At 48.5% G+C, this 121,896-nt stretch overlaps 7 protein-coding genes, 1 long non-coding RNA gene and 1 pseudogene across 21 annotated transcripts in view; 4 read left to right on the top strand and 5 right to left on the bottom strand.

The window, feature by feature from the left end:
• The window catches only part of RETREG3 (reticulophagy regulator family member 3), a 21,976-nt gene extending 6,829 nt beyond the window's left edge, over positions 1-15,147 (bottom strand). Inside the window, exons 1-4 of the mRNA XM_082371797.1 lie at positions 14,823-15,147; positions 2,839-2,945; positions 1,084-1,114; positions 26-152 (exon numbers count right to left, since the gene is read on the bottom strand). Of these exons, the coding sequence (XP_082227923.1) occupies positions 26-152; positions 1,084-1,114; positions 2,839-2,945; positions 14,823-15,061 (504 nt within the window). The 5' untranslated portion in view covers positions 15,062-15,147. The remainder of the gene's footprint in view (positions 1-25; positions 153-1,083; positions 1,115-2,838; positions 2,946-14,822) is intronic.
• Positions 15,148-15,333: 186 nt separating this feature from the next.
• Positions 15,334-20,108, top strand: TUBG1 (tubulin gamma 1). Its single transcript, XM_082371798.1, has 11 exons — positions 15,334-15,493; positions 15,812-15,924; positions 16,129-16,296; positions 17,166-17,234; positions 17,519-17,598; positions 18,021-18,147; positions 18,370-18,456; positions 18,570-18,719; positions 19,136-19,288; positions 19,372-19,533; positions 19,712-20,108. Exons 1-11 carry the CDS (start codon positions 15,445-15,447, stop codon positions 19,907-19,909), a joined length of 1,356 nt encoding a protein of 451 aa, XP_082227924.1. The 5' UTR covers positions 15,334-15,444; the 3' UTR covers positions 19,910-20,108.
• Positions 20,109-44,016: 23,908 nt separating this feature from the next.
• Positions 44,017-52,763, bottom strand: LOC309618297. The gene is made up of 3 exons (XR_014238402.1): positions 52,707-52,763; positions 49,975-50,092; positions 44,017-44,269 (listed from the first exon to the last, which is right to left on the bottom strand). It is a non-coding gene; the product is annotated as an uncharacterized lncRNA (long non-coding RNA).
• Positions 52,764-52,859: 96 nt separating this feature from the next.
• LOC309618294 (tubulin gamma-2 chain) lies at positions 52,860-57,933 on the top strand. The gene is made up of 11 exons (XM_082371799.1): positions 52,860-53,138; positions 53,432-53,544; positions 53,744-53,911; positions 54,220-54,288; positions 54,624-54,703; positions 55,110-55,236; positions 56,251-56,337; positions 56,451-56,600; positions 57,017-57,169; positions 57,253-57,414; positions 57,538-57,933. The coding sequence occupies exons 1-11, from the start codon at positions 53,090-53,092 to the stop codon at positions 57,733-57,735; spliced, it is 1,356 nt and encodes a 451-aa protein (XP_082227925.1). The 5' UTR covers positions 52,860-53,089; the 3' UTR covers positions 57,736-57,933.
• Positions 57,934-58,827: 894 nt separating this feature from the next.
• On the bottom strand, positions 58,828-67,565 carry PLEKHH3 (pleckstrin homology, MyTH4 and FERM domain containing H3). Of its 7 annotated transcripts, none has more exons than XM_082371788.1 (13): positions 66,973-67,565; positions 64,917-64,972; positions 64,499-64,578; positions 64,209-64,400; positions 63,961-64,118; positions 63,729-63,849; positions 62,636-62,942; positions 61,842-62,049; positions 61,467-61,603; positions 61,042-61,174; positions 60,413-60,846; positions 60,038-60,110; positions 58,828-59,210 (listed from the first exon to the last, which is right to left on the bottom strand). In XM_082371788.1, the coding sequence occupies exons 1-13, from the start codon at positions 67,132-67,134 to the stop codon at positions 59,037-59,039; spliced, it is 2,235 nt and encodes a 744-aa protein (XP_082227914.1). In that variant the 5' UTR covers positions 67,135-67,565; the 3' UTR covers positions 58,828-59,036. The 7 variants fall into 7 exon arrangements, 6 of the variants coding, with proteins under 6 accessions (XP_082227914.1, XP_082227915.1, XP_082227913.1 ...); XM_082371789.1 differs by having other exon boundaries at positions 60,388-60,846; positions 66,973-67,564; XM_082371787.1 differs by having other exon boundaries at positions 59,919-60,110; positions 60,388-60,846; positions 61,476-61,603; positions 66,973-67,562.
• A 159-nt stretch (positions 67,566-67,724) lies between these two features.
• CCR10 (C-C motif chemokine receptor 10) lies at positions 67,725-70,919 on the bottom strand (the record flags this gene model as incomplete). The annotated part of the gene is made up of 1 exon (XM_082371800.1): positions 67,725-70,919. One exon carries the CDS (start codon positions 70,917-70,919, stop codon positions 69,780-69,782), a length of 1,140 nt encoding a protein of 379 aa, XP_082227926.1. The 3' UTR covers positions 67,725-69,779.
• Positions 70,501-87,257, top strand: CNTNAP1 (contactin associated protein 1). 3 transcript variants are annotated; one of them, XM_082371784.1, is made up of 24 exons: positions 70,501-70,631; positions 73,532-73,633; positions 73,728-73,921; positions 74,365-74,512; positions 74,607-74,810; positions 75,422-75,606; positions 76,216-76,359; positions 76,983-77,244; positions 77,751-77,900; positions 78,159-78,330; positions 78,790-78,896; positions 79,043-79,162; positions 79,543-79,746; positions 79,945-80,101; positions 80,187-80,314; positions 80,624-80,809; positions 81,672-81,893; positions 82,150-82,389; positions 83,301-83,654; positions 83,814-83,941; positions 84,402-84,495; positions 84,686-84,931; positions 85,040-85,087; positions 85,923-87,257. In XM_082371784.1, exons 3-24 carry the CDS (start codon positions 73,787-73,789, stop codon positions 86,189-86,191), a joined length of 3,903 nt encoding a protein of 1,300 aa, XP_082227910.1. In that variant the 5' UTR covers positions 70,501-70,631; positions 73,532-73,633; positions 73,728-73,786; the 3' UTR covers positions 86,192-87,257. The 3 variants fall into 3 exon arrangements, with proteins under 3 accessions (XP_082227910.1, XP_082227909.1, XP_082227911.1); XM_082371783.1 differs by lacking the exon at positions 70,501-70,631 and adding an exon at positions 72,523-72,656; XM_082371785.1 differs by lacking the exons at positions 70,501-70,631; positions 84,686-84,931 and adding an exon at positions 72,523-72,656.
• Positions 82,417-119,544, bottom strand: EZH1 (enhancer of zeste 1 polycomb repressive complex 2 subunit). 5 transcript variants are annotated; one of them, XM_082371793.1, is made up of 21 exons: positions 119,481-119,544; positions 107,890-107,980; positions 107,169-107,289; positions 106,915-107,043; positions 105,917-106,036; positions 104,082-104,202; positions 102,135-102,311; positions 100,936-101,038; positions 100,318-100,481; positions 99,852-99,943; positions 97,401-97,581; positions 96,956-97,152; positions 95,115-95,206; positions 94,163-94,203; positions 93,559-93,684; positions 92,360-92,538; positions 91,772-91,867; positions 91,281-91,362; positions 90,738-90,818; positions 90,239-90,323; positions 87,555-89,958 (listed from the first exon to the last, which is right to left on the bottom strand). In XM_082371793.1, exons 3-21 carry the CDS (start codon positions 107,283-107,285, stop codon positions 89,898-89,900), a joined length of 2,244 nt encoding a protein of 747 aa, XP_082227919.1. In that variant the 5' UTR covers positions 107,286-107,289; positions 107,890-107,980; positions 119,481-119,544; the 3' UTR covers positions 87,555-89,897. The 5 variants fall into 5 exon arrangements, with proteins under 5 accessions (XP_082227921.1, XP_082227919.1, XP_082227920.1 ...); XM_082371794.1 differs by lacking the exon at positions 119,481-119,544 and adding an exon at positions 109,950-110,036; XM_082371795.1 differs by lacking the exons at positions 87,555-89,958; positions 107,890-107,980 and adding an exon at positions 82,417-82,605 and having other exon boundaries at positions 119,481-119,516.
• Positions 109,490-116,599, top strand: LOC309619342 (eukaryotic translation initiation factor 1 pseudogene; annotated as a pseudogene). Its single transcript has 2 exons — positions 109,490-109,494; positions 109,882-116,599. The product of its transcript is annotated as a eukaryotic translation initiation factor 1 pseudogene (transcript).
• Positions 119,545-121,896: the final 2,352 nt, after the last annotated feature.

Below are 121,896 nucleotides of genomic sequence, written 5' to 3' on the forward strand. Positions count from 1 at the left end.
AGAGTGAAAAAGGGAAGAGTCTTACCTTGCCTGGGTTTTGCTTTTTGAAAAGCAAAAGGTTCCTTATGAAAATGGTCCCACTAACCCAGACTTCAGCTACGTGGTAGCAGAGCTCGGGCACGCTGAGCAACCGAGGGTGCACAAAGCCCCAGCTATGGGAGAGAGAAGGGGGAGCTGTGAAAGAAGGGTGTTGAAGGTTCCCCCCGCATCTCACTGTGAAGGCAGCCAATCCTTCCGGGTTTAAACAGGGGCTGGGAAGTGTCTAGTCCTAGTTGCTCTGGAGGTGAAGCATGACTTTCTTCTTGGTTCACCAGGTTGAAACTGGAATTTAAGGACTAGGAGGGCAAACTTGTTCTGACAACTCCACCCTATGAGCAAGCAGCCCAATCCACGTGTGTAAACCTGCCACCAGCTCCAAGGCCCTTTGTGCTTAAAAACATCTTTCCTGGGCTCAGACCATTGCAATTCACTGTGATTGCAATCCAGGGAAAAAAGTAAAGCACAGTCTTATACCACTGCTGCAGAGGGGAGAGGCAAAGGATGTGCCCCTCAGAGAGAAAACAAAGCAAAACCAAAATAAACCACGGCAAAGAAAATTCTTTGGGTCAAATATATGAGATGAATGAATTGAGAAATGAAAGCAGGAGCTGTAAGCCACAAGGGGAATCTTTGGCTTGCTGATGCCAGGAACCAATGTGTTTTCTGACCAGGAACTTTAAACAGCCAGACGTTACAGAAAACACTAAATGACCTGGTATAAAAGCCAGGAGACAAATGAAGTAAGTTGCCTCTAAGTTTTCACACTAGAGCTGAATAATGCAGCCAATTACTTGGTTATGTCAGGTTATGGGGCACTGTAATGCTTCTTTCTCAGAAACATCTTTTGTAAATATCAGAGGACACTAGCCATCTTAACATATTCCTTCCTGAACTTGAGGATTTGTTAAAATGATTATTTGCAACAGACTAGGTTCTCAGCTTATACTTTGTATCTAGAACATGGAGTTAACAACCTATAACCAGAATATTACAACAAGAGAATCAATCAGAGCAACAAAAAGGGATTTAATTAGTGTTCCATACCTCTCATTGTCTAATGCGTCGGGTCTTGGCACTACAATATTAAAACAAACACCAGCATTAGTTCGTAAGGAAAACTTAAACATGAAAATGTTAGGCTGTTGGTCTGATAGCTCAAGTTTTAACAGGTTTGGGGAAAAGAAAACAGTAACAGACAATAAAAAGGAGACACCATGTTATACTGCCAGAGTTAGGGAGCTGCAGACAAGGGAATGATGGCTGATGCCTGCTCTTTTCTCTGGTGGGATGGGGTGGGGATCCAAATGGAGCATTAGGGCCCCTTCTAATTACTACAGTTGAGAGCCAAGGTGCACACAAAAAAAGGTCCATCCCACCCCTCAAGTGTGTCTGGGTTGTGTGTATCAATGTGTGCCAGGTTACGAAGGCATTATATGACTACTTCAACTCTAGAAATCTGCCTATTCTCTTTAAAAAGAGACCCATTAACTACAATCAATGATGTAAAGTCTTTTGACATTCACTAGCCATAAGACAGGTGGGTGAACTACCTGATTCCTTGAATTCTCTGCAAAATAGGATGGGAATGTATTTAAAAGCTGTATACTCTGGTTTGAATATTCTGCCAAACCTTCCAAATTACCATGTCTGACCTACATCAATTTTCCTCTCTCTCACTCCCCACCCAAACCAACTGCCCTGCCTGACGTTGCCTACATCTAACTGTAATGCCACTGCTACTCTCCTAGCTTTGAAATCCCAAAGCTGCTGTTATCCCTTACTCTCCTAACCTCTATTTATCAGTTTGACAGGTCTTCCTTCTTCACAGCTCTCCAAGCCATCCATCGTTTGTTTCCACTGACACCTCTCTGACTACTTCTCACACAGATACAGCCAGAGTCTAACTTCTTCGCCCTTTTCTCTTTCCATGTGGTCGGGTAAAATGCTTTCAAATTAATCTTTAATATCATCTTAGCATATAGCTCTAATAAAAGAATCATCAGGGACCACCCATTATCTATAGGATAAAGTCTAAACTTCTAAGCCTAACTTAAAGGCCCTTATAAAATCTAATCCCAACATACTTTATTTCCTAGCACTCCCTGTAATGACCTCTCCACTCCCGTGAAAATGATCAGTTCCCTGCCCTCAGGAGATGCTTTGCAGCTTCTGGTTCCTCAGACTAATCAAGCCTCTGACCCCAACAGAAACACACTTATCTCTCTACCTGTCCAAATCTTTTGTTTCATTCAAGGCTTGAGCTAGGGCCAAAATACATGACAAACATACTGATCACATGCTGCACTGTGACATCTCTGGTGCTGTTCTGTAACTTTTCTTATGTTTACGTATGTATCATCTTGGATAAAAGGAACCATATCTTAGAGGACTTTATCTAAGTCATAATACCTAACTTAGTGCTTTGCAAATAAACAATTTAAAAGAAATTCCTCAGAGGCAAATTGATACTGTCTTGGTAATGATGTAGTACCCAGTGAGGAGAATTATTTTTTAACAACTTGAGGACTATTTATTCCTCAGGCCAATTATGAGGGCAAGAATATCTCACGTGGCGGATAAAGATTTCCTAAGCTTAATAAACAATGAGAAGGACGGAACTCAGCTCTAAGGAACTACAGATGGGGCACTAGCCCTTCAAACGTCTTCTAAAGCAAATAATTCAGACTTCAAAAGATATTCCCAGCTCCACATACTCTCCCAAAACCCCCTAAAACTAAAGGTAAAAATGACAGAAAAGCCATTTCCGGTTCAGACTGTTCTAAATGCTACCAGACTTACCTTTTATTTCAGGCCAGATTTTGCTCTTCCATTGATCTATACACACAATGATCATTGAGCTGAATGCAAGTAAAAACACAAGACGAAGGGATGTCAGGGCAAAGAACCTAAAGAGAAGGAAGAACAGAAGATCATTATCCAATTAAGCTAATTTCAGAAAAGACCATATGTGCACCACTGGTCCTGTGGTAAACAGGCTTAAGTGTCAGTTATACACCTTGAGAAAAATCACTTAAACTTTCTGGACTTCAGCTATTTTACCTATGGTGCAGAGATAATAATTTGCTTCTGTAAAGGCAGAGGACTAAACCAAATAACCTCTTAAAGCCCATTTCAACTTTCAAGCCTGTGATTCTATTAATTTCAAGGAGAAATTCATTTTTTTTGTTTTTGCCACACCGCACGGCTTGTGGGATCTTAGTTCCCCGACCAGGGATTGAACCTGGGCCCTCATCAGGGAAAAACGCAGAATCCTAACCACTGGACTGCCAGGGAATTCCCAAAATTCATTCTTGTACTGACCAAGCTGTTTTGATGAAAGCAAACATCTTTCTACCAAATTAGACCCTGGTTCAGGGCAACAAACTGACAGACATGCACTAAAGAGCACCTAATTCAATTAGATATCCTTTTACAGAAGAAGAAACTAAGGCTCAAAAAAGTAAAATGAGTTGGTCAAGGTCACACAGAAAGTGAGCACTGAAGCTACATCTAAAAGCCAGTTCTCCAGAATTAACACCAACCCTTCTCAAACTCTTCCCAAAAAATTGAAAAAGAGAGAACACTTCTTGATTTATTTAATGAGGGCAACATTACTGTGATACCAAAGCCAGACAAAAACACTACAAGAAAACTAAAGTATATTGATACCTGTGAATATAGATGCAAAAATCCTCAATAAAATGTTATCAAAATGAATTCAACAGCATATTAAAAGGACTACACACCATGACCAATTCCTGGGATTTACTCCAGGAATGCAAGGGTGGTTCAACATACAAAAACTCAACAGTTGTAATGTATCACATTAAGAGAATAAAGGAAGAGCTAGTTCTTACTAGAAGGCATCAACCATAAAGAGATATTTACAAAAAATCTGGGAAATCTGAACACTGACAGTACATCTGAAGATATTAAGGAATTATTGTAATTTTGGGGCTATGATGTTATGGAAGTTATGCTTTTAAAGAGTCCCTATCTTTTAGAAATACATACTAAAATATTGATGAATGAAATGGTATCTGGGATTTGTGTCAAAACAATAGTTTGGCAAGGGAAAGGGTGTGAAAGAAGAGGAAACAAGATTGACTATGAGTTGATAATTGCTGAAGCTGGATGATGAGCACTTGAGATTATTTATGCTATTCTCTCTACCTCTATATATTTAAAATCTTTCACAATAAAAAAATTTTTTCAAAAAAAGCTAGTTTTTATGAGTCTTTCTATGATCCAACTCTAAAGCCTCTAGGGCAACGCCCTGTAGAGTCTCTGTAGTCCAGTGACGTTACCAGACTGTGAGGAAATAAGTATAGAAATTGAAAGTAAGAATTTAGAAATTTTTATAGCAATTTGACCAAGTAATTTTTAATCTAAGGGTATATTTGGGCTTGTATTTTGTATGCATTTTAAACTTATCTAGTAACTCATTTATATTGTATTTTACAAAAGTATTGCTCAGAAATAGACTGGGGAAAATGACAACACTAGTCCTTCACTGCAGATGGTTTGAGAAACACTGTTCTAAGATCTTGAGGGAAGCCAAATGCATCACAAGAGGCGGTTCAGCAGGGCAGTGAGGCATGGCTTTTAGACTGACTTGAGTTTATTTCTCTGAACAGCCACTCTGAGTTGATGACCTTGAATAAATTAGCTTGACCTCTTTAAGCCTCAGTTTCCTCATCTATATGTGATGTTAACAATAACAAATCAGGAGACTTTCCTGGTGGTCCAGTGGTAAAGAATCTGCCTTCCAATGCAGGGGACGCAGGTTCGATCCCTGGTCGGGGAACTAATATCCCCCTTGCCGCGGGAGGAACTAAGATCCCCCTTGCCGCGGGGGCAACTAAGCCTGCGTGCCACAACTGCTAACCTTGCGCGCCTCAACTAGAGAGAGAAAAACCCACATGCCACAACTAGAGAGAAACCCACACGCTGCAATGAAAGACCCCGCATGCCTCAATGAAGATCCCACGTGCCGCAACTAAGACCCAATGCAGACAAATAAATAAATAAATATTTTTTAAAAAATAACAAATCATGAAAGATTATTTGTAGGTATTAGAAACAACATACTTAATCACTTATAAAAATAGCATAGTTGGGCTTCCCTGGTGGCACAGTGGTTAAGAATCTGCCTGCCAATGCAGGGGACACAGGTTCGAGCCCTGGCCTGGGAAGATCCCACATGCTGCGGAGGAACTAAGTGTGCGCCACCACTACTGAGCCCACGTGCCACAACTACTGAAGCCTGCGCGCCTAGAAGCCACGACACCGAGAAGCCCGCGCACCACAACGAAGAGTAGCCCCCGCTCACCGCAACTAAAGAGAGCCCAGGCACAGCAACAAAGACCCAACACAGCCATAAATAAATAAATAAATAAACAAATTAATTTATTTATTTAAAAAAAAGGAACAGAGAACTAGAAAAGCAGCAAGAAAACAACTAACAAAATTTAAAAAAAAAAAAGAAAAAAATATCATAGTTGATCTTGCTAAAAGGACAAGAAAATACAAGGCACCTAATATATGCCTAATGTATGTTCTATTCAGTTTTACAATGTAGAAGTGTTGTTAGTTATCATCACAGCAACTGATCAAACAAGAGTAAGGATGACCAAGAGTTGGTTATAAATGACTTCTTCTCTCAACACATGACCTAATGACATATTCACAGAACACCATACTAAGAGTATAATCCTTACATTAAAAAAAAAAAAGCTTTATCTGTATCTGTGAATACGTATATGCAAGCAGGAATTGTCAGAGGAACTTTAATTTTGGTCTGTAGACGTTTCTGCACTGTTTTCAATAAACATGAATCTATGTCACATAATTTTTTAAACTATACAAAGAATGAGGGATGGAAGAAACCAAGAACTTAGAAATCCAGTCATCAATGACAACCCTATTCCAATATTTCCACTCCATCACTTAAAGGATATTGTAATTATATGAGATTACAGAATGAAAGCAGTTTAATAGATTTAAGCCTCTAGAGCTGCCCCAGGCCATTAATCTTCTCTCCAACGCCAGTTCATCATCCCAACAAACAAGGAAATTTAACAAGGCCAAGGAGAAGGGCTTGAGAGCATCTTGCTCCCCAGTGCTGCTGCTTCCATGTCCCAGCAGCAGGATGTGGCACGACTGTTTTCTCTGGAGTACTTGAAAGGGCTCTCTGCGGAGGCAAACCAGACTGTCTGCAACCTCTACTTCCCAAATCATGATTACTAACACAAATATAAATTGGGGTAGGGAAAGGATACTAAGCTCTCCTAAGAAAGGTCAGTTTTCCAAAGATGATGGCAATAAAAATACTGTTTCTCCAAGAGCTGGACTATCTTAGTAACCAGTTAGAGCCCCCACCTATGCTTCAACTCAGTTCAAACATTCATTAATTGCCTATTATATGCTGAGGCCTTGTGGTAAGTAGGCCAATTACAGAAAAGAGTAAAACATGGACCATACTCTCAAATGTATTTATGTCAGTACGTGTTTGTAATATAGCATGACAAGTTAACAATAACAAAGAGGACATCTAAGCTGGGATTTGAAAGATTAATGGTAAGACAGCAGGGCAAAAGGGTGCAGGGAAAGAGAGGACATTCAGATAGGAAGAAGAGCCAGCTGGAATGACGTATTTAGGGAACTACAAGTAGTATGATAGAACTGAAACTTAAAGAACAGAGGGAGGGGATGAGTATGGGGAGAGAGGCAGAAGTCAGATCATGAAGGGCCTTTCATGACAAAGGGTACTGGATTTTATCCTGCAGATAAAGGTGAATCAGCAAAGAGTTTTACAAAGGGTGTATTTTCTGGATCATGAAGGCTGAAACTGTGAGCATCTTCTTGAACCAGATTAATCCTGGTCCATAATTCAATTTTAGAGCCAGATATAAGATAACCTTTCCTTGAACAAGCCAATGCAGAAACTTAAGAGGAAGAAGAGTTTTTCTGTGTGGTGTAAAATAACAATTCTTGGAAAAATAGCTTCTTCCATATAGATAAAATCTTAATTAATGGAAAGACCACCTCAAACCACTAGAGTTACCTCTCCAAGGTAACTAGACAATTAATATCAAATATTATTAATTCCCTTAGGGGGTCTATCAAATATAAAAGAATATGGATAAGTGTGTGCTCCTTTCCTTCAGCCCTCAATACTAAATTCTTAAACAAAAAGGAAATATCAATCTCAGATTCATGTGTTTGGGATATACTGAAGTCACATTACACTTTTATTTTATGGAGGTAACTTGGAAGCCTACCTGTAAAAAAAACTCTGCAACTATGTACAAGGACAAGACAACATTGAAGATAAAGAACTTGTGAGACTGGTATAGGTAAGGAATGAGGAAAAATAAGGGAGGATTCCTCTGGATTAGTTTAGTCCTGCAATGTCTATTCATACAGGCCAAAAAATTCACATGCAGATATAACAGTGTACAAGTTTGATAAGACAACATGCAAAACATTTTTCAGCAACTATAATCAGCATGAGAACTTTCCAATTCAGCAAAAATAACTACAAATGCAGTCAACTCTGGATATTCACATGTGAATTATTTAATTTGGTTACTGCCCATAGCCCATTACTCCTACCCATTGTAGGCTCACAATAGATTTTTCCTTAATGATATTTATTTTTTTCATATTTCTAAAGGCAAGCATGTTTACAGGAGAAATTTTAGAAAATATAATTACTAATTAAGGAAGAAAATAAAAATAAAATTAGTACACTATCACCAGTATGAAACAGTCTTGCCAAAAAAAATTTTTTTTGAAACTAAATCTGATCAAGACTCTAGATTTAGCTACCAATTTACAGGAAATACACAGAGGAGCACAGGGGAACGTGTTATGCCACAGGGATGCAATCAGCAAAATTCAATCTGTAGGACACTTTACAGGACAAACTGGCTTCTTCAACAAATAAATTGCAAAGAGGAAAAAAGACTGAAAGGGAACCAACAGAGTAAAAGAGGTGTTAAAAACAGAACAATCGGTCACAATATGTGAACTTCATTTGGATGCAAACCCCAAAGAACTGTTTAAAAAACAAAGTGACATTTATGAGAAAATTTGAACACTGACTGGAACCATTAATTTTTTACATGTGATAATGGTAGTGATTTTTTAAAAAATCTTTATTTTTCAGGGTCACATACTGAAATACTTAAGAGATTAAATGACATGACGTCTAGGATTTCCCTCAAAACAAGAAAGGAGGCGGCGGAAAAGAACTCGGGTGTAGAAGACACAAAATTGGCCATGAATTGAAAAATTTTAAAGCTGGGTACAATTGTAATACATACTATTATTCTGTCTGCTTATATATATGTTTTTAATTTTCCATAGTAAAAAGTTTAAAAAATAACCTATTATCTACACACATACCCTAAAATGGCAACAGAGGTTCTTCATTTAAAAAAATATTCAAATATAAAAACTCCATGGAAGTATATAGAATATCTGGTTTAAAAACCTCCTCCTTCATTTAAAAATACATAGACATGTTTTCCTTCATCACCAGAAAAAGCATCCACAACTTGAAAATGATTACATCATACACAGATACAATTAGGTGGGTTTTTTTTTGTTTTTTGTTTTGGCTGCACTGGGTCTTCCTTGCTGCATGCAGGCTTTCTCTAGTTGCAGTGAGCAGGGGCTACTCTTTGTTGCGGTACGTGGGCTTCTCATTGCAGTGGCTTCTCTTGTGGTGGAGCACAGGCTATAGGTGCGCAGGCTTCAGTAGTTGTGGCACACAGGCTCAGTAGTTGTGGCTCACGGGCTTAGTTGCTCCGCGGCATGTTGGATCTTCCCAGACCAGGGCTCAAACCTCTGTCTCCTGCATTGGCAGGAGGATTCTTAACCACTGCGCCACCAGGGAAGCCCCTACAATTAGTTTTTTAAACCTTTCCCTAATTGAACTGAGATGTTTCCAATTTTTGATGTAATAAAGTAAAGCTGAACTACATATCACTGAGCATAAATCTTTGACCTTATTTATGATTAACCACTTTAAATGGAAGTACTAGGTCAAAAAGCATTAACTTTTTTTTTTGTAACAGTATTACTGAGATACAGTTTGCATACCATAAAATATATCCTTTTAAACTAATTCAATGTTTTTTAGTATATTCAGAGTTGTGTGACTATCACCATTACCTAATTTAGAACATTTTCATCACCCCAAAAAGAAACCCATGCCCATTAGCAATCACTCCCCATTTCTCCCAGCCCCTGAAAAGGTAATAACTTTTTAAGTATCTTAATACATGTTGCTAAATTACTTTCCAGAAAGGCTGTTGAATTTATGTTCCTATCAACCATAAACCAGTTTTTCCATATTGTGCCCAGAATTAAATACTATCATTTTTAAAAACCTAATAGGCAGAAATTAGTAACTCACTGCCACTTATATTAGAATTTTTTATTACTAATACATAAAAATTTATATATCCATTGATTTATTATTATTTGGTTTTTTTAATCTTTTTATAAACTGTCCATCCCCTTTATTATGGGCTAAAATCCAATTAATTATCAGTCTAAATAGAATACTCCTTGGAAAAACAATCTGGTGTCCAGAAAAATCATGAGAAATTTCAAAAATAAACAATTTTTTTGAGGTCAAATATACCATGGATCCTCATCATTAGTACAGGTAAATTAAAGTTTGCTATAATGATAAACAAAAGAAAGATCCCAAGTCTATTTTCAATCAAAGAAGATAATATTTCTGGGTTCCTTTGTTATTATGGAGTAAGCTTCTCTCAGTGGCACTTCAGAACAAAGCATCCCATCCTATAGGGACAGAAAGCCCATTATTGTACAGCACTTGTGGCTGTCTGGTTAATGAGCCAGTCACTGGTAAATTAGAACGAAAAAAAATTAACCCAACCAATATCATGTAGTGATAGTTGTTGCTTGCACAAAACCAGAAATGAAACCAGCTAGCTGCAAATGACCTACCTTATGTTAATGGACAGAAAGCACCCAACCTATAAAAAAATAAATAAAATAAAATTCAAAAAAAAAAAAAAAAAAGAAAGCACCCAACCTTATAATCAGAACAGATAAAAACTGAAGGCAAAAGAGAGGCAAAAAAAAAAAAAGTAAGCCAAGGCATCTCTGGGAGTCTTCCCTGCTATCAAAAGCAACAAGAACCCTCCAAAAACTATCATCAGAAACATTTGCTCAATAGATTTCATCTGAAATTTGACGTGTAGATTTTTTTTTTCACAGAACAAATGTTTCCACTTAAATAGGCCCTCCCTTCCATCTCCTATCTCTCACTATTACTTTTTACTCAAATTCTAACCTTTTTAAAAAATATATTTACTTATTTATTTATTTGGCTGCGTCCGGTCTTAGTTGCGGCACACAGGATCTTTAGTTGCTGCATGCGGGATCTTTTAGTTGCAGCATGTAGGCTCTTAGTTGCGGCATGCGGGATGTAGTTCGCTGACCAGGGATCAAACCCTGGCCCCCTGCATTGGGAGCACTGAGTCTTAACCACTGGACCACCAGGGAAGTCCCTCAAATTCTAACCTTTTAGATCAGCATTGCGGTATACCTTTAATCACTTCTCCGGTCATTTTTTTTTTACTTGGAGGGATGGGGGGGATTGGTTAACTCAGACTAGTGACTGTAAAAGCAGATCCCAACAGAGATCTTCACAAAAAACCAGCTTGTGGATTGCTCTAAATCAATATTCCTAATTTAAAGACCATCTAGAATCACAGAATGCTAAAAACTGAAAAGGAGCTCAGCAGTCATCTAGCCCTCCTTGAACCATATGTACTTCACAGGAGGCGGTGCGAGGGCTTAGAGTTCACACACGTTTCCAGGGCTCCTTTGTCCTAGCCTCATCTTATGAGTCAAACTAAAAAGTTACTGAAACTCTTCTTTTCTGATCCTGTCACGATAGACTCTTGCTGACTCATATTCTTCCCCCAAATCATTCATTTACAGGTGGTGCTGAGGCTAATGAAAATATAGGCTACTGATAAGGAAGGCCTGACATTTCTGTTATTACACTAGGGAAAATAACATATAAGTGACCAGAAGCAATAGAGGCTGGAAGATTTCTAATGTGATCACTATAATTTTTCTGGAACCTGAAAATAAGAGTGAAAGCCTTGAAATACTATAGGAGCAAGGCATCCACATCTATCCCTATCTTTTATGTTGTTTTTTTATTAATATGTAAGAGGGCACATTCACAGGTACGGAAAAACCTCAAATGAGAAGACAGAACACTGAAAGTTAAGAGCTACCTACCTGAATTCTGATGATTTGTTTGTATTCCTATCCAGTCTTTTAATACCTCAAAATGTATAAAACACCTCAGTTAATGACGTATCATTATTCAAAACAAATAATGAAAGAAAAGTAAAATGTTTCAGATTTGATTTTTCTCTGACCTGAGCTAACGGATCCACCTGTGTTTTCTAAATTGCTTTTTTAAATAAAGTGAGAACAAAGCAGTTACTCTTCGACATTCCTAAGCAAAACGTCAACACCCATATTCAATTTGATGCTACTGGAATGTGAAGTCTAACTTTTATTTTGAACCTCACACTACCTTCCAAGGAAGTTCATTTCCTAAAACAAACAATCCTGTGAACTCCAATGCTAAAACTACCCTAGCCTCTGGGGTCAGTCATTTTGTACCCTTCACAGGTATGAGTCCTCTTCAAAAATGGCATACCCAATTGCTCTTTCATTCTCAAGAGTCACACCCTCATTTTGCTACACCTCTCCCTCAGCTACTTAGAGCCTGATGGGAATGTAACAGGAGTAACTGCATTCTGGATACACAACAGGCAAGCTACCAGGAAATGCCAGAGATAAAGACCAATCACACTGATGCTTTAAGAGACTCAGAGTAGGAAAAGGGGATCTGAGTGAGATTCTAAACACAGCATACTAGTAAACTTAAGTAAATACTATTGGGAGCCAGTAAATTAAAGACAACTAACATTTAAAGATGTGTCTCTGTCAGAGCGGCTCCTTATGTGCAGACCTCAACCCCACATTCTACTTTGAAAACTCTCTCAGGCAAGGGGGATGTGGAAAGCCCTCTCCTCAAAAATAACAACATACATGCTACTGATCTATTTGCATTAATAAACCCTGATAAAGTTTTTATATATCAGTCACACTCTGATACAAACTGGTTTATGATCAACTTTTTTCCTAGGAGTACAAACCCAATGTAGGAAATGAAGTTCTGAGTAAATGGTCTGGGGTTAGAGGTTGGGACGGGGAGGTGAGAGGAAAAGAAGAAAAGGGCATTTTGGAAAATGCTCCAGAATGAGGTGCTACAGTTAAGGTTTTTGACAGACAGCCAAGGAGAGAAGTAGGTACGTGGGGATCAAGGAAGACGCACTATCAAAAATAAATGAGGGACTTCCCTTGTGGCGCAGTGGTTAAGAATCCGCTTGCCAATGCAGGGGACATGGGTTTGAGCCCTGGTCCGGGAAGATCCCACATGCTGCGGAGCAACTAAGCCCGTGTGCCACAACTACTGAGCCTGCACTCTAGAGCCCGCGAGCCACAACTACTGAGCCCGAGTGCCACAACTACTGAAGCCTGCGCGCCTAGAGCCCGTGCTCTGCAACAAGAGAAGCTACCACAATGAGAAGCCTGCACACCACAACAAAGAGTAGGCCCTGCTTGCCGCAACTAGAGAAAGCCCGCGGGCAGCAATGAAGACCCAACGCAGCCAAAAATAAATAAATAAATAAATATTTTAATAAATAAATAAATAAATGAAGAGGGGCAGGGGACACGGGTTCGAGCCCTGGTCCGGGAAGATCCCACATGCCACGGAGCAACTAAGCCCGTGCGCCACAACTACTGAGCCTGCACTCTAGAGCCCACGAGCCACAACTACTGAAGCCTGTGCGCCTACAGCCCATGCTCTGCAACAAGAGAAGCCACCGCAATGAGAAGCCCGCACACCGCAATGAAGAGTAGCCCCCGCTCGCCGCAACTAGAGAAGGCCTGCGCGCAGCAACAAAGACCCAACGCAGCCATAAATAAATAAATAAACAAATTTATTTTTTAAAATAACAAAATAAATAAATAAATGGGGCTTCCCTGGTGGCGCAGTGGTTAAGAATCTGCCTGCCAATGCAGGGGACACGGGTTCGAGCCCTGGTCCGGGAAGATCCCACATGCCGCGGAGCAACTCAGCCCGTGCGCCACAACTACTGAGCCTGTGCTCTAGAGCCCGCGAGCCACAACTACTGAGCCCACGTGCCAAGAGCCCGTGCTCCACAACAAGAGAAGCCACCGCAATGAGAAGCCCGCACACCACAACGAAGAGTAGCCCCCACTCGCCACAACTAGAAAACGCCCACGCCCAGCAACGAAGACCCAAAGCAGCCAAAAATAAATTAATTAAATAAATTTTTTTAAAAAAAGAACCCTCTTTAAAAAAGTCATGAGGGACACAAAATAATTTTAAAATAAATAAATGAATGAATGAATGAATGAAGAATGCTGTAGAAGTTTCTCAAGTTTGCTCAAGACTCTAGAAGCAACAACTGCTGTGACACCTCTAACCTGAGTCTCCTTCAAACTGTGAGAGGATTAACGTAATAAGCACCAGTGTGTCTTCCTGTCAATGAACTTGGAATTATTCGTTTTGCTCCAGCTCACTGAAAGTCTTCTTTCATACAAAGGATAATAAACGTTTTGGTTTTAAAACCAAGAATTTCAAGAGGAAATCTGTTTTTAGCAAAAACAATTTTGTTTTGGAAACACACACTTTGTTCTGTTTCAGACTTATTCAGAACAGCTTTATTTCAACTCAGCTGTAGATGCCACCCTACACTTCAGTTTCCTTGGAATTTGATCAATAATACTTCCCTAGTTATTAATAAATCCAAACTCTGCTTGGCAGATCTTATGAAGACCTAAGTCCACTTTAGGTAATGACAACTCAGAGAAGCAGCAGTTCCATTTTCACAGAGCATGACACAGACAGATTCTTAAAGCATACTTGTAGCCCCACTTTTCCAGCTCAGGAAAACACACACTATTAGACACCCTCAATTTCCCTGGCTATAAACCGTGGCTAAGGATGACTAATTCCCTGGAACAGGGAGGACTTGCCGTCATACGTGACTTTGAGACGGGTGAAATCTCACAATCACTATTTCATAACTGTTCTTTAAAAGCTTACAATTTTCTTTCAAGTTGCAGCTATGGAGGCTCTCGGACGCTGAGACTTCGCAAACTTCCCGAGTGGGCGAAAGGATATCTATCTAACATGATAATTCAGATCGTTCAAGTTTGTTTTCTTATCACACCTATGTATACCTTTTGAAGATCTCACGCCGCACACATCTACCCCAATAATAATTACTAAAATCTCTGGAGACAGTCTTCAAACCACTGTTGAGCAGACAAGAGAAGGGAGGTGATGGCTTTAACGGGACACAGCTTCCCCTGGCTAAAATGAGGCGCCCTCGCTCACTGCGAGCGGCTCAAGATGTTACTAGAAGCTCCTGCCAGATGTGCGGGACGAGGGTGCGGGAGCAGGTAAAGCACGGGAAACAACTGGAAGGCCCTGGGGAGAACTGCGGTGCCAAAGCCGCAGGCGGGAAGGAGTGGAAGGAGGTGAGGCAAAATTAGGCAGGTACAGGAAGGAGCCAGTGCAGCGAAGAAAATAAGGGGGGCGAGAGATAGAGCCTTAGAGAAACCTGACGAATTCGCGCCTCGGAGGGTTTCCGAGGATCCAGTTCTCTCACCAGAAAGCCGCGTTCAGCCCCAGGCACCACAGGGCGCTCCTGGCTGGCCGCTCCCACACCAGGGCTGCCTGCACACGGCTCAGCAGAGGCTCGTAAGGCCCCAGCACCTCCACCAGGGCCCGCTGCGCCGCCTCAACCTGCTGGTCACGCTCCCAGGAGCCTGACATACTGCGGCGGCCCCTGAAAGTCTGCCCCGAAGCTGGGCCTGGGGCCACGGCCACCCCCTCAGCCTCCGCCATCTCCCCCCGGCAGCCACAACATCCGGGGCCCCGGCCCGACAGTCACAATAACACCAACTGCGCAGCTGCAAGATTCGGCGGGAAGGCCCCTTCCCTCCACAGCGCGCCTGCGCATAGGCTCTAACTCCCGTCCACCCAGAGAGAAGAACGCTGCGTCAAAGTACGTCCCCCGGCGCCCCTATCAAGAGACGCGCACGCGCAGTCTGCAAGACTGAAACCAAGTGATTAAGGAAGTGCTGTCGGCAGAACTCAGTTCTCATTGGAGCGAAGAATGTTCGTGGGCGGAGCGAGTTGTTTGGCGCCTGCGTCGTCCGGCTAGCGGGCTAGCGAGCCGCGGCTTCTTGGCTGGCGGGAGCGGCTGCAACGCAGGTGCCTGAGGAGCGATGCCGAGGGAGATCATCACCCTACAATTGGGCCAGTGCGGCAATCAGAGTGAGCGAACCTCCGGCCCCTCCACTAGCCAGGTTCCTTAGGTTCTATGGGATCTCGCTGTGGGATCCTGGACTCCATCGGCCCTTCCCAGAATCGTAGTTCTCCGAAAGGCAGGACATGCCTGACCCAGTGTCCAGTTGCCCAACCCCGAGGGGCCGTCCCCTGCCCAGTCGCTGACATACAGCCCTTTCCTCTGACACGGGAGACTCCCGAAGCTTGACTTCCTATCCCTGGACCCAGGCGCTCAGTCCCCGCTCCTAGCTGGAACCTGCCCAGACCTAGATATCCTCTTTCTCTCCCTCCCGCCCCTCCCCCCAGTTGGGTTCGAGTTCTGGAAGCAGCTGTGCGCCGAGCATGGTATCAGCCCCGAGGGCATCGTGGAGGAGTTCGCCACCGAGGGCACTGACCGCAAGGACGTCTTTTTCTACCAGGTGCCCCCAGCGACTTGGCCAGGGCCGGTAGTGGCCCAGGGGGCCTGAAGGGCAGGGCAGTGGCTTGGTACTGGGAACCCGCTGGGCAGAGGAGCCAGGGCGGCTTGCTTGAAGAGGGTGGGCAGGCAGGAGCCAGAGTTGGGAGGACTGGAGGACTGGGTGGGCCCGAGCTTATTGGGCCCAATCCTGGACTCCCCTTGACAGGCAGACGATGAGCACTACATCCCCAGGGCGGTGCTGCTGGACCTGGAGCCGCGGGTGATCCATTCCATCCTCAATTCCCCCTATGCCAAGCTCTACAACCCAGAGAACATCTACCTGTCAGAGCATGGAGGAGGAGCTGGCAACAACTGGGCCAGCGGATTCTCCCAGGTCATTTGCTGTTCCCGGGCAGAACAACTCCATTCCCGTGTGGGGACAGGCCCTATGACTTCCTAGAGAGAGATGAACCAGATGGAGGATGTGTGACTGTAGAGAGAGAGAGACATGACTGAGGGGAGTTCTAAGCCAACTATGTAATATTGTTAAGAGACTGTACTAGCTAGTGCTGTGTGTCAGGCCATACTAAGTGCTTTACATATATTAACTTATTTAAACCTCCCAACAACCCTATAGGTAGGTACTACAGGTCCACAGGCTCTGTGGGTTTCCAGAATTAAAAAAAAAACTCTGAAACCAAAAGACGATTTATAACTACTCATTTAGCAGCAAAACCAAATCTCAATGGAGACAAGTTATTTTATAGTTTCTTTGCAACTTATTGTCACTACTCATAATTTTCATTGCAGAAATATTAATGTATTTGATTAGCACCCCTCAGACCCCCACTGGCATTTTACTTGGCATGTATTGTACATTCTATAATGCCTTCCTAGATCTGAAATACTTGAATTCCAAAACATAACTGGCCCCAAGAATTTTAGATAAGGAACTGTGGACCTGTATTAGTACCTTCATTATACAGATGAGGAGACTGAGGTATAGAGAGATGAAGTAACCTGCCCAGAGTCACCCAGCCAACTAGAACTAGAGCTAATATAGGAACCCAGGCAGTCCGGATGTAAAGGGCCTGCTTGTAACCACTAGGCTGTACTACCTCTCAGTGCAAATAAAAAGCAGGACCACTGTGCTCCAAAAAAGAATTTTTAGGTGCTATAAGGAGAATCGAGGGTGGCTATTCTGAGGTCAGAGTCCTTGTCCCTTAGTCCTGTCCCACTCTGACACCCCCCATGTCTGTACAGGGAGAGAAGATCCACGAGGACATTTTTGACATCATAGACCGGGAGGCAGATGGCAGTGACAGTCTAGAGGTGAGTGTCTCAGGAATGCTGGTGGGAGCCAACATGGGGAAGGCTCAGCAACACCCTTTAGAAGCCACCTGTTAGGTACGAGACCCTCCCATGTACCCTTTGCATTGGTCAGAAGCCACAGGGCCTTGCTGGAAACAAGGCAGAATCTCCTAAGCTGCATATGTGTCGGGGGGAGGGAAGTGGAGGAGAGGGCCTGGGAAGATAGGAGTCCAAGAAATGAGATGGGTCGAGTTTGAAATCTTGCCACTAGATACGTAGACACTGTTGGCCCCTTCCCCACGCAGGGCTTCGTGCTATGTCACTCCATCGCTGGGGGAACAGGCTCTGGCCTGGGCTCCTACCTGTTAGAACGGCTCAACGACAGGTAAGTCTGTGTTTTGAGGGGCTGGGAGGATTTGGTTTCCCAGGTGACTGGGAGGCCATCCAGATAAACCTTCCTATTTGCTGGAGCAGGAAAGGGCCCTTCTATTCTCTCCTGTATTGAGGAAAGACAAGGCACAATGACCAAGAACCCAATCACACTCCCAGTGGTTGGAAGTGGAGTCTAGCATCTCAGCCTTAGATTAAAATTCAAGGAGTATGGCCGATTTGGAGTTAGAACCCTAGGTCCTAAGATGTCTCTCTACCCTTCCCCACTTTTGGGTTACAGACTTCCAAAAGTCAAGTCTCCCTTCTCTGCTGTCCTGTGACCCCACCCCAATTTCCCCACCCTGACAGTCATTGGAAGCCCCAGGTTTACCAAGCCTCCCGTCTGTTGCCCTTGACCATCCTCTCTCAAACTGCTAGGTACCCCAAAAAGTTGGTGCAGACATACTCGGTGTTTCCCAACCAGGACGAGATGAGCGATGTGGTGGTCCAGCCCTACAACTCACTGCTCACGCTCAAGAGGCTGACCCAGAACGCAGACTGTGTGGTGAGGCCTGGATTCTCCCTTCTCCATTCCCAACCTTCCTATTTTATCATTTTCATGCATTTTTAAAAGTCCATTTGGAACCTTCCTGTGCCCCAGTCCTGTTCAAGTCCCTTTTGGATGGGTCTTTCTGGCGCCAAGGAAATTAAGCTTCAGAGCCAGAATCAGGCAGAGCTCCTGTCCTTTCTGTCCCCATAAATCGGTCACCCTCTTCTGTCCTCCCAGGTGGTGCTGGACAACACAGCCCTGAACCGGATCGCCACAGACCGCCTGCACATCCAGAACCCATCCTTCTCTCAGATCAACCAGCTGGTGAGCCCTCACTCCTAGACTCCTTGGGACTGGAACCCCGCCTTGCCGGAGTGCCATCTGGGGAAGGGAGGCCTCCCAGGACAAGGCCCTTGACACAGCACCCCTGTCCCCAGGTGTCCACCATCATGTCGGCCAGCACCACCACCCTGCGCTACCCCGGCTACATGAACAACGACCTCATCGGCCTCATCGCCTCGCTCATTCCCACACCACGGCTCCACTTCCTCATGACTGGCTACACACCCCTCACCACGGACCAGTCGGTAAGAGCAGCCCTCAGGCCCAGCAGGCCCTGCCTAGCCTTTCTCTTTTCCCTGCTGCACCCGGAGCTGCCCCGTGCAGCCCCCAGAGGCCCTGCGCTCAGGGACTGGCACAGGCTGGGCGACTTCCTGGCTGACTTGCTCTCCTCTTCCCTCTGCCTGTGGCTCCCCGCAGGGCCCGCGCTGTACGGGGTCTGCTGGTGCTCCTGCACAAGGGCGTGAGCTTGCTGAGCTCGGGAGGACTGAGATCCCCGATCCCACAGCAGAGGCTCAGGGTGGACCTGAATCTAAAGACACTCCCCAGAGAGGCCAAACTACCCCGAGTCTGATGGGGACGTGTGTTGCCTACTGCTCTCTGTCCGTGCGTGTCTCGACTGTGCCCTGAGTGCTGGCCTGCCCTGTGGCCACTCTCCCCTCAGGTGGCCAGTGTGAGGAAGACCACGGTCCTGGACGTCATGAGGAGGCTGCTGCAGCCCAAGAACGTGATGGTGTCCACGGGCCGGGATCGCCAGACCAACCACTGCTACATCGCCATCCTCAACATCATCCAGGGGGAGGTGGACCCCACCCAGGTAGGTGAGGCCCCTTCGTTCTACCCCCAGAGCCCACAGGGGTAGAGGAGAGGCTACCACCACCACTCCTGTGCCCACCCCAGGTCCACAAGAGCCTGCAGAGGATCCGGGAACGGAAGTTGGCCAACTTCATCCCCTGGGGCCCAGCCAGCATCCAGGTGGCCCTGTCCAGGAAGTCGCCCTACCTGCCTTCTGCCCACAGGGTCAGCGGGCTCATGATGGCCAACCACACCAGCATCTCCTCGGTGAGTCTCACAGTTGGCACATAATTATTGTCCTGGTTGTGCCTCATCTCTCTGCACCCCTGCTGCCCCTGCTTCTGGCTTTTTTACTGTGGAGATAGCCCAGCCTTGGTTCCCTGGCTCTCTGGGCCATTTTGTTCCTTGAAGTTCTTTGTGACCCCTGCTTTCTGCACACCCCAAGCTCTTCGAGCGGACCTGTCGCCAGTATGACAAGCTGCGGAAGCGGGAGGCCTTCCTGGAGCAGTTCCGCAAGGAGGACATCTTCAAGGAGAACTTTGACGAGCTGGACACGTCGAGGGAGATTGTGCAGCAGCTCATCGACGAGTATCATGCAGCCACGCGGCCAGACTACATCTCCTGGGGCACCCAGGAGCAGTGAGTCCTCAGGATGGGGACCCTCATCTGCCTTACTGGTTGGCCCAGGCCCCACCTGCCTGACCACCCCCTCAGAGCACAGATCAGGGACCTCGCACCTCTTTCTTATAAACACACACACGTGTACTCTCTGTTGGTCAGGAGACACATGTACTTCTCTTTTGAGACTATTTATGTTTAATAAAGCACTGGCTATAAATCAAGTCACTGGTCTCTTTGAAGCCTTGGAGAACTGGGGGAGGGGGATGCCTATTCTTTCTGCATCATTGTGACAGCGTCTTCCTCTACTTCCTACACCTTCAACTCTAAGCAAACGGCCTCCCCTAGCTTTTCCTCCTCCCGCCCAGTATTGGAGAACATGGGTGAGGTTGACCCACCTGAGACGTTCCTTTCCAGGGCAAAAAGGTCCACAAATACTGCCTTGCTCTCTGTCTGACACTCCACGTCCCAGTTCCCTCCCACCCCTCCCTGTATGGTGACCATTCCGTCAGGTTCACGTTCCCACATCAGAGTGTTCTGTTGGTCATCACAGCAGCAGGCCTGTGGCCACCACCCTCACCACCAAGCCCTGGACAAGCAATGGAGTCAGCCCAAGTGCCTTTAATCTTTCTGCAGGCAGAGCGGTGACAGAAAGCCAGTCCGGGAGAGCCCTGGTCAGGCAGCTGGAGTCTAGGACAATCAAATCAGGAGACCAAATCCAAAGCCTAGACTGTAAGCAGGGCCAAAATGGGCCCATATCTGGGGCACCATAATTGTGTTCTCAGGTGGTCTCCAGTTATTTCAAAGGCCAGAGCCTTCCACTTCTGGTGCAAGATTGCAGGGAAGTAGTCAATACACAGTGGCCTAAATCTTCAGGATCAAAAGGGCAAAGGATTGGGGCTGGCCGGGCTCAGCAAGCAGATGAAGCACCAGCCCAGGAAAGTTCCTGCAACTCTCTATGGAGGCTGAAGAGTACACAGGAGCTTTGGGTGAACTAAGACTTTTTTCCTTCTTGCTCCCTGTTAGCCTGGGGACACACTTTTCCTTCCACGAACCAATTTATCTTTTATAAAGCTCTGGACGTGAACAAAGTGAGCAACATACAGGCCAGACCTTCATGAACAAAGGGGACACAGGACTGATGCGCAGAGAATGCACAGTCACAAGCCAGGCCCTGGGCTGCCTGAGGGGTGGCAGGGAGGCCACAAGCCTGTCACCACCACCGTCAAAGCACGAGCCTGTCACTTTTGGTTGCCAGGGTCTGTAGGCGGCTGACTCGAGAGAGCCAGGCTGGTTGGTGTCAGCCAGCTTCCTCCCTTCATCCAGTAGGGAGGAAGAGGACTTCAGGGAAAACCTATGGGCACCGGGTCCCTTCTCAGCTCTACCTCTGACCCCTGCACCACTGGGTACCTTGCCTGGCTCCTGTTCCTGCCCCTGATGACCAGCCTTTCATCACTTGGGGCATCTGTACGAGTGGCTGGTGCTGAGTAGGGGATCATGAGCTGGCAGATGGGGTGAGGCTGCTATATGTGAATAGCAGCTGGTCCCCCTCCAGGCCACAAGCCATCCCAGGGCCCTCCTTTGCAAGACCTAGTTAAAGAGTGTGGAGCCCAGCAGGAGGGAACACCTAGGTAGTCCGGAGTAAAGTTGTGTGTGGATATTACTACAGTCACCAACCCAGAGGGGTGAATACCATCCCTGGGAGGGAGAACTGGACTTAACAAAGATGCCTCCTTTTTCGGACCGCTGAGCGTCTAAGCGCAGGCAAACACCTCAATGCCAGCTTCAGAGCCAGGCCCCTCCCCCAAGGCTATTTCCAGATCACGCATCACCCCACACCAGCGCAGCCCCTCCCTGTTCTTGGCCAGCAACACACCCCAAAGTATGTCAACCAGAGGGCAGCGAGGAGGCCAGGTGGAAAGGGAGGGAGGCCTCTGGGAATCAGGGCAGCAGGTGGTGCTGGTGGTGAAAAACCCCTGCAGTCTGAGAGCCTGCCAGCCACAGAAGTAACAGTGAGACAAGGGCTGCTGCAGAAGAGCTGGAGAGAGCAGAATGCCCAAGCCCAGAACAGGAACCTCTCTTGACTAAACAAATCAGAGAAAATGAGCCATTTAAAGGTAATGTTCCTAGAACACTCCAGTGTGATGTGACCCCAGGGACACTCAAACGTGCATGAGACAGAGATCTAGCAGCAGGAAGCACTTTAAAAATAGAGTGGTATAAACCAATCTGAAATTTCAGGATTGTAATCTTGGAAAGTGTGTGGAGATGAAGGCAAGAGGTAATGAGCACAAGGGTAGGGGCTCAGGGTGAGCACAGCCGCTGCACCGAGTTGGTGAATCGTCTAGCAAGCCTTATCCATGGTCTCCACCGGACACAAGTATTCTAGAAATCCCTGGAAATGGGCACTCTGCAGTGGACAGTCAGAGTGCCCAGACTGTATGTTAAAATCCAGCATACAGTCCCCCCTCCAGTAATGCCCACCCCTCTACCACTTGCTCCCTTTCCAGTCCCACTTGAGGATCTGAAGCAGGTAAGGGGCTGCCCTAGAAAAGTCACAGGAACATTTAACTTGACATTCTGATTTACTAATCCATCATGTATAAGTTTAAATTAAATTCCCTAGGGCCTGATCACTAAGTGTGAATTGGTAAAACTGAGTTCCTTGCAAAGCTGCAGGCCCCATCAATCAGGGTCTAACACCCCCATGAGATCCAGTTGGAAACACCATCTGCTTATCTGTGGCATTGCTATAGTGGTAACCTTGGCCATGGAATCCAGAGGTAGGCAGTTCTTCTAGATAACCCTCAACCCTCAAATCCAGTGGTACTGAATTATCACCTGGGTGACCAACTCATCCTGGTTTTAGTACTGAATGTCTTGAGTCCCAAGAACCCCCTCAGATTCGGTTTTAAAACTAAAATTCCCATACTCCCTCATTCCTGGGAAAACCAGGACAGTTGGTCACCCTAAATTAAAGAACACCATAGAGAATGATTGGAAAATCTCAAGGCAGTACAAGTGAGTGTTCAGGGCTGAATTAAGGCCAAGTAGACATCAGTTCATTTGTTCACTAATTAAGCAAGCATTTATTAAAAATAGAGACCAAGTTGCCCATTAAGCTTCACAATGGACCCTACCTAAGGGGGTTTCCAATTTTATTGGGAGTGGGTAATATAACATATAATGTAATTTATATTATGTATTTATAAAATATTAATAATATTTTTGCCTGTGATCATATATTGTTTTTCTCAATTAAATGTCTCAAACTATGTTGTCCAATTTTAAGTGCTATATGTAAAATATAATACAAAATAATTTTGGAATCATTATTGAGCATTTCATATACACTAAGCACTGTTCTAAGCACTTTACATATATGAGCTCATTTAATTTTGACAACAACCATATAGATAGGTACTGTTTTAGCCCAGTTTTTACAAACAAGGAAAGTGAAGCTCAGGGTCACACGGCTAGTAAGTAGTCTTTCCCCACCTGGAAAGAAAAGACTTAGGAGGAGATGTGGTAACTGCCAAATATATGATGGGCTGTCAGCTGCAAGAGGGAGGGGACTCATTCTGTGACACTCCAGGGAGCAGGATGAGGACCAGTGGAGGGAACTATGGGGGCGGGGGCAGGGTCCAGCTCTGCAGCAGGAAGAACTTCGCCATGATCAATACTGTCTACCAGGTGCAATGAGTGGCCACATGGACCGTGAGTCCCCCTCCACTGAACTCGGTCAAGCAGACTCTGCATGATGACTTGCCTGGAATGGACGGATCCCAGGAGACGGATGAGGTGACCTTTTTTTTTTTCACAGCATGCGGGATCTTTGCTCCCCAACCAGGGATCGAACCCGTGCTCCCTGCAGCGGAAGCGCAGAGTCCTAACCGCTGGACCACCAGGGAATTCCCAGATGAGGTGACCTTTAATGTGCCTTCCAGCCTTAAGGACTGTTAGGAATTTCTTGAAAACCACTTTCTTCTATAGTAAAGCTTATTCATTTTCAAAACAAATATATTAAGGGCTTACCACATACCTGAACTTTTCTGGGAATTGGGGATACCTAAATGAATAAACTAAGGTGCTGAATCTCAAAAAATTCATAGCCCAAGACATCTAAACAGAAAGTGACAGTCAAGGTGGTAAGCAAACATCAGTAGGATCACAACAGTGTGTGCTCAATAAATATTTGTTGAGGATTTCCCTGGTGGCACAGTGGTTAAGAATCCTCCTGCCAGGGCTTCCCTGGTGGCGCAGTGGTTGAGAATCTGCCTGCCAATGCAGGGGACACGGGTTCGAGCCCTGGTCTGGGAGGATCCCACATGCCGCGGAGCAACGAAGCCCGTGTGCCACGACTACTGAGCCTGCGCGTCTGGAGCCTGTGCTCCGCAACAAGAGAGGCCACGATAGTGAGAGGCCTGCACACTGTGATGAAGAGTGGCTCCTGCTTGCCGCAACTAGAGAAAGCCCTCGCACAGAAACGAAGACCCAACACAGCCAAAAATAAATAAATAAATAAATAAAAGTGAAATTCTTTAAAAAAAAAAAAAAAAAAAGAATCCTCCTACCAATGCAGGGGACATGGGTTCGAGCCCTGGTCCAGGAAGATCTCACATGCCGTGGAGCAACTAAGCCCGTGCGCCACAACTACTGAGACTGTGCTCTAGAGCCCACGAGCCACAGCTACTGAAGCCCGAGTGCCTAGAGCCCATGCTCCACAGCAAGAGAAGCCACTGCAATGAGAAGCCCACACACCACAACGAAGAGTAGCCCCCTCTTGCCACAACTAGAGAAAGCCCGCGCGCAGCAATGAAGACCCAACGCAGCCAAAAATAAACAAATAAATAATTTTTTTTAAGAAAAGCTAAAAATATATATATAATTTGTTGCATATTTGCAAGAACGAAAGGCTGTGAGAGGCCAGTGTGGGAGTCACAGAGAGGAACAATCATTTGACAGGGTCTTGAATTCTGAGGGAAAGCTTTCCAAGTGGAGATGTACGAGAGGGTAGGAGGGCTGGCATGTGCAAAGGCCCAGGCTGGGCAGGAGAGTGCGAGTTGCAGCTCACCTCTCTTCTGAAGCTCAACCACTCCCTTCCCATCAGTGGCTGCGAAGGGAAGCTCACACCAGGCAAATGAGGCCCCCAGGGGCTGAGGGGAGACCAAAGGCAGAGAAAGGAGGTTGTGGCCCAACCCAGGTATGATAGTAGGCTTCACAGAGAGAAACCAGCAGGGCCTCGTATGCCGGGGAGCAGTTAACGCACTGACATCCAGAGGGAAGAGCATGGCAGGCACAGGGAAGAGCACCTGAGAGAGGAGGGAGGCCCCAAAACAGGACAGGGTTCTGGACGCTGCAGAGGCTCAGAGGTGCATTTGGGGGAGCAACAGGAGACCAGGTCAGGGACATATTCCAAGGCCAGACAAGTCATGTAGGGCCTTTTATGCCATGTAGAGTTTGGACTTTATTCTCGGAGCAAAGGGGAACCCCTGAAGGCCACCTGGGAGGCTCCAGTCACCAGCCTGCCCTTTCTGGACTTTTCCTCCCAAATGACCCCCACGCCCCCTCCTGCTTTCTTTCTTTCTTTTTTTTTTACTCTTCCATTATGGTTTATTACAGGATATTGAATATAGTTCCCTGTCTTATACAGTAGGACCTTGTTGTTTATCTATTTTATATATAGTAGTTTGTATCTGCTAATACTGAACTCCTAATTTATTCCTCCCCCACCCCCTGTCCTCTTGGGTAACCATAAGTTTGTTTTCTATGTCTGTGAGTCTGTTTCTGTTTCATAAATAAGTTCATTTGTGTCATATTTTAGATTCCACATATAAGTGATATCATATGGTATTTGTCTTTTTCTGACTTACTTCACTTAGTATGATAATCTCTAGGTCCATCCATGTTGCTGCAAGTTGCATTATTTCATTCTTTTTTATGGCTGAGTAGTATTCCATTGTGTATATATACCATATCTTCTTTATTCATTCATCTATCGATGGACAGTTAGGTTGCTTCCATGTCTTGGCTATTGTAAATAGTGCTGCTATGAACACTGGGGTGCATGTATTTTTTCGAATTAGAGTTTTCCCCAGATATATGCCCAGGAGTGGGATTGCTGGGTCATATGGCAACTCTACTTTTAGTTTTTTAAGGAACCTCCATACTGTTTTCCATAGTGGCTGCACCAATTTACATTCCCACCAACAGTGTAGGAGGGTTCGTTTTTCTCCACATCCTCCCCAGCATTTGTTATTTGCAGACTTTTTTTTTTAAGTTTATTTATTTATTTATTTATTTATTTGGCTGCATTGGGTCTTAGTTGCTGCACGTGGGCTTTCTCTAGTTGTGGCGAGCAGGGGCTACTCCTCGTTGCAGTGCGTGGGCTTCTCATTGTGGTGGCCTCTCTTGCTGTGGAGCACGGGTTCTAGGCACGCAGGCTTCAGTAGTTGTGGCACGCAGGCTCAGTAGTTGTGGCTCGAGGCCTCTAGAGCAGAGGCTCAGTAGTTGTGGCACACTGGCTTCGCTGCTCCGCGGCATGTGGGATCTTCCCGGACCAGGGCTCGAACCCATGTCCCCTGCATTGGCAGGCGGATTCTTAACCGCTGCGCCACCAGGGAAGCCCCATTGTAGACTTTTTAATGATGGCCATTCTGACCAGTGTGAGGTGGTACTTCATTGTAGTTTTGATTTACATTTCTCTAATAATTAGAGATGTTGAGCATCTTTTCACGTGCCTATTGGCTATCTGGATGTCTTCTTTGGAGAAACGTCTATTTAGGTCTTCTGCCCACTGTTTGATTGGGTTGTTTGTTTTTTTTGTTATTGAGCTATATATGAGCTGTTTGTATATTTTGGAAATTAAGCCCTTGTCGGTCACATCATTTGCAAATATTTTCTCCCAGTCCTGTAGGTTGTCTTTTGGTTTTGTTTATGGTTTCCTTTGCTGTGCAAAGTTTGATTAGGTCCCATTTGTTTATTTTCGCTTTTATTTCTATTGCCTTGCTCATCCCCTGCTTTCTATTCCCTCCTGTGACCTAATTCGAGGCCTAACATTTTGGCCTCCTGTTCCCTAACTTTTTCTGCAACCAATATTTGGCAAATCTGATATCAAAACTCTTGTCTATGCCCTGCCACTCCTTTCTGAAGGTGGATTCTTAGATACTGTTGCCAGCACGCTGACGGCCTGCTCTTTATCAGGCCCTGCCCGGCCCTGAGCTGCCCCAGACCAGTTCTGCTCAGCAGTCGTGCCCTGCTTCCTTCCCTCCCCCAAAGCCCTCAAATCATTCCTGACAGGCTCAGCCGGGCCTCCTCCCCGGAGCTCAACCACAACATTCCCCTTTCTGTTTGCAGTCCACCAGATGCATAATTTCACAATATTTTGTTAGTGTTATAATTATATTTTCGTCATGTAATTTCCTTTTCTAAACTCTCAAACACAACCCCATGTAGTCCATAAAATGCTTTGGCATTCTTGCAATAATTAAGTTCCAACAAATAAAGTTGTTTTTGAAATGTACCCCCTTCCTTAGCAGTTAACTCTATAATTAAGACAGTTTCTTCAAGTTCATTTTTTAAAGTAATCAAGATGTGGATATGAAACATGGACATTCTCTTTTTTCATTAAAAATGAAAATATAAAGGGAAAGGCAGGGTACAAAACTCTAGCTACAGACTGATTTTTGTTTTGTTTTTTTTAGTTTGAAATGATAGATTCACAGGAAAGTGCAATGAAATATACAGGGAGGTCTTTGACACCCTTCACCCAGCCTCCCCCGATGTTAACATCTTGCATAGCTACAGTACAATAGCAAAACTAGGAAACTGACATTGGCACAATCCACAGAGCATAAGCAGACTTCACCTGTTACATATAGTTCGTTCATTTGTGTGTGCAGCCCTATGCAATTTTATCACATGTGTACTTTCATGTAACCACCACAATAAACATGATACTTCATTGTGACAACATCCCACGACTCTTTCATGCCACCCTTTTGTATCCACACTCACCCCTTCCCTCAGCCTGATTTAAATATGAAAAAATGTTAAATGGAGCACAGAAAAATTGCTGAGAGATGGGCTTCCCTGGTGGCGCAGTGGTTGAGAATCTGCCTGCTAATGCAGGGAACAAGGGTTCGAGCCCTGGTCTGGGAAGATCCCACATGCCGCGGAGCAACTAAGCCCGTGAGCCACAACTGCTGAGCCTGCGCGTCTGGAGCCTGTGCTCCGCAACAAGAGAGGCCACGCTAGTGAGAGGCCCGCGCACCGCGATGAAGAGTGGCCCCCGCTTGCCGCAACTAGAGAAAGCCCTCGCACAGAAACGAAGACTCAACACAGCAATCAATCAATCAATCAATCAATCAATCAATAAATCTTTTAAAAAAAAATTGCTGAGAGAAAATACAGCAAAACAATTGTCAATAGATGTCTGGATTGTGGGATAATGCTTGATTTATTTTTTATTTTACTTTTTATTTTTACAATTTCCAGTCTTTTCCATTTTTCTTCAGTGAGAATCCATTACTTTTATGAGGATAATATCTTGAAGAAATTTATAACATATACCATAGTATTTATAATAGCATGATCCAACAATTTTCAAATTGGAAAAAATTCTGGTAGATTTTAACTTGTATTGAAGTTTACTTTACCAATAGATCAAAATAAGCCCTTCCTTTCCAGGTGTAAAATTTTTTCCATCTCCCACAGAGCAATTTACAAAGTAAAACATCTAAGCGTTGTTCATAATTCTATCTTAGCCCGCCTTTATAAGGTTAAACTTGAACACAGTAAAAGGACATTGTTTCAGTTATTTACTGATTGCATAAAAATTCATCGCAAAACGTAGAGGCAAAAAATATTGATTTATTGTTTCTCTTGATTCTGTTAGTTGATTGCAAAGTTCTTTTTCTGGCTCACTTGGGCTACTACAGATGGTTGGAACAGCTGGAAATTTATTCCAAGTTGGCCTCATTCACAAGTCTGGCAGTTGGTGCTGGGCAGGGAGTCTCAGTTCTTCTTGTGACCTCCCAACCTCCAGTAGACTAGACACTGGTCCAGGACAGTGTTCCAAGAGGGCAAGCCCCAGTGCACAAGCGCTTACCCTCCCGTGCTTGTGTGATTCATGAGTCTCTTGGTCAAGCCCGAAGTTGATTAGGGAGGGAGCTACACAAAGGGCAGGAATACTGGGAGTCAGGTTCATTAGGCGCCACCAAATGCAACAATCTACCACAGATATGAAGGCTTGCCCCTTTATAAGAATGTAAATATGGGCAAAATAAAATATTGCTTTGGGTCCAGGGTTAAGGTTGAAGAAGGCAATTATAAGGCAATTTCTAATCGTCATATAACCATGATTCAATCAAGATAATAGAAAAGGCCAATTTCCCCATGGCTAACTTAAGAACTAGTGTCTTATTAAGTGAGTTGAATAATACAGTTACATAATCAACTAGATGTTACATTCCTATATCTATTTCCATAGTAGAAAGTAATATAGATAAGAAATTCTCTTTTCTTAATATTCACCAAACATAATTTAGGGGTTTTTTTGTTTTTTGTTTTTTTTGGCCATGCCAAGGCACGTGGGATCTTAGTTCCCAAACCAGGGATCGGTCACCCGAGCCCCTGCAGTAGAAGCGTGGAGTCTTGACCACCCGACCGCCGGGGAAGTCCCCATAATTTAGCTCTTTATTTTTAAAAAAGATTTGTTGGAATTCCCTGGCAGTCCAGTGGTTAGGACTCTGTGCTCTCACTGCCGAGGACCCGGGTTCAATCCCTGGTAGGGGATCTAAAATCCTACAAGCCTTGCAGAGCGGCCAAAAAAATAAAAATAAATTTAAAAAAAAGATTTATTGTTTAAAAACAAGTATTTGTGAAAACTCTAATTCCTAAGAGTTATACATTAAATCAACCTTTGCCTCAGAACTAATTTCTACAAATACAGGAAATATAAAAATGGATATGTTGGGACTTCTTTGGTGGCGCAGTGGTTAAGAATCTGCCTGCCAATGCAGGGGACACGGGTTCGAGCCCTGGTTGGGGAACTAGGATCCCACATGCTGCGCAGTGCAGCAAAAAAAAAAAAAAAGAAAGAAAAGAAGAAAAGAAATGTCCCTCAAGTGAATGTAAATACGAGGCAGAAAGAAAACTAAAGAAAGGCGCTCTAGATAGCTAAGTTCACGGGGGTGGGCTTAGTTGCCCCGAGGCATGTGGGATCTTAGTTTCCCAACCAGGGATCAAACCCACATCCCCTACATTGGAAGGCAGATTCTTAACCACTGGGCCAGCAGGGAAGTCCCTGTACTGTCAAGTGTTGACCCATAGTCTACTTACTCTTACTTTAAACAGAAGTCTGACCTGTTTAGGGCTTCCCTGGTGGCGCAGTGGTTAAGAATCTGCCTGCCAATGCAGGGGACACAGGTTCAAACCCTGCTCCGGGAAAATCCCACATGCCTTGGAGCAACTAAGTCCATGTGTCACGACTACTGAGCCTGCACTCTAGAGCCCACGAGCCACAACTGCAGAGCCCGTGTGCTTCAACTATTGAAGCCTGCACGCCTAGAGCCCGGGCTCCGCAACAAGAGAAGCCACCGCAGTGAGAAGCCCCTGCTCTCTGCAACTAGAGAAAGCCCACGCACAGCCACAAAGACCCAATGCAGCCAGAAATAAATTAAAAAAATTTTTAAATCCTTAAAAAAAAAAAAAGTCTGACCTGTTTAGATGCATGAATTCCTAGACCAACACAAATTTGAAAGGAGAAAGGAGAGAGCTACTAGGGACTGTAAAGTAAAAAGCAGTCAGGACCAGCACAATCATCCTGATAAGGAGAGAAGAAACAGAAACATTACCAAAAGCCATAAGGAAGGGCCATTTGGCTTAGGGGAGAACCTAAGAGTCTTTGGGCAGCACAGCCAAACTTAAAGCCTAGCATTCATGCAGTGCCTCGAGTCAATGAGAAAAGACTGAATTTCATTCAGTATATTCCATTTAAGAAGAAAGAGAAGAGTACATTTTACATATACTCCCATCAAAAAATATATATTTTTTTTAATGTTTTAAGTTCTGGGACCTAAAGAGATAAGCCTGGTTATCTGGCAAATCCACTTATCTACATGGAAAAATCTTTTTTTTTTTTTTTTTTTTTCCTGTTAAACAGTGAGGGACTACTGATTTTCCACTGAAAGAGGTAGTATCTTTCCTCTGGGATACCAGCCCCCTGTTCACTGCTCTCCTGGCAATTACTCCACTACATTTCAACTAATGATTCACTTCTCTGTCTCCCCCGCTGGCCTATGCATTTCTTGTGGGCTGGGAGAGGGTCTTTTATCTCTGTAGCCCTGATATCTACCGCAGGCCTACCACATTGTAACCGTTCAACAAACATCTGTTAAATAAGTGAAAGAACAGTGTCAAGGCCATAGCTTCTACTGTCTTTCCTTTAACAAGGAGACATTAAAAGACTTGTCACACAATCACATAATAGTGTACCCCAGGATAAATTCGTGTGTTCACCACGTTGGCCTTCAGATCAAGAACACTGTGACTTTAATCCCAGACCATTTTCAAAAAGGAGGGAAAAGGGGGCAAGAGACGTCATTTCTGCAACTTACAGAGACAAATTTTTTTCAATTCCTTTTATGCATGACATAAGAAAAGATATCCCCAGATTCTTACACTGAATAGCTTTATGGTATCAGGAACCAAGTGGCTTGTTGTAGCTGAATTTCTGATATTTGATCCTTTGGAAATCTTCCCAATGGATACATTATACAATGTGCCATTAGCGCCTGAATGGAAACAAACTAGTGACTAGGAGTATTTTACTTCCTACAAGATCAAATAATAGTCATGAATCATGAACTAGATCTGTAGACGGCTGCACCAAAACAGAAAATCAGTGGACGGTATGGCAGTTCCAAGGCCCTCCCTGCAAAGTCAGTTGGGAAAGGGGGCGTCAGAACTGGCACAGCGGGAAGGTCACCCACAGGGTAAAACAAAGTTGCCAACTGGATGTGTTCCTTTGAAACAACTTTGCAGTGGCTTGCCTTTCTCAAGGAGCACAGCCGCAGCCAAGAGATGACAGAAAGGAGGAGGTGAGGGGTGAGAGCAAGCCTCATCGACACCCAACTACAGCTGGTTGGGCCAATGAGAAAAACACTGGGCCAAACAGCCCCAAACCTTGCCCAGAGACTTGAAAATGATCCATTTTCCTTTCCCCAACCTACAGTCCTCCCTGAGAGGCCCTACTCCCACCATGTCCCATTCTTCCTTAGGATTCCAGAACCTAGAGAGAACCGCTCCCCAAAACTTTTCTCTTGCCCACTTAGATTCCAGTTCTGGAAATGGTACTATTCTGAGTATCCTATCAGCGGGGAGGACCCCAAGGGCAGAAAGGAATCACACAGGGCACTGGCCACAGAGATGGTGTGAAAAACACACCAAGTCACCTGAGGTTCATGAAAAGGATCAAGTAGCGATGAGCATACTAGGGTTTATGTCAAGGAGCTAATGAAGGCCAGACTACTACTTCTGCTTCTAGGACGTAACTATAGACGATACACCTTAAGAGGGTCCCCCACCCAAAGCCCGGGGACAACCTTAACTGAAGTCTAGTGTGGCCCCTGTAAATCCTTGTGACCTCACTCTCTCGTGGATTGTAAATGGATTCCTGAGAGCACTGTGATACTCTGCTCTGGTGTCCAGTTGTGTTCAGGGATCTCCCCATAGTGACTCTTCTCTTCCAACCAGCTATGGTCCCTGGGCCTCACACTATTTATTTCTCTGTATACACTGCAGTTGTCCCTTGCTCATTCAGTAAGTTTCTGACCACTGCCCCTAACCCACATGTGAGTGCATGCCTTCAGGTAAGTTCTGTTATCAGGAGATGCAGCAGCTGTTAATCCGTAGGCCCTGAGCCACTAAACTGATTCTCCTACCCTGCCATACTCCATTCACTTATATCCTTGCCATGTGAACAGCAAGGCCCCCTATAAATGCAAGCATTCCTTCTGCTTCCCCTACACCAAGAGTTCTTAACCTTTGCTGGTGCATGGATCAGTTTGAGAATCTGTTATGAACCTTTCCCCAGAAAAAAGTAAACATATGAATTTGAAAATAATGTTAAGGGGTTCTTGACTCCTAAAGCCCATCCTTTGGACTCCAACCCAATGCTAACAATTCCTGATGGCAAGAAATGATGACCCTTCTAAAGAGACAGGCAGTCAGAAGAGCGAGAGTGCTGGGGAATTCCCTGGCAGTCCAGTGGTTGGGACTCAGCGCTCTCACTGCTGGGCCTGGGTTCAATCCCTGGTCAGGGAACTAAGATCTCACAAGCCACGCAGCGCGGACAAAAAAAAATAAAAAAGAGCAACAGCTTAACCTACTTGCTCTCCATATGCATAAAAGCCTGCAGAGGATTTGGGGACAAAAGTTTGTCGATTTCATCCTTGAGGTCCAGCCAGGTGCTGTGCTCAGCTGTCTACCGAGCTCAGGCAGCAGGCTCATAATGACCAACCGAGGCAGCACCTCCTCGTTGAGGCTGGCAGACACAGGCCCCTGCCCTTGCCCACACCAACACACTCCCACCTATGGGGCTAGCCCAGACCTTATACACCTTTCCCCTATGGCCATCCAGGCAAGCCAGGTGACTCTGGTGCTACCTTGTCACCTTGAAATAGCAGATGAAAAGGACTTCCTCTAGGTCTGCCAGGCCACACCTTTTCTATATTTCCTTCTTCTACCTTCATCTCTCTCTCTCTCTCACACACACACACACACACATTCCAGCTGTCGCTCAGGAGAACAGCCAGTGTCAGCATCTGGAGGCCTCCCTGCAGCACTTCTCCTGGAGCACATCTTCAGGGATGACTCTGCTGAGCTCAGTCATGACTGCCACCCAGCCACTGTCCAGATTACATTTCCTGGGTCACTGTGACCTCCTCAGAGGCCAGAGCCATCACTGAGCTGGTATTCTCATGCTGACATCCTACTCCAACCCTCTCTGCCTCAAAACAAAACAAAACAGCCTTGATCTTGGCACAAAACTAAGTGGTCATCACACACACAGAGGGTTGCCACCAACCTTCCCCAACCAATGCCCAAAATGATTACATATCTTTTTTTTTTAATAGTCAATAATGTATTGCATGGCATTCATAACATTTTTTTGATTATAAATTTATTTATTTATTTCGGCTGCGTTGGGTCTTCATTGTTGCACGCAGGCTTTCTCTAGTTGCGGCGAGCAGAGGCTACTCTTCGTTGCTGTGCACGAGCTTCTCATTGCGGTGGCTTCTCTCGTTGCAGAGCACGGGCTCTAGGGCATGCGGGTTTCAGTAATTGTGGCGCACGGGCTTCAGTAGTTGTGGCGCATGGGCTTAGTTGCTCCGTGGCATGTGGGATCTTCCCAGACCAGGGCTCAAACTCGTGTGCCCTGCATTGGCAGGCAGATACTTAACCACTGCGCCACCAGGGAAGCCCAATAAATATGTTTTGATGTTGTAATATTTAAACCTGGTAAGGTCATTATTTTACATAGAATAAAGTGTGTCCTCTCCCATTAAAATATTTATTAGTTTTTCCTGTCTTCCCAAGGTAGTGTGTGGAATCTGATACTGCCACATGCAAAATGACTGGTAAGTCAGTTATATCTACAATTCAGTGCTTAGATTTTGTTCTATCTTGAAGTAGGAATACAGGTAAAATACAAGGCTTCCCCATCCCATTTTCAATTCTTCATCAGTTATATATTTTTTCTGATAAAAGTATATCTATGTATATTTGATATATATTTATCAAAAATTTTATGTGTTAAGAAGCCACCTTGATGGTTGCACACCGATGTGAATGTACTTACTGAATATTACACTGCTTCCCTGTACTTACTAAAAATTACACTGAGGGCTTCCCTGGTGGCGCAGTGGTTAAGAATCCGCCTGCCAATGCAGGAGACATGGGTTCGAGCCCTGGTCCGGAAAGATCCCACATGCCGTGGGGCAACTAAGCCCGTGCACCACAACTACTGAGCCTGCGCTCTAGAGCCCGTGTGCCACAACTACTGAACCCGTGTGGCTAGAGCCCGTGCTCCGCAACAAGAGAAGCCACTGCAATGAGAAGCCCACACACCACAACGAAGAGTAGCCCCCGCTTGCCGCAACTAGAGAAAGCCCGCGCGCAGCAATGAAGACCCAACGCAGCCAAAAAAAAAAAAATTACACTGAACCGTACACTTAAAAACGGTTAAAAGAGTAAATTTTATGGGATGTATCTTTTACAACATTAAAAAAATAATTTAAAATGTTTTATTTTAAAAAATGCAATTGACTTGTGTATATGGACCTTGTATTGTAATCTTTCTAAACTCCCTTATTAGTTCCAGTAGCTTTTGAAGGAATAGTCCTTAGGATCTTCTATGTACAATCATGTCTTATGTCTTCTGTAAATACAGTTTTATTCCTTTCTTAAAAAAAAAAAAAAAGGTATCTCTACATTAACAAAGCAAAGACTACCAAAATATAAAATCTTCTTTTCTGTACACTAAAACGCTTTTAAGATATGCCAAAGAGGAAGAACCATGACACAACAGATGTCAACTCAGATTAGGGAAGATAAGATTAAAACTACTTTGATTCAACACGTGAGAACAATTTGAGAATGACTTTGCTTCAACATGTGATTAACAGAAAAACACCGTTAAGTCATGTATCATTCCTGAGCCACAGAGGAACTATGGCAGAGGGAAGCGGACACAGGCTTTCCAGTGTTCCTTGGACTATCACCTTATTTGATCACGGGGTGATTCAAACAGGGAGCACTGCTTGGTCTTGATCCATCCAGAAGACACACTCAATGACTTGCTTCTATCACAAATTTACAGATGGGGTTGAAGTAAGTAAGGGAAGGGACTCTGAGAGTTCTCACTCGGAATCCTCAGAATAGACGCAGATCCCCCCTGAGAGCCTGCACAAAGGGACTGTCTGAGACCAGCAGACCCTGGGGTTCAACCGCCAAAGTCTTAAACTGGAGAGGTAAGGAGGCTGAGGGGCAGGCAGGCCAGAACTAAGAAAACAAGAGCTCCAAAACACACAAACAAAAACCATTAATAAAAAGTGCTAGGGCTGGATTTTCCAATTCTCAGTGAGACTGTTAAATAACTATTCTTAGAAATTTGTTGGGCTGATTTAACAAGCCAAATGATAGAGAGCAGGAAACTAAAACCATGTCAAAAGTTAATTTTTAATAATCTCCCCAATAGTTTTAATTAGCCAAATATACTAGCCCGGCATAGCTGGAGAGACATATTGATAGCATAATAAACATCAGTAGAGTCAAAATGGACTACAAATTTCAACATACATATAAAAACAGTGGAAGCCCTAGAAATAATAACTTAGTCCCAGATACTTGAGGAGATCAAATTATTAAATATAACATATTAAAGCAGTAACAGAAGATATTACATCTTACCACAGTGGAAATATTTTTTTTTATTTCATCAGAAAAAAAATCTGATTAAATTTTTTCATGGCTGGGAAAATAGGTTCTTAAAAAGGAACTCTGACAAGAGCACCAACACAAATATATCATGACTTAAACAGAAATCATCTTTACTGTAAGAAGGAGAAAAAAATACTACTTTCACAAGACAGAAAATACAGACCATGCACAATATTATTACTAGTAGGTCATGCAAAGATAGTTTTTGAAAAAGAAACAAGCCTCAGTTTCCTCATTCATGAAATGAAAAGTTGAAATAGACTGAGTATTTAGTGATCAAAATTTTTATGCGTTAACAAGCTATCTCGGACTTCCTTGGTGGCGCAGTCGTTAAGAATCCGCCTGCCAATGCAGGGGACGTGGGTTCGAACCCTGATCCGGGAAGATCCCACATGCCGCGGAGCAACTAAGCCCGTACGCCACAACTACTGAAGCCCGCGAGCGTAGAGCCCGTGCTCCGCAAAAAAGAGAAGCCACCGCAATGAGAAGCCCGCGGGCCACAACGAAGAGTAGCCCCCACTCGCCGCAACTAGAGAAAGCCCGCGCGCAGCAATGAAGACCCAACGCAGCCAAAAATAAATAAATAAATAAATTTATACAACAAAAAACAAAAAAACAAGCCATCTCGGGGGATAGGGAAGGATGGATTGGGAGTTTGGCGTTAGCAGATGCAAACTATTGTATATAGAATGGATAAACAACAAGGTCCTACTGTATAGCACAGGGAACTATATTCAAATTCCTGTGATAAACCATAATGGAAAGAATATTAAAAAATGTATATATATGTATAACTGAATCGCTTTGCTATACAGCAGAAATTAACACATTATAAATCAACTATACTTCAATAAAAAAGAAAAAAAGAAGCTATCTCGATGGTTGCACATCAGTGAGAATGTACTTAATGCCACTGAATTGTACATTTAAAAATGGTTATAATGGTAAATGAGCTATAGGGGTGACAGGAGCCCCCAGGCAACCCCTCCTGAGGAGAACTGCCTCTACCCTTCCCTTTGCATAGGGGGTGGTCGTCATTTTCTCTGTGAACACTGTGGGGGAAAGGTTGGGAAGGCTTAATTAATAAATGATCTTTATGTCCCATCCAGCTCTAGCATGCTGTCACTATGCCTCCAATAAATGAACATCGTAATGCACAGTGACAACAATTTGAATAGACAGAAACCCCGTTCTACACAAAGAAGTTATAACAGATAATGAAAATGACAGAAACATTTCTATCTCTCTAAAAGCTACTTTTCTGGAAAGTACATTTAAAGAATATCAAGATTAAAAAAATTAAATACATTTTAAAGCAGGCATTCCTAGCAAAATGTGTTTTAGGGCAGACTGAAATGAGGGCCTAAGGTCATCCATTTGATGGCTGTAACGGTAGCTATTACCAACTAAGAGCATGTAGCCGTTACATTCTCCCCAGCCACAGTTACAGGGGTAACATGGACATGAACTAAGGACAAACACAGAATCCTGAAACTGTCATCATGAAATACATAATTTCCAATAAGGAGTATAAAAAAAGGATGCAAAAAATACATAATAAGATCAAAAAAATGAAATTTGCCCCTATCCTTTCTCTAGTGGGTATAAAGATATTAAAACACAATCATTTATTCTTTTTTTATAAATTTATTTATTTGTTTATTTATTTTTGGCTGCATTGGGTCTTTGTTGCTGCGAGCGGGCTTTCTCTTTAGTTGCGGCGAGCGGGGGCTACTCTTCGTTGCAGTGCGCAGGCTTCTTATTGCAGTGGCTTCTCTTGTTGTGGAGCATGGGCTGTAGGTGCCTGTGGTGTAGGTGCACGTGCTTCAGTAGTTGTGGCACATGGGCTCAGTAGTTGTGGCTCAAGGGCTCTAGAGCGCAGGCTCAGTACTTGCAGCGCACAGGCTTAGTTGCTCCGTGGCATGTGGGATCTTCCCGGACCAGGGCTCAAACCTGTGTCCCCTGCGTTGGCAGGCGGATTCTTAACCACTGAGTCACCAGGGAAGCCCCAATCATTTATTCTTCAAATAGTGCATGATTTCTTTTACAGAGGCACTGATGGCATACACAAATTTACCTTAGCATTCAAGAGATTCCTAAAAGAAATTTCTCAAATTTATACCTAGGATAAGTTCTTCACTTGAAATCAAGTATGAAGTACATAGGGTGCAATTATATGATCCTTGCTACTTTTTATGTTTTTAAATGTCCAAAATCAAAAGTCTGAAAGTTTAATTATAGATTATATCTTTTTAATTTTAAAATGTTTAGATTTTGTTATGTGATGTGCATAGCTGAATCCTGAGTGTGTTATTTCAGCCTGGTCAGTGATCCATGTTTTCAGCACTCTTGCTTCAATAAGAGAAATAAAAAGACTCAGTTGAGCATACTGTTGAGCAATGCTCCTTAAAGTTCAATGTACATACAAATAACCCAGGGATCTCCTGAAAATGCAGATTCTGATCCAGTAGATCTTGGGTGGGACCTTGTTATTTTTTTTTAAAATTTATTTATTTTATTTTTGGCTGTGTTGGGTCTTCGTTTCTGTGCGAGGGCTTTCTCTAGTTGCGGCAAGCAGGAGCCACTCTTCATCACAGTGTGCAGGCCTCTCACTATCGTGGCCTCTCTTGTTGCGGAGCACAGGCTCCAGACGCGCAGGCTCAGTAGTTGTGGCACACGGGCCTAGTTGCTCCGCGGCATGTGGGATCTTCCCAGACCAGGACTTGAACCCGTGTCTCCTGCATTGGCAGGCAGATTCTCAACCACTGCGCCACCAGGGAAGCCTGACCTTGTTATTTTTTAACAAGTCTCTAAGTGATGCTGATGCTGCTGGGCCAGAACCATATCTGAGGAGCATAGCTAGAGAACAATGGCTTTCAAACTGAGGTGCGTGAGAATCATGGGGAGGGCTCCTTAAACCAGATTGTTGGGCCCCACCCCCAGATCTGAGGTGGGGTATGAAATTCGGTTTTTTTTTTTGGCCGCATTGCAAGGCTTATGAGATCTTAGTTCGCCGACCACGGATTGAACCCGGGCAGTGAAAGCACCGAGTCCTAACCACTGGACTGCCAGGGAATTCCCTGCATTTCCAACAAGTTCCCAGGCAATGCTGATGTTGCTTGTCTGGGATCCACACTTTGAGAATCACTGCTCTCAAGGAAAGAATGTTAGATTGGGAGAGAGAACACCTGGGTCTAACCTCCGCTCTGTTACTAACTGGCCCTCTGACTCTATCAGGTAGAAATGCAGTCAGCTGCAATTAAAAGAGCATTCAATTAAGAGTAACTTAAATAAATAGTAGTTTGTTTTTCCCACTTGGTAAATCCAGAGGTGGGGAGTCCAGGGTTGAGGTACCTATTAGGAAGCCATCAAGGACACATGGCCTTTCTACCTTTGTGTTCTTCCATCACTAATGTGTGGCTTTTTGTGCTCATGGACACAAGACAGCTGCTGAACCAAGTTCCAAGCAGAAGGAAGGGAATAGAGCAAAGGTGGAAGGGGCATCCGGCTGCACTTGCCCCTCTGAAAATGTTTTCCCAGGAGTCTCGCTCCATGGCTTCCACTTACATCTCCCTGGCCAGAACTGAGGCAACCATAGACCACTCATTGGAAGGTGACTAGACAGAGGGGATTGGACTCGCCAACCAACAATGTCTACCACAGTGATCTAAGACACAGACACAGATCTTAATATAACATCAAGACAAACAGAAGCTCCAAAACCTAAGTACACATCTCAGCTCTCTGATCCCCAGTCTCCTCATTTGTAAAGTGTATGAGATACACTACTGGCATTTTGGCAGGACAATTCACCCGCAGTGTGGTTCTGTCCTGTACACTGCAGGACATTTAGTATCTCTGATCTCTAGGTACTATACTCTAGGTACTCAGTATTGCCCACCCCCACCTTTGTGATAAAACCAAATAGGCCTCTGCTGTTTTGCTGCTGATGCCTCCAGTTGGGGTGGAGCATGGTAGGGGACTATCTTCTGGGGTTGGAAACCATTGTACTATATGGTGTCTGGTCCAAAGTCATGTGATTCTTCCTGGCCTCTTCGATAAAGGCTAGTGTTTTTTTGGTTTTTTGTTTTGTTTGTTCGTTTGTTTATTTGTTTGAAGCCCTGGCTACACAGCAGGAGCATGGGTCCTCACTTTCCACCTCATGGTGGGTAGGCATTTTTCATCTCCTTATTGCTATTTTAGACATCACTTTTTTTTTTTTTTTTGAAGTATAGTTTATTTACAATATTGTGTTAGTTTCTGGTGTATAGCAAAGTGATTCAGATATATATAGATATACAGGTATATTGTTTTTCAGATTCTTTTCTATCATAGTTTATTGTAAGATATTGAATATAGTTCCCTGTGCTATACAGTAGGACCTTGTTGTTTATCCATTCTATACATAATAGTTTGCATCTACCAACCCCAAACTCCCAGTCCATCCCTCTCCCCTCTTCCCCCTTGGCAACCGCAAGTCTGATCTCTGTGTCTGTGAGTCTGTTTCTACTTTGTAGATAGGTTCATTTGTGCCATATTTTAGATTCCACATATAAGTGAAATCATATGGTAATTGTCTTTCTCTTTCTGACTTACTTCACTTAGTATGCTAGTCTCTAGGTCCATCCATGTTGCTGCAAATGGCATTATTTCATTCTTTTTTATGGCTGAGTAATAATCCATTGTGTATGTATACCACATCTTCTTTATCCATTCATCTGTCGGACATTTAGGTTGCTTCCATGTCTTGGCTATTGTAAATAGTGCTGCTATGAACACAGCGGTGCGTGGGCTCAGTAGTTGTGGCTCACGGGCTCTAGAGCACAGCCTCAGTAGTTGTGGCACGTGGACTTAGTTGCTCTGTGGCATGTGGGATCTTTGCAGACCAGGGCTTGAACCCGTGTCCCCTGCATTGGCAGGTGGATTCTTAACCACTGTGCTACCAGGGAAGCACCCCTCCTCCTCCTTTGAGGCACCTGTTATCCACCACCACACTCTTCTACTGCTTGTTCCAAAGACCTACCTACTTCCAAATCATTCTTCCACATTCTCCAGACTTTCCTCTCCACTCTAAGCCTCACCACCATATGGATGGTCCTGACTGTACTGGCTGTTCCCTGACCTCCTCACCTCCAATGCCCTTTACCACTTCTCTACTTGTCACCCACACTATGGACAGACCTCAGCACTTGCCATCCCACAAACTATTCCTTAACTTCAAACTTGACTGGTTCACTCTTGCACCACCGCTTCCTGCACCTCCACCTTCTCATTCCCTTTGTCCCATTCTTCTTTCTAATGTTGATTTCACTCTCCCAAGCAATCAGCCCCTTCCTAGCTTTACATTCTTGTCCAGGCAGTCTGGATAATCTGATCCATCCCTCCTTTATTCCTCAGATCTTTACCTCATCCTCCTGGTAAAACCCAGCCCTGGCTCTCACCGATCTGCCTCTGACACCCACATTTGGGCAGCTGAACACTGCCTGAGGCAGCGTACCCCCCCGTGGACTATTGCCTTGACATCCTGATGGTCCCTAACTGCCCCAGCCCTCTCCAGCCACTGGGCTGGGGGTCCTTCTACTTGTCCTTGTCAGCCCTCTCTTCTGCTCCCTACCTTTGTCACCTCCCCTCTCACTCTCACTCGAAGCAGATAATTTCACTCCTACTTGACAGTGAAAATAGAAGCCATCAGGCAGAATCCCCCTCAACTTCCTGCCCCCCACTCCCACCCCACTAAAACACTTATTTTTATCCACACTCATCCTTTCCTCCCTTTCATTGTGGGAAAAGTTTCCTTCCTGTAGTTAATCCCTCCACCTGAGCCCTGCATCCCAATAGCTCCAGTCTCCTCAGGGACTTGTTTCTTAAAATCGTCTCTGTCCCTTCAGTATTTCAACATGATGTTGAAATACGGAGGCTTTTGCAAGCTTCTCCCATGTTCTAAAAAGCAGTGTTCCCCAGACGCTACATTCCCACCTCCTCTGTAAAAGTCTCCCTTTCTCTCTTTTCCCCTTTAAAGCTGGAATTCTTAAACATTTTCACACCACGGATGCTTCTGGCAGTCTGGTAGATGATGTTTCTGAATGCATACAACAATATACATAGAATTACCAAGGAAACCAATTATATTGAAATACAGTTGTTACAATAGATTAAAATTTGTGACACAGTAATACATGTGCTTCTTTCATTTTATCTTTGTGTCATCCATGAATGCATTAAATAATGAGATACTGGGACTTACCTGGTGGTCCAGTGGCTAAGACTCCGAGCTCCCAATGCAGGGGGCCCAGGTTCGATCCCTGGTCAGGGAACTAGATCCCACATGCCGCAACTAAGAGTTAGCATGCCGCAACTAAAGATCCTGCATGCCACAACTAAAAGATCCGGCACACGGCGACGAAGATCCCGCATGCTGCAACTGAGACTCGACGCAGCCAAATAAATAAATAAATATTTTTTAAAAAGAAAATAAATACATAAGATCTTGAAGTGAGTCTAAATAACTCCCATGTTCGTAAGCAGTGATGATTATAAACAATATTTTGCAACATCTGCCTCAACTGTCATGTAATCTAAAAATAGCTGTGATTTTTACAGGTGACAAAGTCACAGTCACTGCTAATACTAGTGAAGTGTGATGTCTACAGTTATAATGGAAGGGAAGGCTAAATTTTAATTAGAGGTGAGTGAAAAATCAAAATGTAATTTTCTTCTCATCCAAGTTCATGGATTCCCCTGAATTCTATTCATAGACCCCTTGGAGGGGATCTGTGAGCCCCAGATTAAAGCCCCTGTTTTAAAGTCTATACTCCCTGCCCACCTCCTTATCTTTCATTCATGTCTTAATTTTAGGATTCATTAGTGCCAACTATGTATAAGGGTAAGTAACCTTTTGCAATCTAGCTTTTATTCTTGTAACCCAGGGTCACTATCCTCACCAAAGTCACCAGTGTTCCCCCACACTAGAAGGACTCTTTTCTATCTCCATATTACTCCATCTCCCTGCAGCCTCAGATGTCAAATCATTTCCTCCTTGGAAATTTCTCCTTCCTAGGCTTCTGCAGTATCCTTCTCTATGGCCATGCCTCCAGCTGCAAGTAAAAAAAATAATTAAAAAAAAAGATTTAAACTATAAGGAGATATCCCACATTTTAAGAGGTCCAGATATGAGGCAGCTCCAGGGCTGATTAATTTGATGGCTCAACAGCATCATCAGGGACCCAGGTGCCTTCCATCTTTCTGCTCTACCACCCTCAGCACGATGGCTTATCCTCAAGATGCTCTCTGCACAGTTAAAAGATGACTGTTGCAGTTCCAGGTGCCAACATGCAATTTTTAAAATAAATTTATTTATTTTATTTGCTTATTTTTGGCTGCATCAGGTCTTCATTGCTGCACACGCGGGCTTTCTCTAGTTGAGCGGGGGCTACTCTTCGTCGCGGTGCGCGGGCTTCTCATTGCAGTGGCTTTTCTTGTTGGCAGCACGGGCTCTAGGTGCGTGGGCTTCAGTAGTTGTGGCTCGCGGGCTCTAGAGCGCAGGCTCAGTAGTTGTGGTGCACGGGCTTTAGTTGCTCCGCGGCATGTGGGATTTTCCCGGAGCAGGGCTCAAACCTCTGTTCCTTTTTTTTTTTTTAATTTATTTATTTTTGGCTGCGTTGCATCTTCACTGCTGTACGCGGGCTTTCTCTAGTTGCAGCAAGTGGGGGCTTCTCTTGCGGAGCACGGGCTCTAGGTGCACAGGCTTCAGTAGTTGTGGCACGAGGGCTCACCAGTTGTGGCTCACAGGCTCTAGAGCGCAGGCTCAGTAGTTGTGGCGCACGGGCTTAGTTGCTCCGTGGCATGTGGGATCTTCCCGGACCAGGGCTCGAACCTGTGTCCCCTGCATTGGCAGATGGATTCTTAACCACTGCACCACCAGGGAAGCCCCCCAACATGCAATGGAAGAAGAGAGTGTGTCTCTTCCTTTCTTTTCTTTTTAGTCACGCCTCACACCTTGAAGGATCTTAGTTCCCTGACCAGGGATTCAACTTGGGCCTCAGCAGTGAAAGCGCTGAAAGCTAACCACTGGACAGCCAGGGAATTCCCTCTCCCTATCTATTTTTATCCAGTGAGGAGACATTCCCCAGAAGACCCCAGAAGTCTTTCCTTACATCTCACTGACCTGAATTGCATCACATGTCCCTTCCTAAATCAGTTGCTGGCAAGGAAATTGTGATAACCATAGTTGGCTTGGATTAATCAGGATTTACTGCTGCTTGGAGGAAAGGTGGAATGCAGAACAAAATCAGGGCTCTATCAGGAATGAAGAGGGTAGGCAATCAAACCTCACTGATATGCACTAGTTTTTCTTCTGCCTTTTTTGCTTGCTGCTTCATTTTTCTTTGCAATACAGTCTTCCTACCCCTTAGGTGTTGTATTCTATCAGGTTCTATTCCAGTCCTCTTCCAAGCTAGGACCATCCCACACCATGCAGTCTCCCTGAGTGACCCTATTCAGGCCTATGGCTTTAACTGCCACTTGGGTACAGCCGACTCTCCACCTAGACATTGCTCATTAGCTCTAGGCCTGTGTATTCCCTGTTGCGTACTGGCCCCTGACTTCCATCTGGATATTCTTCAGGCCTCTCGAACTCAACCTGTGCAAACACACTCCTGAATTCCCTGTGTCTCAGTACATGGCCCTACCTTCACCCAACATCCCAAGATTGAAGTCTGTCCACTCAGACTCTTCCCTCTCCCTTACCCCCATGACACGTTCAGTCATCTTGAACTGCTGTAGATTCTCTCCACTCAGTATCTCTAAACTCCGTCCCTTGGGCAGGGCCCTCCTCATTTCAGGCCTGGCTGGTAACCTTGCCTCTTGCTCCACTCCATGCCTGTCTCGCTGATACCGGAAGCATCTTTCTAAAAGGCAAATCTGAGTCTGTCCCAGCCCTGTTCAGGATCCTTCAGTGGCTTCCTAGTCCTCAAGGCGCATCCAGGTCTGGTGCCTGCTGACTTCTCCAGTTCACTACATGAAATTTCCCTCGTTCCCTCTAAACTCAACATGCCATCTCCCACATCTGGACTGTACACATGCTGTTTCTTCCACACCATAAACTCCCTCAACACACGCATACACACACACACCTTTTTTTTCCTTCCACATGCACTCAAAAAATACTTTTGTTTCTGATTTGTCATAAGGAATGAGACCGTGCATATTGTTCTGTAACTTGTTTTTGTCAGCTACCATGGTTGGCCACTTTTCCACACCAATGATAGCTCTACTTTATCTTTCTTTCTTTTTTTTTTTTAATATTTGTTTATTTTGGCTGCCCCGGGTCTTAGTTGCACACGAGGGATCTTGGTTGCGGTGGGTGTGTGGGATCTTTAGTTGCGGCATGCGGGCTTCTTAGTTGTGGCACGTGGGCTTCTTAGTTGTGGTATGCATGTGTGATCTAGTTCGCCGACTAGGGATCGAACCCAGGCCCCCTGCATTGGAAGTGTGGAGTCTTACCCACTGGACCACCAGGGAAGTCCCTACCTTATCTTTCTTACAAATGGCTCCTTTATATTCCTTATAAGAGTAGTTTATTTAACTATACCTCTATTGATGGACATATTGATAATTCTGCCAGTTTACCTCCAGAATGTATCCATTTATACTACCACTAATAGTGTATAGAAATCGTGTATAAAAGCACCCATTTCGGGCTTCCCTGGTGGCGCAGTGGTTGAGAATCTGCCTGCCAATGCAGGGGACACGGGTTCGTGCCCTGGTCTGGGAAGATCCCACATGCCACGGAGCAACTAGGCCCGTGAGCCACAACTACTGAGCCTGCGCGTCTGGAGCCTGTGCTCCGCAACAAGAGAGGCCGCGACAGTGCGAGGCCCGCACACCGCGATGAAGAGTGGCCCCCACTCGCTGCAACTAGAGAAAGCCCTCGCACAGAAACGAAGACCCAACACACCCAAAAATAAATAAAAATAAATAAATTTTTAAAAAATGCTTACAAAAAAAACCCAAAAAAAACTTTAAAAAAAAAAAAAGCACCCATTTCTCAGAATCTTCATCAACACTAGATATTGTCAATTTTTAAAACTTTTGCTCATATAATTTTTTGCCTTAAATGTGTTTTTCTTTTTCTTTTTTTTAAAAATAAATTTATTTATTTATTTTTTGGCTGTGTTGGGTCTTCGTTGCTGCACACAGGCTTTCTCTAGTTGCAGCGAGCAGGGGCTACTCTTCGTTGCGGTGCACGGGCTTCTCATTACGGTGGCTTCTCTTGTTGCAGAGCACAGGCTCTAGGCGCGTGGGCTTCAGTAGTTGCGGTGCGTGGGCTCAGTAGTTGTAGCTTGCGGGCTCTAGAGCACAGGCTCAGTAGTTGTGGCACATGGGCTTAGTTGCTCTGCGGCATGTGGGATCTTCCCGGACCCTCCCCAGACCAGGGAGGATTCTTAACCACTGCACCACCAGGGAAGTCCCTAAATGTGTGTTTTTCTGATTAGTAGTGAGACTGAGCATCTTTTTGTATATTTTTTACTTATCATGAACCATTTATTCCTTTTATCAATTTTTTTCTGAGTGTTTGTTTTCTTCTTATTGATTTGTATCCGTCCCCCCACTCCCCCACCCCCACTTTCTCCACCTGCCTAATTCCTACCAGACATTCAAGATAGGCCAGGTACCACCTCTTCCAAAAAGTCTTCGCCAGTTCTCTGGCCTCTCCCTGCCTCAACCCCCAAGTTAAGCCCCCAACTCTGCCCTATCTACATACCAACCTTGCTGTGAGTTTATCTCCTCCACAAGTTCATGAGCGCTTGGGTCTGTTACCTCTATTTCCCCAGCTCGTATTAGTGTGCCCTGCGTAGTATAGGTGCATAATAAAAGAATGAGCAAATAATTGGCAAATAGGATTACCTTCAGTCTTATTTTCTTTTTCCTATTCCTTGAGAAAACAAGACAGAACAAAATAGCCAGTTTTGTTCTATTTCATAACCAAATATGAACTTAGCATAACTCCTTTCACATAAAGAGCTTCAGCTCTCTGCCTTCATTGTTTAATTTTTTTCCTTGGCTTCGTTTTGAAAGTTAAAGTCCCTGGGGTCCTAGGATCCCAGTCTCAAGACCCGAAATCTCCCAGTCCCTGAGACACACCCTCATTTCCAAACCTCACACCTCTGCCTCCTTACTTCCCAAGATACCCATGCTCCTGGCATACTGCGGGCCAGGCATCCAGGAAAGGCCAGAGACGAAGGTGCATCCAAAATAAAGTCTTATTGGGAATTCCCTGGCGGTCCAGTGGTTAGGACCCTGTGCTTTCACTGCCGAGGGCCCAGGTTCAATCCCTGGTTGTAGAACTAAGATCCCTCATGCCGCCAGGTGAGGCCAAAAAAAAAAAAAAAAAAGTCAAAATTATGTCTTATTCAACCTGGAATGTTCAATAAATGCTTAGGACATATACAAACTTGTTAGTTGACAAATGCTACATTTATTATCAGACACAAACCAAGGCCTCAGACAAAGGAATGCCACATCCCATTACATTATCATAACCTGGATCAGAGAATATGGAGCCAAGCAAATTAAACTCAACACTCAATAATCAAGCCATGGGTAATGAACTTGAGACCCTATGAGAAGGACCATGAACTTGGGCCTTCTGTTCAACCTCAACAGAAGTCAGATCTGAAACTGAACCTGTAGGATCATCACAAAGTAATTAGGTTTTAATTTTTTTCAAATGTATTTAAAGCAATCACTCATTTTGTTTTTACTCTGAATAAGATCTTCATCTGTAGCAGCAGCCGCCAAGCTATACCTGAGTTCCAACTGCATCTCGTGATAATAACAGCGGCTGATATTTGTTGAGCGTTGACTATGTCAGGCACTGTGATAAGTGCTCATGCATCATCTCATTTAACCCAGATAGACAGGTCAGTTCTCAGCAGAAATGGAAAGCACAGCCTGCTAATAACTGGGAGGATTTATGTTCAGCTCTGCTAATGTACACAAGCATCTCAGTTTCCAACCCATTTCTACAGACTTGGAGGAGCCTCTAGCTTGTCAGAGATGGCTTCTTAGAGAAAACTTACACTGCAACTTCTCCAACTCAGAGAAATTCACACGTTCTAACCTGTTTGCCTATAACTAAGATTTGAAGGAAGCTTTCCCACTTCTGGGAGAGTAGAAGGAGGAGCACGGCACTGTTATTAATCAAGAAAAGGCTGAAATTAAAGTCTCGCGTTTCACAAGTGTTCATAAACTGCTTTCAGCTTATTATTTTAAAGGAAGCAAACAGCTGTTCCAGAGTAACAAGGAGGGGAGGGCTGGCAAGTTCACTCCCAACTCCGAAGGCTTCCACTTCACCTGGGCGGACTCGGAGAGGGGCCTGGCTAAGCCTCTGAAGACAGGCAGCCCCAAGGAGCGGATCTGTCGGGGGAGGGGAGCTTCGGGGCTGAAGGAGGAGCTCCGACCCCACCCTCAAACTTCAAAGGGAGCAGCCAGATCCTCCCTGAAAAGGCTGGGCTGCCGATACTCCAGGAGGTCGCTCGAGCTCTTCTGACAGCCCGGCGGGAGCTGGAGGGAGCGGACGGGGAGGCCCGGTGGGGTGAGGGGAGGGAAACTGAGCCCAGGAGGGGGCAGGCGTGGGGCGAGCCAGAGCCTTCTAAAGAAGCCCTGAAGATTCTTGGCGGCCGGAGCTGGAAGGCGGCCGAGTTCTCTTTTGAAAAAAGAGAGACAGAGAAAACAACAACAACAAAAAAACCAAAAAAACACCTCGTGTGAGCATGACTCTTGGCCGTGGTGCTTTCACCAGCGCCTCTGCAACGGCTCCCAGAGAAAGCTCGCCAGACGGGGACAGACCGACAGCCCAACTGAGCGGAAGAGCGGCCAGAAACCGGCCCAGGTCGGAGCGGGTGCTTGGAAGTTTGGGGTGGGGGTGAGGGCGGACTGCACCGACGCTGCCATAATTCGTTCAGAGACAATTGGCCATCCATATGGAAAAGATAAAGTAGATCCCTATCTTACAGCAGGCCTCCAAATAAGTTCCAGATGCACTAAAGGCCTACAGGGAACAAACAAAACTACTATGGGGTTTTGGGAAGAAAACACAGAAGGACAGCTTTATAATAGTGGGAGAAGGGACAGCTCCTTTAACAAGGTCTAAAACGTGTAAAATATAAATGAAGAGATGGATAACTTTGTCTACATTAAAATGAAAATCGTCTCTAAGGCAAAAGACATCACACGCAAAATGTAAAGACAAGCCATAGGCCCCATAATATTTGCAACCCATACAACCAAGAAAAAATTCGTAGAATATCTTAAAACGTCTAAGAGAAACAGCTCAATAGAAAGAAAAAATTATGGGCAAAGGAAATGAACAGGCAATTCCAGAAGGTCAGTTACAAAAGAAAATTGAATCAACTTTGCTTGTGATCATAACTGGAAGTTACAACCATGAGATCCCATTGAGCATCTGTGGGATTGACAAAAATTAAGATCTGATAACCCGTGTGGAACTGAGTATAGAGAAATGAGAATTATGTTGCTAGTAAAAGTGTAAATTGGTACAAACATCTAGGAAAAAATATGCCAAACCTTGTAAAGTTGAAGCTGCACAAGCTCTTGGTAGAGATATTTTCCTTCACATTCACAAGTGGATGAGTCCTGTGCTCACTTGATGTAAGAGAGAATAGTGGAAACAGTCTAACTGGCCCTGTGTGGAAATAGAATAGACTGGTTTTATTCATCCAATGAAATACTTTGAAGCAGTTAAAAGGAATGAAATAAATCTACATGTGTCAACATGGCTAAATCACAAAATCTAATGTAGGGTGAAAAAAACCAGGTTACAAAAGGATATCACACTCTGATACCATTTATGTAAAATTTCAAAGCAAAAAAATATATAGTAAAAATACAAAATCATGCTTGTATGTTTAAAAATTTTTTTAATTTAAAATAAAATAGAAACCACAATGAGATACCACTTCACATTCATTAAGATGTCTACTTTTTAAAGTAACACATGTTGGCAAGGATGTGGAGAATTTGGAACTCTTGTGCATTGCTGGTGGGAATGTAAAATGGTGCAGCCACTGTGGAAAATGGTATGGCAATTCCTCAAAAAAAGTAAACACAGAGTTATCCTATGATCCAGCAATTCCGCTTCTGGGCATATACCCAGAAGAATTGAAAGTAGGCAGTCAAACAGATATTTGTACACCCATGTTCGTAGCAGCATTATTCACAATAGCCAATAGGTGGAAGCAACTCCAATGTCCATGGATGGATGGATATGGAGCTGGAGGAATCAGGCTCCCTGACTTCAGACTATACTACAAAGCAACAGTAATCAAGACAGTATGGTACTGGCACAAAAACAGAAACATAGATCAATGGAACAGGATAGAAAGCCCAGAGATAAACCCACGCACATATGGTCACCTTATCTTTGATAAAGGAGGCAAGCATATACAGTGTAGAAAAGACAGTCTCTTCAATAAGTGGTGCTGGGAAAACTGGACAGTTACATGTAAAAGTATGAAATTAGAACACTCCCTAACACCATACACAAAAATAAACTCAAAATGGACTAAAGACCTAAATGTAAGGCCAGACACTATCAAACTCTTAGAGGAAAACATAGGCAGAACACTCTATGACATAAATCACAGCAAGATCCTTTTTGATCCAGCTCCTAGAGAAATGGAAATAAAAACAAAAATAAACAAATGGGACCTAATGAAACTTAAAAGCTTTTGCACAGCAAAGGAAACCATAAACAAGACCAAAAGACAACCCTCAGAATGGGAGAAAATATTTGCAAACAAAGCAACTGACAAAGGATTAATCTCCAAAATTTACAAGCAGCTCATGCAGCTCAATAACAAAAAAACAAACAACCCAATCCAAAAATGGGCAGAAGACCTAAACAGACATTTCTCCAAAGAAGATATACAGATTGCCAACAAGCACATGAAAGAATGCTCAACATCATTAATCATTAGAGAAATGCAAATCAAAACTACAATGAGATATCATCTCACACCGGTCAGAATGGCCATCATCAAAAAATCTAGAAACAATAAATGCTGGAGAGGGTGTGGAGAAAAGGGAACACTCTTGCACTGTTGGTGGGAATGGAAATTGATACAGCCACTATGGAGAACAGTATGGAGGTTCCTTAAAAAACTAAAAATAGAACTACCATACGACCCAGCAATCCCACTACTGGGCATATACCCTGAGAAAACCATAATTCAAAAAGAGTCATGTACCAAAATGTTCATTGCAGCTCTATTTACAGTAGCCAGGACATGGAAGCAACCTAAGTGTCCATCATCGAATGAATGGATAAAGAAGATGTGGCACATATATACAATGGAATATTACTCAGCCATAAAAAGAAACGAATTTGAGTTATTTGTAGTGAGGTGGATGGACCTAGAGTCTGTCATACAGAGTGAAGTAAGTCAGAAAGAGAAAAACAAATACAGTATGCTAACACATATATATGGAATCTAAGGGAAAAAAAAAAAAAGGTCATGAAGAACCTAGTGGCAAGACGGGAATAAAGACACAGACCTACTAGAGAATGGACTTGAGGATATGGGGAGGGGGAAGGGTAAGATGTGACAAAGTGAGAGAGTGGCATGGACATATATACACTACCAAATGTAAAATAGATAGCTAGTGGGAAGCAACTGCATAGCACAGGGAGATCAGCTCTGTGCTTTGTGACCACCTAGAGGGGTGGGATAGGGAGGGTGGGAGGGAGGGAGATGCAAGAGGGAAGAGATATGGGAACATATGTATATGTATAACTGATTCACTTTGTTATAAAGCAGAAACTAACACACCATTGTAAAGCAATTATACTCCAATAAAGATGTTTTTTAAAAATGTGGTATATGCATACAACAGAATATTATACAGCCTTAACAAGGAATAAAATTCTGTAACATGGACTAACCTTGATGACATTATGCTAAATGAAATTAGACAGACACAAAAGCACAAAACGGTGTGATTCAACTTATATGAGTTACTTAGTCAAATTCATAGAGACAGAAAGTAGAATGGCGATGGGGGCGGGGTTACTGTTCAAGGGGTACAGTTTCAGCTTGGGAAGGTGACAGTTCTCGAGATGAATGGTGGTGACAGTTGCAGAATGTGTATGTACTTAATCCCACAGAATTGTAGTTAAAAATGGTTAAAATGGTAAATTTTGTTAGGTACATTTAATTTAAAAATAGAAACTTAAAAGAAGAAAATTGGCTTGAATCCAGCTCCTCTATCTAGCAGAGCGGGCATAGCCGCTCACCTACCTGTAAAGCGCGGCTGACTCCAGACACCTGGATCGCCCGCCCCTCCCCTCCCCTCCCCCACACCGAGTCGCTACCCCGCGGCCTGGCAAGTCTCACTACGCAGACGCGGAGCTGGGGTTGGTGGGCAGGAGGGGGCGTGGCCTCACTCTGCGCCTGTGCGGATTCCAGCTGCAACTGCTGTGGGGGAGAAGATGCCCAGGTTGGGCTCCGCGGCCGCCGGCCGAGGGGAGGCCCGCACTGCACACGCGCAGACTGAGCATCCGCGTCAAAAGCCGAAGAGAGCGCGCGCTCCCCACGTCCTGCGCGTCCGGCTGCCAGGCATTAGTCCCTGCCGTGACTCCCGCTTGGCCCGGACGGGCTGGCGCGCCCTCGTCTGAAAAGCGATGCCCCGGGAGATCATCACCCTGCAACTGGGCCAGTGCGGCAACCAGAGTGAGCGAACGATCGCCGGGCCCAGCCAGTCTCCGGTTCTGCCCCTTCGGGTCCCACCCGAGTGCTTCGCATCCTCCAGCCCCCCCTTTCCCTTCCATGAACCCCCTGCCCTACTGCGCATGATGAACCAAGTCCCGGACCCCAGACCGAGAGCCCTGCCTCCAGCCCCCGGCTGTCACGGCTCCCAGACTCTTGGGCCCACCCTCTGAGTGTGACAGCCTCTGAGCCTCACCCTGGGCTCCTGAGGCCTTACGGCTCTAGCAGATCCAGGCGTCTCTCCTCTCCCCCCCTAGTTGGGTTCGAGTTCTGGAAACAGCTGTGCGCCGAGCATGGTATCAGCCCCGAGGGCATCGTGGAGGAGTTCGCCACCGAAGGCACTGACCGCAAGGACGTCTTTTTCTACCAGGTGCCCCCAGCGACTTAGCCAGGGTTGGCAATGGCCCATGGGGCCTGAAACGAAGGGCTTGGTACTGGGAAACCTGCTGGGCAAAGGAGCCAGGGCGGCTGGCTTGAAGAGGGAGGGCAGGCAGGAGCCAGAGTTGGGAGGACTGGAGGACTGGGTGGGCCCGAGCTTACTGGGCCCGATCCTGGACTCCCCTTGACAGGCAGACGATGAGCACTACATCCCCAGGGCGGTGCTGCTGGACCTGGAGCCGCGGGTGATCCATTCCATCCTCAATTCCCCCTATGCCAAGCTCTACAACCCAGAGAACATCTACCTGTCAGAGCATGGAGGAGGAGCTGGCAACAACTGGGCCAGCGGATTCTCCCAGGTATCCAGGTGGCCATCCCAGAGATTCTTGATGTTCCCTTTCTGGGGCAACGCAGGAACAAGCAGTCTGGGGATTTGCCCACACTGACAATAAATAAGAGACAAGGGGATTACCCTGATAAGAGGGACAGCCAGAGAGAGGTTTATGCAAACTTTGTGCAAACCATTTGCAAAGTAGCATTTCTGGGGGGAGGGCCATAGCCCTCTGTTTGAGGTGGCAGCAGTGTCCGAGAGTAGAATTATTGGTGCTGAAAAGAGATGCTCTCCAGAAACTTCATCCTCATCCTCCCTCCTCATGTCTCTATACAGGGTGAGAAAATCCATGAAGACATCTTTGACATCATAGACCGAGAAGCAGATGGAAGTGACAGCCTAGAGGTGAGGCTGCCCCCCTGGGGGGTGGGGGTGGGGAGGAAGCTGAAAAGTGCTGGGGAAAGGTCAGGAGATAGCCTGATCAGATGTGTGATGGGGGCAATTCAATTCAGAACTCTTCCACTGAGTATCAGATGTGAGATAGGTAAATAAGGTACAGTCCTTGTCCTCAAGGAGATCCTAATCTGGATGGCATCAGTTCCTTCCATCTCAAGGAGCCTCAGTCTGGATGGACATAGAGGAAGCCTTGACACATGAGCGTGTTGGGAGTGGGGAATGACACAAGCCTGAAGCCTCTCCGCCAGATCCCTGGAGACTGCCTCTCCATCCCTCCCTTGCAGGGCTTCGTGCTGTGTCATTCCATCGCTGGGGGCACCGGTTCTGGCCTGGGTTCCTACCTCTTAGAGCGACTGAATGACAGGTAAGCCTGTGTTTGGGGAGAGGGCATTAGCCCTGTTTCCCTGGGTAATGTCTTTCCTTTTTATCGCTTTTTTCTTTCGGGCTGGAAGGCCTACCACTACCACCTTTGAGTCATAGGTAGGAACAGAGCCTGGCCACCCAGGGAACATCTTGGAAGCAGTAACTCCCAGGAGGCGGGTGTGCCTAGGGGGAGAAGGGGACCTACGAGGTTTGATGCTTTAGGCTTATCCTTTTTGGCTTCTGGGCTCTGAAGACTCAGTTCTGCCCTCACCCCTTTTGTATAAGATGTTGGTGGCACTTGGAAAGGAATGGCCCCTGTTATCCCTAGAGAAGATAGAGATGGGCAGTGATGGGAGTCCTTCCAATTTACTATGTCACCTTCCCCTTTCCCTCTTCCTCACCCCCAGGTACCCCAAGAAGCTGGTGCAGACATACTCAGTGTTTCCCAACCAGGATGAAATGAGCGATGTGGTGGTCCAGCCCTACAACTCACTGCTCACGCTCAAGAGGCTGACCCAGAATGCAGACTGTGTGGTGAGCATGCGAGGAGGGAGTGGGGGCTTTGGTCGACCTCCCCAAACCAGAGAGACACCTACACTCTGCCCTTCCCAAGCCCTTGCCCAGAGAACAGAGGACCAACAAAGCCGTACCTGGTGGACCTAATTATGAAATAAGGACCTGACCAAGTTTCTTATAGTCCCTTTAGGCAGCAAGACTCTCAGCAAAGTGAATAACACCCCCCCACCCCACGTGTCTCCACTTAGCCTCTTTTTTTTTTTTTAATTAATTAATTTTATTTTTGGCTGCATTGAGTCTTCATTGCTGCGCACGGGCTTTCTCTAGTTGCATCAAGCGGGGCTACTCTTCGTTGTGGTGTGTGGGCTTCTTATTGTGGTGGCTTCTCTTGTTGCAGAGCACAGGCTCTAGGCGTGCGAGCTTCAGTAGTTGTGGCACGCGGGCTCAGTAGCTGTGGCTTACGGGCTTAGTTGCTCTACGGCATGTGGGATCTTCCTGGACCAGGGCTCGAACCCGTGTTCCCTGCATTGGCAGGCAGATTCTTAACCACTGTGCCACCAGGGAAGCCACGCCACTTAGCCTGTTTAATGCCTACTCATGCTTACATTCTCAGCCCAAGGGTCACTTTCTTAGCAAAACCTTCCCTGACCCCCGAGACAAGGTCAAATTCCTTTGTGCATATTTCAGGCTATAACTGTACTTTGCTGTTGTTTTATATTTAATGTCGGTCTCCCTCCTCTAGACTATAGATGTGGTGAGGGGGAAGACCATGCCTGTTTTACTCTCCATAGTTTCTCTAGGCACCATGCCTGGCACATGTTGGACAATCAAATATTTGTTTAATGCACTGGGTGGTAGAAACGTGTCTCCTGATGCCCCAGAGACAGTACTTGCCCTTTAAATTAGCACACCTACTTCCTAGTTTTGGAGTTCTTCCTAGTTTTGGAGTTTAGAGGGGGACTAAGCAAATTACTTATTTCTCTGCCCCCTTTCTCCTCAAAAAGGTGCCGTGACCCTCTTCTGTCTCCCCAGGTGGTGCTGGACAACACAGCCCTGAACCGGATCGCCACAGACCGCCTGCACATCCAGAACCCATCCTTCTCTCAGATCAACCAGCTGGTGAGCCCTCACTCCTAGACTCTTTTGGATTGGAACCCCGCCTTGCCGGAGTGCCATCTGGGGAAGGGAGGCCTCCCAGGATAAGGCCCTTGACACAGCACCCCTGTCCCCAGGTGTCCACCATCATGTCGGCCAGCACCACCACCCTGCGCTACCCCGGCTACATGAACAACGACCTCATCGGCCTCATCGCCTCGCTCATTCCCACACCACGGCTCCACTTCCTCATGACTGGCTACACACCCCTCACCACGGACCAGTCGGTAAGAGCAGCCCTCAGGCCCAGCAGGCCCTGCCTAGCCTTTCTCTTTTCCCTGCTGCACCCGGAGCTGCCCCGTGCAGCCCCCAGAGGCCCTGCGCTCAGGGACTGGCACAGGCTGGGCGACTTCCTGGCTGACTTGCTCTCCTCTTCCCTCTGCCTGTGGCTCCCCGCAGGGCCCGCGCTGTACGGGGTCTGCTGGTGCTCCTGCACAAGGGCGTGAGCTTGCTGAGCTCGGGAGGACTGAGATCCCCGATCCCACAGCAGAGGCTCAGGGTGGACCTGAATCTAAGGACACTCCCCAGAGAGGCCAAACTACCCCGAGTCTGATGGGGACGTGTGTTGCCTACTGCTCTCTGTCCGTGCGTGTCTCGACTGTGCCCTGAGTGCTGGCCTGCCCTGTGGCCACTCTCCCCTCAGGTGGCCAGCGTGAGGAAGACCACGGTCCTGGACGTCATGAGGAGGCTGCTGCAGCCCAAGAACGTGATGGTGTCCACGGGCCGGGATCGCCAGACCAACCACTGCTACATCGCCATCCTCAACATCATCCAGGGGGAGGTGGACCCTACCCAGGTAGGTGAGGCCCCTTCGTTCTACCCCCAGAGCCCACAGGGGTAGAGGAGAGGCTACCACCACCACTCCTGTGCCCACCTCAGGTCCACAAGAGCCTGCAGAGGATCCGGGAACGGAAGTTGGCCAACTTCATCCCCTGGGGCCCAGCCAGCATCCAGGTGGCCCTGTCCAGGAAGTCGCCCTACCTGCCTTCTGCCCACAGGGTCAGCGGGCTCATGATGGCCAACCACACCAGCATCTCCTCGGTGAGCCTAGCCTCCTGGTCTTCTTTGGCCACTCTCTTCCACTAGCCACCTTCCTCATTCTCCCCCAGATCCATTCCAACCCCTTGTCTTGCACTGGCTCCTGGAGATTTCTATCTCTTGCAGCTCTTTGAAAGTTCCTGCCAGCAGTACGACAAGCTGCGGAAGCGGGAGGCCTTCCTGGAGCAGTTCCGCAAGGAGGACATCTTCAAGGAGAACTTTGACGAGCTGGACAGGTCCAGGGAGGTCGTGCAGGAGCTTATTGACGAGTACCATGCAGCCACGCGGCCAGACTACATCTCCTGGGGCACCCAGGAGCAGTGACTTCCTCCCCACTGCACCCCCTGGACAGTAAGCACAGCCCCCATCATGCCTGGTGCCTCTGGTCCAAATTCCCCTCACCAACAACCTTTCTAGGTTCTTCTCCAGCCCAGGAGTTGGCCCTGCTTCCTCCCTTCCATGCCTGACCCTTGGTATGCTTATTTAGCTCTAATAAAGTAATAAAGCTTCATTGTGAATATAGTCAGGCCTTGGTCTATGAATATGGGGGACGATAAAAGGATCTCCATGGTGCCTCACAGTTCCCAGGCATGTGTTGGTAGGGTGGCCTTTACCTGCTCTAGCTTAGTCCCGGTCTTTGTATGTCCACTGTTTCCATGAGCATCCCTTGCCTAGAACCAAGCTGTTCTACTGGAGCCAGTCCTACTCTCAAGACTACAGAGGATTACTGATGTCTGCCGTCTCCTCAGTGCCTAAGCTCCTGCCCCAGGGTGGGTCAGTATTGCCCATATTGCCCCAGCCTCCTCCACTCAGGGCAGAGGCTGTAGAGGCTACTGAAGGACGGCCTGCAGCATCCTGAGTAGGTCAAGAAAGCCAAGACTATATTCCCAGGCACAAGGCGATTAGATCCTCAAGAATCAATCCAATTCAGCCCAATCTGATGAAAGTAGGGCTGAGCCCATCCTGATAAATTCTTTATCTGTGCCAGAGAAGTTCTTGGGTCTGATCCTGCCCCAAGCTTCTTCTGTTCCAGTCCCAAAGCAGTAGGCACACTAAAGATGGACCCAACCAAGACCCAGAAGCTGGACACCAGGGTAGGACTGGGTAGTGCCAGTCCTGATGACTCAGTCCTCGGGCCTCAGGGATGCCAAGAGGCCACCCCTATGCCACTCAGTGGAAGAAGGATGAGTAATTGCCAGCTTCCAAAACTGTCCTCTTGCCTGCCCCACCCACCACCCTAGGGCAGCATACCGGCCAGGAGGAGGTTAAATCCAGAAGATCACGGAGGGTGGAGCCCTGTGGTGTTCAGGCTCCCCTCAGTGCTGGTAAAAGCCCAGAGTGTGGGCGTCCCCGGAGGTGGAGCTCTGAGCTCTGGGGCTCCAACTTATCCCACTGACAACACTCCCACAGGAAGGGTTTGTGTAAATAAGGAATTTTTTTGTGTGTCTTCTCTTCTACAAATAAATTAAGAAACAAACTAGAAAATTGTCTGCACCCATTGCAGCCCTTGGGTGTGGGGTGTGCCCTGTCCCTGCAGGGCCAAAAGGGTCCATGGTTCCCTGAAATCGCAGAGCAGTCCAAGTCCAGGATGGAGGCAAGAGGGAGGTCGTGACCTCTTGGCAAGCTCAGTCCTGCAGCTGCCCCAAACAGCCAGACTGTCCCTGGGGCTCGTCCAGGCCCGGGTGCTGGCTGGGAGGGGAGGTGTCTGGCAGGTCTTGGCATGGAGGAGGACTACTGCTGGGCCTCTCAGGGGAGGGGTTGGCCAAGTAGGCATTCACCAGCTGCATGATCTCTTCCACCTAAGGGAGGGCAGAGGTCAGAGTACACAAGGGGCCACTGGGTTCTCCTTTTTCTCATCCTCCACCCAGGCTCCTTCCCAAGGCCTTACATGAGCTGCCCCCTACAATCTTTCCTTCCTCCTCATCGCTCTCCCTCACTCACAACGTGCCAATCACACTTGCTTCTTTCTGCTCCTCTAATATCCTAAGGTTATTCTCAACTCAGGGCCTTTGCACTTGCAAGTTCCTCCACCTGGAATGCTGTGCCCCCAGATCTTCCTTTGGCTAGCTTAAGTGTCACTGTTGTGGCGTATCTTTTCCTGACCGTCCTACCTAATGCTATGGCCCCCTCCAATCACTTCCTGTCTCACTACCCTTTCCTTCATAGCATTTGTCACTGTTTTAAATAGTCTTTGAGGGGACTTCCCTGGCTGTCCAGTGGCTGAGACTCCACACTTCCACTGCAGGGGGCATGGGTTCCATCCCTGGTCAGGGAACTAAGATCCCGCATGCCGCCTGGTGTGGCCAAAAAAATTAGAAAAAAAAAAAAAGTGCTTGATTCCTTGTTTAGTGTCTGATTGCTGGCTCTGATGTAAGCTCCTTGTTTGTCTTTGATCGCTGTTGGATCTCCAGGGTCTAGAGCTGTACCTGGCCCATGCTCAATGCTTAATAAATGTTTCTTGACATCCTTTCCCTTCCTTCCTACTTCTACACCCTCTTCCCACTCACCTGGGGACTCTGCAGGAGGAGCTGGCTCTCTCCCACCCTCAACGCCAGGGTGTGGGGGCCCATTAGTTGGCAGGCGGCCACACGGCCATAGCTGACACTGTGAACGGGCTGTGTCTCACCCGGTCGGGAGAGGGACATGGCCTTGGCTCCCAGGCCCAGGCATAGCTTCTGTGGAGCGCCCCCACCAGGCTCCTGCGGACAGACAGGCAGAGTCAGGGTGGAAGGAGGGAACCCTGCAACATTATTTTTGGTGTGGGGAGATGGCTGTGAGCAAGAAGTTTCCTGGTCCGCCCCTATAATCCACAGCTCCACAGAGGTGAGGGCCCCAGGGCCAGTGACTCCTGGGGTTTGAGATGGGCAGCTGTGCTGGGTGTAGGGAGTGAAGTGACCCACAATGGGGGCCTGTGGCTCTGGGGCAAAGGTGTGGGGCTCGGGCCGCCAGAGTCCCCCTCTCCCTTCTCCCCCTCACCGTGCTCAGCTCCAGAACGTCATACCGAGCAGCGCCGAACCCTGGACACTGCGCCGCCAGAGCCAGGTAGGCAGCCATGGCCTCAGCTCGGCCCATGCCCCGTAGCCGCTTCCAGCCTCCCAGCACAGCAGCCGCCGTGCCGGCGCCACCTCCTCCCTCGCGGGCCACGCTTCCCGCCGGGCGGCCGGCCCCGCCGCGCCGGGCCCGCTCCGCCCGCCTCTTGGCCAGGCCCGGGCTCCAGATTGCCCCGGCCAGCAGGGCGGCGGAGCGGGGAGGCCTGGGCACCGGGCGGGGAGGGTCTTCACGCGGCGGGGCCGGGGCGGGCAGCAAGCGGTCCAGGCGCGGCAGGGGCGCCCGCGGGGAGAAGTCTCGGTGCAGACTCCGCAGGCGCAGCGCCGCCTGGGCGCGCAGCGTGTCGTCGGGCAGGGCCGGCCGGCCGCGCAGCAGCAGAGCGTGAGCCTACGGGGAGGCAGGGGGCGTCAGCGCGGGAGCGGCGGGGTACCGTCGCGAAGACACCTCGGGGTGTGGAACCTGAGGTCTGGGTTCGAGCACCGCCTCCCCAGGGGTTGCCATAACGGCGAAATGCGATGGCCCAGAAAGGGAGGGGTTCAGGCTCGCGGGTCTTCGCTGGGCGTGAATACCGGAGATCCTCACCTGCTCAAAGAGGAAGGGCAGTTCGTGACCGTCTGGGGACAGCCCCTCAGGGTGCAGTGGTCCGTGAAGACGCAGACACAGTCTCCAGCTGGAGTCCGGCGGATCCTCCAGCCCGGCTTCCTCCGCCGCCAAGCTGCAGAATAAAGAAGGCCGCGATGCTTCCGGGAAGCAGGGGCCCCCAAGGCGCGGGCCCAGGGGAAAGAGGCGGGGCCAGATGTTTGGGGCGGGGCCCGGGCGGAATGAACAGAGCAGGCGAGCCTTGAAGCCTGACTGCAAACCGCCGGCGGACAAGAATCCGTCTGTGAACCAGTGAAATTTACTGTTCCGGGCAAGTGGCAGGCGCTCGGTAAACGTTTGCTTGGGGATTGACCGAAGCCGAGAGGCGAATGGGCTAACGGAGAGCAGGGCTGGGGCTGGACATTTACTTCTCAAACCTGGTGAGCACGTCGGCCACGAGAGTCCCCCCGGCCAGGGCTCGCTCCTGGGCCCCTCGCTGCTCGTACAGCGCGAATGCATTGCGGCTCCGGGTCAAGCCCAGCCGCCCCACCAGCTCTCGAGCAACCTGGAGGGGTGAGAACATAAGAGGAAAGTCAGACCCAGACCGCGCAGGGGTCTTGCCAGTACTTCTGGAGGGGTCTAACTGGAGGGGTCTTTCAGGTCTCTTAGTCCCGCCACATACAGCCTTTACCCAACTGATGACTCTCAGACTCGGGCAAACCTAGGGCCCAGGCACCAGGAGAGCCAGGCATGGGAAGCTGGGAGGAAGGTTGAGGTTTCAGGGGTTTTCTCTGTGGTCTTACGTCTCCCGCCGTGGTGTGGGAGTCTATGGCCACAGGGCAGGCACCAGCCCCCGGACAGTGCACGGTGCACAACAACTCCTGCCGTCGGCTCAGCGCGGAAATCTCTGCCAGCGAGGGCACCAGCTCCCGGCCGCGCGTCCGGCCCAGCGCTTTTCGTATGAAGCGCGCGTATTCCGCCAGTTCCGAGTCCGGGAGCGCCTGCTCAGTCCTGGGTTAGGGAGAACTGGAGAGTCAGTGCTCCGAGGGCTTTCCTTCACCTCCTCCCTGTTGCCTTCTTACTTTATAGTTTATTTTGCCTCGCCGATTCCCTCCCCTCCAACTCTAAGTTCCTTGAAGGCAGCGCGGCCAGATCTTCTGAATCTACCCCGATGCTCTGTATGGAGCAGAATTACTTTCTAAGGCCCCTGGCAGCTTTCTCTTTACTGCCCCCTCCCACTTCCCAGAGTTTCCATGATCCTCCTTCGGGTTGAAATCCAAACTCCAGCCGCATTCCTCTTTCCAACCTAAAAGCCCTGGCGCTGGACTGCATCAGCTCCGAGAAAAACAGCCTTTTAATAATTCCGCTGCCCAAAGTGGGGAGCCTTTTTGTAATTCCTCCGCTCGCAAGTGGTGTATGATCTTGTAATTCCCACAAAGGCACTATGCATATTAGCAGAGCCCTGACCTTGGAGCAAGTCCCTTCCCTTGTCTGGATCCAAGTTCTCCATCTGCCAAACCCTTTGGAAAGACCTGCCATTCTTTCCCAGCCCCTTAGCTCCCTTGCCTTGGCCTTACCCCCACGCCTCCCCTCTCACCTCTCCAGATGCCCCAGGAGGTGCCCCCGTACAGGTCCGCCAGGCCGGAAGGTACAGCTCATGCAAGTGAGGAGCTGCCAGTACCGCAGGGCCGCAGGGTCTTGGGTAGCTGGAGGCCCGGGGGGGCCTGCGGGGCCCGAGGTCTGCTTAGCCAGCTGCAGGAAGAGCTCGTCTCGGAGCGCAGGCAGGTCCCGGCAGGTCTGGAGCACACCCTGCATCAGGGGCCCGGGGCGCCGCGCCCCCTCCAGGGCCTGCAGCGCCAGGAACAGCCGCACCGCCTCCTCGCGCAAGGGAGCGTAGCCCGGACCTGCGGGACGGCGGGGGCGGAGGGATGGTTTGGAGAGGGGACACAGAGCTGGGCCCTGGGAGGCAGGCGTGAACCAGGGGAAGGTCAGAGGGAGTGTAAGGGGACAGGGGTGGCAAGGAGGGGAGAGTGCGAAGGACAGGAAGAGTGAAGGGAAAGCAATCGTCCCCACAGAGCCAAATTCAACCCCTGCCACCCGGGAATCTCCCCCTCCAGATCCCCTAAGGCTGCACTTTGAGTTAGTAACTTGGAGGGATGGACTATAAGGACACAGGGTCAACCTTCAGATTCTGTAATTGGGTGCTGACAGCTATCACCATGGGCCAGAAAACGGGTTGGACCGCGAGTCAGAAAACCAGGGTTCTTCTCCCAGCTCCCCTTTATCCTCTAGCTTGAGGACCTGGGCCTGTCACTATTCCCTTTTGGGGAGAAGTATAACTAGATGAGGTCAGCACATTCTCCCAAGGTGGTGGCTTTCCCACCACTTGTAAAGGCAGTATGCCATGGTGTTGAGAGTATAATGAAAGAACAAAATAGAAGGTGTAAAAACTCATGAAGGAACATCAGTAGTCAGAATGAGATCCAGAGAAGGTGGTCAAAGGGAGCCTTTACTTTCTGTGCTGGCTTTCCTCCCCCTCTACCTTGGGTATCAGTCTGCTCAGCTTCTGGTTTCATCTTCATCCTTTGAAAAATGAGGGGCTGGGTAGGCCCCCTGAGGACTCCTAGATCCCTATCAGGTGAGGCATTCAGATTCCCCATCCAAGGGTCTTGGGCCATGGCACCACTCACCTGGGGCACTGACTCCGTAGGGCAGGGGCAGAAGTGGGGCATACAGGGCCCCACTAGTGTGCCTCAGAATTGGGTTCCGTCTGTAAATAAGGGCCACAGCTTCCGGGTCCCCACAACTCTCCTAGAGGCCATGGAAATGATCAAAGTGATGGAGAAGGGGGCTCACCATGAACCCAGAAAGTTTATGGGGCCACCACCCTCCTCTTTCTCCATGGAGTTCCCTCCCTCGCACCTGAATGTCCCTGAGCAGCAGCTGGGTGGGGGTCTCCAGCGGCGCCTTGGAGGCTATCACTTCGCGCAGCGCCACCCCCCAGCGCTCTGCCTCAGCCTGGCGGGGCGAGCAGAGCCGGACGCTATGCTTCCGGCCAGACACGGTCACTGACCACAGACCTGGGGGAAAGAGAGGCCGCGGAGGTCAATCAATCAGGGCTGGCTGGGGCAGCTACCTAGGGAGGTAGGAGAATCCCCATGAGGTCTCACCGGTCTCCTTGGGCCTGCGCTCAGGGCCGGTCACCGAGCACAGGCTGGTGAGCACGAGGCTCCCCAGGCGCCGCGCCCCCTTCCCGCTGCTGCTGAACTGGTCCAAGGAGTCCCGGGTGAGCACGAACCAGGCTCGGCGCGGGGGCAACCAGGGCCGCGCCCCTCCTCCGCGGGGCTCGCGGTACAGCCAACCTGCGGGGAGAAGGAGGGAAAGGGGATCAGCAGGAGAAGACATTATCCCGTGGAGGGTTGGGATTGGGGCCTCTAGAGCGCATGAGGTGGATCCCCACCTTTCACGACGACGTCTGGGTCGTCTTCTGACAGCCCCTTCTCCGGGATGAGGCTCCGTGTCTCCTCCCAGCTTTGCAGCCTGGGCAAGAGGGGAGCGAGGGTTGGGCAAGCCTGCCGGTCCTGCACCCCGCCTCCAGGAGGCTCCTCTCTAAGGGCTCCCCAGACCGCGAGGGGTGCCTACTCCCCGGGCTGGGCACCCCTCCCCCAGGCTGTGGGAACCGCTGGGCCGTTCTGACCTCGCACCAGAAATAGCCCGGACCCCCCCCTTCCTCCCCGCGCCCCCAGCCGGACCGCCCCCCGGGACCCCGGCCAAACCACAGCGTCCGGCGTTAAGGCCTTTCCCTTATTGCACAACCGCGGGAGGGAAGACGGTGAAGATGGGGGTCCCAGACCATGCGACGTAGGGGCTGAGTTCACCTGTCTGAGACTGGCCCGCTCCTCACAGGCTGAGTCAGCGTCACATCCAGGGGGCCCTGGGGAAACAGGCAGGGTGGCCCTCAGGCTAAGAACCCTCCTCCCAGGATGCCAGTGGCTTCTGGCCCAGGACAGCGCTGCTCAGGGGATTGGGGAATCAAGGAGTGGGATGGTGACTGTGACTGCGACCGAGCGAGCTGAAGCCACTGGGCTCGCCCCTTCCACCAGTCTCTACAGAACAGCCCAAGCTAAGAAACCAAGACTCTCGCCTGGTCTCTGTGATTCTTTAAAGAGGCAATCAAGTGTTGGGGTAGAGTAGAAAAAGCACTGGGCAGAGAGTCAGGAGACCTGGGTTCTAATACCAGCTCAACCGCTAACTCGGATCTACAAACTTGCTGAGGAACCCTGGCAAGCCCCTTCGAGTCTTTGGGCCTTAGGTTTCCAATCTGTGAAGAGGGAGAGGTGGATGAAGTCCTTTCTTGCTCTGGCAGTCGAAGTCACCCCCTCCTCCTCATTTTCCCTTCATTGGCTGGCGGGCGTTCAGGCTGGCAGGCAGGCGGTAGGCACGGAGGTGAATGAAGGGAAGAGGGACCCTTTCGGTATAGGGCTTTCTCCAAGAGCTTCTTATACCCTCCCACAGGGACCTCTGAAACTCAGTAGGAAGTAAAGACCCTGTCCTTTTGCTGGGGCTCAGGCCAGGCTGAAGAATACTCTCCATGGGAGGTACAGTCCAGGATTTTGCCCTCCCTCTACCACCCCCTGTGCCCTGGAACTTCTACTGTAGACTGGGGTCTAAGAAAGGCCTAAAACCCAACCGGGAGCCAGGTCAGGCGGGAACTGTGCCATAGTCCCATTGCATCCAGGCAGCTAAAGTCAGGAGGGGGAGGTGGGGGAAGGGGGCCAGGGACACCTGTCCCCAAGCTCCGAGGAGGGGGGTGGTGGTGGAGGTGGAGCATGAGGGAGGCAATGGCAGTGGTTCACAAAGCTGACCCTGCTCAGGCTGGAACCTTGGGGACGCCTGGGTCCTGTGCCTTCGGGAGGCGCAGATCCTCTTATCTTCTGGAGGGTCTGAGAGGGGCTCTCGGCCACACCACCATAAGGGCAGGTGCTGACCCCTCTCTTAGACCAACTCCCCTAATCGCAGTCCCCTGATTCCCTCCCTCCCCGCCCCCCCTCTATATTTATCCGCCCTCCGCCTCCGCCAGGTGCTGGCGCCGGCCCCAGCGGCGCAGCCCGCCCCACCCGGGCACTGAGCCACCGGGCCTGCTGGGGACCCCTGAGCGGGGGAAGGGAGCCTGACCCAGGCCACAGCACACGCGAGTCTGGTTGCCCGGAGTTTGCTTGCTGGCGTGCAGGGGCATCAGAGAGGGGACGTCAGGGGATGATGGTCTCCCACACCAATAGAGCCTCAGTTTCGCCACGGGGAGGTTCGACAAAACCCGGGAGCCGAGTGTCCCTCACCATTCCCTCAGGGATTCCCCAGGAGCCTCACCAGGGAGGCCCTGAGTGTCAGGGTAATGATGAGGGGCCCTCGGAGAGTTGTGGCCCCCAGCTCCCTCTCCATGGGGTCCCCGCCACGGACCCCAGTCTGAGGATGCCTGCTTCCCCTTGCCCAGGTCCCTGCGGCGGGAACTCCCGCATCTGGCCCCAGCGCTCAGCGCTCAAGAATTGGAAGCGGAGCGGACCCAGGTGTCCGAGCCGCCCAGCCGGCCTCGCCACATTCCTCGGCGCTGGCGGAGGCGGAAGGAGACGGGATGGGACGCGGGCCCAGCGGGGAAGGGAGAGGCTGGGCCAGGTCGGGCCAGGCGTGACGCCTCCCCTGCCTCAGGGCCCCCAGCAGGTGGACAGCGCCCAGCGTGCTGCGCGAGGCCCACAGGCACATCCCGAGGCGGGCTGCTGCTTGAGCTCTCGGGGGCTTCTGGCCCCCAGGCAAAAACGTCTCCCGTGCCCCCAGTCCACAAGAGCACGGCGTTTGGCTGGAGTCTGGAGCAGGATCAGGCGTGACGGCCGGTTGTAGTGAGAGGGATTGAGACAAGGCTTCAAACCCCCCGGGACTTACCCTCCCGCCGCCCGCTGGACTCGGGGTCCGTAGCTCAAAGGTCTCCTCGTCCTCGTCTTCGTCCCCGTCCCCGCTAAGCTCGCCGTCCCCGTAGTCCCGGTGCAGAAGAGTAAAGCCTCGACGGCAGCAGAGGAGCCACCACAATCCCCCGGGGAGAGGCATCCGGGCGAGCAGCCGGGGGATGGGGGTGCGGGCAGCCGGGGCCGAGCTGCAGGGGGTCGGAGAAACTGGCGGGGTTCCGACCCGGGCGGGGGGAAAGATGAGGAGGGAGGAGGGAAAGGCAGAGGGGGACTGGGAGGAGGCGGTGTCTGGCTCTGGGGTGCAAGGGGTCGCTAGCTAGAGCCTGCGGGGGGCTCAGAGTCTGGGCCCCCGGAGGGGGAGGGGGGAAGCGGGGGTGGGGGAGGAGGGAGCAATGTCCGGAGCTGGGAAGTAGTGTCCGTTGTAGTGTCCAGCCCTGTGGGGGGCAGTGTCCGGTGCAGTGTCCGAGGTGGGCAGTTGTCCAAGCTCCAGGGAGGGTCGTGTCCGGTAGGGCGTCCGGTGGCCGGGGCCCGGGCCGAGCGCGCTGCGCTCCCTGCAGCCCCGGGACTGGCGCGCTAGGGGCGCGAGCACAGTGCCGGGACCCCGCCTCCCCAACCCCCTCCCCTTCGGCCCCCCCCTTCTTTCTCTCCTCCCTTCTTTACAGGGCTGTGTCCAGTTTTCGTCACAGCCTCCTTTGTCCAATCCCTGTGCCTGGCGCCGGGCGCGGCCACCAATCAAGCTACTGAAACCGCGGCGGGTTGCATCATGTGTCCCTGGCTTGGTGACAGCGGGGAGGGGCAGGGGAATAAGGAGGGAGGGGGCAATGCGATGTTAGCCACGCCCCCGCTTCGGAGGTCGGACACGGACTGCTAGGGACGTCACGGAAGCCCGCCTTCAGGCTCTTGTTTTAACTCTTGGCTCACCAACCAACAAATTAAAAGCACTCGAGCAGGAGCTTTGGAGAACAAAGTGCCCATAGCGCATAGAGGAAGGCTCCGACTGCTGCCCTCTGCACCCCTGTCTCGTCTCAGGGTTCCAGAGAAAGGAAAGAGCCTTAGCTACCTGCGCCAAGCACAGCCCTAGAGGTAGCCCTCCGCCCCTGGATGAAGGAGTCCAGTTCCGCGATCTGAGTCACCTCCTTTTGAGGTGAAGAAGCTGAGGCAGAGACTCTGGGAGAGTGCAGACCAAGGCCGGAAATAAAATCTAATGTAGAGCGCACAGCTCACTGAACTCCAGTTGGGAGAGTGACTTCGGATTCTAGGGAATTCCGTGGTCTTCGAATGGAGTGGAGGCTTCTCAGGGTGACTATCCTGCGGTTCTGTGTAGGAAGAGGTTAACCAAGGCTCTAAGAGGACGGGGCGGGGCCAGAGGAGGGGCGGGGCCAGGGCGACCGCGGGCGCGCGCGTGCGTTGCTGACTCAGCGGCGATTCCTGAGATCACTGGTGGAGGGTTCCAGGTTGGCCCCCAGTGACTGGCGTGTGGGACCCTTTGAAGATCGGCGCTATGTCCGGGACTTCCCTGGATCCTGACCCCTGGAGCCCGTGGTTCTTGGTCTCAGCCGCCGGAGACTCCGAGAAGGAAGGCTAGCCCGAGCTGGGCGCGGCGGGACAGGGCGGGGACGGCAGGCCAGCGCCTCCCTGGAGACATCCCCGCCACGCTCCGCCCCTCTTGCCCTGGGTCCCCAGACTCCAGGCTGGAGTAGTCGGGGCAGCTTGGCTGACCGGATATTAAACTGCGAGAGTTGTCGCACGTGGACACCATCCTGCCTGTCGTGACTGTGTAAAACAAAGACCAGGAATCAATGTCTTTAGAGACCATCCCAGCCTTGCCCTCGCCCCAGATGAGAGTGGCCTGCGCTGAGACTTCCTAGGGATGGAAACACCACACCATATACTCTCTTCCCTCTCTGGATCCCAGGCCCTTGCCTGCAGGGAAGTTCTTTCCGTTGTCTAACCTCTCTCTTTCCGGCAGGCTCAGTACATTCCCTCTGACCCCGTCCCCAAGGAAGATGGAGAATGGCTGTCACCCCACCCCCACCCCGCCCGTGATAACCACTCTTTGGAAATTTGCAAATTGGAATTCTCTCCTTGGATTTTCTCCAAGGTGAAAAACTGCGACTCAACTTTTCAAATAACTTTTTTCTCTCCACCAGCGAACCTTAGACGGGACTGTAGAGTGGTAATCGAATCCAACCCAAAACGGGAATCTCCTGGCCCCGTTCCTACCCCCACACCAGGCATAGGCACACACACAGTCCCCGACAGCCTCAGCCGGAACATTCCAGAGGCCGGGAACTCGGTACTTGCTAAGGCAGCCATTACTGGATTGCACTCTGGTTGTTAGAAAGCTCTTTCTTACACTATTTCAGGAGGAACGCTCGCCCCTCGGCGCCTGGCAGCTTCCCCACCTCACCTCTGTTGGCAGAGACCGGGTGAAGGTGGAGGGGGTGTCAGTGCCTAGAGCTTTAGCAGGCTTAGCAGCCCCTCACCCCCACCCAGGCTCTCAGCGCCTTCCACTTAGAGCCAAGCGCGGCGGAGTGCGAAGGGGCGGGGCCGGGGGGGACCCACCAGCTCTGCCCTGCTACAAATCACTTCCAAGCCGGTGACTCAAAAATAGTAACAGTTGTTGGGTTGCCCCTCATTTCCATGTTGTCAGTTTAATGTGCCAAAGTACAGAAGCAATTCCTGAGGTCCCTACCTCTTTCTCAGTGTCCCCCACCTACTCCCCCTTCCCACTACCCTCCCTGGAATCATTTCCTTAGTCCGCCCCCCTCCTCTTGATTCGCAGCCCTAGTAGTCCCAGAAGGAGATACTGTTGGTCTCCGTGGGAGCCGAGCAGGAAGAAAGGCGGGGCCGGCGGGGGCAGCGGCCGCGGTGGTGAGGCCCTGGACTGCAGCCCTGACCCCGTAGCAGCCTCCGCAGGTCCTGGCGGAAGCGCAGGCCCAGAAAGGCGTAGAGCACGGGGTTGAGGCCGCAGCGGGCGAGGGCCAAGCCCCCGGTCACCAGCAGTGCCAGATCCTTGCGCTTGCTGGCGGGGCAGCTCCGCTCGCGGGCCGCCAGGAGGTCGGCAGTATCCAATAGCAGGGCGAGACTGTAGGGCAGCTGCAGCACCACGAAGGCCGCCACCAGGGCCACCACGACGCGCAGCGCGCGCCGGCGCTCGGGCCCCCTGGTGGCCAGCAGCGTGCGGCCCAGGAGCGCGTAGCAGGCCGCCATGACGCCCAGCGGCAGCGCGAAGCCCAGGACCACCTGCGCCACGGCGCTCACCCCCTTCACCGTCTGCGTGAGGCCCTCGGGGAAGATGAGACGGCAGCGCCGCTGGCCTTCTCGCTGCCCGTCCTGGCTGAAAAGGAGAGCAGGCAGCGCCAGGAGCAGCGACAACAACCACACGATGACTGAGACCAAGTGTGCGCGGCCCGGCACCGGGGGCCTCGGTCCAGTTGGGAGGGCCCGCGCGATGGCCACGTAGCGGTCGGCGCTGATACAGGCCAGGAAGAGGAAGCCGGCGTGGAAGGAGGCCGAATAGAGGCCCGAGATGGCGCGGCAGGTGACACTTCCCAGACTCCAGCCCTGCAGAGCCCCGGCTGCGGCAAAGGGCAGGGTCAGAGCCAGCAGAAGGTCGGCCAGGGCCAGCTGGAGCAGGTGCGCGGAGGTGGGCGAGCGGGCAGCGCGTCGGGCCGCCAGGTGCGTGGCCAGGACCAGGCCATTGCCGGCCAGACCCAGCGCAGCCACAGTCAGGGAGACACTGGGTTGGAAGGCACGACTGAAGGCCTGGACATCGGCCTTGTAGCAGAGTTCTGGCAGCGGCTCAGCCGAGTATGCCTCCTCATCGTCCCCGGAGTAGGGGCCCCAGGAGACCTGGGGAGGCCAAAATGAGAAGAGAGATCTTATGAGACATGCCTCCACCACACACCTCCCCCTCCCACACATGCATTCCAAGCTGGGGGCTCCTGTGTGACCAGGTACAATAGTACAGTACCCGGGGAGAAGACATAAACTCTTCTCCACACTCTTCTTAGCACACCCTCAGACAGGCCTTGGCTTCCCTTGCACCCCTGCTGCCTCTACATCCAGCTTCCTCGGTGGCCTTGAGTGAATCACTTGCTCTTTCTGGTTCTCCAGTTGCCTAATACATAATGTCGAGATTAGAAATCCTGACCAGCCCACCCGGCAGGGTTGTTTGAAATAAGGAAGATAATGAATGTGAAGCATCTGTGCTCTCCATAGGCCAGGTGTCTGTATTATTAGTAAATCTTAGCGCTTCAGTTCCTCTGCAGCGCCCTCTCCTGGAAGAACACCCACATGCAGACTTTGCCTGAGACCTGGTCCCTGGACTCCGTGCTTGGTCTGGAGAGGTTTTCTGTGTCTCCTTTCCCTTCTCCCCTTCTCACCCCCACCTCTAAGCCTCCAGTACAGGTGCACTGAACTACTCATGACAAGGGGGTCGTAAGGGTTGGAGCTCAGGTTTCCTGGGCTCAGTTGGGACCTTAGATCTCTAGGTTCAGCTCATCCTCCCTCTCAACCCCAGTCCCGTCCCCCAACCGCAGCGTCTCATTACCAGCCCTGTCTATCTGGAGGGCCCCTGGTCCCAGAGGGCTCCAGGCATCCTAGGTAGGTCATAGCATGGCAGAGGCCTGGTGCCAGGTAGGGAATCCCATACCTTCACCTTACCCTCCCTCTCTGTAACCGTTCCCCCCCTTCCCCCACTCCCACCTGCTCTGCGGGCTCAGTCCCCATCTCTGGCTACTCGGGTTTCTGAGGTAAAGCCACTGGGGACAGAAGTTAAACTAGTGGGACAGGAAGGAAGGGGCGGGGAGAAGGGCCAAGAGGGCGGTGGGGATTAGGGTCCGTGGGCCCTCTTTACCTAACTTTCCTATTCTACGTCCTAAAAAATAATTTCTCTTTACCGTGCCAGTAGAAAAAGAATGGGTTTTGGAATATCATCGTTTGCTAGCCACCTGTGTGATCTTAAGTAGGTTTTCTGACCTCTCTGAGCCTCAGGTTTTTCATCTGCAAAGTGGAGTGAGGTAAAAATGCAGAATTCACAGGGTGCTGAGGGTGCCTAGCACGGGTGCCTGGAGCATAATTTGCTGTCAGAAAATGTTAGATTCTTTTACTTACTCTTCTCTCCATCTCCAAGCACCCTCCCCTTCCATCTCCCTTTTCTTGGATTTTTCAGGACCCCCTAACCGGCCCTAGCCTCTCTTCCCCCATCCCTGAGGCCACAGTCCCTGTCGGCCTCGGGTTATTCAGGGTATTTCCCGGCGACGGGAGGCTCTCTACCCCCGCCCATTCGCAGCAGGGCTCAGGCGCGCGCTTGCGCGGGGTCCGGGAAAGCGGCGCGTGCCAGGAGAGGGAGGCTGGGGGAGGGGAGAGGTGAGAAGAGAGAGGGTTGAAGGAGAGGCGAGAACAGCGGAGAACCAGGAACAGCACAGAGAGAGACAAGGGAGAAGGGTTAGGGGGAGAGAGGGAAGAGGGAGGGGTGGGTAAGGGGGAGAGAGCCATCCGCTGCGAACCCCAGGAGGAAAGCCCGAGCTGGAACTGGAGCCCTAGCCGGAGACGGGCACTGGGAGGCGGCCGCCGGGATCCGTCAGCCCTGCATGATGCGTCTCCGGCTCTTCTGCATCCTGCTCGCCGCGGTCTCGGGAGCCCGGGGCTGGGGCTACTGTGAGTGCGGGGCTCGCAGGCAGGCGGGGTTGGGCCTGGGAGTCTAAGGTCTGCAGGGCGGGTCCCTCACCGCATTGCGGCTGGGTGGTCGCGGCTCCCTTCCCGGCTGGCGCGCGCTCGTGCGCTTTCATCCTTTCCTGCCTCTCCCCCGCGCTCCGCAATGCAGCTCCGAGGCTGGCGCGCGCGCCCGGCGCTGGGGCTGGGCTCAGAGCTGAAGATAGAGTCGGCCCGGGGGGGGGGGGGATTTGGGACTGGGATCCAAGCGGGAGCTAGTGCCTGGGTTTGAGGGTTGGGAATAAGGGTGGTGCCAGTGACCGCGCTAGGGTTAAGGTTTTGCCAGGGGCTGGGGCTGGGCTTGGAGCTGGCCCAGGGACCAGGGTTTGGGGCTGAGGCTGGGGCCGGATTTTGGGGTTGGGATCCATGCAGTATTTGGTGACCCTTTATGATGCTAAGGTTGGATGTGGAACTGGTGATGGTGCTTGGACTGGCGGGGGTTGGGACCAAGGCCTGGATTTGGAGTTGGTGCAGGTCTGTGGGTGCTGCTGACTGGGATTGAGGCTAAGGCTGGGGCTGGATTGGTGTCTTGGGGTGACTCAGGTTCTAAAAGATGCTGAGGTTTCGGATTGTGTTTGCGGGTGTACTGAACCGCAACTGGTACTAGGCAGGGTCTGGCCTACGGGTTCTTCCAGAAGAAGAAGGCAGCCTCCCCGAAGTGTGCAGCTGTTGCTGCAGCCCAGGTTGAGGAGATGGTTTAAGTTAGGGCTGGGTCTGCAATGGGGGAGAGAGAAGAAAGAGCTCCGGTTGCTCAGCGTGCTGGGCCTTTGGGAAGACTGGGAGGGGCCACCCTGATCAACATGTCTGTTCCCCCAACCCAGACGGCTGTGACGAGGAGCTGGTTGGGCCCCTGTATGCACGCTCCCTGGGCGCCTCCTCCTACTATGGGCTCTTCACTGCGCCCCGTTTTGCCCGGCTGCACGGTGAGCATGGTGGTGCCCCATGGTGGGGTGGGGGACTCTGGAGGGCTGGAGGTAAATGGGGAGCCAGTGGTGAAAGCCCTTGCCCCTTCTATAGGCATAAGCGGATGGTCTCCCCGGATTGGGGACCCAAATCCCTGGCTCCAGATCGACCTAATGAAGAAGCACCGGATCCGGGCTGTGGCCACGCAGGGCTCCTTTAACTCTTGGGACTGGGTCACACATTACATGCTGCTCTATGGCGACCGAGTGGACAGCTGGACACCGTTCTATCAGCGAGGGCACAACGCGGTACTCCAGGCTCCCTGTGCACACACCTGGGGAACCTTTTCAGCTCTGTGACCTGGGCTGGGCTGGGCACAATCTTGGGGGAAGGGCAGGAGGCGGTGGTGAGGGCACAGACGAGGAGCAGTGACTTCCTCCCCAAGGACTCAGTCCAGAGGGACTGTCGGCTCGCCATGTGTGCAAGATATTCCCAGTGACAGGGTTTAACATACTTCAAGGTAAAATCTGGGAGAGCTTCATGAAGGTGGTGACATCTGAGTTGACCTTTGAGGATATAATGGGACGCTCTAGGCTAGGGAAACTGTGTAAAGCCATGAAGGCAGGGGAGATAAGGAGTGTTTGCCTTCCAGAAGTCGAGATTGGCTAGATGCGACAACTGTGGGCTGGGAGGCTGTGGAGAAACAAGTAGAGAGTGGGGACGTGGTCACTCCTCTTCCCTTGCCCCTCAGACCTTCTTCGGTAACGTGAACGAGTCGGCGGTGGTTCGCCACGACCTGCACTACCACTTCACGGCGCGCTACATCCGCATCGTGCCCTTGGCTTGGAACCCGCGCGGCAAGATCGGCCTGAGGCTCGGCCTCTACGGCTGCCCTTACAGTAAGGGGCGGGCGGGCGGGCGGGGGGGGGGGGGTGGTGCCCGGGAGACAAAGAGTCTTTCCGGTCCCCAACCCACCTACTGCCCCTCGCGCAGAGTCCGACGTGCTCTATTTCGATGGCGATGATGCCATCTCGTACCGCTTCCCGCGAGGGGTCAGCCGGAGTCTGTGGGATGTGTTCGCCTTCAGCTTCAAGACCGAAGAGAAGGACGGGCTCCTGTTGCACGCCGAGGGCGCCCAGGGCGACTACGTGACACTCGAGCTGCAGGGGGCACACTTGCTGCTGCACATGAGCCTGGGTGAGCTCAGAGATCCCGGAGTAAAGCCTGAGGCTCTCCTCCCACGTCTCTTGTTGCACCTCCTCCGCGAAGCCGCACACCACTCCTTATCCTTCCCTTCCTTAGTGTTTGGACCAACCCGCCTTTTTCGTGTAAAATTTGGTGCTAGCAAAACACTGGACTCGGGATCAGGAGAAGCGAATTCCAGTCTCAGCTCTACCACCTACCAGCGGGACAAGCACTTCCCCAGTCTGTTTCCTCATTGTAAAAACATTGTATATACGTATACACACACGCCTAAAGCGTTATTGTTTTGTATCTCAATCGCTTTTCATAATATCCACATGGTGAGGTAGAAGCAACCATTGTGTCTCAAGTTTTACTGATAGGAAAACAGAGGCTCAGACAGGTTAAATGGCTTACTCTAAGTCCATACTTGCCAATGGCCACTGCTCCATCCCAGGCTGAGGGTGGTCCAGTCTCTATATGCCCACCTTCCCTGGCTGCCCTGGGCCCTGGGCAGTCCCTCCTCTGTGCTGCCGGCTGCTGCTCTGCCTGGGGGCTAGCTGGGCAGTAGGGCTCGCGTGGGTTCTCCAGGTTCCAGGTCTGACCCCGCCCCTCCCCACCCTCAGGCAGCAGCCCCATCCAGCCAAGGCCCGGTCACACAACCGTGAGCGCTGGTGGCGTCCTCAATGACCAGCACTGGCATTACGTACGTGTGGACCGATTTGGCCGCGAAGCAAATCTCACCCTGGACGGCTACGAGCAGCGCTTCGTGCTCAATGGCGACTTTGAGAGACTGAACCTGGACACCGAGGTGAGCGGAGAGGGGAGGAGCCATTTGGTTAAGTGGGGTGCTGGGTGGGCCGGTGGGGGACAGCACTTTTCTCTACCAGAGGTAAGACTCTGCTTTCGGGTTTCTGAATATGCTAGCAGCTCTTGGGAAACTCCCAGAAAGGCCTGGGTTTTTGTTGTTGCTGCTGCTATTAGCACGCAGATTCCCGGGCTCCACCCCAGAACTACTGAGATGGAGTCTGGAAATCTGGATTTGGGGGATCGGGCAAGATGAGAAAATTGGCCCCTTCAGGCCCTGATCTACAGATAAAGAATCTCAGACAGGTTCATTGACTTACCTAAGGGCATGCAGCCAATTTGTGGTGGAGTCAGGGCTAGAACCCAAGCCTGGGGAGGCCCAGCGAGCTTCCAGCTTCAATACCGATACTGGGGCAATGTGTGTCTCAAGTCTTATAAAACTCAATCTGCCTGGAGCGTGGGAAAGTGTACGGCGGGGGAGCGCGAGAAAGGCGCGCGCGCTGCCATGCTTATCGACTCAGTGGAAAAACTTCTGGAAACTTCACTATTGATCCTGATGGGAGTGGCCCCCTGAAGCCATTTGTAGCGTACTCACTCCTCACTCCGCCCGCAGATGTTCATCGGGGGTCTGGTGGGCGCTGCGCAGAAGAACCTTGCCTATCGGCATAATTTCCGCGGCTGCATGGAAAACGTAATCTTCAACCGAGTCAACATCGCGGACCTGGCCGTGCGGCGCCATTCGCGGATCACCTTCGAGGCCAGTGGGCAGGGGGATCTGGGAGGACGGGGCGTCAAAGCCGCTTGGAGCCAAGAGGTGGAGTGGGAAGAGATATTGCGAATCACGTAAAAGCCGAGGACCCTTCTCCCCAGCCAGATGCTCAAGTGGGGGTGATGGTGTCATCACTGACTCACAGGAGGTGCAAAAGGCCAGCTCCCAACCCCCCAGTTAAAAGCTGTGGTCCGGTCTAAGCATCTCCTCAATTATAACTGAGGAAAATAAGGTGTAGCGACCCTGAGTGGCTCCGCCAGGGGTCACGCAGCTGCGCAGGGGCTGAGGAGGGACTTGAACCCAGGGCTGTTTCGGTGTGTGGGTGTGGGTGCTCCCCCCACCCCAACTCAGGAGCGTAATCAGGCACTGCTGCCAGGAAGCGGGCGGGAAATTGCCTCTCCACGCTGGAAGGAAGGGAAGGAGCGGTCGCCCCTGGAGACGATGTAGATCAGGATAGAATCCTGAAGGCCGACTTGGTGGCTGGAGACCTCCTCCACAGCTGGACATATTTCTGGGGGAGTTGGGGAGGTGCACCCAGGGAACCTCACTCCTCACAGAGGTGGGGCGGGGCATCGGCTCGGGTGCTGAGGGATCCTCACTTTCCTCCCTAGGGTAAGGTGGCATTCCGTTGCCTGGACCCGGTTCCTCACCCCATCAACTTTGGAGGTCCTCACAACTTCGTGCAAGTGCCTGGCTTCCCTCGCCGAGGCCGCCTCGCAGTCTCTTTTCGCTTCCGTACCTGGGATCTCACCGGGCTGCTACTTTTCTCCCGCCTGGGGGATGGGCTGGGCCATGTGGAGCTGATGCTCAGTGAAGGGCAGGTCAATGTGTCCATCGTGCAGACTGGCCGAAAGAAACTTCAGTTTGCTGCTGGTGAGGGGTGGAGGGAAGGGGGAGGCACAGGGAGGCCAGAGAAGGGCAAAGAGCAGAGGCGTCTGTAGGCCTGGACTGAGGCCTTTGCACACTGGAGAGGGGTGAGGGAGTGAAGGGAGGGAGCAGGGCAGGAGGTCCCAGGGCCCTGGGAAAAGGTGGGAGCGGATGGAGGCTGCTGGGAGTTGGGAGGGCGGGGCAGATCTGAGGAGCTAAGGGTGCCAGGAGAAGCAGGAAGGCTGAGAATCCTGGTACTCTCCAGTTCCGGAGGGTCTCTGGAGGTGTCATTCAGTTATGACTTTTGTGTCAGCCACTGGGGTTCCACACAGTGAAGAGAGACATTCAGAGATGTCACCACTCAGGTTGATGAGTGTAAAAATGGGAGGCACATAGGCTACTGTTAGGACACAGAGTGGGGTCGCTGCCTCCCCGCTCTAGGTTCTCTTCTAGAACGTGGTGCCCCCCTCCCCCCCCCCCCCCCCACCACACCATCCTCCTGTCCTGTCCAGGGTTCCGCCTGAATGATGGCTTTTGGCACGAGGTGAATTTTGTGGCACAGGAAAACCATGCAGTCATCAGCATTGATGATGTGGAGGGGGCAGAGGTCAGGGTCTCATACCCACTGCTGATCCGGACAGGAACCTCATACTTCTTTGGAGGTAAGTGGAGGCCGACCTGGCTAGACCCCTGTCTCTGGGTGGGAAGGCCCCATCTAAGTCCACCCAGACAGGGCTACATGGAGAGTTTTGTAGCAGTAAATCCCTCTTGTCCCTCTGGGGCCTTGGGGACTGGAAGGTCACTGTCATTGTCTACTAGCCCCCTTCCTTCCTTCATGTCTGGCTCTCCCTTGGCATCTCCCTGGGGGAGGGTTGCTGGAGTCTCCCCTGGGGAGGGCCTCACAGGGGTGGTTGCTCCAGGTTGTCCCAAGCCAGCCAGTCGATCGGGCTGCCACTCCAACCAGACGGCATTCCATGGCTGCATGGAGCTGCTCAAGGTGGATGGTCAACTGGTCAACCTGACTCTGGTGGAGGGCCGGCGGCTTGGATACTATGCTGAGGTCCTCTTTGACACATGTGGCATCACTGATAGGTATCCAGAAGCCCCTCTCCCTACAAGAGGTGACCCCTCCAAAGCCCTCTTCCATGGTTTCCCAGTGATGAGAATGGCCTTTCTCAATGATCTCCCTTCTCCTGGTCCCAGCTGCTAAGTCCCACCTGGGGATGATTCCTCCTTGACCTCTCACCTCCTATTTCTTCCCTTAAAGTGACACATGCTCAGAATGGAAATGAAGCATCTGTTTTTGGTCCTAGAGGGTTTTATTTGGGGGGTGGGGGAAGTAAGGCATTATTTATTCCTTTGCGGAAGGGGAAACAGTCGTACTTGAGCCCTGAGGCCTGCCTAATGCCCCAGCATTTAAGCTTGTTAGATGGAGTATGTTTCACTGGGTTTTGGTGCTCCCAGGAGCTGGGAGTGAAGCTTGTAAGGATCAGACCCTACTCTCAAGCTCCCCATAAGGCTCCTTCCCTCGGTGCTGACCCCCTCACCTAGGTGCAGCCCTAACATGTGTGAGCATGACGGACGCTGCTACCAGTCTTGGGATGACTTCATCTGCTATTGTGAACTGACAGGCTACAAGGGGGAGACCTGCCACCAACGTAAGCCAGCTGGGGTGTGGGGGAGAGTCAGAGACAGGGGAGGTCAGGAGGTTTCTGGCAATCATGAGGCTGCCAGAGATGGTGGGGCTGGCCCTCCTAGCCTCCTGACCCTATAATTGCCTTTTCCCCACCTCACCACCGACCAGCTTTGTATAAGGAATCCTGTGAGGCTTATCGGCTCAGTGGGAAAACTTCTGGCAACTTCACCATTGATCCTGATGGGAGTGGCCCCCTGAAGCCATTTGTAGTGTACTGTGATATCCGAGGTAAGTGGCTCTGATGGGTGGCGGAGGGGCAGCTGACAAGGCAATGTGGGAGTGTGGGGGAAATGGAAGGATGGAAGGGAGGACAGGGGCCAGTAAGATTAAACGGTGGTGGGGGTAAAGGAGGACAGAAGGGGGTAGGGGACACTCAGGGATTTGTAATCTAGCCTTGCAGGTAGATTCCAGCTTCCTGATCCATTCCAGCTGTCTCATCTCCGGCCTATGACGTTGGGGGCCTAGAGCTGGGCTGGAATGGAGCTGCTGGCCACGTTTATTGGCTCTGGATCGCAGTAGTGGTGCTGCGGGGGGGCAGGGAGATGGGTAGGGAGATGGGTAGGGAATGCCCGTCTCCAGCCACAGCTCTGCCTCATCCCCTCCCCCAGAGAACCGGGCCTGGACAGTTGTGAGGCATGACAGGCTGTGGACAACTCGGGTGACAGGTTCTAGCATGGAGCGGCCATTCCTCGGGGCCGTCCAGTATTGGAATGCATCCTGGGAGGAAGTCAGTGCCCTGGCCAATGCTTCCCAGCACTGTGAACAGTGGATTGAGTTCTCCTGCTACAATTCCCGGCTGCTCAACACTGCAGGTTAGGGCGGGGGTGGGGAGGGCAAGGGGGAGAGCTGGAGGAGAGACCAGTGGGGTCTGGGAGAAGAGGATTAGAGGGTTGAAGGGAGCCCTGGGCTACAGGATTCAAGAAAGGGTCTGGGCTGGTTGGAAGGGTGAGAGAGGAGCCCGGAGGCTAATGGAGGGCAGGGCCTGGAAACTGCCTGCACCTCTTCCCCAGGAGGCTACCCCTATAGCTTCTGGATTGGCCGAAACGAGGAGCAGCACTTCTACTGGGGTGGCTCGCAGCCCGGCATCCAGCGCTGTGCCTGTGGTCTGGACCGGAGCTGTGTGGACCCTGCTCTACACTGTAACTGTGATGCCGACCAGCCCCAGTGGTAAGGGGGGCAGAGGGACAGGGCTTTCAGGACGCCAGGGACAGCTGAGCGGCAGAGGCTGAGCCACCGCATCCTGTCCCCACAGGAGAACCGACAAGGGCCTGCTGACTTTTGTGGACCATTTGCCTGTCACTCAGGTGGTGGTGGGGGACACGAACCGTTCCAGTTCTGAGGCCCAGTTCTTCCTGAGGCCTCTGCGCTGCTATGGTGATCGTGAGTGACAGACCCTTTTTGTGTACCCTCCCAGGGTCAGCTCTCCAGTTTCCAAAATCTAGGCTACCTGATCCACTGGGAGTCTCTAGGACACACTGCCAGACACCCCAGCTCCTGGTGTGATATGCCCACACCTGTGTTGTTCCTTGGCACCTTCCCCGGCACCTTCCTCTCTTTCATTACGCGCCTTAAGTTTCCCTGGGGACCCCTAGCTGTCCCCTTTTGCCCTGTCTCCCCCCGACCTGAGGCTGCCTTACTCCTCTCCCCTCCTACCTCGCTGACAAGGCCGTCCTCCATCTGGTTTTGTAGGAAATTCCTGGAACACCATCGCCTTCCACACTGGGGCTGCACTGCGCTTTCCCCCAATCCAGGCCAACCACAGCCTTGATGTCTCCTTCTACTTCAGGACCTCGGCTCCCTCGGGAGTCTTCCTAGAGAATACAGGGGGCCCTTACTGCCAGTGGCGCCGACCTTACGTGCGGGTGGAACTCAACAGTGAGCAGGCAGACGTTGCCGGGGGATGACGATCCCTGGGGAGGTGTGGGGTGGGTGGAGGCTGGGGCAAGCGACAAGGGGTAAGACGCCCCTCTGCGAGGCAGCATGGAAAGGGCTTCAGAGGGCGCTGGCTTCTACACCCAGCTCTGTGTTGATAGCTGGCTTCGTGACCCTGAGCGCCCACTTAGCCTCTCTGGGCCTTAGGTCCCTGACTTGTAGGGAAGCTGGACTCCTCGGCGGGTGGGGCCTTCTACCTCATGAGCTATGCTTCTAACCTGAGAAGTGGGGCTGGGAAGCTGGCTCCAGGGATCTGAGATTTGGGAGAGACCAGGGATATGAGGTTTTTTTCTTTTTTTATACATTTATTTATTTTTGGCTGTGTTGGGTCTTCGTTGCTTCGCGCGGGCTTTCTCTAGTTGCGGTGAGCGGGGGCTGTTCATCGTTGCGGTGCGCGGGCTTCTCATTGCGGGGGCTTCTCTTTGTTGTGGAGCACGGGCTCTAGGCACACGGGCTTCAGTAGTTGTGGCACGTGGGCTCAGTAGTTGTGGCTCGCGGGCTCTAGAGCGCAGGCTCAGTAGTTGTGGCGCACGGGCTTAGTTGCTCCGCGGCATGTGGGATCTTCCCGGACCAGGGCTTGAACCCGTCTGCCCTGCGTTGGCAGGCAGATTCTTAACCACTGCATCACCAAGGAAGTCCGGGGTATGAGGTTTTAAGCAGTTTATGGGTCTTGTCCCAGGCTGTAGACAGATTGGAGGGACATTCAAGGAGCTCCAAAGGGTGAAGAAGAGGGGTTGTATCAGGTGAACCTGTGAGGGATCTTGGAGGTCTGAGTCCTCTCCCCCTCACCCCCAACGTTGTCCAGCATCCCGGGATGTGGTCTTCGCCTTCGACGTGGGGAATGGGGATGAGAACCTGACAGTGCACTCAGATGACTTCGAGTTCAACGATGACGAGTGGCACCTGGTCCGGGCTGAAATCAATGTAAAGCAGGCCCGGCTCCGCGTGGATCACCGGCCTTGGGTGCTGCGGCCGATGCCCCTGCAGACCTACCTCTGGCTGGAGTACGACCAGCCCCTCTATGTTGGTGAGCAGCAGCCCAGAGGCAGGGCTGAAGCCTCTGACACCTTCCCCTCCTCTCAAGGCCACTCTCCTTGTTTCCAGGAACCCTGTGTCTTAGGTCCCGATCGCCTCGACCTCAGACTGAGCCAAAGGCTCACCTTTCCTCTCCAGTCCCTGGCATCGATTCCGTTCTTCTAGCCCCCTTGGCTCCCTTCTGAACCCCAATGCTTATCCCTGTCTCTGGCTCTACACCCATTTCTTGACCTGCCCACCTTCCCCAGGATCTGCAGAGCTTAAGAGGCGGCCCTTCGTGGGTTGCTTGAGGGCTATGCGTCTGAATGGAGTGACTCTGAACCTGGAGGGCCGTGCCAATGCCTCTGAGGGTACCTCACCCAACTGCACGGGCCACTGCGCCCACCCCCGGTTCCCCTGTTTCCATGGAGGCCGCTGCGTGGAGCGCTACAGCTACTACACCTGTGACTGTGACCTCACGGCTTTTGATGGGCCATACTGCAACCACGGTTAGTGCTGCTGGTTATGGGAGGACAGGGAGCCATAGGGCATAATGGGATGTAGAGCGGGCAGGAAAGGAAGGAGGACACAAAGTCAGCATCAGGGAAAACTGTGGTCGTCCTGGGCTCCTGAGCTCTGAGCTGGGGCAGTCAGGCAGTTGAAGATGTTGGGTGACTCCAAAGGCATAAAGTGGGGCAAGGAAGGGATGGTACAGCTAGCTGGCACTAAAAAGATCAAAAGCAACAAGCAAATAACTTCCCCATCTTCCCACTGTCACCAAGGGAACACAGGTCACCCCCCTTGCAAGAATATCCCCCTCAGGCTGCACGATGCCCTCCTATGCCATTTCCTATTTGACAATCGCTGCACTCCTAAAACATGTCTACAACCTGGTTCTTGGTTAAGGCAAGCCTTGACATTCACCATAGCAAGATTCTGCACATACACCCAGACTGCAGCCTCCCTAAGGCTGGTCTAGGAGGATGCGTGAGCAGGGAGGTCACTGGGTGGGAGAAGTCTGGTGAGGTAGGGAGATACAGGGACTAAGGGACTGACAGAAGACCTTTGGTTTTGGTTCGGAAGTGTGAGTAGTGGCCTGATGGGCGTATGGTGTCTCGATTCTAATCTTGACTGTCCACTTACTGTGTATTATCCCTAGGCAAGTAGCTACCCACTTCTGAGCCTCACTTTCCCCAGCTGTAAAACGCAGGGGTTGGATTAGATGACCTTTTACATTTCCCATGATTTTAAGATTCCATTCCGTGCGTGACACAGGGGTGCCAGAGGACCTAAAAGTGAATGGAGATGGGTTGTGGTGGTGGCTGAAACTGGAAACACGCGCCAGAGGGTGTGTGTGGATGACATATACAGCGTCTGACTGTGGGAACGGGGGCCCTGACCTCACTACCTCTGCCTTCAGACATTGGCGGTTTCTTTGAGCCGGGCACCTGGATGCGCTATAACCTCCAGTCAGCGCTGCGCTCCGCAGCCCGCGAGTTCTCCCACATGCTGAGCCGGCCAGTGCCGGGCTACGAGCCCGGCTACATCCCCGGCTACGACACTCCCGGCTACGCGCCCGGCTACCACGGCCCTGGCTACCGCCTGCCGGACTACCCGCGGCCTGGCCGGCCGGTGCCGGGCTACCGTGGACCAGTCTATAATGTCACTGGAGAGGAGGTGTCCTTCAGCTTCAGCACCCACTCCGCCCCCGCCGTCCTGCTCTACGTCAGCTCCTTTGTGCGTGACTACATGGCTGTGCTCATCAAGGAAGATGGTAAGCCCCCCGAGGCTCTCGCGCTCAATTCCAGCTGCCTCTGGGTGCCCTCCATTCTCGTAACCATCGATTGACCAATACAAGGGCTCAAGCGCTCTCACAAGATGGGGGCTTCGGGAGCTGAGAGGAGACCCCCTCTTCCTCCTCCCCACCCTACAGGGACCCTGCAGCTGCGCTATCAGCTGGGCACCAGCCCCTACGTCTACCAACTAACCACGCGCCCCGTAACTGACGGCCAGCCCCACAGCGTCAACCTCACCCGGGTCTACCGCAACCTCTTCATCCAGGTGCGTGCAGGGGGAGGGGGACAAGGGAGGCGGGCCGGTTCAGACCGTAACCTCGCCATCTAGGTTGCGGCAGTGGGAAATGCCAAACGTTTAGCATTTGTAGAGCACGTTCCAACTTACAGAGGATGTTCATGTGTGTTATCTCATGGGACCTCACAACCGCTCTGTGAGGGAGTTCAGGTAGGCAGCTCTTCTTCTTATCTTTGTTTGACAAATCACTAAAGGGGCTCAGACAGTAAAGTGGTGTTCCCAAAGTCAAACCACCGTTAAGCTGCGAAGACAGGGCTCAAAACCAGGTTGTTGGGTTTTTAATACCAAATCCTATGTCTGGGTCCAGCGGTTGCCCACCCGGGACTGAGCTAGGACTCACCACCAACTGGGAGAGGAGAGTTCCAGCCTGGTCTGGGCTACGTCTGCCCCCGGTTCGCCCTCCCTCATCTCCTTTCCCCTCCCCACTCAGGTGGACTACTTCCCCCTGACAGAACAGAAGTTCTCACTGCTGGTGGACAGCCAGCTGGACTCACCCAAGGCCTTGTATCTGGGGCGCGTTATGGGTAAGCTGGGGCTCAGAGGGCGTTTGGGGTAAGGAGCTGTGGGTGAAGTCCCTGGAGCCCAGAGGGGAGTGAAGGATGGGGAGTGGCACTGAAGGTGCTGATAAAGAGGAGTGGGAACCTAGCGATGGTGAGAGGGGGCAGGGCTATTGGTGGTCCAAGCCCGTTTCTTTCTGGGCTGCCTCTCCCTCAGAGACGGGAGTGATTGACCCGGAGATCCAGCGCTACAACACACCAGGTTTCTCAGGCTGCCTGTCTGGTGTCCGATTCAACAATGTGGCTCCCCTCAAGAGCCACTTCCGAACACCTCGACCTATGACCTCGGAGCTGGCTGAGGCCCTTCGCGTTCAGGGAGAACTGTCTGAGTCTAACTGCGGAGCCATGCCACGTCTCGTCTCAGAGGTGCCACCTGAGCTGGACCCCTGGTATCTGCCCCCAGGTACATCCCTGGGACACAGTAAAGGAAGGGAAGAGAGGGACAACAGGGAAAGGAAATGACTCTTAACCTGGAGGTGGCTTCTCTTAACTGGTGCTTTCTCTTTTTCAGACTTCCCATACTACCACGATGACGGATGGGTTGCCATACTTTTGGGCTGTGAGTAGCACAGTCACTACCCTGACCTCCTCATTCTACCCTCTGGCTGTCAGCGTTGCCTCCCTGCCCCGTATCCTCAGGGCTGAGGGGTGGTGAAGGCACTAGGTGCATGGTGGTGCCCAGAAGGATGAGACAGGCTATGCTGAAGGTAGCTGATAATCAGGTTGGAGATTTTTAAATGTTTGAGGATGCTATAGGCTTTTAATTGAAATGAAATATCAAAATGGGGCTCAAGCTTTTACAGTGATGTGCCCATCAATGCCTGATCCCATATACTTCTCAGTGGTAGTCCATTGCTGGTCACATTTGACTTTACGACTTTGTGGGTCAGATAATTTCCACTTCCTGATGAGCAGCTTAAGTCACATGCTTATCTGTTGGATCATGGTCATTATGTTCCACCAAAGTCAGGTGTTCAATATCTAAAAGGTCCCAGAATTAGGCAGGAACTGTTTATTAAAAGGAGCTTTACTGCACTATAAAAAGGTAAATTTTATGGTACGTAAACTGTATCTCAATAAAACTGTTATAAGAAAATGAAAAAATAAAATGAGGCTAAAGCTAAGGGATGAGGAAATGGGGGTGCAGTAACATCGAGAGAGAGATGAGAAATTGGGGTAAGTACCAGGGATGTGGAAAGAGAATGTTAGAAACAGAAGATGGCAGGGGATAAGCCAGGAATTTAGACCTACCAGATACTTAAGAATGGCTTGATGTGGCCATACAGCTGATGCTCTTGTACACGTATGCTTTAGGCCAAAAGCATACACATGTGTATGTATATAGGTGAAACCCCAAAGATCTGCCCTGAATTGTTCCTTTTTTTCTCTTTCAGTTTTGGTGGCCTTCTTGCTGCTGGGGTTGGTGGGAATGTTGGTGCTCTTCTATCTGCAAAATCATCGCTACAAGGGCTCCTACCACACCAATGAGCCCAAGGCCACTCACGATTACCACCCTGGCAGCAAACCTCCCCTACCTACTTCAGGCCCAGCCCAAGCCCCAGCCCCGGCCCCAACACCAGCTTCTACCCAAGTTCCAGCCCCAGCCCCTGGCCCCCGGGACCAAAACCTACCCCAGATCCTGGAGGAGTCCAGGTCTGAATGAATCAGGAGAAGGGCTTCAGGGACCAAGTCCATCTCCTCCAAATTCCCCAATTCCTGCCTCTACCCCACCCTGTCAGGGACATTTGGCTCCTCTTAGCTGGCTCTGCTCATCCAGAGGATTTCCCTCCTGCCAAGTTTGGTGGGCAGAGCTACAGATGGGACCAAAGGGAGTGGCTGAGCCTCACTGCCTAAACCAATGCCCTGCCCATCCCCATCTCCCCAGGCTCCTGGTTGTTTGCCTGCCCCAAAGAAGCCTCATGGGGTTGAGACAGGCCCTTCCTGCCATCCCTGTCCCAGCTGCTGCCAGGGATTAACAACAGAGTGCAGGGGAGATTAACTGCCTCCCTTCAAATATTCAATCTCAGCAGGGACAGATGTGTGGGATTGCAGGGATGCACGGGGTATGGGGGGAGGAGGCTGCTAAATCATACCCCCCAGCCTCCCCCCTCCCCTGCAGAACATCTTCCATCTGCTTCCACTCAACTGGGGATTAGGGAGGGCTTCACTGATGTCTCCCACCCCCCGTTCTTTGTTTTCTACAGAGACCGAGAGGCCTCAGTTTAGCACCTTAGTACCTCCACTGCTTTACATGCTTTAGCCAAAGCCATAAGAAACTTGCAATGTAGAGAGAATAACGCAGACACACTGACTAGCCAGCCCTCTACTCTTCTTCCTCCCTCTTCCAAGATATGCAGTAGCCTTGGTGCCTGTCCAAAGGCTTGGCCCCCCCTCTCCAATGCATGAGGAGCCCTCTTTCCTCCGCTCAGAGATGCTGCTTCGTTTGCCCAGGAGGTCATGTTCTTTATATATATTTTTTGTTGCAAAGTCTCTCTCTAGAGAAACTCTATATATTACTCTAATTTTTTAAATTATCAGTTTATATATAAAAGAAAAAATCAATCGACTGTCCTGTCCTGTGCTGTGCCCACGGTCTGTAGTGTGCTTCTCCTGTGCTGGAAGTCTCATGAGGTCTGCTGGTCATTCACCCAAGCCTGATCCGGCCTCCACTCTGAAGCTGTGCTCTCAGACTCGGAGCTGTTCTAATAAAGCAGAGTGACAGAGCCTAAGTCTGTGTGTGGTAGCTGGCGGCGTGGTTAGGGCACAGTGGGATGATGTTAAGGGAGCTAATCTGACGGCTCCAGAAACTCTATGGGGAGCACTCAAAATCCTTGCATCACCTACTGGAAGCCTGCTTGGCTCTTGCCAACCCCCTACCCCAGATCTCCCCCAACCCCAGATCTCCGTGGACAAGTGGAGGTCAGAATGCTACAGCTTCAGCCCGAGCTGCCCTTGTACCACCATCGCTGGATCCCTCCAGGGTCCATCCCTGGACCCCGAAGCACACAGTACACAACTTGCCAAAATGGATTCTACCACTTTATTCAGATAAGAGGTCACAAGCCACAGGACTTTAAAGTGCGTGAAATTCACTGGCAATAGAGCCGCACATATACCAGCCTCCCCTGCCGGTCCCCACCACCTTGCTCCATCCATCATTACATGTCTGAGGGGGAGGGGTTAAGACCCGTCATTCAAAGGTGGGGGATAGCAGGGGATAAGGATGGGAATGCTGGAGGAACAGCAGTAGTAGTGGTCTGACACTGGGGAAGGAGGGGATCAACCACAGTGATTCTGTACACCGAGGGAAGGGTGGGGTCAACCTAGCCTCTCAAAGGCTGGATGTAATTTTTCCCCCATCTGCTCCTTATAGCCAGCCCCTGGCATTTCAGACAGCCCTAACTCTTCCTCCTTCATCTGTCTCTGGTTTTTCCCTATAATTTATGAGTAATTTGGAGCCCACAGTCCAGCTAGAGGGTGTCCCCTATACACAATGCATACAAACCACAGCAGATGTAGATTTCAGAATCATAGTGGGGGCTGGCCCAGTCTGGTGGGAAGAGGCTTCTGTCAGGAACTAGCTAGGTGTGTGCTCAGTGCTGAGTGCATGTGTGCCCACAAGTGTGAGTGAGAGGATGTGAGTGTGTGTGTGTGTGTGTGTGTGCACGCGCGTGCGCGCATGCACGTCCCACAAAAATCCCTAGGTGACAGTTTGGCCAGAGGGAACCCTACTCCTTGCTTCACGGGACAGCCAGTGGGGTTAGAGAAAGGGGGTGGTCAGCACAGACTGGGGAAGAGAGGCTCTAATTCCCCAGAGAGAAGGGAGAAGCCCGCTCCCTTACCTAACACTCCCTAGGCCAGTCTGTACCTGCCCATGTCTTTTTTCCCCAGCACAATGCTCCTTATTCCCTGCAGCTCAGCACCAGCTGTAGACACAGGGGCGGCTCTTAGAGCTGGTGCCATTCTCACTCAGTTCTTCTGTTTCAAGGCAGCTCCTCCTGCCTCCACCACGACATGAGATGGAACTGAAGGAGAGTCTTCCACTGTCTCCTTCCCCCTCCTCCCTCAGGAACGAGATTTGGGCAGGGACCCCAGAGACCTTAGCTCAAACTCCACCTCAATCTATAGACCATCTAAAGGAAATAAAGTGCTTTGCATGAATCCCAGAAAGAATGGCACCACGAACTGGCACAGGTGGCCGGCCTGCTTCTCGACACTTCAAATACCCTCTGCCAGTCTGCACCGCATGCGTGATGCCATCCCAAACACGTGCAATTTGGGAGCTCCTTGCCCACCTCCAAACACATACTGTCGACTCATCCTTTCCAACAGCAGGGGCTACAGACAGGAAAGTAATCAACCAGTAACCTCCCCCCTCTCTAGTCCAGGCCTGCACCCCTGTACCCGGAAGAGAGGAGCAAGAGTGGGCCTGTGGGCCCAGCCTCTAAGGGGAATGAAAGGCCTGAAAACAACTACATCTGCAGGGAACCAGAGCATCACACCCAGGCTGCATGACCCCCTCCAGTTCTTCAGTGGTGGCGTAATGCCTGCCTGCAGTCGCTAAGCCAGAACTTTGGAAGAGGCTGACAGGGCACTGGTACCTGCTCCCGGGAATCTGAAAACGTGTCTATCCATCTCCAGAGTATACACAGAAGGTTTCTCAAAGCCTGCTCGGCCCCAAGCTTAGCAGTTTAATTACTGTCGTCAGGCTGGTTCTCACTCTCTGCCTGTGGAAGGATGGCACTCAGCTTTCCTTCTCCCAGCATTGAATATCTTTACTTAGAACCCACACTCTTTCAGTTTGAAGCCTGTCAGGAGGAAAGAGGTAGTAAGGTGACCCATCTCCCCTCTGAGTTCGGTCTGTGCTGCCCGCCAGGCTCACCTTTAACCGTGACCACTCATAAACTCCAGGTACCAAACTTCACTTAGCCTGTCCTCTCCAGGTCTTAGGACCACAGAGAGATATGCTGGCAACCCAACTACAGAAGGACCCTTGATTTGGAAAGTTAGGCTAATGCTTGTTAGGAACCATCCAAGTTGACTCCCGAGGCCCACAGCCTGGGTAGCTGATAAGAACTCAAGCGTAAGTCACCCGCCCCCAGCCTGTGCTCTCTTCCTCCGAGGCCTGAGATCAGTCTCCCACTTGTGCAACTCTCTCCTGGGAGCTCAAGCCCTAGCTGCCTCTGTCTCCCCTCTCACTGAGACAGTTTTGTGCCCACTGGACACAGCTGAGGCCTCACTACAGAGGGAGCGGGTAGGGGTTTCTCGGTGTGGGAGACACATAGTGCAGGAAACTGGGGCAGCAGTGGTGTGTGCATGAAAGCAGGACAGTGCCGCTACCATAAGTGCTGGCGAGGGGCCCAGGAGGCCTAAAGGACATCGGTCTCCCTCTCGATCCCCACGTACTTGAGGGCATCAGCTTGGCTGTACCTGTCCCAAAGCAGGAGGAGGAACCAGGTTACTACCAAGGCTTTTGTGATTGAAAATATGGAGTCCCCTCCCGTTTCACTTCCCCTCCCACTCCCTACCAGCAGTTTACAAGGCTCCCACTTCTGAGGCAAGGCATCAGAGATCAGAACAAAGAAAAAGCCTTGCCCACCATGAGATCTCCTTCATCCATATCACTCACCTTAAGCCCCCAAATCAATTTCAACAGCCACCCCTTATACCTCTAGGGTCACTTCCCTAGGACTATTCCTGGCTGCCTCACCTGTAATCAAAGAAGAGCTCTTCGCCAGCTTGAATTGCCCTCTTGGCGAAGATCCCAATCCGATGATCCCCATTCACCATGACCACTGAAACAGGATAAACCCAAGGCTAGATTCCCACTTAACTCCAAGTCAACACTCAGTAGTGAGTCTGGGCTGATTTTCTCCAAATTCCCAGTGAAAACATAAATGAAGTGGAATTAGAAAGTACTCAATGAAGGTAGCTGTCTCCATGCTTTTAGATCTGTTATTCTGGCTAGTGACAGGGGGAAAGAATTATCTTTAAAAGACTCATGTTTTGGGGAAAATGTTTATAATGTATTCAGTGAAAAAATATTAAAAAACTGAGAGAGAGAGGCTCAAAATGATACCAGACATTAATCATGATTATCTTTGGACAAAGAAATAACTCAGCTATCAAAAAAACTGAATAATGGATAGAAATCATAGTAAATGAAGCATCCAACTCCCACCCCACCTCCCAGGTTACTGGGAACTCACCTTTGGCGTAACAGTTGGGGTTCACTGAATGGTTTGCAAATCGAATTTTGTTTCCTTTCCGGGTAGCATCAACTACAAAATCTGTATAAAGTAAAACCAAGGAAGACCATGAGCTCACCAGGCAACTCTACAGCTTCCTGAGCCTGAATCTGAAATCAACCAAACTGTAACAGAAACAATACAATGCAGGGGGGCCTCTGAAGCCAGCACACCCACAGGAGCTAGAAACCAGCCTCGTGTGGAAGCACTCCCCATGGGTGCCCCTCTTCTTGCTGGAAGCACATACCTCCCCTCCCATCTACCGGGGAGGGAGATTTCTGAGGTGTAAGTGTCGGTGCTCTGAATACAAACACAACCCGGAAAACGGAGGTTCTCCCAAAGCAAGTGAACTGTGGCTCATGGAGTCTCTGAGTTCAGTCTCACCACTGTGCTCTGAGCATCTGCTGGAAGACTCAGAGCTGACCTGAACCTGTACTACGACCAGGGGAATCTGGTAGGAAGACCTGCCCGAGACCACCTGGGGACGAGAGAGAGCCTCCCTACCGTTGTTGAGGTTGAAGAGGAAGCTGGACATGTACTTGTCATAGACCTTCCCTCGTCGATCAGCCTCATCCTGAGAGATGAGCTGCAGAGACAGACAAGGAACAAACAGGGGAAGTGGCTGTCTGCTCAGGGCACCGCACCCCGCCTCTAGAAAGGGCTGGGAGGGGGCTTACTGAGGACCACGATGAGAATCGTCGGACGGACAGCTCGGCTTCTTTCCTCCCAATCCCCACCCGCCCAGGCTGACCAGCACTAAGGCTGACCAGCGTCTCCTGCCCGTACCCCTTGTGTAGCCTGACTTGCCAAAAAGTCCAAGAAACAGTGGTTTGTTTCAGGACTGCAAACCGTTCTGTGGCATCCCCCGAGAGGCCACATGAGAACTCAGCTGAGTTATTTAGAGATTAATTCACAGAAGTCTGGCCCACAGAAAATCAGGGTTTCTCATCAGTATCTCCCCAGATAAGAATGTGGGCCAAACCGATAGCACTCACCTCACCACAGTATTCAGAAATGAATTCGTTCTTCTGCACAGACTCCTTAATGAAGGTACCCCATCCGGCCACATCTGAGGGGGCCAGCAGCAGGTGCTGGGGAAGAGGGAGTCAAACCTCAGACTACAGGGCGTGTGCGAGCCAGTGGGGGATGTGTGCTGGACGTGCACGTGTGCTGCGGGGAGCAGGGTGGAAAGAGCTAGTAACTGTAAGAGGATCTGAAAACAGAAAAGGGTCTAAGCCATTGTGTTCTGGTGGGAGGTGGTGAGAGGAGATGTGACACCCCTTCCTCTAGCCCTGGGGACCTCCTGGGCCTGAGCCTGTGGAACCCACGGTGGGTGTCCAGTAAAAACAGACAATGTCAACGACATGGCCCTCCTCTCTGCTCCTCTCAGCCTGGCCAGGTCAGGGGATCATTTTTCTAATCCTTCAAGGGGACCAAACGCTTGGTTAACTCAGAAAGTGTGTGTCTGTTAGGATTTACCGACACTGGTGTAAAAACTGCCTAAGGAACCAGTAGAAAGGGGTCACTCGGATCGTCAGTCCTTCCCACTCCATCTGGCCCCGAGTCCTGGGAAAAGCTCTCACCTTCTTGAGGCCACGCTGGATGCTGCAGTTCTTACAGGAGACCACCTTGCAGTCCCAGTGCTCCGAGGCCCCACAGGTGAGACACAGGTCAGGGTCGCACTCTCGCACCGCCAGGTAGCACGGGCACTGCTTGGTGTTGCACTGGGTCTTACAGCGACAGCCGGGAAAGCGATTCTGACCTGTGCGGGGTGCAGGGAAGGGTAGAGAGAGAAGCAGGCTAGCGCTGGGGCTCGGGTTTGACTCAAGGGACAGCGGGGAAGTCCATGTTATGGGTTCAAGGGTATGTGGCAACAGAGGAGAGAAGCTGCCTTCCCAACAATCACATACTCAAGTGTTTTTCAGAGAAAATTGAGTGCCTACCAACATTCATGCCTGAAAGTCAGAAAAGCAGCTTTGACTCTGGAGATGTGTTTCCTAGAGATTCCCTAACAATGCTCTCCCCTGCTTTGTTAGTAGAATTTGGAAGGGAGGTGGAGAGTGCCCCAGAGAAGAAGAAATCAGTGCTTTTCACTGGTAAATCCTCACTAACAAAACAAGAATCATTTCAGAATGCATCCGTTCTATATCATCCTTCTCCACCCACTGCCCTCCCAGCATGAACACCCACCCCTCCACTGTGGTTAAGACTGATATCTGCTCTGGGTTAGGAGGTGCTTCCAGCACAACTGCCTGGGCACCAAGGTCTGCAAGCTCTGCGGGCTGCCGTCATACTGCTCAGCCTTGAGTGGAGGAGGGCACGCGGGGATAAGACGTGAGAGAGAAGCACTCTGAGCCTCTGTTCCACGCTCTGCTGACATCCAGACTGACCTGATGCTAAAACTCCAGATATGAGACTAAAACAGACACACATGGAATTGTAACCTGTATACGCTGTAAAACAAGATCTTGGAAAGGGAGGCTGTGTTTTTGCACTTTAAGGGAAAAGATTCCCATGTTTCTTAATGCTGCCCTGAAAGGTGAAGTTGGAAAAGCAGCTGATTTCTGTGTAATTGTTGCTTTTAAAATCATACACATCAGGGTTTTTAAAAAATGGTTTTTCCAGATCTTAAGTATCTTGTTTCCCCTGGAGAATGCTTCAAACACAGCAAGGAGAGTATAAGAAGGCCCGTAAGCAGCAAAGGGCCTGGGGGGTGGGGGCCAGAGGGGAGGGAAACCTAGGATGCTGAGGCCGACTACTGCAGCAAACAGAGAACTCTTACAGTCGGGGTTGCACTGGCAGAACTTCTCACAGAAATTCTGAGTCATGATGCAGGGGCAGGTGCTGTCACAGGGGCGGTCTGGGTGGTCACAGGGCTGGTAGTTGTACACTTGGGTGGAGGAGTTATCTAGGAGAGAAAAGAACAGACAGCACACTGCTGTGCCTGTACTCCCGAGCTGCCCTCCCTCCCAAGGGTCCAGTTGCCCCCATTCAAAGGAGGCTTGTTCTGACCATAACCTTGGACACACATTTAGCACCTGAAATGAGAAGCAATCACAGGTGATGGTTCATAAGCTACAATGGGGTGATCTGCCTTGTGGGGAGTGTGGAAATGGTCCAATCACAGGGCAGCTATTTGAAACACTAAACGAAGCCTAGAACCTGGCAAATGGCCCACGATGAAAGTCAGAGACCACAGGCCTGTGACTCTACCTCCTAAGTGGTCTTCTCGGCTGCAGTGAGGAGCTGAGCTGCTCTCAGCTGCTGCAGGGGGACCTGCAATGTGCGCGGAGGCCGTGCCGGGTAAACAAGTGCAGCCATGGGTGGGGCAGCGGGAGGGGCAGCCACAGGCTGCGACCTGAGCGGATCGCCCTGGTGGAACTTACCTTTCTTCAGCTGAATTTTCCTGCAGTGCGCAGCCCACAGCCTGCAAGAGATGGTACGGCTCAGGGTCATGGCCCTGGGGAACTCTGCAGATTCGGGTAAGTGATAACATGACCTGCTCTGAGGGACTGCGGTCTGATGACTGGGGATCCTCCCCAAATCCCTTCACAGGAGGCCTGGACGTTGGTCCATGGAAGCTGGGGTGCATCCTACCTGCAGCTGGCCTATGTCTCAAGATTTATTAGACACGAACAACACCCCTCTCAATAAACAAACATACGTAAAAGAACAAAAACCAGATGCAAAACAAAACCCAACCCTCTATGTCTATTAAAATGCTATTGTTTCTCCCTGTCTCCTCTCCCCTGCCCTCCCTCTCTTTGGGGAGGTGGAGATGTGGGGGCATTTCTGGATGGGGAGGTTGAAAGGGAGAAGCCACAGGGATTTCCTTCTACATCTAGAACTGGTGTCAGTTCCTCGGGGAATAAAGCCAGGCAGAGTGCCGGACACACACACAAAAAACCAAAAGACAAAAAAAAACTTCCAACCCCAAGCAAAGACTAGCTAGAAGACAGTGCTGTTATGCAACTTAGAAAAACAACACAAATGCCAAAAACAAAAAAACCAAAAAAAACTGGTCAGAGCTGAGAAGTGGGCACAGTGGTAACTAACAGCCCGGTGAGAAGAAACGGCCTCAGCCACGAGCCCAGCTCACGTCCTACTGGCCGGGAGCTTAGATGGAAAACCAGTTATTTCATGGTCCACAGCATCGAGGGACAAGGAAAGGGCTGGTCCAAGGCACAGACCCACAGGGAGCACTGAGAAGGCTGGCCCCCCGCTGGGTGACGCTGAACTGATGGGCAGTGGCTGAAGAGGGAGGCAGCAGGGAAGTCCCAGGGGAGGTCAGAGCACAGGGACAGCCCGGCCACAGAAAGCCCCCGGTCCGACACTTGCCTGTGCTTTCTCTTCTTCTTCTGTGACGGGTTCATGAGCTCATCTGTTGGCAGCTTCAGGATAAGTGATTCTTTGACGGCGAACTGGAAGACCTGGAAGAGAAATCCAACAGGACCTGTCACTTCTCCTTGACCTGAGTGGTCAGATAAGTGATCCAGCCAGGTGCTGGGCTTGGCAGAGTTCTGGAGAGCTCACAGGCAGATGACTGAGCGTCTTCAGTAGGGAGAGATAGAGTGGCCCTGGGACATTGGGTTACTGGCTCTGAAGTTAATTCTTAAGTGTTTATCCTGATTCGAGAAGGAGAAATACTGAGTACAGGTACAGCTTTCCTGGTCAGTAGCTTTCATCTACTGCTCTGCCTACCAAGCCCTGAGTGGGCCGATGCTTACCAACAGTATCTGCCTCTTCTTAGGAAGGGCAGCACTGTGTACCTTGTGTGACTGAGTCTGCCGTGACCAGAGGTACCATCCGGCTAAGCACTAGCTCCCTCTGTTGGCGTAAAGATGTCAGAGCCTTGACTATTTCAGTAGGACAGCATTTCAGGAAGGCTGGTTCCCTTTCAATGTGCTGCTTCCCTTAGAGCATTCTGTTTTCAGCTTTTTCTTCTCCTTTTTGGTTATAGGCCCTCTTGAGATTCCATGAAAACTATGAATCTTCTTCTCGGGAAAATACACATTAAAATTTCTGCAGATTTTTAGGTCAAGAAAACCTGTGCCTTGGGGAAATAGATATGAGCTCCAAAATGAAAGCAAACGGCACTTCAGCTCATGATTCTATTTGTTCTAAGTAGAGGGAGCATGAAGAACACGTCACAGAGACACTTTCAGATGGTAGGGAGCTAGCTAAGCGAGCAGGGCTCAAGCTCTGGTGTTCCTCTCTTTTTGGATAGTTCAGCCCTAACACCTGACTCCCTATCCCGGCGCTTCAGTCTGTCTTCTCACTGCAGGCTTTTCCTGCCTCCAGAGTATCAGTAGCTGCTATCAAACTGTGATTCTAGTGATGATGTGAGTGAGATGGACAAGTTCCAGGCCCAGCTATTAGGGGTCATAATTAGAAAATCTGATGATTCAACATTTGAAGAATAAAGCAACTGAGAAGACTGATGGGGGGTGGGGTGGGGTGGGGGCAATGGCAGCTGCAGCTACAGAAGCAGGAGCAGGAGCGGAAGTGCAAGATAAGATCCCCAGAAAGACCCAGGAGTCCCTTCTAGGAAATGGGTCCACATTTAGAAAGAAAGGCAAGAACCAAAAAAAAAAAGCTGAAGAGGGTAGAAACATCCAGAAGAGGTAGAGAGTGGCTAGAGACAGAAATAAGAATTCAGCAAGGAGAGCAGTCCCCAAACCTTGCTAGGCCTGGCATTTGCAGGAGGCCCCATGTTTGGGAAACCCACCTCATGGCCCAGAAGCACAGGCTCATGAAGGACTGAGCCTTAGACAGCTTTTGTCCAGACAGGCAGTCTTATAAAATGGCAAAAAGGGGACTTCCCTGGTGTCGCAGTGGTTAAGAATCCACTTGCCAATGCAGGGGACACAGGTTCGATCCCTGGTCCAGGAAGATCCCACATGCTGCGGAGCAACTAACACCGTGCGCCACAACTACTGAGCCTGTGCTCTAGAGCCCACGAGCCACAAACTACTGAGCCCACACGCCACAGCTACTGAAGCCCGCACGCCTAGAGCCCACGCTCCGCAACAAGAGAAGCTACCGCAATGAGAAGCCCGCGCACCACAACCAGAGAAAGCCCGCGCACAGCAACGAAGACCCAAGGCAGCCAAAAAAAAAAAAAAAAGGCAAAAGGGCCACCAGAGTAGTGGCTTGTTCTTGTTCCTTTCAGACAGTACCTGCTTGCACGTCTTAGTCCCCAGAAGCCTGGCTATTGAACAGAAGTTGTTGAAGTAGGTGCCATGAAAGACTCGAAAAAGAGATTCTTCAGCCCCGGTCCACTCCACAGGCTCCGAGGGTGCTTCCACTACACAGAGCTGAGGTGGGGCCGGACTAGCCTTCTGTTTCGTGGGGGTCTGACAGCGAGAGTTAGCCTCTAAGAAAGGAAGAAATAAGAGAAACAGAAGAAGGTGGAGTGCAGCTGTCATCGGTGGTGTGCCACAAACTCAGTACTTCATTCTAAAGGCAGAATCGTTACGAACAAAAATGTTGCCTGTCCTTACTGCTTCCAGGTGAACATGTGGAAAGAATGAACAATTTAGAAAGGTAGTGATGTTAGGTGTTAGGCAATGATCCTGGGTTTACCTTGTGTGGAGAGAAGAGATCATTTTCTGTTCACTGTACCTGAAGAACTGGAGGCCCAGTCATTGCCAGTGTCCCTGTCACTGTCCCCTTCTTTGGTCTCAGCCACAGCAGAGGCTGAAGTGTTGGAACAGGAAGCACTGACCACGTGGTGCCTTCGCCGGCGACGCCCGGAGCACTTGGAGCGAGGGTTGTGGAGCATGGCATACTCCTTTGCTCCTTCCTGAAATGGCCATGTCACAGTTAGGAAACAGGACCAGGCCCAGAGCCACCACATTGGTCCCGTCATCACAAACCATCTTCAATATCTGGGCTTACTTGCAACAATGCTTTTTCTTTTTCCTTCTTTTCTCTGTACCATATAAGTATGAACACATGATAGGTTCTTAACAAACATTCCAAAGCTTACAAACTTATACCTCTTCACAAAAGAGCTGCCCTATAAAATAATCTTTATAAAGATATAATCGATGCATCTATGCATCTTCAACTGTCCAGTGAGTTGTATCTTACGTTCATTTGCATGCTAGCTGTCTGGAATTTGAGAACACATTCTCCTGTAGATGAGAAAATGAGGTTCAGGGACTTCCCTGGTGGCGCAGTGGTTGAGAATCCGCCTGCCAATGCAGGGGATATGGGTTCGATCCCTGGTCCGGGAAGATCTCACATGCCGCGGAGCAACTAAGCCCGTGCACCACAACTACTGAGCCCACGCGCCGCAGATACTGAAGCCCGCGCTCTTTAGGGCCCGCATGCCACAACTACTGAGCCCCCGTGCTGCAACTACTGAAGCACGTGCCTAGAGCCCATGCTCTGCAACAAGGGAAGCCACCGCAATGAGAAGCCCGGGCACTGCAACAAAGAAGAGTAGCCCCCGCTCGCCACAACTAGAGAAAAGCCCGCGTGCAGCAACAAAGACCCAAAGCAACCAAAAAAAAAGAAAGAAAGAAAGAAAATGAGGTTCAGAGAGGGGAAGGGACCTGCTGAGAGCATGTAGTTAATTATCCCAGAGTAGGTACAAGAATCAGGGCTCTTGGTCTCCAGGCCTCACTGTTCTTTACATTTTACCACACTGTCTCTGTTTCAATAAGAAAATGTATAATCCCTGAATTTGTATAATATTACTACTTAATTTTGGAACTTCCCTCCAAGTCAGTATTTTAAACTTTTGGAAGAATACTGTTTCATTACTTTATAGCTACGTTTATTTGGGTTTTTTTGTTTTATTTAAAGACCAAATAACATCATTCAGTTTGATCATCTATCTTCTCACCAGACTTGGTTTCCAAAGATTTCTAGCTGTTTCTGAAAACTAAATCTACAAGTAAAGGATACAGGTTTACCATTACTAAGGATATTCAGAAGGCCCTAAAAGAAATTCCAAGAGAGAAGTTTTGAATTTAATTGAATCTGATATTATGGGCCTATGCTACAATGTGACATACACAGGATTCCAGGAAAACTACTGTGGAGAGGGCAATGTCCTTCTGAGTTATATAAATGCTGGTATGTTGACATGGTGTTAAAAAAAAAAGCATGGACTGTGGAGTTAGACCAGAGCTTGAATTTCCTCACTGCCACACCCCTGACATAGTAACACTCTTTAGGCAAAATATGTAACTTTTATAACCTATAGTTTCTCCACCTCAAGATGTTGTTATAAGCATGACAATAAGATAATATATGTTAAGGGCCAGCATACTGCTTGACACATAGGAAAGCATTAATACATATTATGGAAAAAATAAATCAGATAAAGTCTATTTATTCTTTTGCTATTACCATATGGCACATTTTCCAGATTTTTATCCAGTGGCACTCTCTACCATCTTTCCTTCTATTATCCCACTAAAGATGGTCCCAGAGGCACTTGGCTGTATAACCTCATTTTAATTGGTAGCAGAAATTTTATCAAGGTATTTTATTCTTTACCTAAGCTCACCCTGTTGTGTAGAAAGCAGAACTGTGTCTTTGGCAAGTCCAACTGAACCTATTCCCTTCGAGCTCTCAGTGTACTGCCTCCCCACATGAATGCAGGAGACTTTATGCCGCTGCATGAGGTCTGTCCATCGGGGAAGGGTCCATCTGGTTGATTAACTCACATAAGACATCAGCACCTTCACGTCTTATTCCTCCTACATTTATATGCATTTAAAGGGAGACAGCAAAGAAAATGGTGTCTCACACACACATACAGCTCCAATTCAAACAACACAGTTTCAGACTCTGAAATCTGAGTAGCTGATATTTAGAGCAAGAAAGCCTTCAATGTTCTTCAAACCTCACTCCATAAGACTAACTTCACAGTCCTACTGCTGCAGTAACTGGGAGCTCCTTAAGAGCAGAAGCCATGTTTCATCTGTACTGTGTGACCCCCAGGGTGCTATGTACCAGCTCACTTGGTTTGTGTTTCCTGGGATGGAAAGCCCAAGGACCATTTCCTGCTCAGTTTTCAACAAAGTTTAACAATGGCAGAACAGCTTTAAAACGTACCAGCAAAAGGAAGCAGTCTGTGCCACATGGTTCTGGCTCAATCTTGATTTCTTTGTTCTTGCGTTTATATACATTAGGGGTGGCATGAAAAGCTGGAAAACACAAAACTGTCCTGTTGCCAATGGTTCGTCCACTTGACAGGAGGGGGAGGAACAAAATTGAATTAGGGAGCTACTGCAGGAGAATTTAGATATAAACAGCTATCATCAAGGTGCACAAAACCAAATCATTTCTGACATCAACACACTTCTTCCAAAGCTAGCGGGTACCCGGGGACAACTGTGTTGCTGGTTGTTCTGTCCTGACCATGCAAAGCGCACTGCACTATAACTGAAGAAGAGAAAAGAGAATTGGCCCTTTGTAAAACCATCATCAGATCAGAAGCCAGGAACTCTATCAGATAAACTGAAATAAATGGGGGCTGGGGATGGAAAACAGGAGAGCATTTCAGGGTCACCCCACTCACGGTGAAGGAAGCAGTCGTATTTAAAGCAGCGCCGGCAGAAGAGCGTGTGGAAGGAGTGCAGGGACTGCTCCCGCTGCACAGACTTAGCATTGGGGCCATCGATGTTGGGTGTGCACTGAGGGGGGAGCGCATTGGGGTCTGACATCTCTGTGAGCTCGCGATACCTAGTTAAGAAAAGAGAGGTGAGAGTTCCTTCCAAGGGAATGTTTGCACTGAGAAAATGCAGACTGAGTACTGACAGTCATCCGCGAATGGTCTGCCAAGGGAGAACGGGCGTTTTTTTATAGGTCTTGATGTATAACCAAGTGGGTTCACCACTGTAATTATGCTGGGCTCGGCGTGTGTCTGAAAGTAAGGGGAGGGAAAGATTTGATAAATATGGTGCTGGAGTAACTCTCCAGAAAAGTGGCAAGATCTTTAAACTTCTCTGCCCAGACTTACTTAAAAGCCAGCAAACGATGTCCCTTAATATGGGAATGGGCATTCAGAGGTAATCAGAAGTGTAGGCAAATCATAATGCACTTACCAGAAATGGGGCTTTTTATTAACCAAAAACAAGCCTGTATGAAAGTTTTTCCCGAGTGCTCTACATGGCCTGCAGGGGGCAGCTTTCCCTACCTCTCCTTCATGTCATCTGGGACACCATTCTCAGGGAACATTGAGGCAATCGCACTGAAGATCATGTCATTTGGGAACTGTTTCTTGGAACTCTTTTTGTTGCCTGAATTAGAAATGACAAAAAGTTCCTGAGTGCCATAATCAGAATATGCAAACAAAGCTATTCAATCGTTTTTCCTTTTGTCACAGCATTTTGATTAGAGCTGCTCTGTTAACCTAACCATTGATGGTTTAGGAATACATAAAGAAGGTAAATGTTACCTGGACCTATCTAATAGGCCACCAGTAAATAAGGAAATCAGATTCACCTACATGTTAACAACAAAATCCACAGTCCAGGGGAATTCCCTGGCACTCTAGTGGTTAGGACTCTGAGCTTTCACTGCCGAGGGCCTGGTCAGGGAACTAATAACCCACAAGCTGTGTGGTGTGGCCAAAAAAAAAAAAAATCCACAGTCCCAGACAGAATCTGGAGGTGAAAACAGAAGTGTTTGTGGAGAGACCTGAGTACAGAAGGACCCTACCATAATATTGATGCTGAAGAACAAGATGGATACTATAACTTCGTTATAACAAGAGAGAGACACTACGTGTCTAGACATACAGTATAATTAGATAACATAAAGTATAATTAAATGTGAAATTAATTAAATAATTAAATATTGAATAACATGGGGAAATGCTCATGATGTATAAGATTAAATAAGGGGTATAAAATTATGTATGTGTATACACACATGTGGCGTGACACCAATTTCACATACCATATATGTATGTTAATTTACATATGTACTTTAAAAAAATTGAGGTATAATTGATATAATACAGTACCCATTTTAGGTGTACATATGTATATTTATATAAATACATTTTTTAAGTCTAGAAGGAAATATTAATACTGGTTATTTCTAGGTAGCAGTATAACAGGGTAATTTTATTTTCTTCTTTATAATTTTCCGTATTTTCCAAACACACTATTTTTGTAATTAAAAATGAACAATGATTACTGTCTAAGTTCTCCTACTTTCTTCTTCAGCTAGATCACAGCTATCTTAAACCATTAGTCAGTGAACACATTTTCCTTTTAAGTGGACCAATGAGAAGCACCAACAGCCTTTAATAAGCAATAAACTTCTGTTTTTGCCTTCCTCCCTCTCACTGTCACTTTCACAGTGGAATCAGGAAGTCGTGCTATTCACCTTCAATAGCATGTCGTTTTCTCTTTCTTGTTACTGGCAGATCCTCTTTGCTGTCATCTTGCTTTCCATCTGAGGTGTCATTGTGCCCTTCTTCCTCCTCATCTGAGTATTGATTCAGAGCATCTACCAACTCCAAGAAAACAGCATCACTAATCAGGACAGACCCGGGAATCATCTCTGAAATATAAGATTTAGATGGATGAGCAGTGGTCATTTTATACTCCATTAGTCCTCCTAGGAAGATTTTCCTGTGTTCACTCCTGAGGCCCAGATGGATAATATATGTACATTTTTATGTGGACGACCAGGGAATTACAATAATTGGATTGGCTCATACAACTGCAACAGTTCAGCTAGCTAGAGTGGGAACTCCAGTTATGGGCTTTCTTTTTACTGGGGTCTTCACTTCCTCAGTAATATCAACCTGTATTTATGGTCCAAAATATCACAAAAGTGTTCCAACAATACAAATGGGACAGAGAAAGAATGATAAAATGAAAAGGTACTTGGTTTTGCTGCTGATGGGTCAGTAGCGACTTCTTTGAATCAGAAGACAGCATATTTTTTTTTTAAATCATACTATCAATATACGGCGTTATACTACAACTTAGGATAAAGCCTCTGAACACTAGGGGGCACTGTGTATAAATAATGCATTTCAACAGCATCACAGCAGCACCCACAACTGTCAAAAGAGCAGGTGAGGCTATTGGTTTGCAAATCCATGGAGAGTCTCTCCCTATCTCCCCTTCTTACACACTAACAGCCTTTTCTAGAACTACAACTAAATACAAATGACTTGCTTTTGAAATCGTATACAAGCCACTGTGTCCCTGTCCTTTGAAGTAAAAGGCTTTTGCTTTAGTCTCCCAGGTCTTCCCTGAGTCACCAAAAGGCTGCTGGCTCAAGAGGTAACGATTAGGAAATGTGAAGATGTAGAAACAAAGAATAGCTGTTGGGCCGGGAAACTGGAAACAGTTTAGACTATAAACCTACAACGTAGGAGAATCACCATACTCCCAGTTCCCTGAAAGATACAGATACAGGCCTGACACATGTTCCTAAGTTGTCTTACAAGAAGCAGACCCCCACCAGAGGAAAACTGCTGACCACAAGTATGCGGACCCTAGACTGGTTGAAACCAGAAAGTTGATGATGCCTGAAATTTCACCCTGATGCCAACCAATCCAAGAATTGGGCACAAGCTGATCACGCACCCCATGGCCCCCTTCCTCACACTGCCTTTAAAACCCCTTCCATGAAAGCCATCAGGGAGTTCCAGTCCTTTGAGCATGACCTGTCTTTTCTCCTTGCTTGGCACCCTACAATAAATGCTGTACTTTCCTTCACCCCAACCTGGTGTCAGAAGATTGGCTTTACTACACGTGGGCGAGCAGGCCCAAGTTTGGTTTGGTAACACTTTTAGGAAAGTCAGAATACTATAACCAACTTCTGGGAGATCCAGGGGGTATCTGGATCTAAGAAGAGAGGTTATACTCATTGCCAGTCTCACAGAAAGGGAAACAAAGAACAACATAGCCTTGGATGGATTTATGGAAAACTCCTAAGATCAAACTTATTTGTTCGCTAAACTTTCTCTCTAGCCACTGATTACTATATAATCCTTTTATGTCCCAACTCCTTTTTTTTTTTTTTTTTTGGCCGTGCCACGTGTCTTGCGGGATCTTAGTTCTCCAACCAGGGATTGAACCCGGGCCCCTGGCAGTGAGAGCTCGGAGTCCTAACCACTGGACCATCAGGGAATTCCCCCAACTCCTTTTAAAATTTAACAGGGGTGTTTGTAGTATAAAATGTTTACTCCCAGCCATGTGGTGACATTGAAATATCTTCAGTGTATACACCATGAGGCAGCAGATAAAAGCAAGACAATGATGCACCAAATAAGAGGCACCATCCTAACAAAGTCCAGGAGCCCAGTACCACTACCTTCTTCACCGTGGACTTTGCCATCGTAGTTATTGATCAGCTCCTCAATGAAAGTCTCATCTTCTTCTTTCACCTCATCTCCCATGTAGGGAATATTGCACAAAACCGTCTCATCTTCTACCTGAAATCAAACCAGATGTGATTCATTCCATGAATCCACTGTGAAGCTCCTCTTTCCTGTTTAAAGGAACCTTTGCCAAACGTTTTTTGCTGCTTTAAAGCCCCTGAAAATGCCTTTGGTTACAAAGTTAACTACATTTTAAAGACTGGCCATTTTGTTTTGCCAACAAAACCTCAAATGGAAGGGGGTAATGCTACTCTTGGAAGAAAAAAAGAAGTCAGTTTTACTCTTTGAGAATATTAACTACCAAATGTTAAGCTGGATATTAACAATGATATTTCCACCAACACCTAGAATTTGACAGCACATTTCTTTTTCACAGTGATTCCATCTATTACTTCATTTTATCCACTAAACATCACTGTGAAATAGGTACAAATATCACATAAACAAAAGTCTAAAAGGTCTTCAATTCTAATTCTTCTCATAAGTAGAGAAGCAGATGAAAGGAAGGCTTCCAAGAGTATAATCTGCAGTATAACTGGAATGTTTATAACAGAAACTGGCAACCATAAAGTATTTGTATATTCTATTATATAGACTAAGACCAACCTCGGATAAACATAGTAAAAAATTATGATTACAATTCATATTACTCACACTCAGTGGGAATCTAAAGTCAATTGCAGTACAAGCTATGTATATTTTCTGGCAATAAAGAATACTAATGGATCATTTTTATTTTATTCTACTTTATTTTATTTCATCTTATTTTATTTTTTGGTTCAGCAGAGAACGGTCATTCTTAGTTCTCCAACTATCAAGTAAAATTACTCTGAAGTTTTCTTCTAAGAGATTATTTCCTTCTGTAAACCTATACACTATTCCAGTCAGCAGAACTGCTATCTGTCACCAGGCATGATAAGCGATTGCCATCATATTTAGAGAGGACTGATTATCAGAACCACAAATAATCCTAGTAGGAGTCAGCATAAAGACCCAGATTAAAGGATTGTAGATCCATGTGAACCTCTGTTATCTTAGTTGCTTTCATAGCATCTTGCCTTTAGGGGATTAAGAAAGGATTGCTCCGGGGCTTCCCTGGTGGCGCAGTGGTTAAGAATCTGCCTGCTAATGCAGGGGACACGGGTTCGAGCCCTGGTCTGGGAAGATCCCACATGCCGCGGAGCAACTAGGTCCGTGAGCCACAACTACTGAGACTGCGCGTCTGGAGCCTGTGCCCCGCAACAAGAGAGGCGGCGATAGTGAAAGGCCCGCGCACCACGATGAAGAGTGGCCCCCGCTTGCCGCAACTAGAGAAAGCCCTCGCACAGAAACGAAGATCCAACACAGCCAAAAATAATTAAAAAAAAAAAAAAAAAAAAAAGAAAGGATTTGCTCCATCAGCAGGGAGTTGTCAACCTGCTGAATGAAGTGTCTGATTTATACTGCATTTAACTGCACATAATGTTATAAAATTGGGCCAAGGTAGTAAAGGAAAATTGGACTCCTGCCCAGTCTCTTTCATTCAAAAAAGAACGAGCATCAATTCTGAGGTACACTTCAGAGAGCACAAAATCTAACAAGTTAGAACAACTTGCAATATGTGTTTTTCGGAGTCAATAAATTACAAAAACGTTCTGCTCTGCAGGGCCAAGCCTTGTTAAGTATATTCTGACAATCTTTACCCTGAGAGAAGTGCCAGCATATCAACATTTAAAAAAAAAAAAAATCATTAAGTTTAAACAATCACCACGGTGCTTTCAATACGTACCATAAAGTTCTGCTGGAGAGGGGACCAGGAATACATGATGGGAACCAACGCAACCGTGTTCAGAGACCTCATTAACATATGCTGGCTTGCAAATCCCGGGAAAATGCTCTCTATGGTACACTGAAATATAAGCAACGACATGGAAAGGGAAGGGCAAGCACACAACCCAAGAGAGAATTGGAGTTTCCTTCCAAAATGATCCCAGTAGCCTTCTAATTCTTACAAATTAATAAGCTGAGGGTTTTGTAACAATCAGCTCCTAAAAGGAACCACTCAAGTGTAAACCTGTGGAAAGCAGGAACTGTCTCTTATTCACCTGTGCATCCTCTACAGAGTCCAGCACAGTGCCTCCCACACTCAACTGATGTTTATCTCAATCTAAAACTGCTGGTCTCCTTAGGCTGAACCCAACAGCAAAGGGCCTCTGAGAGTCCTAGGAGATAAGGAGGAAGACAAGGAAGTTTTCCTGAAGACCTAATCTTTAAGACAGTGGACATCAACTTAGCTGCATAGCTGATGGGGACAGTACAGGGGGAAGCAAAGTAGTATAGAGATTACAGTCACATTCTGCTTTGGGAAAGAAAGTTACTCTCAATAAACTATCTGCTTTTTATATTTTAAAAATATTATCTCTATAAGAAACTAGGATGATTTTTTAGTTTACAGAAAGGGATGTCCCTTTGATCAATATACTCCTATCCATTATCCATGGCATTCCTTTCCCAATTTCAAAGTAGCGGAGGTGCCAAACAAGGCACAAAAAAGGTTGCTTTGAAGCTTGTATACAGAGCCCAGGAAGGTAGACAGTAAATGTCTTATTTTTCTATGAAAAACTCATGATTATACTCATTAACTGAGGAGAACAATTACCATCCTAGTTATTCAAAGATGACTACAGTAGCTGTATCCATTATCCTTATTTTCTAATATCACAAATACAGAAAAAAACCCTTAAGTTCAAGGAAGAGAGGAAGGCTGAGCTTAGACACTGGAAGTACCTTTTTGAGAAAAGGATGCCCACTCACAGGCTTCATCAGCTGAACAGGCTGGACACGAAGCTTCTTCCATTCTTCATTGAGGATCTGGGTTTTTTCTTGAACTTTTGCAAAATTTGCTACATACAGAGCCTAGCAGAGCCGAATAAAAAACCGTTAGGATTTCAAGAGAAGAGTAAGAAAAAAGAAATCCAACCCCTCCATATTGGATCAATATGTTAAAATACATAACCTTTCACTTGGGAAGTATTTTTTACCTTTGCACCCATATTCGCCTGAAGCCGTTTAAGTTGCCGAAGTCGCATGTATTCAGATTTAACTTTCCTCTTCCAGTAAGTGATACATTTGGAAGTTGGGGGGTTTGGTATATCCATTTTGCTGTAATCAAAGAGAGGCAGAGACGACAAATAGCATTCAACTGCCTGGAAATGAAGCATTCCTCAAATTCAAATAAACATGGTCAGTTATGCTTTCATTCCCATTACATTTGTTCATGAAAACATAAGCTTAAAGAATCCAAATCTATGAGTTCAACAGAAAGTTCCAATTAAGAAAAGATTTCATACCAGCAATTTCTGGTCTGATTATCCACAAGCTTAGCCTCTGTCCTCCTGTGGTACCTTGTTTTTAATTTAGCTCTCAAGAAGTTCTTTCACAGATATTTAGGAAATTGGATTACTTGGAAATTTGGAAGCCTACCCACTACCTTATTAAGAGAAATGTTTAGCAAGAACTAAGTTAATATCAAAGAGCTTCGTGGAAAGATCCACCCACAGGATAAAACTACACCTGCCAAACTGCCTAAATCTACCACATGCCTAGCAATAGAGGTCGGATAGGACAACAGCATAATCTTATCTCCAAATCAAGACACATGGAACTATATAACATTGCAAATCACTTTTTTTTTGGGGGGGTGGTGTCTGAATTAAGGTTCACAGTTTTAAAGAAGTACTTATTGTACCACACTCTACCTACCTCGTAGAATGCAAGGCAAAGGGTATAGTTTTACAGGTGTCTTCTGTTCTTCAGAGGAATGGCAAGACACAAAGGCCAAACAAATGTTCAGCTTTTCAAAAGAGAATAGACAGTGGTTTCAAGTCAGTGGAGCATATTTAGACCCTGATTCCCTCAGTAGGATGCTCCCTAAGAACTACGAAGACTTTGAGGTCTCTGCTACCACTATATCTGCATATAAGTCAGGTCCTAATAATACTTGATGCCATTTGAGAAGCGTGCTTTATTTTATTGAATTCTGTCCTTCCAGTCATACATACAAATATATTCTCACAATTACCAAGTGCACTTTCTGCTTTTCTGCACCAATTTCTAGGCTCAGCCAGCAGGCCCATCAATTAATATTTTAGAGAAAGAACAAATATTAAGTGCATATAAAAATTCAATAAAATCTGCAAGGTTATGTTTTTATTCTATATCAACTACTTAGGTTTCCTGGAGAACTAAGTCTATTTATTTCACCTAACCTTCTACATTTCTAAAGACATTACAAGGAGCTATGAAGAGCCAAAATTTGAAAGAGAAATTAAAGTTTAGAAGCATTTTATTTATTTATTTATTTGGCCGCATCGTGCTGCATGTGGGATGTTAGTTCCCCGACCAGGGATCGAACTTGTGTCCCTTGCAGTGGAAGTGCAGAGGTTTAACCACTGGACCGCCAGGGAAGTCCCCTAGAAGCATTTTTAAATTACCTGTTTTCACCCATAAGAAATGACAGCACAGACAAGAAAACAGCAAAATTTAACCCACTGTCACACATATGCCACGATCAGATCATAGTTATAATATCTCATGCTACTGGGCTTTAAGAGGACTATATCTGAATGTTTCATTTGAAGAACCAAACAGATTGGTGTAATGCTATGTTAAGCTTAAAGGATAAATAAAGTAAGGACAGAATAGCAAAGAAGCAGACAGACTCACTGTGTTTACTGCTAAAGCAATCAAGTGATTCAAGCTCTTAAAAACAGAATTCTCTGTGAGTTAAATATTATCTCTCTGGGGGAAGGGAATGAAACGACAATACCATAACCTAAGAATTTGAATCCCAGAAGCTAAGGTACTACGGTGCTGGGTTATTAACAAATAACCCAAATAATTTTGGGTTAACAAAAATTAAGCAGCTCTGAATTTCTTTCCTATAAATTACAGCATCTCTCTTCTTCCTACATCTTTTTTTTTTTCTTTTTTTTTCCTACATCTTTTAAGTACTTCTCACTCCTCTATGGAATGGGGGCCAAAAGAGGGGCTCTTTTTTAGAATGAAAAAACCATTTAAGAACACCCTGCTCACATGTAATATAAGTAGTTGCTCACATAATTTCTGCCCAGAACAAGCTTAATAATAATCTGCTTTAGGAAATGAAAAAATGATTCAAATCTAGGACAAAACTGCCTCCCTAAGAAACCTTAGGTTACCCTTATCGAGACCCAAATGACCCAAAAAATTGGTTTTGAACTGCAATCCCTCTCCCATTCCTTTTGGAACTCATTTTCCCCTTTTTTTAAAAAAAAATATTTATTTATTTGTTTGTTTGGCTGTGCTGGGCCTTAGCTGAGGCATGCGGTATCTAGTTCCCTAACCAGAGATCAAACCCAGGTCCCCTGCACTGGGTGCGTGGAGTCTTAACCGCTGGACCACCAGGGAAGTCCCACTCATTTCCCTTTTTGAAACAGTAAGCTTAAGGTAGGTTGCTCCATCCATTTAAAACTGGAGACCAGGAATTCCCAGGTGGTCAGTGGTTAGGACTCTGCATTTTCACTGCCAAGGGCCTGGGGTTCAATCCCTGGTCGGGGAACTAAGATCCTGCAAGCCATGCAGCACAGCCAAAAAAAAGAAAAGAAAAGGAAAGAGAGAGAGAGAGAGGGAGAGAGAGAGAAAGAGAGAAAAAGAAAGAAAGGAAGGAAGGAAGGAAGGGCCCCAGTCACTGAGCCGCAGCCGAGGACTCAGCAGCCTCCCCCTCGAACCCTCGCTTCCTGACGCTCTGTCCCCCCAACCCGCCATCTTCCGGTCCCCCCCACCCGCTGTCTTCCGTCTTCCGCAGGCGCAGGCCGTTTCCACCAAGGAAAAGGCATCGTATGGTACGTCCACTATCCAGAACCTCCACTCTTTCGATCCCTTTGCTGATGCCAGTACGGGTGATGATCTGCTTCCTGCTGTCGCTGAGGATTACAGCCATCTAAGAATTCAACAGAGAAACGGCAGGAAGACCCTTACTACTGTCCAGGGATGGCTGATGATTACGATAAAAAGAAACTAGTGAAGGCATTTCTGAAGAAATTTGCCTGCAATGGAACTGTAATTGAGCGTCCAGAATATGGAGAAGTAATTCAGCTACAGGGTGACGAGCGCAAGAACATATGCCAGTTCCTCGTAGAGATTAGACTGGCTAAGGACGATCAGCTGAAGGTTCATGGGTTTTAGTGCTCCTGGCTCACTGAAGCTTAAGTGAGGATTTCCTTGCAATGAGTAGAATTTTCCTTCTGTCCCTTGTCACAAGTTTAAAAACCTCACAGTTTGTGTAATGTAACCATTTGGGGTCTGCTTTTAACTTGGACTAGTGTAACTCCTTCATGTAATAACTGAAAAGAGCCATGCTGTCTAGTCTTGAAGTCCTTCATTTAAACAGAGGTCAAGCAGTAGGCACCTGGCAGTGTCCGGCCCAAAACAAAGCAGTAACAGTGATGTTTCAGCCAAGTCCAGAGCCCCAAGATCACAGACGGCTATGTCTGGCCCAAAGCTCCTCAGCAATCCCTCTACAGAGTTCCCTGCCCTAAGAGAATGTCGCCACCTGAACAGCCCTCGGTGAAGCTGAGAGTGGAGGATGGGGTGAGGCAGCAACGGCAGCTGTACTGCTAGAGGGAGTCTTTGATCATCAGGGGGAAGATCCCCTGGTATCTCCAACATGACCAGGTGGGCAGAGCTTAGAGCAGCCACCTTCCTTCTATTGAGGTGACAGGACAGCTGGCTTGCCACCAACGTCTTTTTGCCCAGACATATCCTAGCTGATCGATGTCCAAACTAGAATGTGAGGCCAACCTTCTATCAGAGTTAAACTTTTGACAAGGGAACAAATTTCAAACCGATGTATCAGTCATGTAGCTGCAGAGCTCGCAACTTACTAGAAACAGCTGCCCAATGCCATGTGAAGTAACAAACTGTTTTTTTTCCTTCAGTTTTAATGTTATGTAATGTATTTAAACCCTTATTTAAATAAAACTTTTCAGAAACAAAAAAAAAAGAAAAAGAAAGAAAAGAGGTAAAAATGGAGGCCAAGTAATGGAAAAGAAAAGAATCCACAGCTGCTAGGGTGGGTGGGTGGGTGGGTGTGGGTGTGTGTGTGTGTGTGTAGATTTCTTAGAGGAGATGGCCACAGAAAAACATCACTATTTTTATTAAAAAAGGAGTTAGAGCTGAAATGTGATCTCCTACAGTCTGCCAAAAGAGATGACTGTAAGCACACCACAACAGTCTAATAATTAATGGCACTATTTCTATTTATTTATTTCTTTGTTTATTTATTTATTTATTTGGCTGCATTGGGTCTTCGTTGCTGCACGCAGGCTTTCTTTAGTTGCGTCGAGCGGGGGCTACTCTTCGTTGCAGTGCGCGGGCTTCTCATTGCGGTGGCTTCTTGGTGCGGAGCACGGGCTCTAGGCACGCGGGCTTCAGTAGTTGTGGCACGTGGGCTCAGTAGTTGTGGCTTGCGGGCTCCAGAGCGCAGGCTCAGTAGTTGTGGCACACGGGCTTAGTTGCTCCGTGGCATGTGGGATCTTCCCGGACCAGGACTTGAACTCGTGTCCCTGCATTAGCAGGTGGATTCTTAACCACTGCGCCACCAGGGAAGCCCCACTATTTCTAATTTTACTCAAGTGCTTTACTTGGCCAGAGCAGTACACACATGTACATGAAAATGTCACTGAGTTTTAACCAATCATAATGTATAGTAAGCCATGCTTCCTCCTTTTACAATTAAAGTGATATTTGAATCTCATGTGACCATGAGCCAATATTTATTTTGCTTGGCTTTTTAATGGGTTTTCCGTGTCTCAAAAAGTTTATTTGGCAGTTGGCCAATCCCCACAAAGTGAATGAGGAAGATGAAACATACTGTTTGGAACACATAGGTTTGATTAAAATAAACACCTGAAACACAGCCATAAGATGGGTTTTCATAGCATCTGGACATTAACAACAACTATCACTTCAAAGATTACATATAGGGGCTTCCCTGGTGGCGCAGTGGTTGAGAATCTGCCTGCCAATGCAGGGGACACGGGTTCGAGCCCTGGTCTGGGAGGATCCCACATGCTGCGGAGCAGCTGGGCCCGTGAGCCACAATTACTGAGCCTGCATGTCTGGAGCCTGTGCTCCGCAACAAGAGAGGCCGGGATAGTGAGAGGCCCGCGCACCGCGATGAAGAGTGGCCCCCGCTTGCCACAACTAGAGAAAGCCCTCGCACAGAAATGAAGACCCGACACAGCCATAAATAAAATAAATAAATTTTTAAAAAAAGATTACATATTAAAAAAAAAGCAAACAAACAAAAAACTCAGCATTCACTAGAACAGATTTGGAGAAGTGGGTCCATTCATCTCAGGCAAAGGAAGTGGCACACAAAAAATACTTTAAATTTTACTAGATCTGTTATTTAGTTACTTATATACACAAAACACTATTTATATTCCAGTTAAGTACTAAGCTAAGAGCTTTTCATTACATTCACCTATACATTGAGAATAAACTCCAAAATATGCTATTATGGTCAAGAAGTTTAAAAATAAGTCTTTATCTAAATAACTTCTGCAACTCAATAAAATAAAGAACCCAATAAAAAGTGGGCAAAAAATTTGAACAGAGGGCTTCCCGGGTGGCGCAGTGGTTAAGAATCTGCCTGCCAATGCAGGGGACACAGGTTCGAGCCCTGGTCTGGGAAGATCCCACATGCCGTGGAGCAACTAAGCCCGTGTGCCACAACTACTGAGCCTGCGCTCTAAAGCCCACGAGCCACAACTACTGAAGCCCATGCGCCTAGAGCCGGTGCTCCGCAACAAGAGAAGCCACCGCAATGAGAAGCCCGTGCGCCGCAACGAAGAGTAGCCCCCACTCGCGCCAACTAGAGAAAGCTTGCACACAGCAACAAAGACCCAACACAGCCATAAATTTTAAAAATAATAAAAAATTAAAATTTGAACAGATACTTCACCAAAAATGATACAGAAATGGCAGATAAGCACACAAAAAGATGCTCAATATCATTAGTCATTAGGGAAATGCAAATTAAAACCACATTGACATAACTATTATACAACAACAAGAATGGCTAATATTAAAAAGAGTTATAATACCAATTGCTGGTAAGGATGTGGAACAACTGGAATCCTCATACATTGCTGGTGGGAATGCAAAGTGGTACAGCCACTTTGCAACATTATTTTTTTTACTTTATTTTTATTATTATGATTTTTTTGGCCGTACTGCGTGGCTTGTGGGATCTTAGTTCCCAGACCACGGATCAAACCCGCATCCTCAGCAATGAAAGCACAAGAGTCTTAACGACTGGACTTGGCTGTACTGGGGAATTCCCTGGCAGACCCTCTTTGGAAAAGTTTGCCAGTTTTTTTTTTTATTATTATTCTTTTTAATTTTTTTGGCTGCGTCGGGTCTTAGTTGCGGCATGCGGGATCTTTTGTTGCAGCATGCGGGCTTCTCTCCAGTTTCTCTCTAGTTGTGGTGCGCAGGCTCCAGAGTGCATGGCCTCTCTAGTATTATTGTTGCGCGGGCTCAGTAGTTGCAGCATGTGGGCTTAGTTGCCCCGTGGCATGTGGGATCTTAGTTCCCTGACCAGGGATTGAACCCGCATCCCCTGTGTTGGAAGGTGGATTTTTTTTTTTTTTTAATGTGACACATACTTTTAATTTTATTTATTTATTTATGGCTGTGTTGGGTCTTCGTTTCTGTTCGAGGGCTTTCTCTAGTTGCGGCAAGTGGGGGCCACTCTTCATCGCGGTGCGCGGGCCTCTCACTATCGCGGCCTCTCTTGTTGCGGAGCACAGGCTCCAGACGCGCAGGCTCAGTAATTGTGGCTCACGGGCCCAGTTGCTCCGCGGCATGTGGGATCTTCCCAGACCAGGGCTCGAACCCGTGTCCCCTGCATTGGCAGGCAGATTCTCAAACACTGCGCCACCAGGGAAGCCCCGGAAGGTGGATTCTTAACCACTGGACCACCAGGGAAGTCCCGCCAGTTGTTTTTTTTTTAATAAAGTTAAATATATACTTACCGTAAAACCTGGCACACAATTTCTAATTATTTATCCAAGGGAAATGAAAACATATGTACATAAAGACCTGTACACAAATGTTCAGAGCTTCTTTATTCATAATAGCCAAAAAGTGGAAATAACACAAATATCTATGGATTGGTGAATGTATACAAAGTGCAGTGTATACATACAATGGAATACTACTCAGCAATAAAAAGGAGCAAATAGTTCCTGTATATGCAAAACATATCGCAAAAGCATTATGCTAAGTGAAAGAATTCAGACACAAAAAACTTCATACTTCATGATTCCACTTGTATGACATTCTACTAGAATGTTTCTAGAAAGGGATTAAATGGAAAGAAGCATAAAGGAGATTTTTGAGATGATGAAAATGTTCTATACCTTGGTTGTGGTGAAGGTTGTATGATTATGTACTTTTATGAAAACTCACTGAGTTTCTGGGCACTATACACGTAGAAAGAACCTTACTAACAAGAAGTTGTGACACTGAATTCTTATTTAAAATAAAATTATAGCATTAATATTTTCCAGTGTTGCTTTATTAAAAGAATCAGGTCACGTGCACTCGAGACAATGGTGATAAAAATCAAAGCAGGATTAGTTTTTATGAGACCCAAATGTTGGCTCTTAGGATGTACAACACTGATTCAGAAGAGTTAAAGGAACTTCCTAATAGGCTAGAGTCCTACCTTGGCTGGTTCTGCATTACACTAGCATAAAGCTTAATATTTACTGACTGCTGGGAATTCCAGTGGTTAGGACTCCATGCTCTCACTGCCGAGGGCCCGGGTTCGATCCCTGGTTGGGGAACTAAAATCCCGTAAGCCGCATGGCTTGGCCAAAACAGCAACAACAAAATATATATATATATATATACATATACATATGTGTATATATATATATATATATATATATATAGAGAGAGAGAGAGAGAGAGAGAGAGGGAGAGGGAGAGAGAGACTGCTCATTATCATTCAGTAAAACAAGACTTTTTAGTTATTCCATTTTGAATCAAAATATTAGGGCAAGTGTGTCAGAGAACACAACACATCAAAGGCACTAAACTCTACCCATTAAGGAACTCATGTCTTTAAGTTGTGGAGCACTGAAGTCCCCACTGATAGTCTGTTAGACTAAAGAGGCCAGGAAAGAGCCCAATACACAGTTTGGACAAATTAAAAACAAACAAACAAAACTAGGGACTTTCTGGAATGGAGGTGTTCTCTAAAAGCAGTTTTTCCTTTAAAACCCTCTCCCTCAATCTTAATCTGATATAATTCTCTTCACTTTTCTCAACATATTTTTATTTTTAAAAATTTTGTTCTTTTATCTTTTAGATTTCACATATAAAAGAAAACATATAGTATTTGTCTTTTTCTGTCTGACTTCAAGAAGCATAATGTCCTCCAGGTCCATCCATGTTGTTGCAAATGGCAAAAAAAAAAAATTTTTTTTAAATATTTATTTATTTATTTATTTATTTATTTATGGCTGTGTCAGGTCTTAGTTGCAGAACGTGGGATCTTTTATTGCAGTGCATGGGCTTCTCTCTAGTTGTGGCACAAGGGCTCAGTAGCTGCGGCGTGTGTACTTAGCTGCTCCTCAGCATGTGGGATCTTAGTTCCCTGACCAGGGATCGAACCTACGTCCCCTGCATTGGAATGAGGATTCTTTTTTTTTTTTTAATTTACTTATTTGTTTTTATTTTTGCCTGTGTTGGGTCTTCGTTGCTGTGAGCGGGCTTTCTCTAGTTGCGGCGAGCGGGAGCTACTCTTCGTTGTGGTGCGCGGGCTTCTCACTGTGGTTTCTTGTCTTGTTGCAGAGCAGGGGCTCTAGGCGCAGGCTCAGTAGTTGTGGCGCACAGGTTTAGTTGCTCCACGGCATGTGGGATCTTCCCGGGCCAGGGCTCGAACCCGTGTCCCCTGCATTGGCAGGCGGATTCTTAAGCACTGCACCACCAGGGAAGCCCCTGGAAGGTGAATTCTTAACCACTGGACCACCAGGGAAGTCCCCAAATGGCAAAAATTTTATGGCTGAGTAATATTCTTCTGTGTATGTGTGTGTGAGTGTGTGTATATCTCATATGTTATCCATTCATCTGTTGATGGACACTTAGGTTGTTCCTATATCTTGGCTATTGTAAATAATGCTGCTTTGAACATTGGAGGCAAATATCTATCTTCTTGAATTAGTGTTTTCATTTTCTTCGGATAAATACCCAGAAGCGGAATTGATGGATTGTATGGCAGTTTTATTTTTAATTTTTTGAGGAACCTCCATACTGTTTTCCATAGTGACTGTACCAATGTACATTCCCACCAACAGTGCACCAAGGTTCCCTTTTCTCCACATTCTCACCAGCATTTGTTACCTCTTGTCTTTTTTGGTAATAGTCATTCTAACAGGTGTGAGGTGATATCTCACTGTGGTTTTGACTTGCATTTCCCTGATGATTAGTGATGACGAGCATCTTTTCACGTGCCTGTTGGCCATCAGTATGTCTCCATTGGAAAAATGCCTATTCAGCTCCTCTGTCCTGTTTTTTTCTCTTTTCTCTGTAGTTAACTATCCTTTGTAGAAATATAATGTGTTCTTAGTATTGCTGCCTCAAACCTTCTTTGGGAAGTAGCTAGTCAACAAAGTAGAAACTTTTAAACTTACTACAAGACAGGAAAAAGATATACTTAGCAAAATAAATTGTTACAATTTTCACATTAGGCACAAATCAAGGGCAGGAATTGTTACCTGGAGAACTAAGGAAGCCAGGTTTCAGATCTCAAGAATTAAAGAGACATAAATAATATTTTAAATAGTTTTAAAAGGCATGCTAATTCAAAGGCAAGTATAAGAGAAACAAGTCCAACTACATTTTCTCCCCTTTTCCCTTCTCACGAAAGTCTTCTCGGGAATAAAATTTCATTTTTAATCCTAGGCTCCTTATTCTAGTGCTGTTTCAAAGAGAATTAAAGTAACACCGGACTTCTCTGGTGGTGCAGTGGTTAAGAATCCACCTGCCAATGCAGGGGACACGGGTTTGAGCCCTGGTCCGGGAAGATCTCACATGCCGCAGAGCAACTAAGCCCGTGCACCACAACTTCTGAGCCTGCTCTCTAGAACCCGTGAGCCACAACTACTGAAGCCTGTGCACCTAGAGCCTGTGATCCGCAACAAGAGAAGCCACCGCAATGAGAAGCCTGCGCACCACAATGAAGAGTAGCCCCCGCTCACCACAACTAGAGAAAGCCTGCACGCAGCAATGAAGACCCAAGGCAGCCAAAAATAAAATAAATTAATTTTTTAAAAATTAAAGAAAAAAGAATCCTCCTGCTAAAGCATGGGACACGGGTTCGAGCCCTGGTCCGGGAAGATCCCACATGCCACGGAGCAACTAAGCCCAGGTGTCACAACTACTGAGCCTGCGCTCTAGAGCCCGCGAGCCACAACTACTGAGCCCACGTGCCACAACTACTGAAGCCTGCGTGCCTAGAGCTGGTGTTCTGCCACAAGAGAAGCCACTGCAATGAGAAGCCCGAGCACCGCAACAAAGAGTAGCCCCCGCTCGCCGCAACTAGAGAAAGCCGGCACACAGCAACGAAGACCCAACGCAGCCAAAAATAAATAATAAATAAATAAATTTATTTTAAAAATAATAATAAATAAAGTAACAACATAATGAAAAAGTCATTTCCACCTCAGTAAGTTTTAAAGCTGTGCCTTGGCATCAAGCTCCGTGATTGGCCTATAAGTACTCTGCCAGTTAGTGGAAGAACTAGGATCCAGATCTCCCAACTCCCAGTCCCAGAGATCGTCCCACTACTTATTTATTCCACAAACATGTACTGAGCACCTACTGTGTGCCTCGCAGTGTTTTAGTGCTTAAAGTGCATCAGTGAATAAAACAAACCAACATCTCTGCCCTGGGAGAATTAATTCACGCTGTCTGTACACACTCAGCATACACCCTGACAATAACAGTATTATTACATCTTTACAGATGATCCTTTCCTCTATTATAAATGTGTGTGTGTGTTTTTAAGTACTTTATCTCCTAATAATTTCTTCTACGCAATTAAGTAATCTCCTTTATCAATGCCACACATCCCAGCCCTGGGGTTTCCAAGGCTTAAAATAGACAAGCTCTCACAGAAACCTCTGATGGAGTTAGCACCTTCTCCGGCTGGAAACGTCTTTCAAGTTGCCTAAACTTAAAAGCACCGGGTGGCGGATTTTTCTCTTCAAAGGCGTCATGGCAGCAAACGCGGAAGAAAAGACCCACACTTTCAAGGCCATCTTCGCACGCACCCAGTGGTCCGGCTACCTCGGCTCTTAGCCCCCATCCTCACCCCTCTAGCCCTAGACTCGATACCTAGGCGACTCTATTAACAATCCCATATTTCACCTATGAAAAGCCCACTCTCAATATTTCCATCGGCGGCACGAACATCCTTCCACCTCCCTTCCCCTCCCCGCCCCCGAAACAATTTCTCAGGAGTCGCTTTTTACCGAAATAAGTTTGTCCCACATTTCCTAACAGGCATGTCCCAAATACACCACCTTGCCTTTGCTTCAAAGCTCTTTCACTTACATTATTTGATCCCCAAGAGAATTCTGGGGTGGGCAGGGATTGGCGCGAGACCAAATTTGGAGAGAAGCCTCTTACTCAGGGCTGGGACTAGGGGGAGGCTAGCTGGGCGCCTAGCGCGCAAACCCGAAGGAGGCACGCGGCACCGGCTCGACCCCAACAGTGAGCACCCCTTTCCATTTTGCTCCTTAGAAGCCTCACTCGCCTCACCCTGTTTTTATTGCCACCGCTTCCTCAACACCCCCAAAGTCATCGCAAGCTGCGCCCCCTTGTCTGGTCCTCCCCGTGCACTGCCCTAGGTCCCCGGGAGTCCACCTCGCTAAGGGCCCCCGCAGGTGCCACCGCCCACCCACGCCCTCCCGGCGCTGGGGCTCCCGCCCACCCCACCCCGCCCTCCAACGGGATTCCCCGTCCCCGGGCCCGCCCCCGCCGCTCCTCCTCCCCGACACACCGCCCTCCCCGCCGCAGACGCGGTCCTCGCCGGGGGCTCTCTTGCCCCGCTACCCCCTTTCCCCCAGCCTTCGGAACGGGGAGTGGGCGCCCCGCTACCCCCCGCCAGGCAGATAGTGTGCTCCTCCGCTTCCTTTCAGTTCTCTGACCCCTTCGACTCCCCTTCCCTCAGGCCCCGGGTAGCAAGGTGCGGAGGCCCGGCCCCACCGCCGGGCCCAGGATTGTTTACTCACTCATCCTCCATCCTGAGCCGCAGGGACCTGCCGCTAGGGCGCCTGCGCGCTGCGGCCCCGCCCCCACGCCGCAGCCCCGCCCCGCGCCTCCTCCCGGCGCGTGCGCACTGCGTCGCCCGCGCCCCGCTGGTCAGGCTGCCTGGGCTTCCTTCTTCGCACTTCTGCGGTTTGGCGCCAGTATCCGAAACTCGGGAGTCCGAGGTGGTGCAACCCGAGCCCGACGGTTTCCAAGGCGGCGCTGTCAGGGGACAGGAAGGGCTCTTGGGAAACCTCCCGGAGCCACTAATATCTTCTTTAAGACTTTATCCAGTAGTTGCATCATCCCCACACGCTAGTGCCATGTCTCACTTCATAATTTGAAACCAACCTGGAACCCCTTCATACGGATCCTTCACATCTACAAATACCCCCAAACACCCGTCTGTGGGCTCTAAGTTATCATTCTTGCTTTATTTACACCGGACTTCCCTATTTCCGTCAATAGTTTTCTCAGTCACTTAGATTCAAATCAGTTGCCTTGAGTCAAAGTATCTTCTCACAAGATACCTATAAGTTACCAAAGGAAAAAGAGTAACTTCACAGGAGAGAAATCTGGCAGACATCACCTTAACCAAGTGATCAAAGTTAACGTCACTAGTGCTGAGAGATATTCTTACTAGGTACCTCTCAATATGATGCAATGAGAAGGGCACAAAATCACTTACATAGTTGTCTTGAAAAAAATGCATAAGCTGAATTAATCATGAGGAAGCATCAGACAAATCCAAAATAAGGGGCAGTTTACACAATAACTAGCCAGTATCTTCAAAAATGCCAAGGTTAAAAAAGACAAAGGGTGAGGAACTGTCCAGATTAGAGGAGACTGAGCAGACATGACAACTAAATGTAATGTGTGATCCTGGCTTGGATCCTCGTCCAGAAAAAGCACACCAGTGGGATAACTGATGACATTAGAATAAGGTCTGTAGATTAGTTAATAGTATTTTGTCCATCTTAATTATTGGTTTCGGCAATCACACTTTTTCAGCTTTTGAGGAAGTTGGCTCCAGGGCATAGAGGAACTCTCTACCACTTGTAACTCTTTTGTAAAACTGAAATTATTTCAAAATATAAAGTTACAAATTAAAACTTAAAATACAAAATAACATTACCTTAAATTTGTCTCCACAGACATAATTTAAAAGCCTATAATCTTTTTTTTTTCAAATAATCTTCATAACAACTCTATGAAGTAGGTAGGAAGGATTTCAGTTTTACACACGAGGCTCTTCTGGTGTAAAGGAGTTAAAAGACTTGCCTCACACAGATGAAAAACTGCTTTGTCAGATCTTAAACTCGGGTCTGGATTGCAGATTTAGTGTTCTTTTCCTTATATCAGAAGCTTTGACTTCGCTGTTTTCCTCTTGCTTATATCCAATTCACAAGCAAATCAAGGCAAATATTCCTTAATACTTGGCAATTTGCAATGATGTTCCTTTCCATTCCAAATGCTTTCTAGACCAGTGGTTCTCAAATTTGGTTCACATTGAAATCACCTGGGGAGTTTTAATAACTACTGATTTCTTCCTCCCACCTTCAGAGAGCCTGATACATTGGTCTGGGGTTTGGCTTGGATTTCAAGAATTCTCAGAGCATCCCAGGTGACTCCACTATGTAACCAAGTTTGAGAACCATTACACTACATAAATAATTGTTGAAATAAAGAATATGGGTTTAAAAGGGGGGGAAGGGGACAGGCAGCAGGTTAAAAAAAAAAAGAATCTGGGCTATCTAAGGAGAGATGTTCAGAAGATCTGAATGTCAGGACTGAGACTGGAGAGCAGTTTGAGAACCATCAGCTTATTGTTGTTAACTAACACCATGGAAGTGGACCACTTGGTTTTCAGGAAGTATGCCAAATGACAAGAGGAGAGATACAAAGACATTTTGTGATAACAGAGAAAATATGGTTACAAAAATATTTTGAGGTAGAAAGGAAGGAAGGAGAGGGGATATATCTGTACATATCAGAGTAACGCAGCTCAAGCTCCACCTCCTCATTAAACCTGCCAGCCCCCCAGGATCTCCCCCAGCTTCAACTCCATTACCACTTTACACTCGCTACCAGGCTGTCTACCTCTCTCATATCCATCACAACGTTTGGCATAGGACTAAACCCAGGGTTTAGTAATCCTGGTTCACTAGAGGATTATAAAAACAACTTTCCACATCACCAGTAAGTGTGGGGTTCTTGGGGAAAATTTGTCTGCCAACTGGTTCTTCTCTCCCTCTCTGAAGGGAGAGAGATTTTCCTGAGACCAGGCTCCTTCTTAGCTGACCATGGTCCATGAGACGCTATCAGCCAATCTTTGGCCAGCTCTTCCTCTAACTTTTTCTTTTCCAACGCTTTAGGTCTTTGCCCTATAAATTCGTAGAA

This window comes from Balaenoptera borealis, assembly GCF_965194805.1.
Source record: "Balaenoptera borealis genome assembly, chromosome: 20".
Classification (NCBI taxonomy): domain Eukaryota; kingdom Metazoa; phylum Chordata; class Mammalia; order Artiodactyla; family Balaenopteridae; genus Balaenoptera; species Balaenoptera borealis.

Bases quoted from the DNA above. Each gene is read 5' to 3' on its own strand.
- PLEKHH3 (XM_082371786.1), bottom strand. From the start codon at position 67,134: ATGCCTCTCCCCGGGGGATTGTGGTGGCTCCTCTGCTGCCGTCGAGGC. The intron at 64,401-64,498 runs GTGGGGATCCAC...TTCTCCCCGCAG, and splicing joins CCCAGACGTCGTCGTGAAAG to GTTGGCTGTACCGCGAGCCC. The intron at 62,943-63,728 runs GTGAGTGGTGCC...GCCGTCCCGCAG, and splicing joins CTACGGAGTCAGTGCCCCAG to GTCCGGGCTACGCTCCCTTG.
- LOC309618294 (XM_082371799.1), top strand. From the start codon at position 53,090: ATGCCCCGGGAGATCATCACCCTGCAACTGGGCCAGTGCGGCAACCAG. The intron at 54,704-55,109 runs GTAAGCCTGTGT...CCTCACCCCCAG, and splicing joins TTAGAGCGACTGAATGACAG to GTACCCCAAGAAGCTGGTGC. The intron at 55,237-56,250 runs GTGAGCATGCGA...CTGTCTCCCCAG, and splicing joins CCCAGAATGCAGACTGTGTG to GTGGTGCTGGACAACACAGC.
- CNTNAP1 (XM_082371783.1), top strand. From the start codon at position 72,590: ATGATGCGTCTCCGGCTCTTCTGCATCCTGCTCGCCGCGGTCTCGGGA. The intron at 80,810-81,671 runs GTGAGCAGGCAG...AACGTTGTCCAG, and splicing joins CGTGCGGGTGGAACTCAACA to CATCCCGGGATGTGGTCTTC. The intron at 81,894-82,149 runs GTGAGCAGCAGC...CACCTTCCCCAG, and splicing joins CGACCAGCCCCTCTATGTTG to GATCTGCAGAGCTTAAGAGG.
- TUBG1 (XM_082371798.1), top strand. From the start codon at position 15,445: ATGCCGAGGGAGATCATCACCCTACAATTGGGCCAGTGCGGCAATCAG. The intron at 16,297-17,165 runs GTCATTTGCTGT...ATGTCTGTACAG, and splicing joins GGGCCAGCGGATTCTCCCAG to GGAGAGAAGATCCACGAGGA. The intron at 18,148-18,369 runs GTGAGGCCTGGA...CTGTCCTCCCAG, and splicing joins CCCAGAACGCAGACTGTGTG to GTGGTGCTGGACAACACAGC.
- EZH1 (XM_082371792.1), bottom strand. The intron at 100,482-100,935 runs GTAGGGAAAGCT...TTTCTTAACTAG, and splicing joins CCAGATGACATGAAGGAGAG to GTATCGCGAGCTCACAGAGA. The intron at 91,868-92,359 runs GTGAGAGCTTTT...CCTCTTCCCCAG, and splicing joins TCCAGCGTGGCCTCAAGAAG to CACCTGCTGCTGGCCCCCTC.